The sequence below is a fragment of the Wyeomyia smithii genome, chromosome 3 (assembly GCF_029784165.1).
Source record: "Wyeomyia smithii strain HCP4-BCI-WySm-NY-G18 chromosome 3, ASM2978416v1, whole genome shotgun sequence".
In the NCBI taxonomy this organism is placed as follows: Eukaryota; Metazoa; Arthropoda; class Insecta; order Diptera; family Culicidae; genus Wyeomyia; species Wyeomyia smithii.
Window position 1 is genome coordinate 116,339,719 of NC_073696.1, and position 114,116 is coordinate 116,453,834.

General features: G+C 39.5%; 1 protein-coding gene across 2 annotated transcripts; it reads right to left on the reverse strand.

The window, feature by feature from the left end:
- Positions 1-2,460: 2,460 nt before the first annotated feature.
- LOC129730442 (neurogenic protein big brain) lies at positions 2,461-103,179 on the reverse strand. 2 transcript variants are annotated; one of them, XM_055689771.1, is made up of 7 exons: positions 103,035-103,179; positions 102,744-102,969; positions 39,805-39,971; positions 31,837-31,963; positions 12,904-13,111; positions 3,664-4,427; positions 2,461-3,523 (listed from the first exon to the last, which is right to left on the reverse strand). In XM_055689771.1, exons 2-7 carry the CDS (start codon positions 102,806-102,808, stop codon positions 3,100-3,102), a joined length of 1,755 nt encoding a protein of 584 aa, XP_055545746.1. In that variant the 5' UTR covers positions 102,809-102,969; positions 103,035-103,179; the 3' UTR covers positions 2,461-3,099. The 2 variants fall into 2 exon arrangements, with proteins under 2 accessions (XP_055545746.1, XP_055545745.1); XM_055689770.1 differs by lacking the exons at positions 102,744-102,969; positions 103,035-103,179 and adding an exon at positions 40,858-41,556.
- Positions 103,180-114,116: the final 10,937 nt, after the last annotated feature.

Consider the following 114,116-nt stretch of genomic DNA (forward strand, 5'->3'; position numbering starts at 1 on the left):
TTTCGATGTATTAGTCATCGAAAGATATGATAGCTGAAATGAGGGGCCAAGTTCCTGCTAGGTATACCAAATTTTAAAATAATTCTCCAAAACAAAAGGGATCAAATAGAAAAAAAGACGATGGTATTTAAGATAAAAAAAAAACACTAATAATAAAAGCGAATACTTCACCAGACTGAATTATTTTTCTACGCGCCCTCCTGGTAAACTCTTTGACCGAGCGTCAAATATTTGTCACTTTTTGACAGATAAAAATTTGGTCAAAGATAATTATTTGTCACTCTCCAATTTTAACATGGGGCAAACACGGGCAAACAACAACCATGATGTCAAATAAATTTGACCATTGTGTCAGAAGGTCAAATATTTGACCATTAGACAAAGAGTGTACTACAGGCTTAATACAGGCTTTAATATATAGGAAATCACTTCCAAACATCATTTATGAGATGTCTTTTTATTATATTTTTTCAACATTTTAATACGAAATGCGCAGGATTAAAAGCCGCGCGGAGTTAAGGCGCCACACGATATGTGACTTTTGTATTTGAATACAAGAATTTAATAATAAAAAACGGATTTGCGTAGTTTATATTTTGTTCGTGCAGTCTGAGCCATCAATTGGGTTGATTAGCTATATCAGTTTTTTATATCATCTGAAAGATCTGCATTTTCTAAGTAAAACGTGATTTGAATTTATTTTTCTATCGTTATCCTTCGCTTTTTAAATCACGATTTGAAACTGCTCGAAATCTGCTCGAAATCGCTACAATGACAGTTCGCCCATATACCAACTGTCATTGTAGCGACTTAGAGCGATTTTTTATTCTTTATTTAAAAATCGAAGGATAATGATATAAAGTTTTAAAAAATCACGTTTTGCTCAGAAAATTACACTCTTTCAGATGATATATAAAAATCGGAAATCCGTGAATAGCTGAACAACCCAATTGTAAACTAAAAAAATACTTCATAAAAGGTATTCTATTAAATTTCTTCTTCATTCGGCATTTGCCGATTCCAGCGTGCATAAAGTGTGTGTAGGACAATTATGCTTGGAGCCAGAGATGCCAGAATTATTTCGTGTGATTCCGTAGATTCTACGGGTTTCTTCTGAATTCTACGGAATTCTTCGTATACAAATCCGTAAACCTACGGAAAAGCCAAGCAAGCCTGCTTGAAACGGTGCAATATGTCTCACGGGTGCTGTGAAACGATAACAAGAACTTGTTATTCAATATTTCTTCTTAATTTCAAAGAATTATCCAGCACATTACTATAATAATCTGCATTTGTGTGAATGAAAAAATGGTTAATTTCAAACACCAAACACCGAAAAAAAAAACAAAATATTTTCATAGCTCAATTCGATTTCAATTTTTCAGTTAATCTGCTCAATGTTTCTTACACGCAACCTTTCAACGATCATCTAGCTTTATATTTTCCGTATTTTCCATATTAGAGCAAAACCACTTCTATTGATCAGCAAATACGCAAAAATTTAATTGACTATTTATGATGTGAATGAAACTTTGCACGCGTATCTCAAAAACAATTGATTGGATAGAAAAATTGTCTGAAAATGAATTGTAAGGAACTGATAACACCTTGTAAAAAAAGTATAGACCGTAATTTTTTTTTTGACAACAAAAACTTCTAAATAAGCACTTTATTTCAATTTAATGAAAAGAGTAGATTTCTTTCTTATTTTTTTTTTCAAAGAAACTTGGAGCTTTTGGTAAAGGGTGGTGCAGGATGGACTAATAAAACTTAATTTGTTATAAAAGGTTAAGTTTTGGTTAAAATTCTAGTTTTGACATTTTTCAACATATTTGTAAAAATTGAGAAAAATACTCAGTTTGCTCAGCCAAATGCATGTGCGAAGTTTAGTTTAAATCAAAAATGATCGATATTAGACGCCAGGTCATTTGACATTGTTTTTCTTATTAGCGAAATACATATTACCAGTGGCGAGCGCTTTAAAAAAATTGTAATAGTGAGTCTCTACTCGAATCGCGAATAGCTGGCTTTTTGTAAAACAAGTGGCACAAACGAAAACAAATGTAAAATTTCAACAAAATTAAAATCAATAGACATTAATTTCCTGTGATAATCTATCAAAAATCATAGAAAGAAAAAAATCTAAGCAGAAATGCAATAGAGAACTAGAAACTTTAAAAATTTTGTTGCACTATTGCACGGAGAAAGTCAAGTGCCCACCTTCTGAACACTTCTTGTAGGATAACATTGTGATAAATTGCATTTGAAATATGTTCTTTTTTCTGGTAGTATAGCTACTTTATTCAATTCGTTTTATCACCTATTCTATCGATATATATATATATATATATATATATATATATATATATATATATATATATATATATATATATATATATATATATATATATATATATATATATATATATATATATATATATATATATATATATATATATATATATATATATACACAATACAATTAGAAACAACAAATCTATGTTCTTAACTACCTTATTTCATTTACTTGCGGACTTTGTAACTTTTCATAACGCTTAATTTTCTAAATTGATCTGTTTAGTTTTAAGGTTCGTTCATTAATTCGGCTGAACATTCGCATTGTGTGGCGTCACTCTTCAGCATACCAATTCTATATACATTTGTACTAAAGCAAAACTGAAAACATACAGTCAGTGAACTATGTAATGATTGCAGTGTAATGTTTAATACTACCCACATGCACATGATCCGGTGATTGGTGCTGTCAATTACGGTTTATAATGTTTTTATCTTTTAAGTGTGACTTGAGGACATCAACAATTTTCAATCAATGTTTATATAGGAAAAATCTACATGTACAAGCAAGTGTCAGTCTTAATGTCGTAACATTCGTTGATTCATAGTGTAGTTTTCTTGTTTTTTCAAGATTAGGTTTAGATTTATAGAAATACAATTGTAGGTATAATAGGTTAGGAAGAAAAATAAATAAACAAAAACTGAGGAGTAAAACTAGCTAGATTAAAATATCTTTTCGAGTCAAAACAAAAAAAACACACAATATACAAAGATCCGAGTTTAGCACACTTTTTCTTGTGGGTCCTAGTTCTGTCGTACTGGATGCATCTGATAGGCTTGATGCGACTGCAACTGCGGTGGCGGAGGGGGCAGACTGGTGTTTTGTATACTATTTGGGTTTCTTAGTGACTGCTGTTGTTGTTGTTGGTGCTGCTGCTGCTGCTGTTGTTGTTGTTGTTGAGAAGAAGAAGATGACTTTCGCTCCGCTACCTGAACCTGGGACATTCCATTCGGCCCATGTCCACCATAATTTGGCAGCATTAGACCGCCATTGTAGTTACTGCTACTATTGCTGGCATTTCTGGTCGGAGGGGTGATGGCGGGTCCCGAACCATGGTACGAGCCATAGGAACTGTCATCGGACTGGGCTGATTGGACTCGGCGCTGGCCGTACATGGATTCTGGCCGTCCTGCGCGAGAAAATTTGGAAGACATGGAATCATCTCGACTAGAATCAAAGAAGAGAACTGTTAGTAGGCATCATTAGTACTGAGTCTATTTGGTTGAGGATGACGAACGATATTCAAACAGTTTGAGATGTTTGAGCATCGTTGAGTCTTCTGAAATAGACAAGATAGGTTTACTGACCTATTTTCCCGTGTTTCTCGATCAAACTTCAAGGCGTCAGTCGAACAGTTTGGATTAGTGCGGGTGCTGTAGATTGGTTGGAAACCTTGTGGCTCTCCGGGCTGAGGATGTGAAGGCATTTGTTGAGGGATGCGATCAACAGGTGCAGGTTGCCGCATGGAGCTCCGGATTCCGTAAATACTTTCCGATCTCTGCTGCAGTTGGTTCTGAACGTTTTGATTCTGCAGATGGGAACTTTGCGGTTGGGTGACTCTCAGAGGATACAAACTTTGCGCTGGTACCAGCGGTCCTGGTCGAATGTTCATATCGCGGTTGAGGGCAGTGTTGCTCTTGGTGTACACCGACTGGGATCGGTTCAGATTGGCACGAGTTAGCGGCGGGGACTTGCAATACATAGATTTGGTTCCACCGTAAATTGATTCGACGCGGTCAGTTTTCGACGTTGGTTCGGCGGTGTAAATACTTTGGCAGTAGCGTTGCTGATTGACAAGGGCTCCACTCGGAGGTCGGTATGTATGATATTTACCACTTTGAACTGGTTTATCCATATCTATGTCGTAGTTGATATCCTCGTCGGAGTTAATGCTGGAATCACCTTCGTCTTTCGATTTTTTGCTGGTTTTCTTAGTGCTGAATATGAACTCATGCAACAGACCGGAGACCACTCCACCGATCAGTGGGCCTACCCAGTAAACCCAATGATTGTCCCATTTGTTAAGCACGAACGATGGACCCAAGGAACGCGCTGGGTTCAGGTAGGGCATCTGCAAGAAAATAAACATGCAAAGAAATTAGTTATCTCGTTGATGGTTAATTTTTAATGGTATTATTTGCAATCACAATTCTACAGGGGCTAATTTATTATAAATTATGGCACGTTTTATAGATTTTATAGTGTTTGTTGGTTTAGAGAGACCAAATCATTAAAACTTGCGAGCATTTCATTGTATAGTATGCACACCGGATGAAAAAAAAACAAGAAGGTAGCGGTTGAAATGAATATTGGAAATATGGGACAGCTAAAAATGCACAGGTAATGGTGTCTTTCATCAGAAGAGTGGTAATGGTCGGACAAAGAAATCAGGACAACAAAGAACAATCTTTTCTACCTGCGGATACACCGGGCCCAGAAAGATTAAAATTGCTTTTGAACCGAAAAAGGATATCCTTCTCAAACACAATTTATTGTGAATTCTGTTAACCTTACGACCCGTAGCTGCATTTCGTTTTGGTGTTTTGTAAATACACGGTGCAACTATGTAATTGGTAAACATTTCATCAAAATTATTATGCAACTGGGGGTAGGGTTGTCCTGCTGTTTTGTTTTTTAGCATGAACACGGATTTTCGAGTTTTGTTCTGCGCGCCACTCTTCACAAAGTTTTTAGTAGAAATGTAATATAAATTTTCCATTTTTTTTTAAATTATTAGACACATGGTATTTGCGTGATTTTTAATCAAAACAAACTGGAATTATAAATCACAAAAAAATTGTTGCGAATTCCTGCTAATGAGTCAGACTCTTCCCGAGCATACACTTTTTCCAGAGTCACATGATATAGTAATATATAATCTGTACAGCAACGTCTAGTGCATCTTCGCTTCGAAGTTTTGTTTGATTTTGCGAGCAACAGAATTATAACTTTATATAAATTTAGTATTACCTAATACTTCCCGACGAACAAAACTACATGATATTAGGAAGAAGGTGTGTAAAGCGTCACAAACGATATGTGTTTTCACAGGTGACGCTTTCACTATTTTCGAGTCTTGTGTCCTTAAAAATTCGAAGTTAGGCAGTTTTTTTTTATTCTCGCTTATTTTCCGTCAGTCTAGTTCCGCCACTGTTGTTGCCAATCACCGACACCCAGGGAGGCGACTCCACACCCAGGACCCTAACTCACGACCCGTTTATCAACGGACCGGCGCCAACGGCTTTACTTCCTCATGCGATGGAAGGCGTGATCCCAGAGATTTTTCGCCTCAGAAAATCTCCCGGTTTCGGCTAGGATTAAATCTAGACCAGTTGGGTTGGTTGTGAGTGGATCACGCCACCTCACAACCATCGACACCTATGTCGGCGGTGGGATTCGAACCCAGGCGTCGAGCGTGGTTGGCGGAGACGTTACCAACCACACTAGGCCCCCGCTACAAAGTTAGGCAGTTGTGGCTCCTTCACAGTTCCGCCTTAAAAAGAAGTATTTAGAGAGAGAAATACAGCGATCTGAGACAAAACGGATCACGGAACTCGTTGGCTATCTTGAACATGAATCCGAGTTGTCGATTAGCTTTAGCGATGATTTCGTTGTAGTGCAGTTTGATAGATGGCGCAGTATTCAAAATAACTCCTAGGTCTCGAAATTGTGTCACTCTAGATAAAGGCTGACCCGACATAGTGTAATCAAATAAGATTGGCTTCCTTGTCCGATAGAAGGAGATGACACTACATTTCTGAATGCTTACAGAAAGAAGGTTTCTAGAACACCATAGGCTGAAAATATCCACCTGTTGCCGGAGCTCAACGTAGTCCGCATAACTTCTCACGACTTTAAAGAGTTTAACGTCATCGGCGTACAATTTACGGCAACCTTCCGGAAGTAACATAGAAATATCATTGATGAATATCATGAAGAGTAGCGGTCCTAGGTTGCTACCTTGCGGGACTCCAGAGATATTCGTGAACTGCGCAGCAAACTCACTTCCTATCTTCACACAGAGTGTTCGATTCATCAAGTAGGAACCAAGCCATTGCACGAGAGCAGATGAAACTCCAGGTTTTCCAAGTTTAGCTAAAAGTATCCTGTGGTCTACTCGATCGAACGCCGCTTTCAGATCGGTGTATATTGCATCAGCTGGCGAACAGGGCGTCGTTTACAATTATTTCCAGCATCTTAGAGCATGTGTGGAACGCCACTCAAAGCAGTATCATCCTGAGCATCGGAAGCAGTATGCTCATGAAAGTTGCGCTGAAAACTACGGGCAAACAAAGTGCATTTATCAAACAGGGTCCCGCCGTGACAATCGCCAAGAAACATATCCACTAGTAACCCTTCTTCTTTGCGCTTAGAATTCACAAACGACCAAAATAAACGCAGATTTCGTCTGAGGTTGCCCTGCATCCTGGAGGTGTACCGTTTGTAGAGATAGCGTTTATATGTTCTATATGAGTTACTGATTCGGTTGAATCGCAGCTTCGAAGCCGGGCAGCGCGCTTTGCAATAGTTTCGCAACGCCGCGGAGCGCTGCGTCTTGAGATGACGATGGCGAGAATTGGACCAGGCGGGTTTTCTTATAGGTCTTCGTGGACGAACAATACGACCTATTGCAGAATTGATAGCACAGTTGAAATACTCTATGGCATCATTTACAGGTGGAGAGGATTCTAAGAATTGCCAATCGATGTCAGAAATAGCCGATTCAAAATCAGCTCTGCGAAAGTCGAGACTTGGAGCGTCAATTAAGATTTCAAACTGCACGGGTGGAGTTACATTTGTCGCTATATCTAATGCTGGGTGATTCATGTCAAGCGGCAGTAAAGACTCACTAGCTTTAACAATTTCGCATGCGGTGGTGTCGTTCACTAATATCAGGTCAAGTAGACGATCTTGGTCGTTAGTAGCGTGATTCACTTGGGTCAGGTTGTGCAAACTAAACCCATCTAGTAGAACGGAGCAGGCGATAGATATACGTGAATGAAGCCAATCAACTGAAGCTGTACCATCGCTATCCCGTTTCCAAATTAATACCGGCTGATTAGAGTCTCCAAACAGCAGCGAGAGATCGTTGTGGTTCAAGCGAGAGAAGAGCTGATATGGTTATCAACAGAGGTAATATCGGAACTGCGATCGGGAGGAAGATAGAGTACTCCCAAAATAATACAACGAGTTGGCAGGGAGATTTTATTCCAGAGCCGTTCAATGGTGTCACTTATAGTAGCAGGGTCTACACAGCTATTCAGGCGTTTAGGAACAGCTATTAGGACACCACCACCACGCGTCTTACAACTGTTGTGATGATTGCGATCGCATCGATATACAGTGAATAAATTCCCGAAAAGTTGTGCGTAGTCTATACGATCGTCGAGCCAGGTCTCGGTCAAAACAATAATATCTTAGTCACATTCGGTAGCCGTCAAGAAAAAGTCGTCAATTTTGGTCCGAAGTCCACGTAAGTTCTGGTAGTAAACCCGGAGTCCAGGGGAATCAGCCGGAAGGCTTTGTTTTGTAAACACTGGCGACGGGACGTCAGGTTGCCGAAGACTGGAAGTGCAGCACGGATCAGCGGTCGGAACAGATGTTACAAAATTGTACTTGCCGTGAATAACATTTTGGAAGCCTCGTATAATTGTTATAACATTTGTTTATCTTAAGAACCAAGCTGGAAACGAAATAAAAAAAAAAAATTTACATATTGCAACTTGTTGTTTTGATTCTACTTGAACCGATTGTTCGTATGCAAAAAAAAAAAAAAAAACAAAGTCACCCCAGTTTATGGTACTCGAAAACTTATTTGAAAGCTCTAAATTTGATATTGTAGTCGGCTGTCTACACAAAAAAAACTCAGTTATTTCAATCACCTGCCTCAGAAAACAAATTTCGTGGATTGCTTGATACGGGTACAACGGGATTCGTGTAGCAAACAAAAGTTTTACCTTTGTTTTCATCACTAGCGGGCCACTTTTTATTTTAATCACTAAACAAAATCACTTACTACACGAACAATACTTTAATATTTAAAATGTTCACCTCAAATTCAAAGCTTCAAAGGGCAGAGTATTTGAAATAAATTTTTAAAAATGCTTAGTTTCAACTGTATGTATTATGAAGATAATTAAAAGTTGCCAAAAGAGTTTCTGTTAATAAGAAAAAAATCATGCTGAAAATGTTGAATTATTCCAACATAATTGACATAAAACGACAGCACTGCAACAACTGCTCCGAATACCTATACACTCAAAATAATTTTCACTGTCATTTCCACGTAGATTTTACGTGATTGTCATTTAAGTTCATCATGATCTGGTGAGATGATTTATCCCGCGAATATTATTCAGTAGACATATGCGTTTCATGTGAGTTCCACGTAGAATTCAACTACCGGTAAAGTGAAAAGCATTTGATTAACGGATAGCTACTACGTTTTATAAAACGTATAAATTTCGATTGTGGTTTCCCAAATTCTTAGGAGAGAAATTAGATTTCAGAATTTTTCGAAATATGTTGCTAGATAAATCGCACGGGCATGCGGAATTTCCAATCCGAAAATGGATTGAACGACATAAAAACTGACAAATATTAAGACATTCACCGTCGATAATTACTGTTAGCTGCTACTGTTTATGTTCAGGTAACTCCTGGATCTTCGAACTGAATCTGTGCAAAATCTGTAAGCTAAAGATTCCATGTCGAATTCTTATGGTTTTTCTAAATCTCACTCATTGGCAAGCAATCGATAAAATCAATTTTATGTTCAGAGACCGAATTACACAACAGCCTCGCCATTTTGGTTCTTGTATTTTCGCACGAAGAGTTCATTCTGTTTGACGTTGCCAAGTTCACGTAGATACTACGTGATAAAACATAGTATGCATGTGATTTTCACGTAGATGTTATGTTTGTCACATAAATCATGAAAAATGACAGAAAATAAATAAGTACAGGAAATTTCACGTAACAATAACGTGAAAGATTCTTTGAGTGTTAGTAATGACCTACTACGACGATAACCGTTACGTTCATTCACGAACACAAAAGTGATAAACAGCATGATGAATATGGGGACTTCATGAGATGGATAATTGAGCAGTGATTTAAGTTTTTAGATGAATATGGGAGCGTTGTGAAACCATGCAAGGTTTTTAACCGTGCAGTTCCGCGAACATCGGCTCAATAGACCTTTTTACGTACGAATTTGTTAGTACCACTAGTTGAGGAGAATATTTACAAATAGCTGTTTTGTTTGCAATGCTATGTTATTAGCAGCTGGACAAATATTCAGTTGAACACTCATTATATGTTTTAAACTTGTTTTCGAATAAATTTTTCATTCATGATCAGAAACCGGAAGAAGCTGCTGAACGTCCATTCATAATATTTTTCACGTTATAATTACCGGAAAAGTTATGTGAATATTTTCCACTGTCATTTACACGTAGATTTTACGTGATTGTCATTTGAGTTCATCATGAACTGGTGAGATGATTTATCCTATTAATCTTATGCAGTAGACATATGCATTTCATGTGAGTTTCACGTAGAATTTAACTACCGGTAAAGTGAAAAGCATTTCATTGTCTGATAGGATCTACGTTTTATACGACGTATAATTTTCAATTGTGGTTTCCCAAATTCCTCAGAGACTAGGAATAGTTTTCAGAAATTATCTAAATATGTTGCTTGATAAGTCACACGGGCATGCAAAATCGCCAATTCGTAAATGAATTAAACGACATCCAAAATGGCAAAATGATATTGCGACATTCGTTGGCGATCATCACTGTTAGGTGCAACTGTTTATGTTCAGGAAATTCTTTGCAATTTAAACTGAATCTGTGTGAAATCTCGATGCCGGATTCTTATGGTTTTTCTAAAGCTCACTTATTGGGGTGTCATCGAGGAATTCCTTTCATGTTCAAAGACTGAATCAGATAACAGCTTCGTTATTCTGATTTCTGTGTATATTCGCACGGAGATTTCACACGATACTTCATTCTGTTTGACGTTGCCAAGTTGACGTAGATGCTACGTGTAAAACATAGTACACTCAAAATATTTTTCACGTTATGATTACCGGAAAAGTTATGTGAATATTTTCCACTGTCATTTTCACGTAGATTTTACGTGATTGTCATTTGAGTTCATCATGATCTGGTGAGATGATTTATCCTGTGAATATTATTCAGTAGACATATGCGTTTCATGTGATTTTCACGTAGAATTTAACTACCGGCAAAGTGAAAAGCATTTGATTAACGGATAGCTACTACGTTTTATAAAACGTATTAATTTCGATTGTGGTTTCCCAAATTCTTAAGAGAGAAATTAGATTTCAGAATTTTTTAAAATATGTTGCTAGATAAATCGCACGGGCATGCAAAATTTCCAATTCGAAAATGGATTGAACGACATAAAAACTGACAAATATTAAGACATTCACCGTCTATAATTACTGTTAGCTGCTACTGTTTATGTTCAGGTAAGTCCTGGATCTTTGAACTGAATCTGTACAAAATCTGTAAGCTAAAGATTCCATGTCGAATTATGGTTTTTCCTAAATCTCACTCATTGGCAAGCCATCGATGAAATCAATTTTATGTTCAGAGACCGAATTACACAACAGCTTCGCCATTTTGATTCTTGTATATTTTCGCACGGAGAGTTCATTCTGTTTGACGTTGCCAAGTTCACGTAGATACTACGTGATAAAACATAGTATGCATGTGATTTTCACGTAGATGTTATGTTTGTCACATAAATCATGAAAACTGACAGAAAATGAATAAGTACAGGAAATTTCACGTAACAATAACGTGAAAAATATTTTGAGTGTATGTATGTGATTTTCACGTAGATGTTATGTTTGTCACATAAATCATGCAAAATGACAGGAAATGAATAAGTACAGGAAATTTCAAGTAACAATAACAATAATATTTTGAGTGTAATCGACAAAAAATGGTAAAAAGTGATAAAAGTCGAAGCAACGAGATGCGATGATTTATAGTTTGGACTGGAGTAAACAAAAGCAACTTTACACGGGTTTACACGTTTACTAGTGATCGTAGGTGAAAAGTCACATATCTGTATAAGATGAATAATGGAACAAATACCCTAGTTGTCCTAGTGATAATGATAATTAGACGCGAATATTTTTTTCCTTCTGAGAGCCTTGTTTTTGCATCTGTGATAATACAGAATCTGAATTCAAAATCTTAACAAGTAATATCCTTTCAAGGTGAAACGGTACGAAATCTGAACATTATTTTATCCATGTTAACAGTACATGGTTACTGAATATTCAATATTTTTGATGCCATCAAATTCAATAGAATCATAACAATTTGAACATTCCTATATGCCAACGTAGTCTGCTGCTGGCAGTGCTGACAACAGGGGCGCAAAATTTGACATTTGGCTTTAGAGACAAGATTTGGCCCATTTCGGCCGATTTTTCACGGAAATTAGTTACGATTGCGCTCTTCAGTAGTGTAAAGAAGAAAGTATACTTAGTTTGAGTGATTACGCGACTTATACGTGCCGGTATTTGTGGAAAATGTTCTAGTCGCTACCGGCGCGAAAATATAAACAACACCGAGAGAGAAAAAAAAGTGATGTGAAAAATAGCAAGATTCTGAAGTTTTGAAAATTTTACGGTGAAACCGAATATGCAAACTGATTAAATTAGGTGCTCTGACGCTGGTTAGGCAGTGATATTCTATGAGGCATTCCCGAAACGCGATAGTCTGCGCAGTAGGAAGTCATCGGTCCTCCCATGCTTGGATTCCGTTCCGTTTCATGTTAAAGAAAGTTAGATGTTAAATGACCTAACATTAAAATAAGATGTGGTTTTTCGGAGATCGCACATTTCTATCAAATTTGAGCTTTCACAATGTTGGCTACACATAAAGGGACTGTTTCAACTTTTAATTATTATGCATTTCGTGCGATTATCCTCTTATGCTTAGAAAACTAGTGCATTCAGATAATAAACTAGCCCACAAGGTTTTAAGTATCCCTAAGAAAAACATAAACGTGCCGCATTTCAATGATCAAGTGAAGTGATTCGCGGTACCAAATTCTTGGAGATCCGAAATGTATGCCAAACATTGTGAGAACTCTATAGTGCTCCGTAGCACTTCTTAAATAGTGAATGTGAGAATTAGTGTTTAAAGGAACGAATTTGAATAGAAAATATCTAGTGGGACGAGTATACATAGAAAATCATCGATGGGAAAAACTGACACGGTATTGTTTACGAAGATTTTAAGAACAAACGATATTATTTTCAAAAGTTTTTCAAAAATATACCTGAAAATATAATTTATAGTGATAGAAAACGAAAATCGACCAGAAGTAACATTAAACAACTATGCGTAGAACGGCAGTATATGGATATAGCAAATATTCATGTTTTGATAATTTGGTGCCAAAAATCTTTTCAATACTAAATGTGTTAAGTCTTCAAAGCTAAAAATAATGCTATTTATCGTCTTAGATATAAAAAACATTCCAATGATTCTTACCGAGACAAAACTGCACGCACTGTAGGCCGCACCGATGGCGATTGCCGATGATCCGAAGTACTTCTTGTATGAATTGGTTGAGATCAGGTAGCAGAGCACCACGACGAAGGTCAGGATAAATTCGACACCGAACCGCTCCCAGGCGGCCAGCGACGAGGTGTGGGACACGGCCGCCTGCAGATTACCCTGATAACCGGGCACCGTCACGCTGCAAAGATATAATAATGGAAAGTGGAAAGGTAAGTCCTGGTTACAAGAAAGGCAACGGTTTTTAAATAATAAAAAAGAAGAAGGATGCGGAACGGTAAAACTGGAAAAAAATCAATTAAAGGTGTGAAATGTATGTGTCCACTGGAGGAAGCATGCAGGATGGTTAGGGTGAATAATGGCGGCATCGTGTTTTTGATGTTTTTATCTGGTCCGCTTGACATTAGAAATATGCATTAGAAATATGTATGCAGCGAACTCGGTGAGAGCATTCAAGGGAAGCACCATACTTTGCTGGAGTGCAATTTCTCTCCGAAGTGGTCAGGAGGTCACCTATTGAGCAGGAATGCAATCACTTGCTAGCTGGCAAGTTACGTCGTGCACTACAAATGGTAATTTTTACCGACAGGTGAAACTTTATATTGTCGATCTTCATATCTCGAAAAGCTTAGTTCAATACCAGATGTGGATAATTATCAACCATTCTTGTTCGGATCCTTTTTTGTAATCTGTGCGGTTTCTCTATAACGCTCCAGACTTTGTTTATTTTATTTATTTGCATATACGTTCTCAGGGGCTCCTCCTAGTACTCACCCCTAAATCAAATGATAATTGGAATTACACACAATCTAAACCTGGTAAAAAACAGTTGTGGCGATAGGGCAAAACCTAATGTGTCGCTCGATTGTGAATTGATATTATTAACAGCCAGATCACGGATCCACTTGTTTTCGGAGAAATTTATGACAACCCTTAATCAAATCACGTTTGACGCCACTGCTAACCCTCCTTCAAAGAACCAACGAACGTCTGGACTACGATACATGCCTGCCGGGATAGCGACACCGGAAATTGCTATTTTATGTGCGTGTTGTATTTTTTTTTTCGGGGAAAAATCCTCATTGTCGGCAAGCTTTACCGCAATCGCAGTAATGGCGGTGTATTGTATACCTTAGAACGCCCTTATGTTGCGCTGCACGAGTGGCACAAAACGAGTGCATGAATTATGATAGTCTTTTCCCTGCTGCCGAGTGCCGAATGAAACTTCCTGCTCGACTGACACGTCCCACTAAAATGCATTAATAAGGCACAGTAAAACCTTTAGAACAAATGGTACGATTCAAATCAAACGTGAGAATGCTACTTGACGGCTTCACTCGGGTCACGTGTAATCGATTCATCGACTTTCCGACAAGTTGTGTTGCTGGCCATCAATTATCTTTCAACCCTTCACGCCAAATTTACAAATCTCATGTCAGAGCTGTTGAACCGTGAAAATATGTTCTCACTTCCAGGGAACGTCAGACGCAAATTGAATTCGAAACGATTTCATGATGCAAATTGCGGTGTCAATGCTAGAACCTCGCTCAAAAATGAAGGTCACTCCCGAAATAGAGCGATGAAGTTAGGCGAGCAACCGTGTGATTTGTGAAATTCGGTAGGTTTACCGCATGCATAAATTAGCTATAAACATCTCGCCAAACGGAGAGGATGCTGAGCATTCCATGCAGCTCAATCAATGCGAAACTTTGCCGTTTCGCCGCCAGCCTTCGCCGAAAGGGCATGCAGCGAGAGCTAATTTTAAACTCGCATTTGCATGCAAATTAGTTGCATCTATCGTAAAATTTGCCCCAGTGCACATCGCAGCGTGAGTAAACCAGACAGGATTTGATGGAAGTTAGAATTTACTTTTCACAGAGCGCAGAGGGAGAAACGGTTGACGCACGCCATTATCAACACTCAATAACAATTATTTACCCACAAAGGTTTCCCTTACTGCTAGCATCTACTGCACATGAGTAACGTACTCTTCACTGCCTTTATGGATGATCTTGAACAAGCGCATCCTGCGGAGGATGCATTATTGTACTAGAGTGATACTCTAGAAGTACATGTTTCACAAGTTTCGGATATTTTAATGAGGCAAGAAAGTTAAACAATATGTCACGTTACATGCTAATGTTGAGCTAAAGCTTCGAGTGCTTGTAAACAAAGCATTGAACTGACTAGATCCTTTGTAAAACCAATTTTGGAAAGCTTTATCCTGTGGTGATTTGCACGTTAAAACATTGCGAATATGCTGCGTTTGTGTTCGCAGAAACTCTTTTTCATCCGGCACTGTGACAGCGGTCTAACTCTTCCGAAATTCCGGAAAAACAAAAATTGAATGGGGAATAAATCGTGACCTTCCCAAGGGCAAATTCATTTCGCGCTGAATTATGCACCACTTATTTTGTGTTTCGCACTTCATTCGTTCTGATCAATATCAACCATGGCCATTGTGCGGACCGAAAAACGACGGCCATCGCACATTTTTTTCTCTAGTGGGAAGCACGGAACCATAAGATAGCCAGAGCAGGTGAACGACGGTATTCCGGATGTTTAATTTCTCTCATTCCGTGCAGGTTAGATAACATAAAAGTACTAGATAGCTTGACTTTTCAAATTCTTTCATTCGAATTAGTACCCTTAAGAGAATAATTATGTTCCTTCTCAATCGAACTAGAACTTTTCTATGTTGACTATAAAAAACTGCTTCTAAACTTCAGTATCAACTTCTTTTGAAACCGGAACATGATTCAAAATAAAACCAACACAATTTAAACTTATTCAAATTTGAATCGAGTGTTCGCCATTAGTTCAAATCCAGTGTAAACCAAAAAATGGCTTAATTGCGAGTAAACAAGAGCTTCACTAAAATATAAATAAAATATGGGAGAAACGCTGTCTACATATTTGGCTACTTCAATTTTCCAATTTCATGAAGGCACACACATCATTAATTTCGCGGTGCATTGCACAATCGCCAGATTGCAATCAGCAAAAAAATCCTACTAATTATGTTCGATTTAAAGGAAATAACAAAAAAAAACAGAGATCGCACGGCACCACGGTTAATTTTCAATCTATTGATCCGATTAGGGCAACCCTCCGCTAACCGAATGACCAGTTTATTCAAATGATGAACATGCAAATCATGCACACATGTTTTCTGCAGCAGTTTCGACAGTAGCCCCTGGCCGAGTGCCGTGGATAGGGGTCAATCTGAGAAAGTTTTTTATATCAAATGTCAAGCAAAAAACACATGCAAATTAACCACTTGTTTCTGTGGTGACAAGCAGTTTGCACCCTCTTTAGAGGCATGTAGGAATCAATTCGTTTTTCCAGTTCAAGAGGGGCGAGCGTATTGTGGTCAAGCGCTGACCGACGTTCCGGCTAAGGGGTGCTTGTGACGGTGGCAAATCAAACCTTTTAATTCAATTAAAGAAGAAACCAACAAAAATAACTCCATGGATTCGTTTCTGGTTGAATCAAATTTCGAAACATGTCCTCTGCGATTTTCATTTCCGCGAAATATAAATAAACGTAATTGCGATAAATTAATTGCATAAAACTTTCATGCGTATCTCGGTGAGTGTTGACAGAGAGAATACTTTCGAAGAAGAAAAAAAAACACGAAATGTAGAATTCGCTTTCGCGGAAATGTCAACGTTGATGAATACATTTGATAAGCCGGCTGGCAATTAGTGTCGGCAACAATGTTGCTTTGTCCGAATCGATTGCCGGGAGGAGAAAAGGGAAAGCAGGTACCTATACTTTCTTATGCGAGCAAGTTTTTCCTGTTTTCACTGCATTCATTCCTTTGCTTTCTGATATTTATTTAAATTTCGAATGTATATCCTACGTCGCTTCCTTCACAAAAAAAAATGGATGGGCTGTAGAAATGAGTAAACTTTTGTTTGATGAACTTTGCGGTGGGTTCTGTTTTCGGAAGCACATGAGCGAGCAAAGCACGAGTGCAGATGAAAAGTGTTAGGTTACCGTTTCTGCTGCTTGCCTGAACGCACTTGGTTGATGAATATCTTCTTGTTTATTGACAAGAAAAAAAAATCATATGTTTTTGGGTCGACACAACTTGTTTAGTTGCCGAAAGCACCTGGTTTAAGAAAAAGGGACGACAGCATCCTGTTAATTGTGTTGATTCTGAAGATGGTTTATTCATGGAAGACTATGCTTGCTTAAAGAGTTCTATGAATTCGCTCGAAAATATACACTGGAGTCGATGTTATCTCTGTTGAGATTTAAAAAAAAATATCTCGATAATCATGCAAAAGCTGTGAACACGACTCAGTGCCTGTATCGGTCGCCATAATAATACTCCAAGTAGTGAAATATACCCTGCAACGTCTACATGTTCTTGTCCATTAGTTTCCGAAACTAATTTCAAACAAAAAACACATGTCGATCCCCAGTTGTCAGCATTTTTTACAGTATGACAGCAACTAATCTAAAACCGCAGCTGAAAATCCTGAGGCAAAAAAAAAACTAACTTCTCGTTCCGTTTGATAAATTCAGATATTGATACCCGTTACCCTTTGCCGACATCACTTGCTTCAGTAACATCTATCATAAGGAGTCCCACGTGAAAGAACTATATGTGTACGTATTCTGCCATCAGCAGCAGATGAAAAAGTTGCATGTTAGATAGAGACAGTCATTCCTTACTGGCTGCGGTATCCAATATTGTTACAGTCTGACACCGCAAACCGCAGCAAAATCGACTGCTATCGCCAGAGTCATTTCTGATCCGGATGATCCGAGAAGATTGTCGTTGATATGTTTTTCTCAGAATTTTTTCAACATTTCACTCCCTCTGCTATAGATTTTATGTGCCTTCCAATGCAATCATTTAACACGAACAAGCTGTAAACGATACTTAAGGAGCTTCGAACCGTTACACGGTGCTACTTTGTCTTATGATGAATAAACGTTGATAAATTGTTGGTAAATTTTGAAAATGGAAAAAAGGCAACACAAAAGATAAAAAAAGAGTTTTTTAATTTTGATAATCGAAAACTAATACAGGTCCTAAAACTTCTTGTCAGCCTCTAAAGCGCTTTAATTTTTGTTTTTCTTTTGATGGCCGTCTTTTCATCATTGGAAAGTTTTTTTTATACCCGGAATCTACCTAAAGGAAACTTTAAGAACTCTTATTAATGTTGTTGTTCGGCTTACTCGAGTGCACACCTATACACCCGTATGAAAAGCTAGCATGCAGAAATTTAGTCTCATTATTCATCTGCTCACTGTTGCAGGTGGATAATTTATTGAGAACAGGATCGATCAGCAGATATACCGCTGCCGTAACCAATATTGCTACCCGCTGCTGCTTTAAGCTGCTATTAATTTGTGACCATTTTACTCACCAACCATTGGTAAAATGGTTGGTCTGAGCAGAGGCAGGTTTGTACATAACCAAAGAGTGCACTACCGGTTTATCAGATTTAATATTCTGAAAGTAAGTATTGAGTGAATCAGAGGTTGAGATCTATTTTCCAACAAGCCTTGTCCACTTTCAGTAGTACAATAGTTTGAACAAATAAATTACAATTTTCTGCATTTGGGCGGGTGCCTAGATGATTTTCAAATCGTTTGCTGTAAAAATGAAGGAAATTGGTTGGAAACTGACTCAGTTTACACGTCTTAACCACAGAGTAGTCAAAAAATGCTCAGTGTGTTCCCCAACTGGGTAATGAAGACAGTATACTTTATGACACCAACACCTCGCAAGCCCACTTTACCAAAAATGCTAAGTTGGGACAACCGTACAAAACGCACCAGCGCACAGTGGTCCAATAAGGCAAAAAGTGGAACCTAATTCCATACCGCCTTTCACCTTCATCCTAGCTTAAAAGTGCCTTTGGAACAATTGTTTGTATGAATGACCCGCATAATCGCAAATTGTCAAAAATTATGAAATATTTACAATACCAAAAATTAAAAAAAACTAACTTTTGTGTTAGGAGATAGCGGATTGGTTTATTCAAAAGAGTTGTAGAAGACTCAAAAATATAAAACTTTGTTGAACAAATGAAATTCCTATCTTCATTTGAAACAAAGTTATAAAGTATGTTATATGAAACTTACTTAAAATTTAGTTTTTTGTACTTAACTTTTGTTAGTTATATATTACACAAAAGTGATGTTCAGAGGAATTGTTGGGACACTCAAAACACATATTTTTGCCAAAGACCATACATCTCGAGTACTTTTATTTACGAAGTTATATTATATTTTAGCTTATTTTTCCGATAACTTCAATAACATATAGGGTAAAAAGAGACAAGTGGTACCATGATGTCAATACTTTTCCTTGAAGTTAAGCTGAAGTACTATAAACTCTTGTAGGTTCCATTTCTCCCAGTCCACCCAAAATAGAGTGCGGCGAGCATTTGTTAAAGTAGGTTTTCATATATTAAAAATACTAACTTTCTTGTGTTAAGAGATAGAGGAATGGTTTATTTCGCAAAGTTTTAGAACGTGCCAAAATATGAAAGTTTGCTGAGCAAACAAAATTGCTATCTTCATTGGGTACGGAGTTACAGAGTAGTCTATAAAAATGTTACTTAAAAGTTAGTTTTTTGTACTTAACTTTTGTTAGTTAAATTTTACAAGGAAACGTTGTTCTCAAGAAGCATCAAAGCATACAAAACACATGTTTTTGTTGCAGACTACAAACCTCCAGGGCTTTTCCTTGCGAAGTTATGGCAAGTTTTTACTTATTTTTTCAATAACTTTAACAACCTTTCCTTTTGGCCCCTTAATTGTTAACTTAAGTAATGATTTTGACAGAATTCCTCTTAACTGTGAAATATGTGAGGCAGAGTCATTTCCTGTCATTTGCTGATAAAAATCAATATTACTACCGTGATTCTTCGAAAATTACAACCAAACACGATATTGGTTGATATATTCTGATATTTATCGTTTATCTATCAATCGACATCCGTCCAACGATAATGTAGCATCATGAGCTATGATATAGATAGAGGGGTGCCCAAAAATGCTACGCTAAATACTTTGATATACAGTCGTCGTTCGATAACTGCAACACTTGACACATGCCAAAATCTAGAGGGGGGTCCGTCACTACCATTTATGTTTTCAATGATGTCGATAATGATGTCGATATGTATGTATTTAATGGAATAGTGGCAAAAAATAGCAGAAAAGTAAAATAGGCAAGATTTTCGATTAATCAATTTGATATTCATATTTCCGCATCATAATTTATTTCATTTCAGTAACTACTTTACATAACCAATATATAGGCGAAGGTAAAGTACATCACTACAATAGACCATTTTACGAGACGTTTCTGAACACAGTTCATGAATGAAATTTTGACAGAAAGCTCGGAACCGCTGACATAACGCAAGTAAAAACATTATCAATGTAATAGCAGGATCCATGACACCTGTCAGTTCGTAAAATGGTCTATTTAACGTTAAGTCACAAAATATTGTTTGTGATCTACTATGCACTGCCCCGCTGGGTAGTGAAAGTTAGCCAAACAATGCACAAAGGATATTTTTTTCTCTTATAAGCATAGTTTACAGTTCCAAGCGAAGTAAAAAATTTGACAAGTGAAAAAGCGAAAAATTTCCGCTTGCGAAATCTGCCATGAAAACCCGTTTGTGGAACACGCAGGTTTTTCACCTGCAGTTTACAGTTTAAGTGAAGCTAAATTCACTAGTTTATACTCCGAGCGAAGTGAAAATTGGCTGCAACTGACAGAATATAAACGCACGCAAGTTTTCGCTTGCTGCTGCTTTTTTACTAGCGTTTGCATTAGTGAAAAAAGTAAACCCATGTGAAAAAGATGAGATCCACAACCTTCGATTCTACTGGATCGAATTTGTTTACAGTTTCAAGCGAAGGGAAATTTTTGCAGGTCGCATTTTTCACGAGCGTGAAAAGATTTTCACTTCGGTTGGAACTCTGAATAGGGCTATAATAATTACGGAAAGTGAACCACATAACATGGTGATTTTGCTTCATTGATTAATAGTGTAGATCTATAATCTCCCATCTAGAATGAAGAGACAACAAGTAAACGAAATCGAAAAAAAATCGAGCGAAATGAAAGAGTCCTTTTGAAATGTTTCTAGAGACCCAACAATTTTCATTTTCGAATGCATTTAGAATCCCCCCGCGAGATCTGTCACTTTAATGTCAAATATGGCTTTGACATCAGATTTGACGGATTGTAGTCCGATAACTGCAAAGTTGTTGCAGTTATCGGTCTTGCAGTTAAAAAGCGTTGCATTTAAAAGCCTTGCAGTTATCGAACGGCAACTTTATTGAATATTGGAAATATTTCGCATTATATCAATGGTGTCTTGCCCCTCGGCCGGTAGAGGAATTTTTTAGACTCAAGACTAATTTTCTAAAACAGCGTATGCATTTTATTCGAATCTTTATAGCTCAGGAACCACTGGTTGCAAATAAAAACTGTCTAAAAACAAATTGTAGGGAATCAAGAGAGCTTTACAAAAAACTCAACGAAAAAAAAAAATTTTGCGACCAAAAAATTTTTTAACGGACACTAAATTTAAATTTACAAAAAATAAGAGTTGAATGTTTTACTTAGTTTTTTTTTTAAAGAAGCATGAAGTTATAACGCAACTTCTGATAAAAAGTCCAGGATGGAAAAATAAAATCAAATTTATTATTAAGGATTGAGTTGAATAAAAAAACATTAAATTACAACATTTTCTAAATATTTCTGTGCCAATGATTTTGAGCAATTGAAATAATTATTTCAAATTGAAAAGCTTATAATGAAGTGATAGGCAAAATAAATCATCAGCATGTCATCAGTACATCCTGCAATTGCTTTTACATGCTCCCTACGAGATTCTTGAAGTGCTATGGATCGAGATTTTCCCAGGCGTATTCCAGAGCATCGAAATACTGATGTTTGAGATTTGAGGTCGGAGTTTTGTGGGGCCATTCCATCGGTTTGATGTGGCACGACAGAAAGAATGTCTTGGTGAGCTTGGCTGTGTGCTTTGGATCATTGTTCTGCTGAAACACAAAGCGATCTTCCAGCCCGGTCTTTAGCAGAGAAACTCTCAAATTTTCTCTGAGAAGGTTGCAGTTAGATTCTGACGTCATTATCCTGCCAATGAAACCAGGCTTCCCACACTATAGCATTTCCCCATCCGTGTTTCATCGTTCTCTGGATATGGCTCTCCTGCAGCTCTCTGCCAGATTTGCGCCATACGCGAACCCGCCTCTTGCGATTGAAGATTTCGAACTTCTATTCGTCTGTCCAGAGAACTGTTTTCTAATATTCCAGTGGTTTGTCTGCGTGCTCCTTGGCATATTTCAGCCTGTTCGCCTAATTTACCTTCTTGATGTATGGTCGCTTCCGTGCGTCTTGCACTTCAGTCCCACTGCCACGGTTCGCCGACGAACAGTTCGATGAGCATCCGTAAGCTGCAGATTTGCTTGAATTCCCGGAGAGTTACCTTCGAATTTTTCTTCACCTCTCGTACAATCTACATATCAGTTCGAACGATAGTTTTCGGCTTCCGCCCTCGGCCTGGGCAATTCACCACCGACTCGAAGGTTTTCAGCTTCAGCATAGTTTTTGCTACCGATTCTTTGCTGGTATTGTACTTCCTGGCAATATCCCGGTGCGATTAATTTTTGCCGATGTCTCGAACCACTAATTTTCATAATGCAGGCCAAAATCGTTTTCGTAATTACAGCGATCTCCTTTTTTTCAACTTTATCGATCGCAAACACGTGAACTATTGCTGCAGTGCAAAGGCAGAAGTTTCTAAACGTCAAAATATTCGAAGCATAACAGTCGAGGGATCACCCAATGGAAACTTATCGAAAATATATCGATTTTCAAAATGGGCACTTTAATTTTTCAATGTTTTTCTTGTAAGTCAAAATGCGTTCGAACTGAATTGAACTACAGAATAACTTAATGAATAAGATTTAAAAAATTATTACGAAGTGTTTACACGTTTTCAGCATTAAAGAGAGTAAAGAAGAAAAAGATACAAGTGCCCACTTTGAATGGCCTATCACTCTAACTTCGTAAATGCATCCATTTTCGAGTTATTTTGGAGTTGAGAAAATTAGGAAACAAACACTTTATATAAAAAGGATCAAACTTTCCCCTCAAATTATTTTTTGTTGAAATTTGACGTTATTCCACAACTTTTTATAAATAGCCCTGGATGGAGAAATGTAAGACAAAATTGTAGTTTCAGAGATTTTTTTCAATTTCAACATAATTGAGAAAAATCAAATTCCATTGATGCCATTTGATTGTAATAGTAATTTTAAATCAATAAGCTTTTAGCGACTAACTTCCAAACGCATCCGTTTCTGAAATATTTCAATGTCAGCTTTTAAAACTTTTATTTTTTTTTCATGAAGATACGCTTTCTTGTGGGTTTGGGGCTCAGCATTAAACATAGATTTTTTGAAATATATGATTGAAATGACACAACTTATTCTTTATCACAGTATGGCGAACAAAAGAAAATGGCGAACATGTTTAATCAAAGATTTGTCAATTTTCATCTTGTAGACTAATCAGCCCTTGAAGGAATCTGCTTAATCTGAAGAAGAATGATAAATGAAAAAATTCACCAATTTGTGTGATTTCTAAGGAGTACCGAAAAAATTTTTTTTTTAAATTCGTTGTTTGTTTACAAAAAATTGGCTTTCAATCTGTTACTGTACGCTTTCAGCAGCCCAAAGATTAGGACAGACTCCCATAACATATTATGTAAAAGAAAGTTAAAATAAAATTATCTATGCAGTTATGAAAATATTTATTGTTGGTAGAAATATAATTGCCACTGACTGACGAAGGGGTAACTAATTCAAACTTTGGGCCCAGCAACACTTTGGGTGATATTAAGTGTAAACAAAACATTTTACAGCATTACAGCAATTTAATTTATTCACATTTCATTGAATGACGGATAGTGAATGCAGTCCATTTTTACGAACAACACAGTTCAGTAACAGTACATCATTGTATACATCTTTTCTGCTAAAATATCCCACCAATCACAATCTTATTGGCGGAATATTTTGTTACTTACAAATTGAAACTGTTTGTAATTTTAAGTTTAGTAAAGCGGGCAATGTATGTAGTTTCGCAGAAATGCGAAGATGAACGGGAATAGAAGGTGTGACTAGAATTAGAAAAAAAAATTTCTAATTCTAGTCACACCTTCTATTCCCGTTCATCTTCGCATTTCCGCGAAACTACATACATTGCCCGCTTTACTAAACTTAAAATGTAAGTCAATATGACAAAAAATGAAATTAGTTCGTAAAGTAAAACTGTTTGTAATGTTTATTTTATTGGTGATCATCCACATCCCACGTGGACAGCTTTGGAGGGGGGGCTGTGTGATGTCCACGGTCCATACAAAAGTTTTAGAATCATATGGTCAGTTGTCAACGCAGGGAAGGGGGGGGGGATAAAAGTCGTTAAAAATCTGTGCCCCTTAGGCCATCTAAACTACTGAAATGACACCGGAAAATGTTAGCAACGTTATTAATAAAGTTTTAATGACATTACACTTGGTGCAATACAGACAAAACGGATGCAGAAAATGAAACTCTCCCTGGAGAAGAAGTTCCAAATCAAAAATCGAATTACCATACATGTCTAGATGATTCAGAACTAATAATTATGAACAAATTTTAATGCGAATGTCAGCGTAGCACGGATTGACGTCCCGCGTCACTTCGTAGAGCAAGTTCCTCACAGTTTTTGGGGAATTCCACACGGACGAATCAAGACACACCAGGGAACGGTTTTTCTTCGCGAGTAACGTGCTGGAATTTCCAACGCTTGTCATTCGCAGCTCACTTGCAGAAGCAACAAAAAAAACGAGAATTCAACATCTTCACTAACCGTGCCGCCGATCGGGAGCTGCACTCGACAATGCAGGCGTTTATTTATCGCTGACGGGGTCAACTTACTTACGTCCCCATGCAACTTGTCACGCCTTTAAAAACAAGCACTAATTATAAAAACTGACGAATGATTGCCCTCGAAGATGGGAAGATATATGTCGACGTTTAAGCAGATGTGGGAACCAGAAGAAGATTGCTTACATATGGACCTTTAACTGGAGTGCTTAATCTAAGCTGAAAACGACGTTGGATGCAACCACAAATATTAAAATGTTTGATGGCTATTGTGCATGTGACTGTGTAACTGCAACAAACAAAACCAATGTTTGCGGAATCCAGTAACAAATATGTGCCGCTTTGATAAGGAAACAATAGGAAGTGCTGAATGGTAATTTCGAGTGGCAAGGAACGGGAAAAGTTGAAGGTTCAATTACGCTCCATTCGTTGTACATTTCCTCGCAAACGTTTAGCTAGACCAAAGGACAGAACAACTCTGGAAATGCTTTCGAATCTATGCAAGCTAATGGTTGGAATAAATGCTCATCCTCCCAACCCTATCCAATCCAGTCGGTGCTGGAAAAACTATTCCAACTATATACGTGTGTATAGCTGCTGTCCTTTTGTGTACTAAGTTTCTCGCCTTCGAAACTATCCCAGCTTTTTCCGAGATGAACCGTAGCGCAATATGAGTGGTGGTGCTTCTGCAGCAAAGTCATGTTCAATCGAAACAGCAATATTCCTTGCGGAAATGCTCGGAAAATTTAGGGCAAACTTTTGCTGGTGAAATTCCGCACTTAAAAGCGTCACCGGTTAGTTGGTTGTACTTTCGAGAATGAATAATTGAAACGTCGGTAGTGTGGGGCAACTCACAATTATTGCAATCGGTTTTGCGGAGCACAAAAAGGAAACGTGGCCTCATTCGACAGAGTTGAATCATCGTTAGGTTAAGTGCTGTGGGCAAAGACAGCTGACGTTTGAAATCCGTGCTAAGCATAAGGCAATCCACGAGACAGTTGCGATCAGCTGAATTCAGTCTGTTTTCAACTTATGACAGCTTTATGTATGTTCGATCGGTCTCAACTTGGATGCAATCCGAATTCAGAAGCGTGAAAAACAAATGTAATCCGATCGGTAGCTCTTGTATCGCGAGTGCCAATCCTAAATACAACAATATAAAATCACTTTTGATATTATTGCCGACATTAAAAGATTTCGGTTTTGGCCGTGTTTCGATTTTACAGCTTGAAAAACAGCAACAATAACAAACGTACAAGCAAAAAAACGTCACCCGTGGATTGCCTTATTCGAATTTAGAAGTGTTTTTTTTTATCGATTTAAGTTAAAACAGAAAGATCACCACGCCACATCGCAACTGTCACTTGCGGTTTGTTTGTTTTTTTTTTTTTTAGATTAAAATACTAATACGAAAATTATCCGTCTTTGTGTGTATGAAGCAGAACAGGAAACCGAATTTGTGGCAAATCTTCATCCGCTAGAACGCGACGATGCGTCCGAACTGGCAGAGGCTGCGGAAAGTACGCGTATAACACCATCTGCGTGCCATTCTGTCGCGATCCTTCCTGTGAATGTGCAAAGGCAACGGAACGATTGGTTGTCCGTCAGGAACGCTGGCAAAGCTTGAGAACCGAAACAGGAAAAAACACACATTGTTCAAGTTTCTTTTGATGCATTGCCCAGCCGTCAAGCTTTTCCCATTCCAGCCGAGAGAACCGTGAAGATTTTCTCTAGGCAAGATGCTGCTGGCGTGGAGGTGGGTACCAAAGAAAATGCTCTTTTAAGTGAGGAAACAGGCAAGAGAAGCATCTTCCTCGACAACGACAGTGCGCACTTATGATCGCTTCTTTCCCATAGCGTTCATGGCATTCAGACAAAGAATCGCATTGCTTCGTGAGTACGTACAGAGTTCGGTAGCTCGGAGTACAACAGTCGGTGGACCCGCGCAGATGTTCCCAATTACATATCTCCCTTTATGCTCCGTTCACGACGGAATGGATTGCCTGAGAACAAAAGTGCGATTTTGTCTTCTTTTGTGAGAAAGTTCCGATTCGGACTTGCGTATGAATGATGAATAGCGCCCGATAAACAAATAGAATAAATCGTACACAGTGCATTCAGGTAAGGATGTCTCTCTCGGTAAAAGTGTGGAAAATGAAATCCGTCATGTCACTCGATTACGGAATCAGTAAAGGAGAATGGGCGCTCATGTAGCAGCTGGACCAAACACCAGTCAAGATTCAACACATAAATATCCGACGGGATTAAATCACTCTTCCGAACCTGGACCGAACGATGAAACGCAAACGCAACGCATTCAAGTCACGCTTGATCCCGAACCAACTGTCACTGATTAATTTCTTATTATATAAAATCCCCCCAGCCCAACGAGTTTGTCAGTGTGTGAGTGCGTGCTGACACAGTCGACTGCCACTTCGGTCGACAGCAGTTTGCACCTGGCGCTGTCCGTTCGCAACCTAATTTAACCCGTACGCATCACGGCAGCGAGCGAGTGGCAGTGGAAGCAACACCGGGCCATTAAGATGTTGAACAGCGGAACGAAAAAAAAATATCATGGGAGAGAGGACGAAAAAAACTACAGTATAAAGTTAAGAATCAAAGTTTCGAAGCCGGGCTGGGCTTTCAATCGAAAAGCTTGGACACACGTGTTGCGCGTAGCCTTAACCCTTTTGTGGCCCTTTGACGCGGTAAGGAACATTTGATTCTTTAAAATACTCCTTTTTTATATATGACTTTTTTTCTTATAATCATCTTATTAAAACTGAAGAACACAATGTGAGAATACAGTTTGGCGTTTGAAAACCAGATCCAGATACAGCTAAATAAGTTAATTAGTATAATAGCAATCAACTCAATATAATTCGAGTTACGTGCATCAAATTTGTTATGCCCTAACACGAATAGATAAATTACACTGGTTGATTAAAGCGCCAAAAAAATAACGTCTAGCTGTATTTGATTTAACTTCACTTTGTCACTTTTTATTTGTGCAATAAAATACGTAAACAGTATGCTTTAATTACCAAATTAAGAGTTTTTATCGCTGTTTATGTTCGGCACATTCGGTCTCGTGTCCGTCTAGACCCGCGTCCATTCGACCTTGCGGACTCCTGACTGTATGTCTATATCGTCCATTATGCCAACCGTTTTTATGGCTAGCGCACTATGCCTCGTGTCTGTATGCCTAACGAGTTGTCATCTTTTAAAAGCTATACCACAGATAACAGACATCCAAGCTAGAACAAAAAACTCCAGAAATCGTGTGTGAGATTCCAAACTTATACTCGTTTGGAATGCTAACGACATCTTTCTGCAACTTGCGACTCTAACCAGTTTAGTGATGGCAGCGCTGGATTACAGTCAAAGCTGCCAGACGCATGAACATTATCACAGGTTATAGAGTCGCTGTTTTTGCAATGATATAACACTGATTTTGTAAGGTGGGTGTTTTTTTTTCCAAATCAACATTAAAACAAACATATTTATCGTAAATATAAGCTGGGAATGAATAAAATTGTCGATTGTGTACAAATTACGATTGCTCGAAATTTCTACATTAAAAACCGCAACCCTTCTTATTGCGAGAATATCGATAAAAGCTGTAAAACTATCGATTTTATTAAATCGTTGACTACTAAGTGTTCTTAGCGCCACCATACTGCGTATTGCGACATGCTAAAAAACCGTTGAATCTTTTTACACATAAAGCGAAACAATCAATTATTGTACGTAATAAAAAGTTTTATGAGGAAGGTATATAAAAATCATTCAATTTGCAGATTTTTCAAATTGCACTTTGCGTGTTCATTTGAGTCGTGGTTTAATATGGTGAAATAAGGAAGTCGATGAAAAAAATTAATTCATTTTTCCGCTACTAACAAGTTATAATGACAGTGAGATGAACGAATTTTCGAGCCCATAGTACGTGTAATTTCTCATTAAAATATAATTTTCTTTTAACAACGAGATGATACGCTGTCATTCAAATATGCCACTGTATTAATTGGATCATTATTCATTTCACGGTCGAGCCCTTTTTTTCATACTCGAATCTCAATACTTCATTTCCCCATTAATTACAGTTAGCATAATTTTCGTTCCAGTCGACAATCGAATGTTAAAGGCAGTTTAGAAACCAGATCATACTGCAAAGTGTGTAAAAAATTCGAAATATTCCAATTACTTCATTTCTTATATCCTGGCTTGAGGTTGAAATGTTTTTAGATTATCTAAGAAATCAATTCATTCTCTGCCGTATTTTCGAAACGAAAGAAAATAGTCTTTCGGGGAGATAATCCCCTCTCTACCTTTGAAAGTGATATTCAAAATCGAACAAACTCAGACTAGACCTTTTCAATCCGAATTGATGAGCAATGCCGCGGTGACGCACAGCTGGCTTTTAACACCACCTTTGAACCCCACCAAAGCGGGCCTTAACGGGTTGAAGAAACCACGTTTTAAAAAAAAAGAATAACTGAAAACACATCATAATTGCCGGGTGGCAGTCATCAGCCGTTTCGATGACTACAAGGAAAAAACAAAATCCTCAGCTCCTTTTCGCTCGTTAAAGAATCCGTCAAGATCACCCGATCGGCAGCTGTTGTCCCTGAATTCCACAACACAACTTTTTATCCTGCAGCTAGAGAATCGTCCCAAATATCTACACACTCTATCATCATGCATAGCCGTGCAAGCTGTTTTCTGACTTTTAGTCTCCGGCTGAGCCTCAGTTTGTCTGTAACGAACAAACGTTCGAAAAATAGATGAAAAATTGACCTGCCGAATACGGGGTCGTAAAAAAGAGACTAGGAAAAAGATTTGTTCTGATTTCGAAAAAAAGGCGAGAAAATGCATCTGCGTGGGTCTGCTTTCGGAGGAAAAACGACAACTGTTGCTTTCGGGAGGGTGCAGCAGCAAGCAACAGGCATCTGTGTCTTGTTCTGCCACAGCAAAGTACAGTTCTGGGCGATGTTAAGCAATTCGAGCTGAACTTGCCCAATATAAATAGCAGGAGGAATGTATTTCGGTACGATCACGTGAACCGATCGTAACGCATGCAGCTCATGATAATGGTTGCTATCAACTAATTAGGGTTCCCACGGGTCTGTTATTTACGACCGTTTTTGCACCGTCTGGAAATGCGCTCTAGCTCGTGATGTGTTTAGAAGAACTCAGCCTCAAAACAAAATTCTAAGTGGTTTACTAATTTCTAGCCATCCAAATAACCGTTGGCCGTAACTCTCGGTAGCCGAAATAAACCGTAAAGTACACCGCAAACTGTCACACATTCCGAAACGAAGCATTCGTGGCGACATCAGAGGAGACACCTCTCTGACACGGAGGCAATCTATTAATCTTCATTAACTAAACTAACAGTTAATTGCTCTCGACGTCCTGGCAAACGACGGGATAACCGAAACATGAAATCAAAACAAGCGACAATTTACGATCAACGTGTGTGCGTGAGGTCTGTGGATCGTGGCTCGCGAAGTGTAAACATTCTCCGAACTGAATCATCGTCAGCATAACAACTGATAGTAAGCAGTCTAAGTGCCGACTTTTGAGTTTGTTGCAACCATCATAATGATCACCCCCATCACGTCACTACCCGCAGCAGCAGCGACAGCAGAAAGGGGTCGAGTGGACACCTGTCCCTACTAGGCGGAAGGCGGGTACCTATCCAAAGACACGCGGAACTGGACTCATTGTAATGCAATCCGAGTTCGTGCCGGCCGGGTGGGCGCACAAGAGCCGCACACTTCGGTCGACTCGGCTGCTGATGGTTTCTGGTTCGCTGCGTTCGGGTTTCGAGTCCGGGTGCATTGCTTTTTTTGCCATTGTGATTTACTTAACGAGGCACAATTTTCCTAGCAGCGGTGTCAGGTGTTGTAGTTGGAAAAACCAAGCTACCAAATTGGATGAAACTGGAATTCTGCGTCCGTCGGGTGAAGTTTACTTTGAAATCTAGTACGGAGCTTACCGGTTTGTGTGCAATTGCACACGGGACTTGTTTGAAGGAAGTCCTATAGGAGCATCAATTACTTAAGCTCAGACAATTTCGTAGTAGTCAATGTATATCAATTTTACCACGACCAAACCACTTTGGTGGATTGATTGTGACCACCAAGCTGTTATTATGTTGAATTTCAGTCACTACTCTATGGTATTGAATTGAATGTATGTCGGAATTTTCGCCAGCTTCTATTCAAATTCAACAAAAAAATCACCCTGAAGCTGTCGCAAATAAATGGTCTGTGTTTTTTCTTCACCGCCAGTTTGTTCCAAAAATGCGAGGACCGCACACGTCCCGCGCTCTTCTTCGTCTTTGGGTTGCAAAAAGCAACCCAAACTCGGCTCCGCTGTTGAAGGGCAGAACAGGCTCTGTTTCGGTATCACCTGCCCACCAATTTAGTTTCAGCTTGTTGCCTTCGAAGGCATAAATTTCCTTCAATTCGCTTGTCCGTTCGCTGCTGCTGGCCTGACGACCGACGGTGGTCTGGAGGGCATTGGTTTGAAAATTGGGCCTATTTTCGCAGCCCCATTCCCAATCTGTTGAAATCTGGCGCTTTGGTGCTCTGGCCTCGAGCAGTGCCTTGCAGTATGTAAGGTAAGAGAGGTAAAGTTCTTTGATCTTTGCTTGTGTTGTTTTCTGTTTTCGCGGCTTTTCGTCAGTCAAGTATATGCACGGAATTGTGAAGATCGCAAGAATAGAGTAAAATAAAAACCAGTAAGCGTTTGTAGTGTTATGCTAAAGCGTTACAAGTCAGGTGTACAAATCTGTCGAAAACATTTATTGTTTATGGAAGGCTTTTTTTAGCTCTCAGTATGCTGCTGATTCAGGGCCGTTTTCGATCGATGAATTTGGCTCTTTTCAATGAATCAAAATTTGTTTGGGTTTGGGAACTCTCAAAATTTGAACGAGTTTATAATCATAGTACTTACCCATACAGTAGAGCAGCACCGGCTATCGATCCTCCGCACTGCGCTATCGTGTACAAGATAGCTCGAAGGGGTGATATCATGCGGGTAACTGCCAGTGAGATTGTTACCGCTGGATTAATGTGGGCGCCTGTTGAGAAGAATTTTGAAAGTTTTGTTTATTTAATCATTACTAAAAATAATCTAAGTCTATATTTTTTATGTTTAGTTTTAGAACTAAACTCGCTGTAAAAAATATCTTGAATAGAATCGTAATTGACAAAAAATTGATAAAAAGAGAACTTTAACACCAACAATTTGATTTATCGAGAAAAATACAAAGGATGGAACCACTAAAAAGTGCTAAGACAAAATAACGTTTAGAGTATGTTTATTCCTAATTAAAAAATTCATTCATGTCTTTTTTTCCTTTTTAAAGTTCATACATTACATTTTGAAAAAAAGTAGGAGGTTGTATCCAAGACACGACCGCATAACTGACGTAGAACTACGCACACTATTAACAAATGCATTGTTGTAAGTGTTTCATTAATGAGTCATGAAGTCCACTAATGCTTGCTTTGTGCTGCAGTGGGAGAAACTGAAAATACGAGCTGTAAAAGCTGTTTCACATTCAGTAAATTAGACGGCCGCTACAGATTTAAATTGCTAGTATCCACACAGATTGCTCGCTTGAGTTGTCGAAAAATTATTAACCTTCAAACACTTGTTTATTTACCTTGAATAAGGCATTTTGCTGTTCAAAATCTGTAAAAGCTGTTTTCGCATTCAGTAAATAAGACGGCCGCGACAGATTGCGTTCTCTTGGATTCAGCACAGAATGTTTTGTGCCAAGATAGAGCAAAACTTTATTGCTGGAAGAATGCCGAAGCCCTTGACTGGCATATCGAGACGTTTGGTGCTACCTCGCTGCTGCTTAGATACGTGATTATGCAACAAAAGCGGAGATTCTTGATGCGCGTGCACCAATTTTCAACACCGTTCCTCTTGAGTGGAGGCCATTTTGACAACTGAAGAGCGTGCGCCGAAAACAAAGTAGGAACTTCATTCTACACACCTGTGCCAACAAAAATTCATTTTTTCCCAAATAATCGGTTATGGGATTAATGTTATGTTGCAGTTAAACAGTTTTTGGTCGTTCCACGCTTTATATTATATCAAAAATTAGAATTATATATAAAAACAGCTCAAAAAATTATTCGTTAGTTATTATCCTTTCTTTAAATAACGTTAATGTAGAATAACGGCAGCCTGTCTCATGACAATGTATTCTCTGCATTAGGCTTGGGAATACATCGATTGGAATTAATAATTTAAAGGCGTGAAACGGTAAATTTCAGTGATAATTCTCTTTCAAAGCTCTTTTTTTATCAATTGATTGATAACATTATAGAGAAGCAATGATTTTGAATTTCCATTTTCAGATGTTACGGGATTCTAGTTTTCCGGGTCGATTTTCGATCAATTTTTTTTTTTCAAAATAACACCAGTTCTCGACGTTTTATGCATTTTCAAAATATTTGGCATCGAAAAAAAATTCTATTTTCCTAATTTCCTGTAAAATTTCCTTTCCCCCTTGGTAGTTTTTCGAAGGTCGAAAAATCACAACTTTGAGGCACCCCTAAATCATGTTCGATTGAGCTGAAATTTTGCACAAATCATTTTTTTGGGCCAATGAACAAAATATACATGGTCGGTTTTAAAAATTTGACATGTCCCTTCTCACTGCCACCCTAATATACATACATACTCTGTATGTTGCCGTTAGACGTAATTCTACGTCAAAAAATAGCAAATACAAATAGACTTAACGTATCCCAAATCATTCCAACTAGTGTTGACGATAAGCTTCAAAAACCTTCTTAACAAGAAACGAACGAAATATATTTTTCCCTGAAGATGCCACTGATCAAAGACGAAACGTCGGGTATAAAAAATGTATGAAAAAAATCGTTCTACTTTTCTGAGAAAGCTTAGCCGGTAATACAAAGAATGCATAACATTCCAACAGTCGAAACCTCAACAACAATTATGATTACAAATACAAAAAAAAATGAATTTGTTTGTACACTGGTCTCAATACTACAAGATACACATCCCTAGAGGTTATATGAAATGGTGACGTAGGGCTAAACGGTGTTTTTAGAGGGTTTTTTATTTACAATTGTACAGTGTCGACTTTGAAAAGCGGGTAGTTACAAGCTCGAATCTTTACAGAATCCGGCAATTTGTGTAGTAACTGGCGCATGTTTATTTTTAGGCTTCCCATAAATCCTTCCTTTATGATGTTTTGTACAAAACCCGAATCCGATATTGTGCCTGTCGTGGTTCTTCAATGATTACTAATAATTTCACCTAATACAGCAAAAACAAAGTTAATTCTAATTCCTCAAAAGCCAAGATCCTACACGCAAAAGTTGGATCGTGCGGAACCAGTACAAAATTGTGCGTTTTTAGCGCAATTGTTGATGTAGTTTGGAACCAGTACAATGATTGCGTGTTGGGCAGAACGCAATTAATGCTCTAGCGTTTTTTCAATGTATTTGGCAGCTCCAAACTACTACACCTAAATAGTTTCAACTGGTATCAAGCAGCATTACGAAGCGAGCGCGAAGCAAAACCTTTCTCCTCCTTTCTGCTTGAGAACGAGACATATGCTACGCTTCTTTTTGCCCAGACGCCTTCGATCCTTCTTCATGCATTCCCCTGAGTAGCAGCAAGTACGCACCGACAATATGAGTAAGACACATAACACTGGTATCAAGGATGTACAGCACGGGTGTCTCGCTCATTTCGTTAAGCGACGATAGACATCGCCTTGCGCATCGCAATCCGAACCGAAAGAGAACCGAAAGAGAAGTGAAAGAGCAACCTGCAAATTATATGTGACGTATCTAGTCTCGTCGCACGTACATGGAAATTCTACGAGCGAGAGAGATTTTTCTCGTCGCTTAAGAAAAAAGCGCGTGCACAGGATGACAAATAACAGTTATTCACAATTTACAAGTGCTGCCATAATAAATCAGCAACGCTTTTGTGGCTTTGTGGAATGGAGGGTTTTTGGTGGAGCTAGCGTTGATTACAAAATGTTGTGAACAGAACTTTGCTTCGTTATATTTTGCGAATCATTCAATGGTACTTTTAAATGACCAAATCCATCGAGATCGAGATAAATCGATCGAGTATTATAGCTATATAAATCTAGTGAGTTCACAATTTGTTGTTCGCTGCTTGCACTGCTCCATGAGTAGCAGTCACTAATACACTCGATGTGGAAATAAAGTGTCGGTATATGATACGCATTCTGACTTCAATCTATGTCAATGTATTCGCAGTACAACTGCTGCGTTATCCTTTTCACAAATTTTTGTGCGATTTTAGTGCAAAATTTGTGCGAATCGGGAAGTACAATGATTGTACAAGCCTTGAACTTTTGCGTGTAATTTCTTGAACACCTCGAGATGAATAATGTGGTCTTGTTCAGGCTTTTTTTCTGTATGGACTTCCTCACTGCAACCAGAATCGTAGATCTATTGTGAGATACGCCCGTGTCTACTGTATTCCGCACTTCTATTATTAGCAATACCGCTATTGAGAAGTGGCATGCTTATTATTATTGTTTATCAGTGCTTGTGTGTAATGTGATACTCTTCCTTTTACACGCTTACTGTTCTACTATACCGATACTCGTTCCTCTTGCCAAATATCACCAGTTATAATTCCCTGGAGAAGTTTCGTCGTGCTTCCTTCTGGCCAGTTTTATTAATAAAAGGGACTTATGTTTTTGTTAAGAGGAAGTCACGCAAAGGTGTTATAGATTTCAGCGTAAAAGAAGAGTAAGTGGTGAGGAGCCTGAGAATGAACCCACACTTAAAGTCCAGTTTTGACATCGAATAGCCTGATTCTACTGAGATTCGAACCTACGACCATTCGCTTGACAAAGCGGACTCTGTAACCTTGCGGCTACGCAGCTCCCCTTTTTCAGGCTTCATCCATTCTCTTGATTTTTGCTCACATTTCTGGAAGAACTAGGCTTTCTCTAATACAAAGTGAAAAACTTAACACATTAGGTCATTGAACATTCCAGTCGCAGTTCGTTTTTACTCACAATCATCGCGTGTGAGAGGTAAACAATTATTTTCTCTTTCAGTTTAAGAGGGTGCATTTTTTATAAGCTGCTAAGTTACTAACATGTAGGTTAACATTAACGCCCTCATACTAGCAGATTTTGAATCAAACATTTTTGAAAGATTACCAGCTCTTCTTGAGTGCGTATTCTTTTTTATTCTTTTTTTGCTTTATTCCTTTTATTTGCGTGTGCGGATGATTTATTTACAAGAGTTTTATTAGGTTTATGCTCTGTCAAATTAAGAGTGTTTAACAAAATTAATAAAAAGTTTACTGTACAAAAATAAAAAAAAGCTAAATTAAGCTCTAACTTTGTAAGGAAAAGTTCTGGAGATATGCGGTCTTTGGCAAAAATGTGTGTTTCATATGCCTCTCAAAACATCAGTTTTAGAAACATTCTCACAGTAGATCATTGAATTGTCTGTAAAAAGGGGTTATTACGATTTTTTTTAAAAGCTTCACCTTCAGCCTCCCCAGATGGTCTCGAGGTACGATGCTGGCCTAACAAGCCAGTCGTCGTAGGTTCGAGTCTCGTCTCGGGAGAGACTGTTAGTGTCAGTAGGATCGTAGCGCTAGCCCCGCAATTGTCCTGTACACTTAACGGTTGGCTGCGAAGTCTGTGTATAGTAAACAGAAGGTCGAATTCCGATACGGAATGTAGCACCAAGGCTTTGCTTTGCTTTTTTACCTTCGAGACATCAAAATAGTATAAGCCAAATATTCCAACCGTACAATTTTTTTCTGGACGGTCAGAATTTTGAGGAAAGGTCTCCGGAATAAATTTCGGTCCGGATTTTTCTGTTCGGAAAACATACTAAAATTACCTGTCAACTCTTTTTTGGTCGAGCTCTCGTGTATCCCTAAACTACATAAAATGGGATTGCCGAACTGGCTCACGCAGTGGCTGTCGTCGTATCTCAACGAACGCAACGCGTACGTACGTATCGGCGGAACGCGTTCTTCACCTTTTGCGTTACATCCGGGGGTGCCCCAAGGAAGCCATCTTGGCCCACTTTTATTCATTCTTTTCGTTAACGATTTGTGTTCAACCATACGGTCTCCCAAGTACATGTTTGCCGACGATCTCAAATTTTTTCGAGTGATTACATCCACTTTAGACTGCTGTGCTGATATCGACACTTTGTTGAGCTGGTGTACACTTAACGGAATGGAAGTAAACGTGCGAAAGTGTAACGTTATATCATTCTGCAGAAAGAGACAAGTTATGATGTTTGACTATAGGATGTCCACTGTCAGTATCAACCGAGTCAACACTGTAAAGGACTTGGGCATCCTCCTTGATGCCAAGTTGAATTTTGCTCAGCATATTTCAGCTACAACTGCAAAAGCATATGCCATATTGGGGTTCATTAAAAGGAACACACAACAATTCGACGACGTATACTGTTTAAAATCACTCTATTGTTCTCTTGTGCGTAGCATCCTAGAGTATGGAGTGCTTGTGTGGGCTCCTTATAATGCTGTTAAAACCAACCAAAGCGAACGAGAGCAGCGTCAGTTCCTTCGTTATGCCCTCCGATTGCTGTCGTGGAATGATCCAGTGCGACTACCACACTATGAACAACGCTGCTCTCTCATACATCTACCAACTCTGTCAAGTCCGAGAACCATACTACAACGTCTCCTAATCTTCGACCTCCTTGAGAATAATGTAGATAATCCAGAATTACCTAGCCACATTCGATTCAACGTACCACCAAGGCTCACCAGACGAAGTGATATTCTCCGGATCGCTAGACACCGCACTCTGTTTGCACAAAACAACCCTTTTGATGTTTGTTGTCGTGATTTTGATAACGTTCCAAACTATTATGATTTTAACTTGTCCAAATCTACCTTTGAACTTAGAATAAATAGTCATTAGAACAGTCTGTACGATTTTTTTTCGAAGACTTATGAATAAATACTCAAATACTATTGTTCTGCCGAAAAGATTGACAAATCAGAAAAAAAACTGCAGTAGCGATGAACGATGGTTGGAAATTTTTCAATCCATTGATGCGCAAGCTGTTTGTTTTTTTTTTCGAACTTGCACAAATTGTAGGATTAAACAGTAATCACCCTTTAAAATCTAATATAGAAAACCAAGACGTAGTCCTACGTCAAAAACTAGTTAACCACATAACACATTACGTGTCAAACCGAAGAAAGTTTCTCCGAATGTAAAATGCCTTATATTTCAAAGAAAACTCAAAATAAAAAACGAACTAAGAGCCATTTGTCGAATACTACACCCTCTGAAAAAGAAACCTATTGAAAAAGGAACGCAATTGTATCTCTCAACTCATTACAATAAAGCTTTTGAACAAAAAAAAACATCTCAAAGCTTTTAAGATACCAATCATCTTGGGGTTAAGTACCTCTTCCCGCAGCCAGTTATCTCTCCATCGGCTAATCTGAAGAGTGATCCCAGCAGGAGCAACATGCAGGAAATGAGTATATGTGTCAAAGACGGCACAGACTAATCCAGCGTTGAAAGCGTTAGCAGCGGCTCAAGCGACAGCCATAAGCAAACGACGACGCGAGGAAAACCCGTGTTCAAACAGAGCGTAAAATTGGAGGCTTATCATCGATTTTTGCGCTCATTTCCTCTGGAGTTGTAAACGGCCAGAAGAAAACTGTCCAAAAAGGAGACAGCTGCTTTTCGTCTTCGGAATGAATTCAAGATAACCCGGCATTCGTGAGCTGGTGCGAACCGTTTGAATTATTCCTGTTTGGTCGAATTAATTCTCCTCGGTTGATGATTGGTGATTTGAGCCCGTTCTCGAAAACTGCTGGTTAAACTATTCCGAGAGCATGCGATGACAAACGATAATTATGATAATGACTCTGATGCCGGTTTCTTCTAGAATAATAAAGGATGGAGAAAAATTTTCTTTGTGTACACAGCGTAGGTACATATCATTGACATGTCGTTCAGTGCAAGTTCAGTGCGCTTACAAGTATTTGCGAACGAGGCAAGTCCCGAGCATAATTGCACGGTTCGTGAACCCCGTGCACTTCGGAACCCCTCGCGAACGATAACATGAAAAGCGAAATACTGTTGCTATGTTCGCCGACCCATTTTGAGAAAAATTTATTAACAATTCATTTCAAATAACAGCTCCAACATGCAAACATCAAAAGTGAACATTTCAAGTAGAAACTGTTAGCGTGAAAAAGTATAGTCATCGAAATTGAGGACATTTTATATCGTTTCCAGACTCCGTCGTTTGTGAAGAAAGTTGGCGCGGAAATTTTATGAGCTATGCATCATGTCGCTGCTGTACGAGGACGATCGAATTTGCAGCTGCCATCAAGTTTTTTTATGAACTGGTCCATCTCTTCGTGTGCTGTTGGATATCTCCTTCCATTATCAAGAACCGGTTGACTGGCATGGTAATTGGACGAACGGAATTGCATACAACAAAATTTCTTTTGTGTGAGCCCATCGCAGGTTTGGAGTACAAACTCCCGTTTAATGGAAGAATAATTAAACCACGTTCAAAACCGGTAAAGTGTACCGTGGACTGCATTCTTTCGATAATAATTGCTACACGAAAAATGCACAGTCCTGGAATACCCACAATGCCATTATATCTTTTTATGGCACGGAAGAAAGTACTATCAGGAAAATCCTACCAGAACTGCACCATATGGAAATACGATTCTAAACTATATTCTGTCTCATGAATTATCCCCAAGCCGACTGCGGATAGACTGGTAAAACCAGCATCCTGTAGGATAAGCGATATAATTTATAACGGAATTTCCCTGTTTTAGGCTCTACAGCCAGAGGCTAATTACTTTTTAAAAAGTAGGGTCGCACCACGGTCCTCTTACCTGAGACATGCAGAAAGCATTGGGTCAGCGCAGTGACAGCGAATCCGGACGAGAGTGCCGTTGCTAGCAGGACTGACGAGACGCTGGCTCCGACACCGGCTCCGGCCGCAGCTCCGCACACGATGAAGACGTAGAAAAACGATGCCAAACACTCGGAGGTTATCGATCTGTAAGGATAAGAGCGAGAAAGTGAAAGCATTATGGAATTCAATTAGGCCTACCAAACTTTAGACGTCACTTCAAGTTAACGGATTTGGGCGAATGTTGTTTTTGACGGTTAGATTATGAAATAAATACACTTTGTCATTGCCGGACGGCGGAAGCGATGCGACCCAATGACTGACGTATTTTAAATTAAATATTAATAATTGAGATTGATATCGAAGTAAGGTGTCTGTCACTTTATCCGTCTGAATCGGATAAAAGTATGCAAAGGTTGAGTGCAATACTTCAACTGGATCTCAGTAATGAAACATATTTGAGTTGTGTATGTATGGAATTCATTAACCTTCACCAAACCTTGTGATATTTGAATACTTTTCGAAATCTGGAAATACGTACTTCGTATTACACGTGATTCATCAAAGGAGTAATATAGAGCGTATTGATACATACTAACAAAATGTACATGGATCAACTATTTCCCAATAAACATCGATTGATATCTTGTGATCAGTAAATTAATGTTAATCATTCATGAATAACATTTCACTGAGTCCTGCCTTCGTGTCACACATATACGCATAAACTCACACTGTGTGTACTTTCATCGCGGAGCTATTTTTATCTGTTCACTCTATTGACATTGTGATTTCTCGGTAATATTTTTCAATTTGATATGTCCGGAGCAGAAGCCGGCCCAGCACACGGCACAGCCCGTCTCTCGAAGATGGAAAGAAGAAATTTTGCGCCAGTGTTATGCGACATGCAGACATAAGTGAGACCATTCGCGGGGAGCTTGTTAATATTTGATCGTGCCAATCTTGGGTAAACAAAACTGCCGACTCATAAATGTTTCGCACAAAGTCTATCCCGAAAATAAATATTACTTACCTCCAGAATTCCAAACTGCGCAGTTCGTTGTGCATGCTGGCTCGTCCCTGCAGGGAGGTGGACAGCTTGGACGCTCCGGGCTCCCTCCGGAGGTTTTCCAATCGTTCAAACAACTGAACGATGTGGAAATCGATATTCGTATCGGGAACATGTAGGCTTTCTTCGGCCATTATTTCAAACGAAGCGGAATAACCGTACTCTCGGTTAACGATACTCAAACACACCCACGCGGACACGCACCCACAGTTGTCACTTCACCGCAACCAGTCAATTAAGTTCAATTAGTCGATCTTCGATCTCAATTAGCCGCTAAATAATCCTTAGGTCAGCAGTTCACTTCTTCAACCGCGGAACACTCTTTCGCCTTATTCTTCACCAGAATTCTCCACATATTTTGCACTGACAGACTAATCGTTTACTTTCGCTTCCAGACAATGAACACTTGTTGATTTACACACACTCGGTCTCTCGGGGACATCGGGTATAAAAATCCTATTCTCGCATCGGAAAAAAGGCACACACCGGTCTGCACGTGGACACCACTTCCGCTTCTCTGAACGTGATTAAGTGGTTCAATAGTAACGATCGGTACCTCACGCTATCCAACACGATGGGATTTGATTGCCGGAAGACCCACCAGAGAGAAAACACGTCCTCACCAAATGACGACACAAACGGGAATGGACGAACGATAGAACGCAAAACGCAAAACATGATATGCTGCCGCAACCAGCTTACAGCATAAACGATGCGGGCAGGCGGGAAGTCTGATATGGGTGTGTGCGGTGTGCAGCATGCAGAGAAAGCGTAAAGATGCACAAAATCATATGCTTGCCCAGCATAAACCGAAGTTTCCCGAACGGAGCCGAATCGCCAGGACACGGTGGTTCGCCCGGTGAATGTATGTATTTTTTGCAGCGTGCATTCATATCATAAACCATGCTTCTGTTGCGGTCGTTTGCCGAGTTGTAAATATGAACTCGATGCATAGGGTGGTTTTTAAAGGAAAACGGTGCCACGTGGGGGTGTTTTTCTACGTTCGCTATATGAGTGTTCAACGCAAAGCAAATATTATCAGCAGCGCTCTGAAAAAAGGGCAACTTATGACCCTTTATTACTAACAATCAAATGATCGTGCAGTACGCGTTCAACATGTTCATAATGGTCAAACTCAAGGAATAGGTATTAACTACTCTGTTTATTATATATTCTTTTGACCTATTAAAGTTCATTTCAACTGAAGTGGCCAGAACTTAGTTGCAACGGGCTGCAAATGGTTCAAAATTTGGGAAGAATTATCATATTTATTGAACTATTTGAGAAGCATTGATGATTGAAGATGAGTAGAGAGTATAAACGGTTTTACATATATTTCGCACTTTTCAAACACATCAGAGATAATCTGAAACCTGTATCCAGAGATAAAGAACAGGCAATTAACCGTTAGATCGGAAATAGATTTATTTAAGTTTCTTTTTTTTGTTATGAAACGAAGAATAATTTAACAATAATATTTTTTTTGGAACATGTCAATAATAGTTTTCCTGGTATTTCATTGCAATTAGCAATTGCACAATGTTTCTATTGAAGCAGAACGTTTGTTTCGGTTTTATAATCTCTCAATTTTTATATACCACACCGGTCATTGGGACTTTTTTCTTTGGATATAACGAATTTCGAGCCAACTTAACAGCACCCTCGCAAACTTTGATGAAACTTTGTGGATTTGTAGACATTACTAAACGAAGCCATTTTGCTCACTTCATTTTTTTTAAAATATTGCATATCTAGACTTACATTTTAAAAAGTGTGAAGTTTTTTTTATAAATTCATTTATTTAATTCGTCTATCACATGTAGACAACAAATGTTGTTTAAAAATATTGTTCTTACCTCTAGAACTCTAGGACTAGTAATTCTTCTGTTAAACACTTTTCTTATTACATCTCTGGGCATAGTAATATAAATGTGAACGCAGTATCGATTATATGTTTTCATCATTAGGTTTATAGGTTCGTTACTTACGTACACGGTACGTAATAAGAATTTTTTTGGTCGATACAAAATTTACATAGTCAACAAAAATTATGGATCATAAACGACCTGAATGGGATCCTTGCGGAACACTCTAGATGTGCCTTTTATTTCTGTTGAAATTTTCTTTCAAATGAACTATCCGACCCGTCAAGTAGGGTAACGGGGGTATTTTGGCCAGCTTTTGGAAGTGTTCGCACAGTTTATTTAAAACAAACACAAATTTTTAACATTAATACCTACTGTAATATACCATTGTTAAAAGCTAAGTGTCTATTTTAATATACACCATTCAACAATGCAATATTTTGAAAAATATCCTAGAAATATCAAAATTTCTACGAAGTACTAAAAACATATTTTGGTCCACCAAATATAACCTTTATATCTAGAGACGTGTATGGAAATAGTTCAGACTAATTTAATTTAAAATCATCATCGGTATTTTTAGAGCAAAAATAGTGGGTTTGAGGAGAAGGCATTTTCATTCAATTTCATATCGTTAAATGTGATAAATTAAGAAGTAATTACATGTAAATTGTCACATGCTGCTTCGTTGTTCACATGCAACGGCCGAACGGTAAACAAAGAGATGTCAAAACTTGGCATGGCCAAAATATGTTCGCTTCAGAAAGAGGTAAACTTATTTCGGCCATGCGTTTAACCATTTTTTCAACTTTTTTCAACATGTTAGAGCATACAAACTGTTTCTATGACATTTCATTGATGTTACTACAACAACGAATTGTTTCAAAAGCATACAAATTTGTTACAATAGCTTCCGGACGTTGACTTGTATATTACCACTTCCTCTTGACTTTGGGTTGACTCAGCCATGACTTTGAATATGTATGAACTAATTCTAAAATAACACTACCTAGAGCCAGTTTTTCGCCGAAAATTATAGTGTAGTATGATTCTTAGGTGTGTTATTCAATGTTGCATGCATAGTTTTCTAATATTCATTGAATTTATCAGATAAAATGCGTAAAATGTTACCGGATGGGCCAAAATATGCATGTGGGCCAAAATTCCCCCGTTACCCTACGACGCGATCTATTATAACAGTGTATTATTTGGTCCCGTACGTTTAAGTAACAATGCACAATGGTCCAGAAACCAAATTTAGGGGGAAATTTGGGTCTAGAGCTCTATAGCAACATTTTAGAGAAAAACTTTCTTCTACAAAGTTGTTACATATGATAAAGCGCTTATTGAAAAATTATCAAAAATTAGGATGACCAACATTTTCAATGCAAAAAAGCATCTAACTTTTTTATTGTTGTAGATAGAAGAAAAAATTTGTTCTACAATGTTATAGCTTCATTCATTTTAAGTAACTTTGTAAAAAAAGTTTTTCTCTATCTTTGAAAACAACCGATTTATATTGAAAAAACACATTTTACCCTCTAACTTTTTATTTCAAGTTTCATCTCAAAACTGTCTTTGAACCACTTGTAGAGCTTTTTAAGATAAACAATTTGCAATGCTGACATCGTAAATATCTCAATTTTACTCAAAGTTATTAATATTTTTCATCAAAATATATGCGTTTTTCATTTTTTTTTATTCTCGCTTATTTTCCGTCGGTCTTGTTCCGTCACTGTTGTGGCCAATCACCGACGCCCAGAGAGGCGACTCCACACCCAGGACCCTAACTCACGACCCGTTTATTAACGGACCGGCGCCAACGGCTTTACTTCCTCATGCGATGGAAGGCGTGATCCCAGAGATTTTTCGCCTCAGAAAATCTCCCGGTGTCGGATAGGATTGAATCTAGACCAGTTGGGTTGGTTGTGAGTGGATCACGCCACCTCACAACCATCGACACCTATGTCGGCGGTGGGATTCGAACCCAGGCGTCGAGCGTGGTTGGCGGAGACGTTACCAACCACACTAGGCCCCCGCTCTGTTTTTCATTTGTATGTCATTCTTTTTGGGACAAACATCAAAAATATCTCTTGGTCTCATTTTGAAGGGCATACTTGACTATGATGTCAATTCTATAAAACGTTTCACTAATATCAGTGTATACAGTTTTCAACAAAATTACCCCTGTCCATTGTTTCTAATGAAAAGTTGACAAATTTTGATAGGTTAATAGAGTATAATCTTGGTTATAAGAGATTCATGCCGCATCAAATAATTAAGGCCAACGATATGTGCATTTTGCAGCCACCCGTGATATAGTGGTCAGGAGTACTTTCTTCTCCCGCAAAGACATCCACAAAGCCACCTAAAGGTCACTCACAAGTGAAGAACCAAATCGACCATTTTCTAATCGAATCCTTCTCTGACATCATCAACGTTCGCACCTATCGTAGTGAGAATATAGATTCGGACCATTACCTCGCAACAGGCGTCGAAGCCCGTTAACACGACCTAGCATCGAGCAGCTACGGGACGTCGAAAAATCACGGGAGTGCGCGCAGTAGCAGCAATAGCAACGGAAGAACTGCTTGATGCAGGTACTCTAACAGATGGCTAGAGAGACATTTTATCAGTCATATGTAATACTGCTGTAGCGGTACTGAGTACAATGGCTCTGAACAGAAAACGACGAGTGTGAATAGTTAGTGGAAGAGAATCATGCAGCACGACAGAGAATGCTGCAACACTGAACGAGGGCAAACTGACGCGCACGGAACAGGCAAAACTCAGTCTTTCGGAAGAAGAAGCGTCAGCAAGAAGATTCAAATCGCAAGGCGATGGAAGAACTGTACCGTGTAAATGACACACGAAAGTTCTACAAAAAGTTAAACAGTCCCCGCAAAGACTACGTGGCACAAGCCGACAAGCGGAATAACGACGAGCACCTTAACGACGATGTAGTAGAGGACGACGACGTACTGGAGTAGCTCTTGGTGTACGCGTGGATGACGACAGAATTCCAGCCAATGGCCTGCAAGAGGTTAAAAGGAGATCAGCCTGCTGAAAAAAATAAAAAGCAATTGGAGCTGACCAACTCCCCAGCGAATTGTTGAGCCACGGTGGCGAAGCACTGACCATGGCGTTACACTGGGTTATTGCCATGATTTGGAAGGAGGAGGTAGTATCAACAGAGTGAATGGAAGGTATTACCACAGACAGACGTCCAAGTAAGAACAAAATTGATCGAAAATTCCGTGTAAAATTTCAAAGAGAATTGCGTTATAAATTACTTGTATACTAGCGCCGCCTGGTGACCTTATCGCTACAATACATTTTTTTTTCGCTGGTGTATGAGGCTGGCGTCACTGGTAGCGCTATCTGGTTACGAATTGCTACTACAAAAATCTTTACACAAGTTTGGAACTCAGCTTGGACGTCTGTCTGCGGTATTACGTGTTTCATCTACAAAAAGGGCGACAAGCTGGATTGCTGCAACTGCTGTTTATTTACGCTGCTGAACGCCGCCTGCAAGATACTCTTCTAGATTCTATGCAATCGTGAGAAATGCCGTGAATACAATGTCCACACATCATCAATTCAACAACAACAATATCGCACGCTAGCCTGGGGGACTAATGCGGTCTCGATCAACTAAGATTAGTTGAGAGAATTCGTTATCGATATTGTTTTCGGCACATTTTGCATGTTGTAGGATAAGTACAACGATACACCGTACCCCAGTGCTAGTCGAGAAAATTTCCAGCTCGAAAAGATCCTCGACCTGATCTGGAATCGAACCCGATATCACAACCGTGTGGGAGAGTTAGCCGACCGACATCGCTAACCACAGAACCACGGGGACCACCTACATCATCTATTCATCGACTTTAAATCGATGTACGACACAATCGATCGAGATCGGGCTATGACAGATTATGAACAATTACGGCTACCGCATAAACTGCCACGGTTGATGCATAGTAGAGTGTTTGATCCTGGTTCGAACTAGTTTCAGTGTTTTCCATGATACACTTGGGTTGATCTCAGCGTTTCTAATAAATGATGGCAGTTGTGTATCAAAATTGATTTCTAATGCGAAAACACATTTATAACGAGTATATTGTAGTACTCAAAACTGTATTTCAATGCCTGAATGATTTACTATTCGATATTTAATGACAGAGAAATAATGATCCAGGTTCGAACCATGCTGATTGTGGTTTGAACCATTTATGATCCTGGTTCGAACTACTGATTGAATCGTGCAAAAGTTTTTTTTTACTCCTCCAAATATGCAATATTCCTTCAATGACTCAAACAAATACTGAACGGAAATGGATGACCCCTAATAGCATACTAATTTACCAAAAAGTTACTAAATATTTGGACTGCTTTGATTGAAATATAAAAAGTACGTAGCGACTCTAGCGGTGGTATAAGGAAGCTTGCTAGTTCGAACCACGATCGTCGGTCGTTCGAAGCAGGATCAAAAAACTACAGTCATATTTTTGTTTGAAATGTATTTTAACTAACTTCTCAATGGAAAAAATGTTACAGGAATGGTATAATATTCATGTCTAAATGTTTCAAAACTGTTTTTGCTCGAATATAATTGGTTTGGATACCATATAATAATGATGAAAAACCAGTAAATGAACAACCAAAGCCAAATTAAATGCTTTTTTAATTGTAAATAATTGAACTTAAGGCTGTAATTTTTATTATGTAAAAAAATTCCTATGGTAAGACAGATTTTGAAAGCATGTTATGCAATCATTCTTATCTAAAATAACTGAATTTAATATGATTATTCGGGATTTTTCGTGATAGTTCGAACCAGAATCAATTTTGACATGGTTCGAACCAGGATCAAAAACCCTATGTACATAGTTCGAATTTCGGGGACACTGTGGAGTTTCTTCGAACAACTATCCTGTTGCTATTTAACATCGCTCTGGAAGGTGTGAAACGTAGAGCAGACACGCGTTATATTAAGGAGGTCTGCTCAGCTCATAGGAGCTGCCGGAGACATTATTATTGTAGCAGGTACTTTCAAGAAGTGACGGCAACGTACATCAGACTGAAGGCTGAAACCGGGCAGATTGGCGGGCGGTGATGCGAAGGAGGTGGTAGACGAGTTCTTGTACCTGGATTCACTGGTGACTGCTGACAACGACACCAGCAGAGAAGTTTGTGGACACCATCTGGCAGGAAATCGTGCTTACTTTGAACTACGAATAAGGCGTCGTACACAAATTACGTAACGCATGAAGGGGGGGGGAGGAAGGTTGAGTCTGCGTTACTTATCGTTACGTAGGGGGGAGGGGGGGTAATAGAGACAGTTACGTAACTGTGATGTTTGCTCGAATTTGAAAATTTCGAAGGGCAGTCATATCGAACGTTACCTATCGTCACATAGGGGGGTAGGGGGTCTGAAATCTAGATTTTTTGCGTTACGTAATTTGTGTACGACGCCTAAAGTATGTAGTCCTTTACGACCACTAAACTTGAATCATGCTCGTGGAGGAGCTACGCGCCCTTGGGGTCTTCGAACGGAAGATGCTGCGTACCATCTGCGGTGGAGTGCAGATGGAGAGCAATAAATGTCTTGTGTGTCAACAAGTGTCTTACCTATCTCAAAAATTTATTTCGAGAATAATCTTTTTTTCTTTAAACCCAAGTCAGTCCCATTTGCAATTTCAGCAAGCCGCGAAAAACGTGTTTTATATAATTTCATAACATTGCTTCTTATGCGGTGGGACAATATATTTGGATGTTTTTCCAAAGTTTTTTAGAACAAAATAGTTGAGTTCATCTATTGTTACGAAATTATACATAGTTAACTACCATTTCCGCCCATTAACTCAATTTTAGTGAAAATGCAAATGGGACGGACTTGCTATGCGCGGCAGTAAAGTCGTTGGTAATTTTGTCCTTAAAAAAAAACATTCAAAAATTGAAAATATGAATAAAAAAATTAATAATTATCATTATTACTCTAAACATAATAAGTCTTCAAAAATATCATACAGACAGGTTTAATGAGTTTTTATTTTTAGCTAAAGACAGATATATTATTAATTGAATATATTGAAAAACCCCAATTCTAAAAAAATTATTTATTTTGAAAACCACAAAAAGTTTAACATTGATTTGAACTTGGATAATCAAAAACAAAAAAAGTTAAAACTTAGAAAAAAATTTTTTTTAGATATTTCATAGTGTATATTTTATTAAAAAAGAAAAAAAATATCTACAACTTTGTCAAAGACACTATACCGATAAAATCAACCGTTTTGGCCCTAACAATAATCCTCAAAAAATGGTGGGCGATCTTACCCCGCTGGTGGGCGGGCTTACCCCGCATGAAAAAGATCTACACATTTTTAATGAATTTTTAAAATTGAAAAAAGAGCTGGAAAATAAACAAAAATATTTCAGTTCTCATTTTTTTAAATGCGGGTATTGAATAGAAGAGCCCCTTAGCGAAGAAAAAAGGTAAAATTGGAGCCGCAACTTTTTTTTCTATAAACAGAATTGCTTAAGCGCGGTCTTACTCCACTTACCCCTATATAAATTGTTCGCCTAGTTCGTCGCTTTAACGTTATGTTTACGAGGAAACTCTTTCAAGTCTCTGAATAAAAGGTAATGCCTAGGACACTAAAATTCTCAGGAATAGCTATGATCTTTCATTTATTCCGGTTTGAGCTTTTGGAGTGCACCTGCGTCGACCAATGTTACTAGAATCATTTAGAAAAAAACATTTAAAAATTCATTTTAGTTCAGAGAAAATTGAACACTTCTTGTTTCAAATAAAAAAAAAGCACAGAAATAAGTTTAATCTTTCTATAAAAAAGAAAACAAACACAAAAGGCTTAAACCTTCCACTAACGGTCGGTTATTCAACTTTATTGAGTCAATTTATTTTCAACGAAAAGAAAGCGATTAACCTTTCATTACTACAAGAGAATCTCATTTGATGGCCTCTATATTCTTCGTTTATAGTTTAATTGAAGTGCTTGTTTTTACTTTCAGTTTGCTTTGGATATTTTCTGCTCCAATTCCACCTTCTGGCAGCGCAGTGCATTGCGTACTTGCAAGAATTTAAATGTATGCATCAGAAGGTAGAAGAGCGGATGAACCAATTAGGTTGGCAGTGTATTCAAATTAGTATGGTAAGGCATAATTGTGGTAAATTTAGTCATATTATTGGACGAATATTTTCTGCACTCGAATAGCACATTAGATGTTGGCGACAGAGCATTCCGGTGGTCCCAGGAAGTCGTAAAATTTGATCGCAGATGGTCTTCCTCTCGCATATCTAATACTATACGAAGAAATAATACCGAAACCGCAATTTCGAGACATTGCAGCTCCAAGCAACGCTCTCTGTTACGTGGTTGTGTCGAAAAAGCAACGACGTACACAAATAGTTCTAAAATGAACGAAAAATTATTTTTATTGTCTTGAATCAGTTGAAAAGTTAACAACTCTGCATGACTACATGTGTTTGTTGGGATCTATTTGGCAAGTAGACGTGACATACAATTGCGCAATAATGTGCTCTTTATTTCCAATCTCTGTAAAACTAATGAGTTTACAACAAGAAATAAACAAAGCGATTAATGTCTCGTTCTCGTAGAAAGTTTATGATGATCGTGCTGGAAAATAATTGGGTCCTAAAGTTTAAAACCGATTCCTGATTTTTATATATCAGCTGAAAGAGTGCAGTTTTCTGAGCAAAACGTGATTTAAAAAAATGTTTATCGTTTTCCTTCGATTTTTAAATGAAAAATAAAAAACTGCTCGAAATGCCTTAAATGACAGTTCTCTCATATGCCGTACATGGGTGAAACGTCAACTTAGACCTTTCGAGCAGTTTTTTTACTCTTCATTTAAAAATCGAAGGAAAACGATAAACATTTTTTAAAAATCACGTTTTGTTCAGAAAACGCGGCTTTTTCGAATGATATATAAAAACTGGTATAGCTATAGGACCCAATTGTTATTCATGCTACTTCACCGACCCGAGCTGCCAGTAATACATGCGCACGTTTTGTCCGTGCAAACGGATGATGCTTGTTCAGAACTCTGAAAAAAGTGGAGTTTTAAATCAGTATTCAATGTTCTTTAAACCCCATAAAACGTATTACAGTCATTTAGTCTATTACCGCTGGTCGACTAATTTCTGTTGTAGAAGAAAAAAGAAATGGAAGATGGGATGAAAAATTCTTCAGTGTTGTGAACAACCCGGTATTCGGGACAACGCAGTTGCACTTGGAAGAAAGCAAAGCCGGAGACAAAGACCGATAGGCATGAAGCCCTCATGTGGAAATTTTCGGCTTGCAATAAATAAAGCAAATAGGAGGTAACCACCACCGACCGCCCTGCTGCTGCTGCTGCTGCTGCTGTGGCTGTTAGCTGTCGCTCTTTACGTGGTGGAACTTTGCAGCGACGACGGAGCGAGTGTCTGCCAAGATTCGCCCGATCTCATGATGCGATCCTTTCCAACCACTCACAAGCAAACCGGCAGGTGTGTAACCAGATTCAAATTTCAGCTTTTTTTTTGTTTTAGTTCGTTGGTGAACGTACACATATTTGGCTGAATGTATTGTCTTACATGTCGATGATGTTTTTTGCGGCTTATTCTGGACTGAAGTATTAAATTTTGGTTCAAGTGTCTAGAGTAACGTCCATATTATTGTGTTCATAAATAATATCAATTTGTATTTGTCTACTGTGATTTTTTTTTAAGTATAATTATTTCTAAATAATTATTTCTGACCGATGTTTCGAATAAAAAAATCACAAACATTTGATAGAGTTAAAGCTAGAGCATTACCTGAGAGGCATTATATATATTCAAAATCTTCTCGACTGTAAAAACGACTTGTTAGATTGATATGCTGTCTTTAACAAAGTTGTACAGCAATACGATACCCGATACAAAAATCGAAAAATTTTCAATTGCTGCAAACTTTAGCTGCTCACACCTTGTTACATATACTAGTTTATAGCACATTTTTCTAATATCATAAAAATCCATGTCTATAAAAACATAAAAAACGACAGTTAAAAGTGGAATGCATGAGAAATGCCTCAACTAGATCGTATTAGTAGTGTAAACATGTCGCGGCAAATCCAAAATCGCGGTACTACCCTAAATGTCTGTATTTCAATTGCAACGGCAGACAAGGCGACATGGCACATATGTTTCCAATTCCATTCGGGAGTCTGCCTTTTTAACTTCGCTTTTAATGTTGATATACATTTCCAACAATGCAAGCCAAGCGATGAACACTGATGGCAATTATTAGAGAATGATATCCAAGCATCTTTCTTACTTTAAATAACGATTAGAGAGCATTTAATCCACTGAATAAAACTGAATTTGTTTAGTTGCATGAATAATAATCCTATTATAGTGTTGATTACCCTAATATTCGTTTGTGCTATTTTTCACAGTATAATTGTTATATTCCATCGGATTTGTTACTACTGACGCAGAATGCCGAAGCAGCCTAAAAACAGCAGATGATCTTCGTTCTCATCGCTACTGGTATGCCGATTTAAAATCCCAATCGAGTTGTCCTCGTTAGTTGCGGCGATCAAATTCTTATCGGGTCTCTAATTATCGCTTTATTGGTGAAATACGATAGAATGACGTACTTTCGTGCAATTATTATGTGTCGGGACACGAACGCAGTGTAATTAATGCAGGCGCACGCATTTTCCAGAAAATCCACTGGATGCATGATGAAAAGAAAAAATCAATACAATACCATAAGCTGCAGGCTTATCATCTTTATTACACAATTCAATTCTCAATAAAAGTGAAATTTACTTTCTAAAGTTGGAAATGCTACTATGTTGCAGATCGATTGGGTGTTTCATGGCAGGGTGTCGCAAGATAGAGATATATGCACTGTGACAAAGCGTTACGTTATTGAATTTTTCACTGTTGATACCTTCCCAAAAACAAATGTTTTATATTTATAGGAAGAAACTAAAAAGAATTAGTTTTTTTTTCTCGAACTCATTGATGAAGTTGTCCCCAATTCGAAACTAGGGTATCGAACGTCTTCGTCAGTGGTTTTCTTCGGCAGTTTTTCTGCAGCAATCTTATGCATAAGGGGGCCGAAGAAAACCTATGACGAAAACGTTTGATAACCTACATAGTTGATGAAACCAGTGACCGATTTGGAATTGGAACTTCATACCTGGTATTAAGTTGAGAGATAACTTCCGAAGAATTTGTACCTCGATGAAGCAATAGCGAATCAGATGCGCTGAGCTCTGAGGTTCAGCGTTGCAAAAGCGACAATTGTCGGTTGGGACTTTGCTGATTTTTTTTAAATGATTGAGAGCAATAAGGAGTCTCGTGATGTTGTCTTGTTCACTACGAGTTAAACTAAGTAGCTTTTTGGTAACCACAAGGTTGGGGTAGATAAACTGTTCAGCTTACCTGCAAACCTGCGCCCGATGGAAGACTCGGCCCTCCATTGTTCCACATTGAGCGATCTGTGTCGATCACCCTATTCCATAGTTCATGTTTGGCTTCGCTTCCATCCAGCCCAAGACTGATGTTACTTAGGGTGTTAGCTTGAACTCCTTCAGGATGCTTAAATGACCCGTTAGGTCACCTTCGAGAATCGTTGTATTTTTTCGCAGCCTTAGTGCGCCAAGCTCTGCCTTCTTCTTCACATGAAAATGTAGAGGCAGTAAGGTGAGCATTAGGCTGTCCCAAAAAAAATCGATGTTGAAAAAGTCAAGGTGCTCAGCCCTAAATTGAAAGATAATGTTATTTATAGCATTTTTGTAGAACATTTCGACTTTCTAAAAAATTGTTTTCAGGTTGCCCAAACGTGATTTATGAAAAAATGACTTTTTTCAGCTACAAACCAACTCTTTTGCACTTTTTTCAACTCTGTTCGATTCACGGACAGGCCTACTGTGTAGCGCAATATGATGCAATAATCTAAGAACGGGAACAATCCGTACCAACGGATCCGTATGTAAGAAGTAATATACCTAAGGGGCCATCCACATACCACGTGGACAGATTTTTAACGATTTTGCCTGCGTGTAGCAAATGCTTTCACTACACGGCTTCTTTCGCCACTCCAAAGTGTCTCAACCAGCTTACAGAGAGACAAACACACTTCCAGCTCACCCCACATGTGATAGAAACAAGAGAGGTGAATCACTTTAAAGAGAAAACGCAGAAGTACACAACAGTGTCCACTGGCGAGTAGTCCGGAAGGTGAAAAAAAACCTACCGTGCAAAAGTGTAGTCGTGTAGCTACACTGCGAAAACGAATTCAACCAGAGTAAATTCGACCGGCATGAGCGGCACGAGCAACGCAATCATTTTTTTTCTCCCAATATCTTTTCCTCTTCTACCATGCTCAAGAAATCAACTGTGAAACGCACCGCAGATAGCTCTGCAGTGTAATTATTGTCCGTGATGTCCACACGTGTGAGAAAGTACATCATAGTTCATTGTCTTGCAAGAGAGAGATTTCAGATTTCACCGCAGTGCTTTCAGGAAGCTCAGCAGATAAAAATCGTTTGTCGCTCTCTTCTAGCATGAGCGTTGATTTGCTCTATAGTGTGAAAGCAGTTGTTTTTGCAGTGCAAGATGTTCTCCTGCACTCTAGAGGTTTTCTGAGCTTCTCTCCTCAGAAAACCTCTAGAGAAGCAAGATGAAGCTAAGAAAGTACACTACTTTGTTGACCAATCTCCTGGGATGGAACACAGGTATTTCCTCCTTATGTTCTGGTTTCAAAACCAAAGATATGGCGCCTTTACTCGCTTCAACTGTTACGGTTGGAACTTGAGCACTAACTCTAGTCCTAGCATTTTTGCTTATTGTCATAGCGCCATTACTCGCTCTCTAAAAGGAATATGAATTAGGAAATAAATTTGAGTTCCATATATACTAAAAAATGGTCTATATCTCCTGTTTCTTAAGCAAAATAAATGACTCCCTTTGACACTTCGCGCACACTAACATGAATCAACCCTCGCTTGTAAACGATCACATGGTAGGAACTCACCATCCAGGATTCCGTTCTTGTCGACGTTCGGCCTTGCCGGACCCAAACGACCGCTGAAAACGAAACCAAAAATGTTTTGACCTTGACGCCCGCAGCGACAGCGACGAAATGATAGTGGCCATCCTTTTTGATTTCAAAATTTTTCACTGTTGTCACTGTAAGTTTTTCCGTTGCACTAATGGGGCTCTGATGAACCGCGAACGTCTGTTCTTACATTTTTTCTATACCTGAATCACTTTATTGACAACACCTCAAGCACGTAACAATAGAACACCATTGCACTACTGGTAATTTAGAAAATGTACTAAAATGAACATAATTTTCGATATTTTCTAGTAACATTAAAACTACGTCAAAAATTTACGTCTATTCGCGCTCTTGGCTTGCTACGATCTCTCGAATAGAGTTGACTTACAGGTCTGAAAGCTTTGTGCAAAGCTTTGCCTTTTTTGTCCGGCTTTGGTATAAATACCACGTTAACGTTCCGCCAACTGACCGAGATATGTCCCAGAGTAAAGATGGCTCGAAAAAGGCCGATGAGTTCGGATATGATGACTTCGTCCGATTTTTGCAGAAAGATTGGTAGAATGCCATTTGGTCCTGGTGACTTCATAGACTCAGAAGACCTTAGTGCCCATTCGACAGAAGTCTCCGTGAACAGTCGGCCCTGTAGCTCTTCAAAGTTCGACCCTAAGGTCACTGTCATGCTAGGAAAGTGAATGTTCATGAGAACATCAAGCGTTTCTTTGGTAGTGACTTCTTCAAATACCCAAGACCAGTCGTAAGATCTTTGGGCATGGCTTTTTGCAGTCGCGTTACCTGAGGTAGAGTCTAAATATCCTCACAGAATCGTACTTTGCATCTCATTTGGCTCTGCGTAGCTCAGTGTTGTATTTAGTGAGGGATGCTCTATAGACATCCCATTTGGACGTGATTTTAGCCCTGTGGAACAAGCGTCTAGCTTACCGATGAAGATTGTTGAGAGTTTCTTTCCAGCAGCGCAAGTCACTGTAGACTGATTGTTTCATTAATGGAGTGTTTGAAGCGAAAGTTTACGTGAACCTATGTAGTAGGCCACTTGCTGCGATGTCCCGTTCAACTGGAGTTCGAATATTTGTATGGCAGGATGTCCTTGAGTTAACCAAATGTGCTAGTTCCAGTTTCTTTGGATTACTGAAGTGTTCTTTCCTAAGAGGAGTAGCCTCGATGACAAATCTGATATTTTTATGGTCTAATAAACTGAGTTCATCAGAGACATGCCAGTTCATGACCCTCTCTGCTATCGAGGTGAATGGGAAAGTAATGGGAACTAATTTTTGTTCAACAGAAGCTCTGGGATTTGACTGTTGGCTGCAGTAGATCTTATTGTTTGGATTAGCTAAACCAAAGCTCCTGGTGTCGTGGACAATATGTTCTTGATCAGCGCGATGGATAGCTGATCTTTGGTGAACCTCCAGCAAAGAACACTAGAAGCGCCCTTGCCTGACAGAGATTCACCTGAACGCAGCGTATGCTGCTCACGTTGAGTGGACGACACGTCCTTCATCGGATCCGGATGAGTTCCGATTGGCGGACGATTTCCATCAGCGGAGACGCTGGGTTGGGCTGTCAGCGCACCTTCAGCAACAGGCTCCCGTTGCATTGCAGCAGACTACTTACTTACTTTCCTGGTGAAACTTTCCTTACAATTACCTACTCCTGCGTTGCAATGCTACGCAAACAAAATCGGTCCATGGCAGCTTATCTCCAGTTTCTTGAGCGACCCACACTTCAAGATCTGGCTCTACTTAGTCCAACCACCTAGCTCGTTGCGCGTCTCTGCGTTTTGTTACGGGCAATCCCGCAAATTGTTGTCCCGCCCATTGTACCCTTCCAGCTTCAGCACCAGCTAGTGTTTCGCCTTCATACGCCATCCTCATATACTCCGCCGAAGATGGTCACACGTCGTTCGAAAACGGCCAGTGCTTGCAAGTTCACCTCGAGTATTGTCCATGTGTCGTGCACGTAGAGGACTACTGGTCTTACAGGCGTCTTGTACTTGGTTCACTTACTACGGGGAAGATGAAGAAAGGAGTCAAGACTTCCAGCTACGATATCTCTGCGGATTTCGCTGCTGCAGTTGTTTTATGACGTTACCAATGATCCGAGATACACAAATTCTTCAACCACCTCGAAATCATTTCCGTCTATTACTACGCTACTGCTTATGTAAACCCCATCATGCTAGTAGATACCTTCGTCTTCGACGTATTTAGCTTCAATCTAACTTTTCTGCTTCTTGTTTCAGCTTCGTGTACTGTTCAGCAACCGCCTGGAACGTCCTTCCGACATGGTTGATGTCATCAGTGAATCAGATGAACTGGCTGGATTTATTGAATATCGTGCCCGCATGTTAAGGCCGCACGTTTCATAACACCTTCGGGCGCAATGTTGAACAGGACACAGGAAAGACGATATTCCTTGCGTGCTACACACAGCACTGTATACGATCCATCGTGGCCTTGATTAGTCTTGCTAGTTTCACAGAAAAAAAAACATTTTCGTCCATATTTTCCATAGCTCTACACGGTCGATAGTGTCATATGCCACTCTGAAATCGATGAACAGGTGGTGCGGGGGAATATGATAGTCGTGACACTTTTAGAGGATCTACCACAGCGTGAAGATTTGGTCCATCGTTGGTCACCCATCCACAAAACCGCCTTAATAGTTTCCCGCAAAGCTTCTTGTCAGCGGCGAGAGACGGCTCCCGTTTTATATATTTCTCTCTCATCCGCTGTATCGTTCCTCCTGCCGTCTTGGTCCTCTGCCTCTGCGTCGCTCTTTTAGGCAGCGTTTTTTTGTCCTGAAAAAGATGGGTTTGTTGTTTTCGTTTCTGTTTATATCGACTCACGTTTTGAAAGGTCCTTTGCTGTAGCATCAATGTCTGTGCTGCATTCTTCTAGTCTAGAATCGACACTGTTCGTAGAACCAGCTGTTACGTCGGTTCCTCCCAACGAACCCAATAGCACCTTCCGCTAAGTTGTTAATGGTTGCTTTCACATTACTTCAGTAGTTCTTTAGAGAGGCTTCGATAAGCTCTCTCTCTCATCTGGAAACGCTGTCTCAGAACTCTGCACGTAATAAGTGGCGACTTCGAGGAGATAATGTCGCTCCAGATTATACCGCGGAGGGCGACGGAAACGGTTTTGTTGACAACCGGATGTCTTTGGCGCATTTTGCCCATCACGTTATGGTGGTCAAAATCGACAATTGCGCCATGATAGGTTCGGGCGTCGATAATATCCGAGAATTGCCTTCCGTCAATCAAAATGTGATCGATATGCGATTCGGTCTGTTGTGGTGATCTTCAGGGATATGCGAAGGTATACTAAAGGTAGGTACCTACTACTTATGGTCATGTTCTTGGAAGCGGCGTAAAACAAAAAAAAAAAAAATGTTGTACAAATTTAGCCTTTCTGAAAAAAAACGGTCGAGTCAAAACGGTTCAAATACCAGAAGTCATGTGTTCTCAATTCGAAAAAATATGCAAAGTAACATTCAAATAAAAAATACTTTTCTTTTGTCATTTACTAGTTACTTATTTCGCATGGAAATGGACTAATCGGACCTGTGCAAAAAGTAGAGGTAAATTATAAAAGTATATTTCACTCTTTCAACCAGGCTCATCATTGTGTAAATAAGACCTTTTCTTCCTGTTTCCCAAAACACAGTGCAACGAAAATTGACTTTTGTTTCTGCCTTGGCTAATATATGTATTTTTTTGTGTATTTTTATGCAAAACTAAATTTCCCCGAGTTTGAACATATTTCAACTCAAGGGGCAACAATGACGCCATTTTGAATTTTTGAAAAACCGGTAATTTTTGATGTTTTTTCGACGCCATTTTGTTTTAAGACCAAACATCATTATCTGCTGACATTTTACGTAGATCAGACACCTACCATTCGATTTCTGAGACTTTTTTACTCAAAATAAAATATAATTTGACTACCACTTTAAGATATTAGCGAATTACCATTAAGGCTCAAAAATAAACGATATTACTTTGCTTTGTGGAATGTACTAAATTATGCCAAAACCGGTTTCGTAGAATCACCGTTTTGTGCTCAGTTTTTGTCCGATTTAAGATCTGTTTTTTTTTTCAAAAGATGAATAAAAAGATACTAATATGTGGACAAACTCTTAGAATTTTGATATTTGGTCTTAAAACAAAATGGCGTCGAAAAACATCGAAAATTTGCAGTTTCTCAAAAATTCACAATGGCGCCAATGTGGCCCCCTAAGTTGAAATATGTTAAAGCTCCGGGAAATTTATTTTCGCATCAAACTTCATCAAAAAATCATACATAGAAGCGAAGGCAAAAAATTGTTGCACTGTGAAATTCAAGGAAAGGTGAAATTAATTTCTCGAGCACCAATGGCTTTTGAGGCCGCGTAGCTTACCAGCTAAATGCATGAATGTGTGTATGTGTATATAATTAATGAATAAAAATGGAGTCTCAGCTTGAAACAATGTCAGCTGCCGAACACCAAGCTAGAACTTAATATCATCAGTTATGAATAATAACAGAAAAAAACAGACCAGAGACGTCCGACGAAACACAAGGAACGCGCGTGCATGTAGTAATTTGATAAGTCCAATTTGGATCCGGTGCTGCCGGCCGTTTGTTTCGGAAATAATCCTTCCCAATTTTTGTCTTCTTGCTTCAAGGAAAGCATACGGCTGGTTTCACTTTTTTTCGACCGACAGAACACATCATTTGTTTTTTGAGCCCCTTTTGCTGTTCACACGCACGGAAAATGAGCTATATGAGCATTCAACAGGAATATGTCGTCCAGCTGATATGTGGCAGACGCCCCGTTTACGGAATGGAGAACACATTTTCTAGTTTTTTTTTTGCCCACTACTGCCCTGTGCTTGCTTTTCTCCTGTGGTGGGGTGTGAGAAAAACACTTACAACAAGGTTGTGTTACCAACGGTGGTTAATTCCAGAAAGTTTATGTATTGCGATAATGATTCGTAAAGAACTAAGGATTCACAATTATCTCGCAAACCTATGATATTTGTTTATTGAAAATTATAATTGATTGACTCGATGCTGAAACATATTCCTCTTCAGAAATTATCTGAATTCAAAATTATACTAAAACGATAAAAATGTTATAATTCCAATTACAGTTACAGATGCTCACTCCACTAAACATAATAACGGCTTCATCAATACCGTGAACGATTGGGCAATATTTTTCAAGCTTTCAAAATCAATTGCAAAACTACTGATCCATAAAACTTTCAACATTTTAAAATTTATTGCACTGCAACGATTGAAAGCGGAACAGATTTGATCAGTAAGGACAGGAAAAAAATATTGGCAATTGATAGCCAATCAACCTCAACACTTCCCTCGCCAGACGATGGCCACAAGTGTGCTACAGAGCCCTCTGAAAAACCGCATTAAACAGACTGCAGTTCACAACAAACTGCTTTGACACGGATGACTCCTGTGACCCTTCTGGGCAACTGATACAAATTTCAGTTTGATGATGATCACTTCACCCCTTGGTCGAGCATAGTCGGAGAAAACAAAAAAAAAAACGCGAACCGCAGCATCCGCATGTTCGCCGTTTACTACTAGCTAGCCCTTCCGGTCCCCTCGATGGCCAAGTTAAATTAAGCCAATATACGGTGCATGCAGCAGACATCGACAGCCAGCAGCACATAAAAAATAAACAACTGTTTCATTTTCCCACTTCATTTTTGTTGGCTGGCTTGCCAAACGATCTGGACCGGAATGGTATTGCAACCCCTCCTGGGTGAACTTTCGAAGTGGTGGGTAGCATTCGGATCGTTGCACTTTCTTTATCGGAGATCTGACCAAGGATGTCCTGAGCGAGAGGATGGTGAAGGTTAAATAGTTTTTTTATTTATTTTTGAATGTTAACTATTTTTTTAGGCATTCGTTTATATTTAAACACCGAAACTCAAATGAAAAACTATTAGGTTCCTATAAATTAGTTATTTAGAATCAGATTTTTATTCATCCACCTTTTCAAAAGAGTTGTTTTTTTCGACATCAGGAAAACAAGAATATTTCAATATAAATTTTCGATACAACCTGGTACTTTTAAATTTTCTTCTTTTTTTTTTAAATAATTAACGTGTTTCTAACACGTTTCGTTATGCTGTCTTTCAAAGTATATGTAAAATTCTAACGCATAAGATTGCATGCTTGCAGATCTTGAATGCTCCTAAAAAAATTACTGCTATTAATGTTATTCAAGGTAGGCGCATATACCTCTCAATAACCTTGTATTTTTTTTTCTCAGAGAAAACATGTCGGATTTTGATGATTTTGTGATGACGATAATTTTCAGGTGGAGTGAGGTTTATTTTGGCATAAGGGTTAAATAAATCTTTCTTTTTTCAAAGATTCAGTAGTGCTTATAATGTAATTAATAGTGAGATGATTTGAAAACTTTTCATTATTGGATCTTTGTTTTTATGCCAAACAAAGTTTACACATTTCAAGTGCTCGGGTCACAATCAAGCGAACCCGGTAACCCACTAGCCCAGCAGCGACGGCTTTTATCTGCGATACGAAATGTTAGAATTCGTTGCTCGTTCTTGTTCGCGACAGACCAAATATATGAAGAGGAAAGCTGCGCAACTAGGGAAGCGAAACAATTTTCCAGCTGATGAACCGAGATTACACAACCCGGATTCGGCTTTAAAATTAACTTCACTTACATCCAAAAAGGTTTCACTTACAAGTGGCAGGGCAGTGCAACGAAACCAACTAACCCCTCGTTCTATTGTTCGGCGAATTGTAGTTTTTATTCCGGTTTGTAATTCACATAAGCCAAACAATTAAAACCAAGAGCAGAGCACTTGTCCTGGCAGTGTGTTCTCCCCTCAATGAATACGGAACTTTAAAATTTTCACATCGGTCCTGCTGCAGCCAGACAGCGACAATTATGGTGTTTTGTGAATACATATGCGGTTAGTTTCGGCTCGCCCTTGTAGTTTTGCGCAAATAATATAAAAAATACTGGACCCTCATCATGAGAAATCTTTTAACCAGGGGGAAGTTAGCGATCAGTTTAAAGCACTGCCGTTTTTGATGTGGTGTAATTGAATTCAAATTCACTTGTCTCGCTTCCCACAGCAGGACTAGTGTTTGCTTTTTTTAGTAGCAATGTGATGTGCGCAGACAAGTGGACACCGGAGTGATTAATGATAACACGTTTGATCGGTTGAATAACGGTTAATTGTTCAGATGTTTGTTTAAAATTGCCCTCGCGTATTCAGACTGTATTCCCAGGAAGATCTCGAACGACATGTGTCAAGTGCACGTGGTTTGTATTGCGCTCCGCAAAACCATTCCCTTCTGCCGTAAAGAAACTGCAGCTGATAAGCATGGCTGGGAAAGGTGTTAGTCGTAACTAAATTATCCTTTCGGAAACTTGTAATTTGGGAATAACGGGAAATTCGAGGACAAAGGTTCCATTTAGGCAAGAGTGAAAACAAAAGGAACGTAAACTGCTGCTAGTACTGGTGCAATACATATTCGACACATGCAACGGTAGTGTCTGATGGGTAATTTCACCTTGTCTGTAAATGAGGTCGCAGTTTCAGGTATTACGTTGATGAGAAAAGCAGTTAAACAATGCGGTAATGAAATTCAACCGTTAGGTTATACAACCGCTTTATTATTTTCAATGTGTATAATCGGAACTCAATTTTTCATATAAACTATTTCACTATACTTTTTTTTGGAAAATAGCCAATTATAAATTGAATCAGAGCGTATGGTTTAGAAGCTGATATTGCTTAAGGGCCATCAAACATTCGGACCTTTTTTATTCATCTATTATTATAAATTAGTAATCTAATATCAATATTTCGCTCCCTAACCGTTTTTCGCTAGAAGCATTTGCCGTCCTCGGTGAAAAAAGCAAACCCTTGGTTCCGGTTCGGAACTCGGTCTTCTGTTTACTATACACAGACTTCTATATTAAGTGTACAGGACAATTGCGGGACTAGCGCTACGATCCTACTGACACTAACAGTCTCTCTCTTGAGCCTAGACTCGAACCTACGATGACTGGTTTGTTGGGCCAGCGTCGTACCTTGAGACCAGTTGGGAGGGTGCTTCGGTAAAAATCATTTCGTAAATAATGAGTATTCTCCTTACGTTGAACAAGCCTGAGATAAGAAATGAAGGCAAGCAAAATAAGTCCAATCCAATTATTATCCAATTCTTACACTTCGTACATTTACTCAGTAGAGATTATTATTTATAGCTGGCTATTGTTTCAACACCCTCAGTGGAAGTTGGAAAGACTTCTCAGTGTGAGAGATAGAAACGTGCCAGCGAGTTGCCATCTCTACCAGTAGCAACATCGACTTGCGTCACAAACTTTGTTACTTTTCTTTTTTCGACTCTAAGCTATTTTTAATTTTTGTTTAAGGAGTAAATGTAGTGATGAAGATAGAAAATTAAATTAACTGAAAATATGAATGTAGAAACTACGAAAAATATATTTCAGCAGGTGGGTTCGAAACTACGTTACTCGGACGAACACATACGATTCGCATAGATTCTCTAGGATTCCTCACATTGGATTCGCGAGCGTCCTTGAAAAGGATTCTTGAAAAAAGAATCCTCAGGGATGCCCTGTATATGGCTCTAGGATTCTTGAATAAGAATCGTGAGTGGTAATCCTCCGGATCGTGTTTGCGATTCCTTTCATGATTCCGTCACCGTGTAAATCGGTATCCTGGGGATTCTTACTCAGGATTCTCTGCGTGTTAGTAAGGGTATACTGATATTTCTATTTCGTCAAACTAATGTAGACTACATTCAATAGATTACAATGTTCTACTGATATTCCGGATACTCAATTGTACAATTATGCAGGCCATGTCTTAGAACGTGCGGCCATTTAAGTAAGTGGGCTTTGCTACGTTACGACATTTTTAAATTTTCTCTTCAGTTACTGCGATTGAGAATTACGTGACCTACAACAGACGTCAAAATGGGCTGGGTGCACTATCCCTTATAATCGCTCGAGTAAAACAGGACAGTATTGATCTATTCACCGATTCAAACGAACTTGATACGTAATAACATATAAAAGTATTTGTAATAAAAAAGAGTATGAAAACCCTTCTACTTACTTACTTTTTACTTTACTTTTATGGCGACAGATCATTAAGATCCTATGCCGAATCCAGAATACATCTCCACAAAACTCGGTCTTGGGCTGCTACTCTCCAGTCTCCCCTCACACCCGCTGGTCTGGCATCCTCGTCGACAGCACACATCCAGCGCGTGCGCGGTCTGCCTCGAAGTCGTCGGCCTCTATCCGGTTCTCTACTAAATATTATCTTTGCCGGTCGCTCATCCGCCATCCGTGCTACATGGCCAGCCCACTGTAACCTGCCGTGTTTCATCAGCTTGACAATATCAGCGTGTTTGTATACTTCGTACAGCTCGTGATTCATGCGCCTGCGCCACACCCCGTTCTCTAGTTTGCCTCCGAGTATTGATCGCAGGATTCTACGCTAGAAGACCCCAAGCGCTGGTCGATCGGCCTCCTTCCACGTCCACGATTCATGTCCGTTGAGCGCCACCGGGAGGATCAGAGTCCTATAGAGCGCAAATTTCGTACGGATCTGTAGGCTACTGGACGTAAGCTGGCTACGCAATCCGTAAAAAGCCCTATTCGCCGCCGCAATCCGCCTCTTCACCTCGTGGCTCAGCCGTTGTCACATGTCACGAGAGTACCAAGATAAATAAATTCGTCGACCACTTCGAAAGTATCCCCATCCATCTCCACCGCAGCACCAACACCCGTAGAACTACCACGCTCTCTGCCAGCCACCATGTACTTCATTTTGGCAGTGTTTATGGTGAGTCCAATTCTCACAGCTTCCCTTTTGAGAGCCGTAAAGGCCTCCTCAACTGCTCTACGGTTAACACCAATTATATCAATGTCGTCCGCGAAGCCCAGAAGCATGTAAGGCTTAGTGATGTTGGTGCCGCTCCTCTACAAACTTGTCCTTCGTATTGCACCTTCCAAAGCTATGTTGAACAGCAATTTCGAGAGCCCGTCACCTTGCTGCAGACCATCTAACGTCACAAACGCGTCCGAAAATTCGCTCGCTGTCCTGACGCATGATGTGAAACCATCGAGCGTCGCACGTATCAGTTTAATCAGTTTAGTTGGGAAACCATGTTCTAGCATTATTTGCCACAGCTCGTTGCGTTTCACTGTATCGTACGCCGCTCGAAAGTCTATAAACAGATGATGTGTCTGCAGGTTGTGTTCTCGAAACTTCTCGAGGATCTGTCTCAAGGTGAACATCTGGTCCGTTGTAGATCGCCCCACTCGAAAACCGCATTGGTATTCTCCAACAAAGGCTTCTTGCAACGGCCTCAGTCGCTGGAACAGGATACGGGAGAGAATTTTGTAAGCGAAGTTGAAGAGGGTTATGCCTCGATAATTACTACACTCGAGTCTATATCCCTTCTTGTAGATAGGGCATATGAGTCCTTCCAACCAGTCCGTAAGTAGTTGTTCCTCAGACCATACCCTTAGGATAATCTGATGAATTGCACTACACAGCCGCTCGCTCCCAAATTTGAAAAGTTCGGCCGGTAAGCCGTCCTTCCCAGCGGCTTTGTTGTTTTTTAGCTCTTTGCAAGCATTATTCACCTCGTCCAATGTTGGTGGGTCCACAGCTTGTCCGTCCTCCCCGATCTCTATCCTGTTCCCCTCGACGACTCTCCTCCCTTCCTCGCCGTTCAACACCACTTCAAAATGTTGCTTCCAACGCCTGGCCACCTGCGTTTTATCGGTAATCAGGTTCCCCTCCCTGTCATTGCTTATGGCAGGTACTGGCACGGTCCGGTTCCTGATTCCGTTGATCGTTCTATAGAAGCTCCTCGTGTCGTGCCTGGTTAAGCAATTCTCCGCCTCCGCGACGACGCGATCGTAGTGCTCACGTTTCTTACGGCGATGAAGCCTCTTTTCGGCAGCTCTTGCCTTCCGGTATTTCTCCCGCATCTGACGCGTTACACGATTAGCTGCTACTAACGTGTTGGCGTAGGCTCGATTCTTCTCCTCCGTCACCTCTAGGCACTCAGCATCGAACCACCCACTACGCGTGATGCCCGTTGTCATGCCTATCACCTCTCGCGCTGTTTCGCTGACCGTATCATGGATGTGCTTCCACTGCTCGTTCAGGTCCACTCCAGTTGGTTCACCGATCCGTCTATCAACTTTTCGAGTATACTCTGCAGCAACTCCTTCCGCTGATAACCTCTGGATGTCTAGATGTATCTTCATCGCCGTTCTCAATTTAAATACATTGGACAACCGGGTGCGAATCTTGCCTACCACGAGATAGTGATCCGAGTCGATGTTTGGCTTCGAAAGGACCGCACATCTATGACGTCTGAAAAGTGCCGGCCGTCGATCAGCATGTGGTCGATCTGGGAGCAGGCCTCTCACATTTTTTTTGTCTCCAGGTGTGCCTGGAATCCGAATATCTGAATATTCAGACGTGCAAAATGGGTACTACAGATGGCCATTCCCCTGGCCGCGGCGAAGGTCACTAATCTCAAGCCGTTGCCGTTGGTGGTAGAGTGAAGGCTTTCCCTACCAATAACGGGACGAAAGAACTCCTCTCGTCCGACTTGTGCGTTCGTATCTCCGATGACGATCTTTATATCGTGCTGTGGGCACTCTCCATACGTTTTCTCGAGGAGCTCATAAAACTCCTCCTTTACGTCATCGGTTTTATCGTTTCTCGGCGCGTACACGTTGATCGGGCTGTAATTGAAGGATCTGCCCTTGATCCTCAATACGCATAGACGGTCATTAATAGGCCTCCACCTAATAACACGCTTCATTTGGTTTCCAAGTAGTACGAAACCGACGCCCCGTTCCGCTCTATCGCCGCCACTGTAGTAGATGTGATACTTGAAAGTAGTGCCCGCGGTCGGATCGATCGCCCGGAATTCACGTTCCCCGGTTTTAGGTCAGCGCACCTCTTGTATGGCTGCTACCTCCACTTTTGCCTTCCGTAGCTCTCTGGCCAAGATGCCCGCGCGTGCCGGTTCGAGCAGAGTCCTAACATTCCAAGTACCAAGTTTCCAATCGTTGTCCTTTTTCGTTTGCCTAGGTCTATACCGATTGCTCCGATTCGTATCATTCTCTGGATTGTTCGTAGTATGTTTATTTTTAGCATGCTGCCTTACTAGGGCTGCGATGCCTAGTCTCGCGACGGGGCTGCCGTCTTGGGTGTAGCTGGCGAGACACCACATTTCATAGTTCAGCCGGATCAGTCGCTGTTTGAGCCGCCCCTGACATGGGGAACAAACGCTCAGGCAAGCTGCTCTACAAGGAGAACAGCTCCTCCTTCCCTGTCAGCAAACGACCAAGTTCCCACCGGTTCACCGATCTTCCCTTGGTTGCTCGTATCCCAGTCGGTACCACGCTGAGGTAGGGATAGGAGTTGCTGGGCATTATGCTATGGACCACACTGGGGTCTATTTTATGCCAACTAGTACGGGTGTACTGCTGGTACGCATTGCCCAACCGTTTACCAACCTTTCTAGTTAGATAATAAAGCAAGTGTATGGTCTACTGTGATCCTAACAGATATGCCCATAACATTGGACCGCAATGATGGTGGAAAGAATTGTTCTCAAAAGCTTTACACAGTCGCCTTCTACGTTCGTTTTTAATTTGACTTTTGTAACAACAGCATGCAGTACCATTAGCGGAAGGGGAAGCAGAATGTAGTCAGCGGTTGATGGAAGCAAAAGTGGATGGTAAAAATGGAATGATCCAGCTAATGTTACCTGGTCCACATTCGATAATCCCATATTCCGTAATAAAACATTACTAGTCAGTTTACTTGCAGCCTCAGAGTCTTCCACACTTCTTCTACAAAGTTGTTACAAAGCGTTTATTTTTATGTTAACAAAAATCAAAAAGTTAGGGTGACCAAATTTTCTGATGAAATCAGAACTGTTACTTTCTTATCTTTGTAGTTAGCGATATACATTGTCTTACATTGTTGTAATCCCTTTAAGTTCTAAGCAACTTTTAAAAAAATGTTTTTTTTTACCTTGAACTTTTAGAGCTTTTTAAGACAAACATTTTGCAATGCAGCAATCATAAATCTTATCAATCTTAGACGCACCACGTTTCACAGGCGTACAGCAGTACGGATTTTACGTTAGAGTTGTAGATACAGATTTTCGTATGCGTGGTGATCTGGTTTGAGCGCCAAATGTTACGCAAATCTGCAAACACACCCCGAGCCTTCCGTATGCGCCATTCACTGTGAGACCTGCTTCCTTGAAGCTATTGCAGAGGTCATAAAGCTTGCTTTGCATGTCCGCCCTTATTTGATATATGTATTTTATTTTCTAAAATTAATAATTTTTGAACGAGTTGATCGATATTTGATATTTTTGCATCAAAATAAAGTTACTTACTTTAGTACTCTTGGATGCAAAAATTATAGAACTTTCATAAAATTTATAACGTTTTAAAATCAAATTTGCTCAAACATAACAATAAAATTTCTGCATACAAAACAACAAACAAATAAAAAGGGCATATTTTTAAAGAAAACCCTCAACAACTTTGAACAGGATCGAGACATTTACGATTGCAGTATTGCAGAACATTTATCATTCAATTTCACATTTTCACTACACATTTTGCAGTACTAGAATCATAGAGTTTAGTTTACACCATGTCACAAGTCTTTGTAAACGATAACAATCGTTGATGTTGCGAATCGTCAAGTATATTCTCACATCATTGGCGTAAACTAACTTGCACACAATTCAAAGAGCATCAGCGACGTCGTTGAAGAAATTAAAATAAGAAACAATTCTAGTTTATTGCCCTGTGGTACACCAGACTTGTTCGTGGACGCAGACGATACACCGGTGTAAAGTTCCCCGTAGGACTCTACCAAGACTTGTGATCGAGATTACGAAAAAAACTCAAAGATATCCTGTACGTGCGGTCAGAAGAACCACACGAAACCACTTTAAATAACCGATTGATTAAAGATTAACATGAGTACTTATTGTTAGCCCTAGAGTGTATTCCGTGAGAGACAATTTCCCCTCGCTGAATCACTACCTATCTTTGTTATTCGAATGGCCCTTCTCGGCCTTTCTTTATTCTAGTACACTACTTAACCTAATCTGTGGGAGTGGCTTTTGGCGCTTTGTGAACAACCGCCAACAGCCCGGTAACTAATCCCAGCTTAACTTGTAAACTTCTATTGTGCAGGACTGATTCAAGTCACTTATCGAACCAAGACGAAGCATTATCATGTGTAACTTCAAAGATGTTAAGATCAACAAGATCTTTTAGCACATTGGCAGTGGCACGCACAGCATCGTCATTTGAAGCACGATCGGACAATATTTCTTAAGACCTCCAATAGTGTCCAAAGACAGTTTTGAAGTAGAATACTTCTCTCAGGAAGTTCGGCTACATAGGGATGTGAAATGAAAATCTAAAACCGAAAAAAGTGAAGAATATGTCCAATTTCAAATGCTAATAAATCGGTTAGTATTCGATGGATTTCCTTCGTTTGTACAGCAATAGATTGGAAAATCTTCTAAGATTCTTTCCAAAAGAAGTAAATGTAATTTTATTATTCACACTATTGTACTATTGAAAATAGTCAAGCCTTGTCAAAACGAAAAATTCGACCACTGATTGGTCGTTATATGATTGCTTCCCAAGCACGGTCGACAGAATCATATACCTTGCAATTTGAAACGTGCTATTATAAAGCCTGTAGCGCCATCATCATCGGCGGCAGCTCCAGGAAACTGTTGCCATGACATCGGTCTGATGGTATCGCTATTGACGATGACGATACCGTCTTCAAACTTTAACAATATCGGCGATAACGGTAGTCACTAGACGTTATCAGCTCACTAACGCCTTATGCCAGTTTTGTCTGCTGTGGTAGCGAGTGGTGTACGACTTGATCAAAAAGCAGGCACGGGATGAGGAAACGTATTTTCACTTCGGAGGATTGGAGACGAAACATCACTAGGCAACTGGAAGAAACTTTTCCTTATTTGTTTATGTTTCGCTTCTCATCAGGAAAACAATTTTTTTCAGTTTTGATTGTTATAGCTTATGAGGCCCTTTTTAAAACACAAATTCGAATAGTAAGGTATGTAGCATTGTCATATTTGCATTTAAAATGCATCTAAATGATATATCTGATATAGCAAAAGATGGTATTGCAGTGGATGGTAATAAACAAACGTTATTGATTCGATACCGTCCAGTAGCTATCGTCATTGACAATGACGATAATGTCTGAAGACGTAAGCGTCATCGTCGATAACGATAACAGTCGGTATCGTTATCGGCGTTTACGATAAATTATAGATTAACAACCTTGCAGTGGATACCAGCGATGGCGGAAAGCGGCCACAGCTGTGGCGTAGCAATGGATAGCGCACTAGTTGCAGCGGATTCCAGCAATGATAGCAGCTGGGCCAGCTGATGCAGGGACAGTGGATACCAATGGCAGCGAATAGCGGCCACAACTGTGGCATGGCTATGGATAGCGCACTAGTTGCAGCGGATCTCAGCATCGATAGCGGCTGATGCAGTGAGGCACTTTAGTGAAATGCAGTCTCTGTGCGATAGTGGGCACTCGTAAATGCATTCAATGAAAAGTTGACTCATTTTGACAACACGTGAGCCGTCTAGTTTTGAGTGTTAAATCAGCTTTTCACTGTTTATTTTATCACAAGGAATACTTTATTCGCACTGTCAGTGATAACGCAAAGATGTGATCGGCATCTTATCCGATACTGAAATGAACAACAAATTGTCCATTTCAGGATGAAATAAATACTTGATTGAAGAGGTAATATTTTCTGATGAGGTAATTCACATTTTTAAATTTGTGAAAGTTATAAATTTTACTTTATCTCCGTGTCTCAGAACGTACTGAATTATCTTTTCGTTCAGTCATGAACACGACAGCCGAAACTTTCATTATCTGCATAAAAATCAATTTTTCGCAAAATCAAAATTTAAAAACAAGCCCCAATCATGACAAGCAACTCACTATATTATTGAAAATGGTCAATCCTTGTTGAAGCGCAAAATTCGATTGATCTGATTGGTCGTTAACATGATCGCTTCCCAAGCAAAGTCGACAGAAACATAGACCTTGCAATTTGAAATGTGCTCTTTGTCAGTATAAGAGTAAGGATGGGAAATATCGACCGATATGGCTATCGATAGTTATCGATGATTTCTTGCTCCTATCGATAACTATCGATAAGTTTTTCATCCCTATATAAGAGCCTGTTTCAGTCGAAGTTCTAGACAGCGACAACAGCAGTGTCCCTCTTTTAGCAACAGCACTAGCAGTGCAGTGGATACCAGCGATGGCGGAAAGCGGCGATTGATCTGATTAGTCAACGTTTATTTACTAGAAAAAACAGGGCGCTCTTGTGGCTGTCAAACTCCATACATTTTCCATCTACCACTCATTGATTCTGGTACCAGCGTTTCTGGTACCCAGTTTTTGGTTGGTTTGCCCTAAAACAAGTGAAATAGAGTAAACGTCTCGTTTTAGATGGAAAAAAACAAGAGCTCAACATTTGTTTTCAGTACAATGTGCACTTTCAATGAATAAGATAAGTTTTGTAAGTATTTGAAATGAAATATTACCGCCGTGATGAATTTATGATTGGTAGGCAAAATGTTGACGTTTATAGGCCCCTGAGTAAAAATGACTGACACGCAAGCAGCCGGGTTATCTTTCTTGTAAAAGTATTCTACTTCAACCTTGCGGTCGTGGCTTTGCACACAACCTTCCTGTTATTTATATAAAAATGCAATAAAATCGTTAAAGCAAAGAGTTTCTTCATTCCGCGTCGAACACTCGACAGAAACGGACGTGCAAAGTGGTCGTTCTATAACAATCCGGTCCGTGTGTACGAATAGCCAAACAAAAGAGTGTATTATTCAAGGCCATCAGTTGACAGTCGAGTCCGTGTCGCTGTGCTGAGTGATCTCACACCCGGCTCACTGCTGGTGGCTGTATTGGTGCTGCTGTACTGGTGCTGCTGGCTGCTTTGGGTGCAGCTTCGAACGATCGGACAACCACTGCTGGAAGGAAGAAGTAAAGAGGTACGTGTTCTTGTCGGCGCTAGTTCGCTAGTGCGCTACATTTAGCGCGATGGATATAGATCCCTCGCCTCCCGTGCCACCATCCCCGAACCCCCCTGACCCTGACCCTTCTGTTACCCCCTCCCCTGTTCATTCTCCAGTCCCCCCTCGCCCCAGGCTTTACCCGGACGGATCTCAACAGGGCAGCTATACTGTTTATTTTCGTCCAAAAGCAGGAGTGAATTCAAAGCGATTAAACATACTGCAAATTTCTAAAGACCTGACGAAGGGGTACAAGGCCGTGACCGAAATTTCCAAGGTCCGACCTAACAAGCTCCGTGTCGTGGTCAGTGATCTGGCACAGGCCAATGCTATCGCTTGCTCTGAGCTCTTCACACGCGAGTATCGCGTTTACATACCCGCACGAGACGTGGAGATCGACGGTGTCATAACCGATTCGAGTCTGTCTGTCGAGTGTATCCTAAAAAGCGCAACCGGTTGCTTCAAAAATACTGAAACACAGGCGAAGATTTTGGATTGTAAGCAATTGCGGTCCATGTCTCTCGTCGGCGGTAAAAAAGTTTACACTCCGTCAGACTCGTTTCGCGTTACGTTTGCCGGATCTGCACTCCCTAGCCACGTCTTGATCGACCGGGTTCGTCTGCCTGTGCGATTGTATGTACCCCGTGTTATGAATTGCACCAATTGCAAGCAGTTAGGCCACACAGCCGCCTACTGCTGCAATAAGGCACGATGTAGCAAGTGTGGGGAGACTCATGCGGAAGATTCTTGCAGTGTTAATGCTGAAAAATGTATTCACTGTGGGGAAAACCAGCATGAGCTCTCCACATGCCCGGTGTACATGCAGCGCAGAGATAAAATCAAGTGGTCACTTAAGGAGCGTTCAAAGCGTTCTTATGCTGAGATGCTGAAGAAGACCGTGACCACTTCTACCATAACATCGAACCCCTTTGATCTGTTGTCCTCTGATGAAACCGATTCTGACGATTCATCAGCGGGAACATCTTATGCCAATCCTGGGGAGTCTAGGAAGAGGAAAAATGTTTCTTCTCCTGAACTTCCCCGTAAAGGTCCTAAGATTTCCCAAAGTGTAATGAAAAGTACGAACAAACCAAACAGTGCTGCGGAAAAACCGAAGCAAACTCCTCCTGGGCTTGCAAATTTAAAGTCCCAGAAGGAGTTCCCAGCACTGCCAGGAACATCTAAAACCCCAGTTGTTCCTTTTGCACATCCAGTTGATGAAACAAACTCTGGATTAGTGAAATTTTCTGACATTGTGGACTGGATTTTTGAAAATTTCAATGTACCCGATCCAATTAGAATTTTTCTTACAGCATTCCTCCCAACAGTTAGATCATTTTTGAAGCAGTTGACTGCCCAATAGCCCCTCCTTGCAGCGATTGTATCCTTCGATGCCTAATTCAACTGCGTATATGAAGGATTCTATTGAGACACCCCATATGGAGGAGTACTTTTAGGGATTAAAAAGTGCTATTCTTTCTATCGTATTAACCTCCCCTCGTTTCCAGGCATCGAAGTTGTCGCAAGTCAAATGACTATACAAGGTAAAGAGCTTTGTATTGCCTCAATATATATTCCTCCCAGAGCACAGGTTGGGCAACGGCTGCTCTTTGATTTAATAGAACTTCTTCCCTCGCCACGTTTGATTTTGGGAGACTTCAACTCTCATGGTGTGGCTTGGGGTTCTCCTTACAATGATAACCGCTCCTCTTTAATCTACCCAAGTAACACACGTTGGTATAGAATAGTTGACGTAACCTATTCCATGACATCAATATCACCAGAAAAGCGCAAAACATGAAGGCTAGTAGTACAAGTACCGATAACTGCATGAAAGCAAGCCAACTTGATATAATTAAGTGGCATAATACATCTCGACCGCGAGCGCGTTTTGACCCGCTTCGAATAAAAATAGAAATCGTTCGTAAAATTTAAATAATAATTTGATCAAGTAATTTTAAGTTGGGTGTTGAATGCTACGACTATTGTACTAAGGAAAAGCATTTTACAGGTACGTAAGATTGTTATTAGATGGTGTAATGTCTTACGAAAAGACCAAGTGATAGTGATTGTCATTCTTGAACTCGTGTTATTAAAAACATCTCCAAAACCAGAAGAAAAGAGCCTGTTTTCGAAATGCGGTTGTATTACTGATGAAAAACAACTTCAAACACAATATAATAACACAAGTTTTGAATTGCGCTTGTAGTACACTTATATGGCTACTTTCGTTGTTACTTATTTTCTAACATGTTTTGTGTGTTACTTGGGTATAACCTTTGCGATGACTTCGACATGACTATTTTAAACAATGGTGAAATGACACGTATCCCGAAACCTCCAGCGCGCCCAAGCGCTTTGGATCTATCCTTATGTTCGACGTCGCTACGGTTGGATTGCACATGGAAGGTAATCCTCGATCCTCACGGTAGCGACCATTTGCCTATTCTTATTTCAATTACTAACGGGTCAACCCGCATGCGACCAATTGACATTCCGTAAGACCTCACACGGAATGTCGATTGGAAGTTATACGAGGAAATGATTTCGAAAGCGGTCGAGTCGATTCAACATCATCCACCACTTGAAGAATACAACCTCCTCGCGGGCTTGATTCTCGACGCCGCGTTGCAAGCCCAAACGAAGAAATATCCCGGCGTAACGATCAAAGAACGGCCTCCCACTCCGTGGTGGGACCAAGAGTGCTCCGATGTCTCTACGCAAAGATCCGACGCGTTTTTGGCCGTCCAGAAGGGAGGTATACCTGGCGACTATTTACGGTATTCGGAGCTTGATACCAAACTTAAAAGTTTGGCTAAAGCAAAGAAACGCGTCGATTCGTGAACGAGACGTCGAGGGAGACATCGATGAGCACTCTTTGGAACACAGCCCGAAGAATGCGGAATCGCGTAACGGTCAACGAAAGCGAGGAGTCTTCAAGTCGGTGGATATTTGATTTTGTCAGGAAAGTATGTCCGGACTCTGTTCCTAAGCAAAACATTGTTCGCGATGCGTCTCCGGGCCACGACGCGATAGAATCACCTTTTACGATGGCAGAATTTTCAGTTGCCCTCCTGTCCTGTAACAATAACGCGCCTGGGTTAGATAGAATCAAATTCAACTTGTTGAAGAATCTACCCGGCAATGCCAAGAGGCGCTTGTTGAACTTGTTCAATAAGTTCCTGGAGCAAAACATAGTACCGCAGGATTGGAGGCAAGTGAAGGTGATCGCCATCCAAAAACCAGGGAAACCAGCTTCTGATCACAACTCTTATAGGCCGATTGCAATGCTATCCTGTATCCGGAAATTGATGGAAAAAATGATACTCCGTCGTTTAGACCACTGGGTCGAATCAAATGGTCTACTATCAGAAACTCAATTTGACTTCCGCCGTGCCAAAGGGACGAATGATTGTCTTGCGTTGCTTTCAACAGATATTCAGCTGACGTATGCTCGCAAAGAACAAATGGCGTCTGCGTTCTTGGACATTAAGGGGGCTTTTGATTCCGTTTCTATTGACATTCTTTCGGGTAAACTTCACCGACAAGGATTTTCTCCAATTTTGAACAATTTTTTGCACAATTTGTTGTCCGAAAAGCACATGCATTTTACGCACGGCGATTTGGCAACTTTTCGCATTAGCTACGTCTTCCCCAGGGCTCATGTTTAAGCCCCCTTCTTTACAAATTTAATGTAAATGACATCGACGAATGTCTGGCAAATTCATGAACGATAAGACAACTAGCAGACGACAGCGTGGTCTCTGTTACAGGAGCCAAAGCTGCTTATTTGCAAGGACCATTGCAAGATACATTGGACAATTTGTCTGCTTGGGCTTTACAGCTAGGTATCGAATTCTCTTCGGAGAAGACTGAGATAGTAGTTTTTTCTAGGAAGCATGAACCTGCTCAGCTTCAAACACAATTAATGGGTAAACCGATTTCTCAGGTTTTGGTACACAAATATCTTGGTGTCTGGTTCGACTCTAAAGGCACCTGGGGTTGTCACGTGAGGTATCCGATGAAAAAATGTCAACAAAGAGTGAATTTTCTTCGTACAATAACCGGACAATGGTGGGGAGCCCACCCAGGAGACCTTATGAGGCTTTACCAAACAACGATACTGTCTGTTATTGAGTACGGGTGTTGCTGCTTCCGCTCCTCAGCAAACACACATTTGATCAAACTGGAGCGAATACAATATCGTTGTTTGCGTATCGCCTTGGGTTGCATGCAATCGACCCATACGATGAGTTTGGAGATCTTAGCTGGAGTACTACCATTGAAAAACCGCTTCTGGAGCCTGTCTTCTCGTATTCTTATCAAATGTGAGGTCTTGAACCGTCCCGTGATTGAAAATTTTGAAAGGTTAATCGAACTTAATTCTCAAACCCGTTTTATGACATTGTATTTCGATCACATGTCCCAAAATATTAACCCTTCTTCGAATATTTCAAATCGTGTCGACTTATCAAATACTTCTGATTCTACTGTGTTTTTCGATACATCCATGATAGAAGAAACTCGTGGAATCCCGGATCATTTACGCGTGCAGCAGATCCCTAAAATTTTTTCCAATAAATATCGAAACATCAACTGCGACAATATGTACTACACTGACGGATCACTTCTTGATGGGTCCACTGGCTTCGGTATCTTCAATAACAATTTAACCGTCTCCCATAAGCTCGATAGTTCTGCTTCTGTTAACGTCGCAGAATTAGCTGCAATTCAGTACACCCTAGGGATTATCGAAAAAATGCCCACGGATCATTATTTCATCTTTACGGACAGTCTCAGTTCCATTGAGGCTCTCCGATCGATGAAAGATGTTAAGCACTCTCCGTATTTCCTGGGGATAATACGGGAACATCTGAGTGCCTTATCCGAAAAATCTACTCAGATTACCTTAGCGTGGGTCCCTTCTCACTGCTCGATACCGGGTAATGAGAAAGCGGACTCTTTGGCTAAGGTGGGCGCAACAAACGGTGATATTTATGAAAGACCAATTGCCTTTAATGAATTTTTCGCATTTGTACGTCAGAATACGATAATCAGTTGGCAAAATTCTTGGAGCAAGGGGGAACTGGGAAGGTGGTTACATTCCATAATCCCCAAGGTATCGACGAACCGGTGGTTCAGGGGTTGGATGTAGGTCGGGATTTCATTTGCGTGATGTCCCGGTTTATGTCCAATCACTATAGATTTGGCGCGCATCTCCGTTGTGTTGGGCTCGGGGAGAGTGGTATCTGTGCCTGTGGTGAAGGTTATCACGACATAGAGCACGTTGTTTGGTCATGCCCTGTACACCGTGACGCCAGGTCTAGATTAATAGCTTCCCTGCAGGCCGAAGGTAGGCAGCCGGCTGTTCCTGTTCGTGATGTCTTGGCGAGCCGTGACCTATCCTACATGTCCCTTATATACGTTTTCCTGAAATCCATCCACGCCCCAGTTTAGTCCTATCCCCTTCCGCCTACATCCAACCAAACGACAAGAACATGTTAAGACCCTGGATCCGGAAACAGCAATCAGACCCGCACGATACTCTCAAGGCCCGATGGAATCAACCCAATATGCCAGTCCGTAATATCTTGGCCCAGCAGCGGAACAAATTTAATATGCTGCTTATCTATGGCAATGAAAACCATCAAACAGCAAACCTGTGCTTTTAATGCAAAACATTCTAGCTTTAAGTTAGATTTAGTTTCAGCTCGCGTATTCGGCAGCGAGGATAAAAAATTTGCTTTTAGTTATTAAGATACTTTAGAAAGTAAGCTACCAGATATAATTGGCGCCGTAAAACATTGAATTGTATTTGTGCCGTGTCAAATAAACTGTAGATGAAGTAAAAAAAAGAGTTTCTTCAATCTAATTCGGTTATTTTCAAATAAAGAAACTTTTTTGTACAAAGTTGATTAGAACTAACGGGGCTACAACATTGTTGGACATTCTTTATCCCTATCTACAAAGATTAGATAGTTGAAGTTCTGATTTCATCGAAAGTTTTGATCACCCGAATTTTCAATAACATAAAAACAAACGCCTAATCATATGTAACAGCTTTATAGAAAAAAATATTTCTTTGCAATATTACTATCGAGCTGTAGAACCAAAATTTACTTACATTCGGTTTCTGGACTATTGTGCACTAGCGGCTAATCGTACAGTGGGCAGCAGCTATTGTTCATTTGAAGCTGTTAGTATTTGCATTGATTTAAACGGGCTGAAAAATCTTAAGCAGATATTAGACGAAGCAAACATTTGCTATTTCTGGTACAAATTTTATTTACACAAAATAAAATCCGTACCAAAAATAGCAAATATTTGCTTCGTCTAATACCTGCTTTAGGCCTACTGATGAAAAAAATTAATTTTCATGTTAAATTTTTCGGCATAGTTTCCACCTAGAGTAATGACCTTATTGTAGCGGTCCTCAAACATTTCATTACCAGGTTTTTTGTGCTGCGCAACAAGCTCTTCAAAGAAGTCGTTTTTTTTTTCAACTTTACCTCTTTATTTGAGTGAAACGGCTTGCAAGCAAGCTATACTTTAGTCAGAAAAATAGGAAATAGTCGCCGGGTACTAAGTCTGGCGAATATGATGGGGTAGGGAACCAGTTCGTAATACAACTCCTTTGATTTATCGGTCGTATCATTAGTTGGATGAGCGTTATCTTGATAAAGGAGCATGTCCAATCGATCTAGTAATGTACAATAGTATTGTTAAAAAGCGCGACACAATCTAAAAAATCAAATCTAAAATCAAATCTAAAAAAAATGCTTTTATTTCGATGAGCTTGATCAAAAGTTCTCTGTTGGAGCAAATTAAAAAGCTTTTCTCGGCGAAACTCCTTTTAGTTGGTCGGCGTGCGATCAGACCGAACCAAGCGCCAAAAACTTTATTTCGAGTAATCGGCAATCAAAGTTTAACCACCCCGTATGTTTCCTGCAAACTGCTGCAAAGAAATTTTGTTACAATACCATTATAAACTGTTCAAATGATTTCGTTTTATCATGAAAGATAGATTATCAAATTTAACATCCACTGGTGTTAAACTCAATTTTTAAAAAAAATGGCGCTTGGTTCGGTCTGGTCGCACGCCGACCAGTTATCATTACAGTTTTTCACATCGTTCAGTATATATTATTGATATCTGTGTGAAGCACTAGAATTTTGTTTTCTACTATTATTAAAAAACATCTTTTTGCCTTTCTCCTAGAAAGGTATAGCAATCACTGGAAAAACCAAAGGTATAAAAGTGCTCCAAAGGGTCGAATCTCGTATATCAATCGACTTAGTTTGACGAGCTGAGCATTTTCTGTATGTGTGTGTGTGTGTATGTGTGTGTGTATGTGTGTGTGTATGTAACGCTCTCCCAATCTCACTCGATTTTCTCAGAGATGGCTGGACCGATCTTCATGAAATTAATTGCAAATGAAAGGTCTAGTTGCCCCATAAGACCGTATTGTATTTCATTGCAATCGGATTTTTAGTTTAGAGGTTATGTTTAAAAATGTGAAAATCACGAAACATCAACACGGATTTTAACCAATTGGTTTTAAATAAACGAGCTACTTAAAAAACCTTTAACTTTTGAGTTTCATGATGATTGACCGTGTGGTTCAGAAGTTATTTGAAGAAACGTGTTCTGGAGAGTGTTTAACCTCACTCATGTTTCTCAGTGATGGCTGGACCGATTTCCACAAAATCAGTGTCATTTGGAAGGTCTAGTTACCCCATGAGACCCTATTGATTTTTTTTGCAATCGGACTATTACTTTGCCTGTTATGTTAAAAATGTGAAATCCAGCTTTGAAAAAGAAACATATTCCGAAGACTACTTAAACTCACTCACTTTTCTCAGAGATGGCTGAACCGATTTCCACGAAATTAGTGTCAAATGAAAGGTCTAGCTGCCTTATAACACCTTATTGAATTTCAATGTAATCGGTCTCTTACTTTTTCTGTAATGTATCAAAATATGAAAATCATGAAACTTCATTATCTCAGAAACTACACAACCAATTTGAACAATATTGGTATCAAATGAACGGGCTAGTTAAAGGTTAATTGATGAATTTTATAGTGATTAAACACGTGGTTCAAAAATTGTGAAAAGAAACATGTTCCGGTGACTTTTCAAATTCACTCGTTTTCTCAAAAATGGCTGGACTAAATTCAACAATCTTAGTGTCAAATGAAAAGTTTGGCTTTCCTATAGGTTCCCCCGGGTTGTCTCTCAAACTGACAAGTAAAAAATTTCATAGCAATTTGATATGTGGTTCAAAAGTTATGAAAAGAAACGAAATTCAAAGACTATTTGAAACTGTAACTGCTTTGATCAAAACATATGGCCTCAACAAAATTTAAATTTGGTATTGTGCTATTCGTACGTTCCCGGTATTGCTCGTGATTGAAGTGTAAGAAATTCAAAGTCATTTCTTTTATTTCGCTATTTCTTCAGCACGAATATTTTACTCCTAATTAATAATTTTTTTTAACTTTTTGCCTTTCTCCTAGAAAGGTATAGCAATCACTTGCAAAACCGAAGATATGAAAGTGCTCCAAAGGATCGAATGGCATATATCACTCGACTTAGTTCGACGAGCTGAGCATTTTCTGTATGTATGTATGTGTGTGTGTGTGTGTGTGTGTGTATGTGCAGATTTTTATTTTCACTCACTTCTCTCAGAGATGGCTGGACCGATTTTCATGAAATTATATGCAAATGAAAGTTCTAGTTGCCCCATAAGACCCTATTAAATTTCATTGTAATTGGATTTTTATTTTAGAGGTGATGTTTATAAATGTAAAAATCACGAAACATCTCAGAAACCACTAAACCGATTTCAATAAAATTGGTATCGAATGAACGGGCTATCTTAAAAAACCCTTAACTTTTGAATTTTATATAGATTGAACATGTGGTTCGACTTCTGAAGACTGTTTAATTTCACTCATGTTTATCAGAGATGGCTGGACCGATTTCCACAAAATCAGTGTCATATGAAAGGTCTATGACCCCATTGATTTTTGTAATCGGACTATTACTTTGCCTGTTATGTTTAAAAATGTGAAATCTAGCTATGAAAAGAAACATATTCCGAAGAATACATAAACTCACTCACTTTTCTCAGAGATGGCTGAACCGATTTTCACGAAATTAGTGTCAAATGAAAGGTCTAGCCAACTCATAACACCCTATTGAATTTTACTGTAATCGAACTGTAACTTCGTCTGTAATGTACCGAATTGTGAAAATCACGAAACTTCATTATCTCAGAAAGTACACAACTGATTTGATCAATAGTATTATCAGATGAACGGGCTAGTTAAAGGTTAACTAATGAATTATGATTTAACACGTGGTTACAAAGTTTGGCTGCCCTATACGTTCCCATTTCATTTGATTATAATCGAACAAAGCAACCGTTATGTATAAAATTGTTAATAAAACAACGAAATTCTATTATCTCAAAGATTACACGACTTATTTGAACATAACTAGTGTCATACGAACGAGTTATCTCTCAAACTTACAAATAACAAACTTCATAACAATTTGATATGTGGTTCAAAAGTTATGGAAAGAAAAGAAATTCATAGGCTATTGAAAACTATACCTGCTTTGATCAATATATGTGGCCACAATATAATTTAAATGTGGTATCGTACCATTTGAATGTTTCCGGTATCGCTCGTAATTGAATTGTTCGAAATTAAGAGTCACTTCTTTTATTTCACTATTTCTTGAGCATTTACACTACGTCAAATTTCATATTTTATACTCCTATTACAACATCATTATTTTAGAACCCAAAAAGTGAATACACACTATTTTTACAAATAATAAGTTTGAATGAGAAAGGCTGAGTCTGACCGCTAGGTGGATTAATTTAGGTTTTATCAATTTATTAACTTCCGACATAAAATAAGTTTCAATATTATAATTTGCTCGATGAATGATTTGCTGTGCTAAAAATACGTTAATCCACCTGAAATTTTGCTCGTTAGATACCAACTTCATTGAGCTTAATTATCGTTCACTAGTTTTTCGATCATTGTCAGTGAAAGATCGAATTATTACGAATCATTTATGATTTATTTTAAAAAAATCCAAAATTTTCATTTGCAATTCAGGAAACAAACATATGAAGATGTTAAATTGAAAAAAAAACTCTGTTTCGTTGTGAATTTATACAGGCAACAGTCGAACCTGGAAAAGTCCAAACTGCATGAATTTCAACTCGACGACGCTCCTTGGTTTAGAATCTAGTCACGCTAACCCAAAGCACAATTATGAAAATATTAAATAAAACCCTGCTATCTGGGTAATTTGCTAATAATTTGTCATGGATTGCAGCAAAAAGCAAATCGCTGCATAATTTTATTGCAAAAATATGCAAAAAATAAACCGTATGTTTTCGCTCTCATCGCAGCAGCTAGCAACGTAGTAGCATCAATCAAAATTAGTCCACACTTGGTACTTCCCTGTGCCCACATCTTACGTACGGTATCAAGAGGTTAATCGATCATTGCGTTTTTCTAATTTTTGCTATATCTAGTACAAGTTCTTCCGTATCCAGTGTCATGCCACTCTGATTAAAATATTAACATTTGGTTTGATGTTTGCAGAGTGGAAATTGGTGCACTTGTTTATGAAGCAGCGCGCATTTTTTTCCATAAGCAATGCAACATGTTCCGAATTATTACCACCGGCACCAAAAAAAACTAGACGACTATCAAACGAGAGGGATGAGTCGTATCCGGGAACGGAAGAATAGCACCCTTCGAACCGGATACAAACTCGTGATTTGATTCTATTTTCCCCTTCCCATGGGAGAGCGCGGCGCACCGCAGCCCATAAATTCTCGCCATAACAATTGAACTCGTAATCGGGTTGGCTAATGTAAATACAATAGAGTGCTTTATTCGGATCATCCGTTTATGATAAACTTGGACCTGTTTCGCTCGACTTCGCTCGGTTAGAACGGAAAACCCCTTTTCCCGCTGGAACAGTTTTGTGTTTTCTTCTCTTCACTCGCTAGAGGAAGCATCTGTGTCCGCCGTATCGCGTGGTTGACGAACGGAACGGAATACAGTTTCTTTTTCGCGCCTGCTCATATGCAAATAAATAATAAATTGGCTTAGGAGGGTTGAAGAGGGTAATGAAAAGTGCAGCCGGAAGAGATCCGTTTGGCCCTCTCGATGTGCAAGTGATTGTCGTATAATCATCTGCATACGGTGTCAACCCGGAGGGCGTGCGAGGTTAGATATTGCGATAGATTGAAGTTTTTTTTTGGGTTGAAAAAGCAACGTTTGGGCGAACATTTCAATTGATTTCGAGTGCGCTCAAAAGTATCGCAGATGCGATGTCGATAAATCTTTTGGAGATTTTAGAAACTGATGTTAATGGTTGGTTGAATTTCGATTGGAGAAACTAATGTTATTCAAAAGATGTTTTATTTTTTATGATTTCGTGTAAGGCAATCTCTATACTCGCCCACCCTACCATCTAACTACAATTACGAGTTAAAAATGAGATGTAATACACTTCATTCGCTTCGCTATTATTTGCAGTGCAGTTTCAAACTCTCGTATAGGAACGTTAACAGTTTTCCAGAAAACAATTGATATACAGGTCGGACTCGATTATATAGAGACTCCATTATATATTGACTCGATTATATGTAGAAGCAAGAAATTTTTTTTCTTGAATTTTAAATATGACTTATCTAGAGCTAATATATCTATTGTAGAGAGAGCTAATATGTAGAGAGAATATCTACAAAATACGTAACGCTTGATAAGAAGAGGAAAAACAGAAAAAAAATTAAAAAAAAAACTTTAAATTTTCAAAATTGTTTGAAAAAATTTAAAAATTAAAAAAAATAAAAATACTCAAATCGAAATACCTGAATAAAAATAATTTCAAAAATAAAATAAATGAAAAAAAAAAATTTAAAATAAATGAATTTTTAAAAAATTTGAGAAATTAAATACAAACAAGTTGACAAATCTACATATACTTTTATATATTTTTAAATAATTTATCTTTACATTTGACTGCAATAACATCAGAAATACCCCAAAATATGTATTTTTTGTAAGAAATGTGTTTTCTGACTTTTAGGGGAATGAATCAAAAATAAAATTCTCCTTATTTGCTCGAAAACAACAATACATTTATGAAAAAAAGGGAGCTCCGTAGCCACAAAGTTACAGAGTCCGCCTTGGTGAGCGGGTGGTCGTGGGTTCGAATCTTAGTAGAATCAGGCCATTTGGTTGTCAAAGGACTTTAGAATGGGTTTATTCTCAGGCTTCCCACCAAGTACCTTTCCTTCAATCTGAATTCTACAGTACCTCTGTTGACTCTCCTTCTAACAAAATTAATTATAATAAAACTGGTGTGAGTAACGTATGAAAGTTCTCTCCAGGGAATTGTAATTAGGCGATATTGTTAGGAGGGACAGAGGCTCGGTATAGTAGAGTAGTAAGCTTGAAACGGAAAGGTAGAACTACACACAAGCACGGATATGAATGATAAGCGTATCACTTACTTCAATAGTGGCACTGCCAATAATATGAAGTGCGGAGTACAGAAAACACCTGGGCAATATCACAATAGATCTAAGCTCTGGTCGCAGTGATGAGTCCACACAGGAAAAAAAAATGAAAAAAATATAAAACATTTTTTTTTTCTCTGATTCGATTAAATATAAAACTCGATTATATATAGTGAAATAAAATCGGAGACTATATATAATCGAGTCCGTCCTGTATATAGGATCATTTATTTAGATTTATTTTAGATGTGTAGTAGTTTAAATTATTAGAACAAGAACGAGAATAACTATACGCACAGTTGGTATTTCAAAGATTTATCCTAAAGTTATTTTAAACGCATTCGTGCAGCGTGTAATCGAAAAATGGCTTTTCTAACTACCATCTGTTCAAGAGCCAATTTGCAATTTTCACTTCCCCTATATTTGTTGATTTGTCCTAACTCTTAAAAGTGATCTTAAATGTGCTCCTGCATCCGTTCCAAAACCTCGAATCACACCCGCTTCCACCGAAAACCATTTCGAAATCCAAGGCATAAAAAAATCTCGATTTTCAAAGATCAATACAAACATTGAGAACACCGCCAGATCGGATGCCATCCGTACAGGGTACCAAAAAAATCAAAAATGTCGAAACCAGTTCAGTAAACACCTGCCCGTAACTAAATTACTTTAATATCGCTTCTCTGCCATCGCGCGTCCGGATCTGGCCATACGAGTAAAAAGAGCAAAAGAAATGCACCTTCTGTTGCACTGATCATCACCATTCCGAACGCAGGCTGTCGGGTTGTGGTGGCAGTACGCATTCGTTTCTACCAGCCATAATAAGCAGGAAAGCGTCAGGTAGCACGAGGACGCCAAACAAAAAAAAAATCTCGAACCATGCGCCGATCGTCGTTTTTGATGCACGCGCAGATGGTGGCGCGCATACCTTTCCGAAGGCGTTTTTGGCAGAAGAATCTGAGTTTTTTGGTAGGTACAATTCATTCCACAGATGGAGATGTTGAAATCAGTATTCATGTCGGCTGCATTCTATGCAGGCCAGACATTGAGTTCAAAACAATAATATACAACCAAAACAAAATAATATAATATTTTTTATATGATCAGACTTGTCACGGTCTTTGAGACCAACTACAGAATAACCATAGTTGGTAGTAATTTAAATTATTTTGTAAGTAGGTATATGTATATGATTTAAATTGAGAAATATGATCACAGCGGAGACATCATTGTTTTAGCACATATTTTTCTAAATTTTAATGAAAATTTTGGAAGGTTTCATAAATATCGTTAATTGTCTGATGAAGATAAAGTGAAAAAAAGTTAAAATGTTTCATGAAAAAAAATATAACGATTTGTTTGATTGGTATAAAGTCTTCGGTAAAATTGTGGACAGTAATTTTGACCTTCCATCAAAAATATACTCCGCAAAACTAAACATTTATTAAAATTTTAAATTTTTTCTACAAAAATCCCCCCTGGTAGTGGACACTTACTAAAGGTTAACTTTTAAACGAGGAGAAATCGGCAACAAAAAAGTTAAAGAGGTTGTTTATTAGACACGACCGTTCAAATAACAATTTTCTGCATTTTACGATAGCGTAGATATTTTTTTTAACTGATTGCTGCAAATAAGGCTGATACAAATTTCGAATTCTTTTTATATCCAAGTTTGATGGGTTTATCGGCTTAATCAGTCCGTGTATACTAGCAAAAACGATTTGTTTTTTTTTTCCTATTCCGACAGTTTCGGTGACTTTATTTCACCTTTTTCAAGGAGTAGGAAATAAAGTCACCGAAACTGTCGGAATAAGGAAAAAAAACAAATCGTTTTTGCTAGTATACACGGACTGATTAAGCCGATAAACCGATCAAACTAACCGTTTCAGTCGTCATATAAACAAATTTATGTCCAAGGTTATCAAACTTAGCAAAGGGGGTGGCAAAAAATAAATAACACCGAGACGAAAAAAAAAGAAATATCTTCGATAAAAGTTTGTGTGTAACTTGCACTCAAATAAATGTTGAAAAATAACACTTTATTATTATTATTATCTATTTCGCTTGCCTTTCAACGACACTCTCTCTGTCACTGGACTTGTTCATTGCTAAATTGATCATTAATGCTGTCGGAAAACAAATAAAATGAATAAAACGGTATGAGCTTTTTTTTCTTCCCCATCCAATATTCAAGATTTTTAAAGGGGGGGGGGGGGGGGGTGACATAAAATGAAAATAAAATTTGTAACGGCCTAATAAGACTTTAGCAAAAAAATAATGTGATTCAGGCTCACTAGCTCAAAATTTCTTCAGATAAACTTTGAGGCTTAGCTTAAGTCAAAAAAGGTTAATTGTGTTTGTCAATGCCATTTATTGACAACTGAATAATGTTTTTCAACTTGGCAAATTTTTTATTTAGTTCTGAATAATTTACAGTGATAATTAAATTCAACATGAGGTGTTTTATTTGCAATTACATATGAAAATTTTATTCGATATACTACTAGCCACACACGCTATACTGCCGCTCATAGCGAGTCCGTCCCATTTACGTTTTCGTGCTGATGAGAAAACAGCAATTAAAAATCGTAACGCTTTGAAAGAAATATTGCACTCTTATGCTGTTTTAAACAAGACCGTCGACAGAAATTGTTACTGCAATGTCGATTAAATACTTTAGCATTATAACTCGTTCACAGACAGAAAAATTCGATTGAATTATGTTGCAAACCATAAGCTGGGACCCATATGCGATTACTTTTTTGATACCTAGCCAGAATGATAGCAAACCAGTCCCATAGCCACCTACGACTGGTAATGAAAAGCAAACTACTGCAAAGCGATTCCGGTAATAGCTTGCATTTGAAACAAATCAGCTGCTGGACGATCTCTTTCTCGCGTGCTTCCACAGAATCATTAAACGATTTTGTAGTGAGAAATGTATTACAATATGGTTGTACAACTTGCCCGCTTGTTCATCTAATACTATGATTAAATTCTCAATCAGTCCAGGTGGAGGAACTTGTTTTAAAATTTTTCGAAAGCGGTCAATGTGTGTCGGCGGCGGACAGCTTCCACGCATTAGGCAGGGAAACCAATATAACAAAAACCGTTCTATTACTCATTTAGATTTTTACTACGTTGTGAAAAAGCTAAGAAGCGTGCTGAAGTATTCGGTATAACTGTTGACACGTTGTTCAAAAAATAAACCACCGTTTCTCAACTGTTATCCACGGCCCAACATGGATAAAATACGAGGGTAGTATTATTTTATATTGATTGGATGCTCTAATTAACAGTACAGTGACACACCTAACGGCGATGGCAGAAATGCTGTTCATTCAAAAAAAAATAGATAAAAGATACTTAGCATTGATAATTTTTGTAGTTTTACTTTTAAAATTATACAAAGACATTACCAATCAACTGTCAAACAATAAGGTTTTAATTTTTATCCCATCCTCAAATACACACATATGTAATTAGCTTTGTTCTATCGTGATACCTATAACAAGATATCGGCACAACAACTAACGATTCCAGCAGATTCTAGAAATCATGTTTCTCTTATAGAAAACGAAATGTTCTATTTTTCCAGTTTTAAATGCGAAACTATAGTAAAATTCGATCGAACCGCCTATTGAATTTTACTTGGTCAACTGGTACATCGAATGCTAAACCTGAAGACCATAAACTATGTTAAACATAACATGTTTTATAATAAATTTTTGACTGTGGGATTGATGATTGTGATGATTTGTTACATGGGACCGACTTGCGATCATTTTTGCTATGGGACAAACCGACTTGCTATTTTTCTCATAGTTCCTCAGAACAAAGTTTTTAAAATTATGTGTTCTATCGAAGTAGATGTAAAAAATCAAAATTGATAAAAATGCAATTGGGACGGACTTGCCATGAGGGGCAGTATATTGCAAGCCACACACGCTATATATCAAGCCACACACGCTTATGGCAGGCCACATACGCTATATAGCTAGCCACGCACACTATATACGTGCCATACGCTATAGATATTCACGCACGTTATGTACACACACCCTATATATACATACGCTGGATGATGGTGGCTTCTCAAACAACCTGGCGGTGCGAGTCTCTTCCAGTTTCGGGTTGTATTCACCCAACGATATCTGAATTGGATTACCGCTGGTGGGATCCAACTCAGATCGAAGGGAAGCCGAACTGAAAAAGGTAGGAACTGCAGCTAACCGCTACCACCGTCGCTGTTTCCCACTACTGTTCCACACCGCCTTTGCCCACTGCACTGCCATCGCTGGTTCTGTCCAGTGCTGTTGCCCGTTGCTAGTAAACTGATTTGTTTGATTGATTGATTGATTTCTTTTGAAGGGACTTTACCCCCAAACGGTCATTAGTCCCTCTGATTTGCTTGAGGAGAAACAGTCTCTTATATAGCCCAAAGAGTGCATTCCCGGCTTACTAGGTACTCCATTCTGTCGTCCTTTTTAGGGAAAAGCAGCAAGCGACCAGTCAAAAGTCGGCATTTGCGTTTCGACAATGTTCAACCATTTTCAATAGTACGATAGTTCGAACAATCAGATTACAATTTTCTGCATTTGGACGGATGCCTAAATGATTTTTTATTCGATTGCTGCAAAAATGACAGAAATCGGTTGGAAACTGACTGAGTTTAAAACGTTTGAAATTGGACAATTTTCGTGACGCTTTCGATATTTTCGATTTTGAAATTGGATCTCTGTATTGAAGTTGGTCCATGTGTATGTTGCCATAAGACGTATTCTACGTCAATAAAAACAATGTGGAACTTTGTTTCTTTGAAGAGATTCACAGTTTAAAATGGTAAAAGAATAATTCAACAAAAAATCTTACCTTACCTTACCAAACAGTGCCGTGGTGTAGCCTTTGCTGTATGTAAACGTCGTCTTCATTCCACTCGGTCCATAACTGCAGTTTACCAGCCCTGCAGTCTGCATAGGCTCCGTAGGTCGTCCTCCACCTTGCCCGCTGTGCACCTCGCCGCAGCCAATGTTAGCGGTGTGGACGCTAGATGGTTCTCCAAGCATCTCCTACAGTTGGTGGTTTATTCGCCTACTTCACGATCCGTTCTCCATCTGCATTCCACCGAAGATGGTACGCATCACCTTTCGCTTCATTCCGCTCCACAAGCATGGTCCATGTCTTATAGTCGTAGAGGACTACCGGTCAGAAAAGTGTCCTGTAGATGGCAAACTTGGTGCGGCGGCGAATTCTACTCGATCAGCTTCAGCTTCAGATTTATCAGCTGGTATCGTTGTCGGCAGTTACCAAAGAGCCGATTTCATCACCACCAACTTGGAGGTTGGATGTCTACATTGTCTTCTCAATGACCCCTTCCTTTCATGTACTTCGGCTTTGGCCACGGCATTTCTGCATAGCCTGCTGAACCGCAAATATCTGATGCGTGGTTCCAGTTGGTTTCGAGGTACGATGCTGACCTAATAAGCCAGTCGTCGTAGGTTCGAGACTCGGCTCGGGAGAGACTGTTAGTGACAGTAGGAGCGTAACGCTAGCCCCCCAATTGTGCTGTACATTAAACAGCTGCGAAGTCTGTGTATGATAAACAGAAGGTCTGGTTTCGAATCGGAATGTAGCACAAAGGAAGGCTTTGCTTCGGTGGCGCAGGCACCCATGAATCCAAGTTGAGCTAGTTGGTTGTAAGCCTGTGCCCCAATTCGAAACAACATGATTGATGAAACTAGTGAACGTTTTGGGAGTGGTGCTCCATACCTGGTATGGAGTTGAGAGGCAACTTCCGAAGAAGTTGAACCTCGATGAAGAAAGTGATCCGCAAAAGCAGAGAAAATGCGCAGAGCTCTCCGGTTCAGCGTTGCAGAAGCATCAATTGTTGGTTGGGGCTTTGCCGATTTTCATTAAATGATGGAGAGACAGTGTCCGGTAAGGAGTCCCGTGATGATGAGTGAGATCCTGATCAGAAGAGCATAACTAAATATTACAAAATTCTATCAACGTGAGATACAAATAACATATTTTGATACAATTTTGTATTTTTCCATATAATTTTGATAACAAAATTGAATCTGAATGAGTTATAATAACAAAAGTGAAATGAAGTAGTTCTGAAACAAGTCTAAATAATTTTTTGTTTTTGTCAAAACCTGCTGTTTCTAACAATGCAATGTTTGTTATTATATTGTTCTATATACTATCTTTTTTTTTTGTTAGAAAGCTGATATATTAGTAACAAATTTTGATATGTGTTTTATACTAGTAGAATCATTTCTGCTACAATTTCTGTTATTTCAACACTTACCGGGATTTGATTCTGTGCCGAACACGCATCAGTATCGGATGTGTTTGGTGATCGCTCCGATAGAATATAAAACAAAAGACGCGCGAGCAAGTGTTGGCATTGTTTGCCTGGTCGAGTGAAGGTTCAAGGTCGCCCGCCTTTGTGCAACTGTTTCGCATCGTGGCTGTTTGCTTGTGCGTAAGCCGATTTGGCTGCTAAGTGATTTGTGCTACAGCAGTGGACGAGAATCTCAACACAAAGGAGGAAAAAGAAGAAGCCAACAGTTGACAGCGAGTTGTGTCGCTGTGCTGAGTGATCACACACCCGGCTCGCTGCTGGTGGCTGTTTGGAGCTGCTGTATTGGTGCTGCTGGCTGTAACGGCTGCAGCTTCGACCGTTCGGACAACCAACGCTGCTGAAAGGAGAAGTAAAGAGGTGCGTGTTCTGTCGGCACTAGTGCGCTAGATTTAGCGAGATGGATGTAGATCCCTCGCCTCCCGTGCCACTATCCCCGAACCCCTCCGACCCTGTCCCTCCTGCCAACCCTTCCTCTGTTAATTCTCCAGTCCCCCCTCGCCCCAGGCTTTACCCGGACGGATCTCAGGGCAGCTTTACTGTTTTCTTTCGGCCAAAAGCAGGACCGAAATCGAAACCGTTAAACATCCTGCAGATTTCGAAAGACCTGACGGAGGGGTACAAGGCCGTGACCGAAATCTCCGAGGTCAGACCAAACAAGCTCCGTGTCGTGGTCAGCGACCTGGAACAGGCCAACGCTATTGCTCGCTCCGAGCTTTTCACACGCGAGTATCACGTTTATATACCCGCACGAGACGTGGAGATCGACGGTGTCATAACCGATTCGAGTCTGTCGGTCGAGTGTATCTTGGCAAGCGGTTTTGGCTGCTTCAAAAATGCTTTGTGTCACGACGTAAAAGTAAAGATAATAGATTGCAAGCAATTGCGGTCTGTGTCTCTTGTCAACGGCACGAAAGTGTACACTCCGTCAGACTCGTTTCGTGTTACGTTTGCCGGATCTGCTCTCCCTAGCCACGTCTCGATCGATCGGGTTCGTCTGCCTGTGCGATTGTATGTACCCCATGCTATGAATTGCACCAATTGCAAGCAGCTAGGCCACACAGCCGCCTGCTGCTGCAATAAGGCACGATGTAGCAAGTGCTCATGCGGACGATTCTTGCAGTGTAAATGCTGAAAAATGTATTCACTGCGGGGAAAATCAGCATGAGCTCTCCACATGCCCGGTGTACATGCAGCGCAGAGATAAAATCAAGCGGTCACTTAAGGAGCGTTCAAAGCGATCTTACGCTGAGATGCTGAAGAAGACCGTGACCACTTCTACCATAACATCGAACCCCTTTGATCTGTTGTCCTCTGATGAAACCGATTCTGACGATTCACCAGCGGGAACAACTTATGCCAATCCTGGGGCGTCTAGAAAGAGGAAAAATATTTCCTCTCCTAAACTTCCCCGAAAAGGTCCTAAGATTTCCCAAAGTGAAATGAAAGTTACAAACAAACCAAACAGTGCTGCGGAAGAACCGAAGCAAACTCCTCCTGGGCTTGCAAATTTAAAGTCCCAGAAGGAGTTCCCAGCACTGCCAGGAACATCTAAAACCCCAGTTGTTCCTTTTGCACTCCCAGTTGATGAAACAAACTCTGGATTAGTGAAATTTTCTGACATTGTGGACTGGATTTTTGAAACTTTCAATGTACCCGATCCAATAAAAATTTTTCTTACAGCATTCCTCCCAACAGTTAGATCATTTTTGAAGCAGTTGACTGCCCAATGGCCCCTCCTTGCAGCGATTGTATCCTTCGATGCCTAATTCATCTGCGTATATGAAGGATTCTATCTCTGTCTTACAGTGGAATTGTAGAAGTATTTTACCAAAAATGGATTCATTTAAAGTTTTAATAAATAGAAACAAATGCGATGCATTTTCCCTTTGTGAAACTTGGCTTACTTCAAATATTGATCTCAACTTCCATAATTTTAATATTATTCGCCTTGATCGAGACATCCCATATGGAGGAGTACTTGTAGGAATTAAAAAGTGCTATTCTTTCTATCGTATTAACCTCCCCTCGATTCCAGGCATCGAAGTTGTCGCATGTCAAATGACAATACAAGGTAAAGAGCTTTGTATTGCCTCAATATATATTCCTCCCAGAGCACAGGTTGGGCAACGGTTGCTCTTTGATTTAATAGAACTTCTTCCCTCGTCACGTTTGATTTTGGGAGACTTCAACTCTCATGGTGTGGCTTGGGGTTCCCCCTACAATGATAACCGCTCCTCTTTAATCTATAACCTTTGCGATGACTTCGACATGACTATTTTGAACAACGGTGAAATGACACGTATCCCGAAACCTCCAGCGCGCCCAAGCGCTTTGGATCTATCCTTATGTTCGACGTCGCTACGGTTGGATTGCACATGGAAGGTAATCCTCGATCCTCACGGTAGCGACCATCTGCCTATTCTTATTTCAATTACTAACGGTTCAACTCGCATGCGACCAATTGACATTCCGTATGACCTCACACGGAATGTCGATTGGAAGTTATACGAGGAAATGATTTCAAAAGCGGTTGAGTCGATTCAACATCACCCACCACTTGAAGAATACAACCTCCTCGCGGGCTTAATCCTCGACGCCGCGTTGCAAGCCCAAACGAAGAAATATCCCGGCGTAACGATCAAAGAGCGGCCTCCAACTCCGTGGTGGGACAAAGAGTGCTCCGATGTCTACACGCAAAGATCCGACGCGTTTTTGGCCGTCCAGAAGGGAGGTATACCCGACGACTATATACGGTATTCGGAGCTTAATACCAAGCTTAAAAGCCTGGCTAAAGCAAAGAAACGCGGATATTGGCGTCGGTTCGTGAACGAGACGTCGAGGGAGACATCGATGAGCACTCTTTGGAACACAGCCCGAAGAATGCGGAATCGCGTAACGGTCAACGAAAGCGAGGAGTCTTCAAGTCGGTGGATATTTGATTTTGCCAGGAAAGTATGTCCGGACTCTGTTCCTGCGCAAAACTTTGTTCGCGATACGTCTCCGGGTCACGACGCGATAGAATCACCTTTTACGATGGCAGAATTTTCAGTTGCCCTCCTGTCCTGTAACAATAACGCGCCTGGGTTAGATAGAATCAAATTCAACTTGTTGAAGAATCTACCCGGCAATGCCAAGAGGCGCTTGTTGAACTTGTTCAATAAGTTCCTGGAGCAAAACATTGTACCGCAGGATTGGAGGCAAGTGAAGGTGATCGCCATCCAAAAACCAGGGAAACCAGCTTCTGATCACAACTCTTATAGGCCGATTGCAATGCTATCCTGTATCCGGAAATTGACGGAAAAAATGATACTCCGTCGTTTAGACCACTGGGTCGAATCAAATGGTCTACTATCAGATACTCAATTTGGCTTCCGCCGTGCCAAAGGGACGAATGATTGTCTTGCGTTGCTTTCAACAGATATTCAGCTGGCGTATGCTCGCAAAGAACAAATGGCGTCTGCGTTCTTGGACATTAAGGGGGCTTTTGATTCCGTTTCTATTGACATTCTTTCGGGTAAACTTCACCGACAAGGATTTTCTCCAATTTTGAACATTTTTTTTGCACAATTTGCTGTCCGAAAAGCACATGCATTTTACGCACGGCGATTTGGCAACTTTTCGCATTAGCTACATGGGTCTTCCCCAGGGCTCATGTTTAAGCCCCCTTCTTTACAACTTTTATGTTAATGACATCGACGAATGTCTGGCAAATTCATGCACGATAAGACAACTTGCAGACGACAGTGTAATCTCTGTTACAGGAGCCAAAGCTGCCGATTTGCAAGGACCATTGCAAGATACCTTGGACAATTTGTCTGCTTGGGCTCTACAGCTAGGTATCGAATTCTCTCCGGAGAAGACTGAGATAGTAGTTTTTTCTAGGAAGCATGAACCTGCTCAGCTTCAAACACAATTAATGGGTAAAACGATTTCTCGGTTTTGGTACACAAATATCTTGGTGTCTGGTTCGACTCTAAAGGCACCTGGGGTTGTCACGTTAGGTATCTGATGAAAAAATGTCAACAAAGAGTGAATTTTCTTCGTACAATAACCGGACAATGGTGGAGAGCCCACCCAGGAGACCTTATAAGGCTTTACCAAACCACGATATTGTCTGTCATTGAGTACGGGTGTTTCTGCTTCCGCTCCGCAGCAAACACACATTTGATCAAACTGGAGCGAATACAATATCGTTGTTTGCGTATCGCCTTGGGTTGCATGCAGTCGACCCATACGATGAGTTTGGAGGTCTTAGCTGGAGTACTACCATTGAAAAACCGCTTCTGGAGCCTGTCTTCTCGCATTCTTATCAAATGTGAGGTCTTGAACCGTCCTGTGATTGAAAATTTTGAAAGGTTAATCGAACTTAATTCTCAAACCCGTTTTATGACATTGTATTTCAATCACATGTCCCATAATATTAACCCTTCTTCGAATATTCCAAATCGTGTCGACTTATCAAATACTTCTGATTCTACTGTGTTTTTCGATACATCCATGATAGAAGAAACTCGTGGAATCCCGGATCATTTACGCGTGCAGCAGATCCCCAAAATTTTTTCCAATAAATATCGAAACATCAACTGCGACAATATGTTCTACACTGACGGATCACTTCTTGATGGGTCCACTGGCTTCGGTATTTTCAATAACAATTTAACCGTCTCCCATAAGCTTGATAATCCTGCTTCTGTTTACGTCGCAGAATTGGCTGCAATTCAGTACACCCTAGGGATTATCGAAAAAATGCCCACGGACCATTATTTCATCTTTACGGACAGTCTCAGTTCCATTGAGGCTCTCCGATCGATGAAAGATGTTAAGCACTCTCCGTATTTCCTGGGGAAAATACGGGAACATCTGAGTGCCTCATCCGAAAAATCGTATCAGATTACCTTAGCGTGGGTCCCTTCTCACTGCTCGATACCGGGCAATGAGAAAGCGGACTCTTTGGCTTAGGTGGGCGCAGCAAACGGTGGAATTTATGAAAGACCAATTGCCTTTAATGAATTTTTCTCATTTGTACGTCAGAATACGATCATCAGTTGGCAAAATGCTTGGACCAGAGGGGAACTGGGAAGGTGGTTACATTCCATAATCCCCAGGGTGTCGACGAACCCGTGGTTCAAGGGGTTGGATGTAGGTCGGGATTTCATTTGCGTGATGTCCCGGCTTATGTCCAATCACTATAGATTTGACGCGCATCTCCGTCGTGTTGGGCTCGGGGAGAGTGGTATCTGTGCCTGTGGTGAAGGTTATCACGACATAGAGCACGTTGTTTGGTCATGCCCTGTACACCGTGACGCCAGGTCTAAATTAATAGCTTCCCTGCAGGCCGAAGGTAGGCAGTCGGCTGTTCCTGTTCGTGATGTCTTGGCAAGCCGTGACCTATCCTACATGTCCCTTATATACGTTTTCCTGAAATCCATCCACGCCCCAGTTTAGTCCTACCCCCTTCGGCCTGCATCGAGCCTAACGACAAGAACACGTTAAGACCCCGGATCCGGAAACAGCAATCAGACCCGCACGATACTCTCAAGGCCCGAGGGAGACAACCCAATATGCCAGTCCGTAATATCTTGGCCCAGCAGCGGAACATGTGCTTACCTATGGCAATGAAAACCATCATACAGTAAACCAGTGCTTTTAATGCAAAATATTATAGCTTTAAGTTACATTTAGTTTCAGCTCGTAGTCGGCAGCGAGGATAAAAAATTTGCTTTTAGTTATTAAGATACTTTAGAAAGTGAGCTACCAGATATAATTGGCGCCGTTAAACATTAAATTGTATTTGTGCCGTGTCAAAAAAATTATAGATGAACAAAAAAAAACACCTACCGGGACCAAATAAATAACACAGCCTGCAAGGTTTTTCCCGTAACAAACAAACAACTTCTGTTACATTTTTGTTTTTTTTTTCTGATCGGGATGGTGATGAGTTGAAACAGATAACCTTTTGGTAACCGCAAGGTTGTGGTAGATAAACTGTTTAGCTTGTCTACAACCCTGCGCACGTTGCCTATGAGATGCTATATCTAGCTTTTTCCATATACTTAGTTCACCTTTAAAGGCAGATATGGAGGCACCCAGAAATGGCTCCAGTCCAATGAATTGCTGGGCAGATCCTTGTCTTCCTAGGCTATTGGCATGTTCATTTCCCTCGATTCCACTATATCTGGGTACCGAAAGTAGCATAACTTTGTTGCGGCGGAAAAGTTCCCTCAGTGTTGCAATGCACTTCCAGACTAGTCTGGAAACACCTGAGGCACACTTTAATGCCAGTATTGTGGCCTTACTGTCTGAAAGGATTCCGATTTTCGCATGTCCATAGTTGCGCTTCAGACATAACATAGCATAGATATATATTGCGTTTACCTCCGCTCAAAAAACGGCATACTCGCCATGTACGTGTGAAGAAACCGTCGTTTTGGTTTTAGAGTAGACGGCGAATTCTATCGTTCGTTATATCCACACTGTCCTGAAAGCACCCGACGAATCGTAGTACCTTTAGCAGGTCCTCCGTGTGAAATACACAAAGGTATGCTACCTCCCACGGTTTGAGAGAAGACACCGTAGTCTCCAGCCTTATGTGTCGCTTTGGGCACAATCAAGTTGTAGGAGGCCGTTTTTTAGTCGGCAGCTCCTAAACCTGGACCCAAGGTTGCATATTCAATTTTAGGGTACTTTTTCGCCGCGTGCCGACAGCTCGCTTCATAAGTACAATTTAGAAACACGATGTATGACAAACTTGTAGCCCCTAAGTAGATTTACAAGTTTGTCGAATAGTGTAATGCTCTAACTCTTCAGTGCAATATTCAGTCAATATTCGCGGTGAATATTAAAATATTTACCGCGAATATTGACTGCACATCCCGCTGAATTTGGGCTCTCACAGTTTAGGCACAAGAGTTAGAGCATTGCTTTCTTCAACAAACTTGTAGCATTACTTTAGAACTGCAAATTTGCCATACATCAAGTTAGAAAATTTCACTTGTGGAGCGAGCTATCGGCACGCGGCAATTTGAATGGAATTGACACCCCGAAAATGAATATGCAACCTTGCCTGGGCCTGATGACAGATGGTTTCTTGTCCGCAATGCAGTCCAGGATGGCGTCACGAACAGTTTTCAGCGTCGATCGATGTGATCGACGGGCTTGTTGCCTCCAGCATCTCCTTATGTGACGTATTTGATTTGATATTTGACGCGGTGCAGGAGGCTCCGCGCATGACAAGTCCCAAGGTTTTTGCAGATCGGGCCCTTAGCGCTTATGCTTGGAGACGTCGATTGTTTACGACCTGACCTAAGCGGTCAATCTGGTCGACTGATTGATGAACTAAGCTTGCGGCCTCCTCGCGTGAGTGACCTTGGCTTAGCAGTCTTTTCAGGCGCCGCTGTTGCGATTGGAAGAGTCGTTTTAAGGCAGCATGAGATGACTCAGGTTTCTCTTTGTCATTCGACTGCGTCACCAGAGCGGGAAGACAGTCCGTCGGGCTCTCCTCTTTCCCGCTAAACGAACCGAGGATTAGTGATGAAACCGAGGGTCCTCCGTCCAGCGATTCGCTGTCGAGGTTGAAGTCCTTTTCCAGTACAATCTATTTATTTCTGCCTGTTGCGTGCGACCTTGTAGGGCTGCACGCCAAGGAGCTTCTCAACTCCATTGTTCTGGTAGAGTAAGGTTGCTGGGGCCCAGATTTGAAATTAGTTGTTTGTTAAAAAAATCCAGCTTTGATCTCACGAGTTTGCCACGAAAGAAGGGGGTCCACTGCGTGTTACGATGGCCTATCGCAGAAATCTAGAATACTGTGGAAGGGCGCCAGGTATTTCAAGGCTCCTTTAGCGGCTGGGAACGTGTCAAGCCCATACATATATCGGCACGGGTCGCATAATACCTTATATTAAGGGTTTCAACCATTAGATTTTACGTAACAGTCATGGTTAAGATCCATCCTTCTTTCCAGGGGCTTTGGACCCTGTGTTTCAGTTCTCAATAATTTAATTCTATTCGTAAAGGCTAAACTTAACTAAGGAAAACTGTCACAGACGGAGTTACGGGAGCTGTTCGGTCTCTCGTTGAATTTCCAAGTGTTGTTAGCTTGGTACAGCCTTTCCATCGCTACGCGATCTCGGTCTACTTGCTGGTGCTTCTTTCTTCGGAGAACTAAGTGTTGGCTGTTCTGTGTCTGTCGGTATCATTCCACGTTCGCTTTCGTACGGTGTTGCAGCATTCTCGCCTGTGCTGCGTTCGTCTCCTCGACTAACTGCTTGCATTCGCCGTCAAACCAATCATTTCTATGATTCGGAGCCCTTGTACCTAGTAGCGCTACAGCAGTGCTACCTATGGCGGATCGGATGCTCCTCCAGCCATCTTCTAGAGTAGTTGCGCCAAGCTGCTTTTCCATGGGTAACGCTGCCTCCAGCTGCTGCGCGTATTCCTGTGTAACCTCGGCGTCCCGCAGTTGCTCAATATTTGGTCGCGGCGTACGACTTCGGCAGGTGTTATACACCATCGATAGTTTTGAAGGCATGCACACGGCTACTAGGTAGTGGTCCGAATCTATATTCGCACTGCGGTAGGTGCGAACGTTGAGGATGTCCGTCCGAACCTGCCGTCGATTAAAACGTGGTCGATTTGTTTCTCTGTCCGTTGGTCGGGTGATCTCCAGGATTTGTTGATATATTTTCGGGGGAAGATGGTATTTCGGACTACCATATCACGGCAGGCTATAAAATTCATGCACCGATGACCGTTATCATTAGACACGGCCTGCAGGCTATCTGGTACGATTACCAGTCTGTACATTGCCTCGCGCCGTACCTGAGCGTTCAAGTCCTCAATGACGACTTCCATGTCCCGTTGCGGGCAGCTATCGTACACCTGCTGGATAGTGCACGTTGATGATGCTGTAGTCGAAGAACCGGCCCTTTATCCCTAATTTGCACATACTTGCGTTGATCGGCTGCCACTTCATCACGCATTGGCGCAGCTTGCCCAGTACGATGATGCCGGTTCCCAGCTCGCTGGTGGTGCCACAATTCTGGCAGAAAGCAGCCGCCCACTGCCCGCTTTCCCATACCTTCTGTCCTGTCCTGTCCAACTGTTTCTACAGCGCGACAACTGCGAAATTGCCTGGATGTGGCTCAGCGTAGATTATCCCATCGCATCCTGGAAAGTAAAGCGATTTGCAGCTCCATGTCCCAAGGTTCCGAACGTAGTCCTTATTTCGTTACCTGCCGATTGTTCCGATTCGTATTATCTCTCAGGTTGTTTGCAATATGTTGTTTTCAAGGCGGCTCGTTGGGCTTTCACCAACCCCTTGTCACACCGGGGGACCATCGTGTCAGTTCCGTTAATAGTCCCACGCTTACCCAAGGACGTTAATTAGCCGCGCCTAGTATGGAAATCAGACGCTGTTTAGAACCATCCTGGAAAACAGAAGGTCGGCTTGGCGAAGCATTTCCTCTACCACCAAAGTATGATTAATGTGCTAATGATCACGTCGCACCTCCTCACTTAGCGATTGTCGGATGACAACATTGCCCCGGTAACACCAACCAGTTGTGTCCATGTTTCAACTGGCAGTGTAATCAACTGGCAGTGTAATCATATGACTTGTGAAGGTGTAAGATAGAAACTTGTGCGGGCCGGAGCTATGTTTGACGCCAGCGTTGCTAAACGAGCGAGAAGCATAGCATATCCACTCCTTTCTGCTTGAGAATTAGATGTGTGCTACGCTTCTCCAGTCGTTCGCACACACACCTTCGAGACACTCTTTATTATTCATGCACTTGCCAGAGCAGCAGCCAGCATACCAACCGCTCGCAAATTCTCTTCTATCTTTTTACTCACGCCGAGTACGCGAGTACTCGAATAAGAGTACTTGACTAGGAGTGCTTGAAAAAATGTGCCCGAAAACGAAAATGCTTCGTTCACCGACTCACGCATGCGGTTTGTCAATCGCTGAACTGATGCCAAGCAGTTTTGCATCGTGCACCGACAGCCGAAAGTGGGGTGATAAATCTATATAGAATCGCATGCTTGAACGTGTAGAGTATCGGAATACCTACTCGCAGTGATGCCACATTTTTATCTGTATTTCGAATCTCAGGAAATCTCCTTGGTGATATTTCAATCTGTATAAAATTCTGCATATTTACTCAACATATCCCTTAGAAGAAAAAAACGCAACATAGTTTGTTCATTGACTCATTTATGCACACGTTTACGCGTAACATATAAATATAATGAAAACTCTAACACGCTCAATAGCATTTGAGTTCATTTTCGATTTTCAACTATATCGAAAAGTTCATTTCGCGACCTCATGAAAATCAAAAAAAACTGTATAGTTCTGTACTATTTCTAGAAAATCTGTAATTTGTATATACAGATATCTGTATGAAAAATACACAAAAAATCTGTATAAGAACTGATAAATCTGTATATGTGGCATCCCTGCCTACTCGTCGAAATATTCTTTTTGCTACTCCGCTTAGTCGTGCCTTGTCACTCCGTATCGTCATAATGCGTTTTGACGGTCTTAATAATCACCTTCGCTGGTTGTGCTCGCGAGAAAGGGAGGTACTCGCGAGTGGGAAAGTACACGAGCGAGAGTGTGTGTGAGAAAACTCGCAAGCATCAACGCTCGGTAGTGTGAAATAAAAAAAGTAAAAGAGAACGAGAAACAGTACGACAGGAGTATCTCTAGTGTGAGATTTTGGTAGCGGCGAGAACGCCACTTGGAGTATCGCATGCTTTTTGCGAGCGAGTTTAACAACGCTGTTTGACGCTGCTTCCAGGTTGTCTATTCACCATTTCAGACTTAATTCTACGCAAAATCGTCACATGGGTGAGTTTGCAACAGTAGCATGCTGCAGTAATGAAAAAAGCTAATGTTGAGCCGTTTTTTAGATATTCAATCAGCTTTAGGTACTTCTTTTATGCGCATCATAGCACGTTACGGTCTTTATAAGAGTGATTTCCCAAGAAAATTCACTACAAATATCATGTATCGATATATTTTTAAGACTCAACTGGACATCTCGGGGGAATAAGTTTTGAAGAAGTGGATTTTTCCATGAAAATCGTATGGCAACTTGAACAATCAAGCACATAAATACAGTTCTACCATCGATAATTCCAGATCGATCCATAAACTTACGCAGTTGCCATAGCATCCATGAGGAAAACGAAAAATGCTTCAGAGCGGGAAAATGACACTATCCCTTTATCTCATATAGCCGTGTCCCAGTTTTTTATAGATTCACGGTAAATTGTTCAGACCAATAGTACTAATCCAGTACTCATAATTCATGAATAATTGTAGCAGTTCGCTCAACTGAATTGTAGCTTATGTTGATGTGTAACAATTGAAGCTACTTTGTTGGAAAAATCCAATATCATGCAAAACGCAAGCAAGCTGCAACAACAAAAGAGGTGTTCCAGGTCTTCCTTAAATGAATATCATTGTTTATTTTACTGATTGCGTATGGCCAAAGCTCGAAAATTTTTAGGGTTAAAACTTCAGTTTTGGAATTTCGATTATGAAATAAGGAAAACAGTGCATACGCAGGTGCCCCCTCATGCTTGTGCGTCTATAGAATAATTCTCCCTCAACTATACACTGCGCAGCCAGCGAGCCGGAAAGAAAAATTTTCAAATGTTATATCATAATGCTACCCTCGACTAGCATAAAATATACGTCGTGCTGAGTCTTGCACCTATCGTCCACCTATTTGACGTACCTGAGAGGTAACATAACAGGTTCGCGTGTAATTATATGGTGATGGTCACACGTGTAGGGGACCATTTCACTGTGCTCACATTCGAATGGGATATTTAATTTCTTATCCTTATTTTATTTCCAAAAAGGTTTTACTCTCGTTTCCTCTTTCCATTTCCTTTTCTCTAACAAACACGTGAAAACAGTACAAGGTGTACCCTGTTGCCTGTATCCTGGTATTCCGTATCCTAAAAATAAACAAGAGCGATATCCTTGATTGTGAGCTCGACAAGAATTGTTTGAAAAGAGGCACCTGGTAGGGAAGGATTTCCTGCATCTTTCACCAGCGGCACCAGAGTGTTTTGTGTTGTGTTTCAAATATCGTTCATAAGTGTAAAAAACACATAGTATGATTATTTTTCAGGCTCAGAGTTTGATTGCCAATACTTAACTATAAATGATATTGAGTGAGGATATGGATTTAATATCACCTCTTTGCTACAATTACCACTACTATATCTGTACTGTTTCTACGAGACGAGCACCTAAGCTCAGACAAGAGTAACACAAAAGTAACACAATTCGCAAGAAACAAAGAAAAAACCGATCAGCTGCCGATAGGATTTCCATACACCAACAAAAAATGAAAAGGATTTTCTACAGGCAGAGAATAAAACATTTCCGAGGCGCAGCACAAACCGGCTGCAAGGTTCAACATAACAACAAAACATCTTCAAAAGATGCGGCCATACACTATGCAGATGGTGTCGAGTTCCATAGGCCACACTGCGACGACAGCCGTACGCTTTCGAATTTAGATTTTTTTTGTTATTTGTTGCTCTATTCTACACTACTAACATTCTATAACATACGAGTTCACCTGCAAACTCAGAGAAAAAAAATCAAAATATTCGTTAGCCTACCTATAATGTACATATATGTATTCAATAGCAACAATAAGCTGTCGGCAAAGATTCCATACCAACTAATTTAAAATTTGTATAAAAATTCACATATTAATTCACTTAAAATATCAATAAAATTGAAGATACCTCCACATTACCTACTAGGTAATCGAATTACTCCTTAGGACATACGTAATCAACAAGTTAGACCGTTTCCTTTGATTCGAAGCACACAGCAAAGCTTTTTTAAATGAGTGCTTAAAGCTTTAAATAGTAGCCCCCTAGATGTGACTCCGCAAAACACTCACCTATGTCTTACGCTCAGCACAGAGAATAGACGTTCTTATTAAGTTTACGAACTATGTAGAAACTCTATCCATGTGTTGTAATGCAACGTGGGCGTCTTTGTTTTCTTCTGGTAAATGTTCCGTCAGATTTTGAACGATTATGAAAGCATAACCACATGATGGACAACAATAACCAATATATTGTTGGGTAGACAAAATGTTAAACAATGTTGTAATACGCTAGTTATCATTATTATTTCATTGCTCAGCAGTTAAATAAAAAAAAACGTTTCAAGGACAAATTTATGCGAACAATGAACCAATCACATGCGAGCATGCATAGCACAAACGACATGAATAGACACCAACCATTTACTCTGACATTCTCCATATCAGTATCAAGAAAAAAAATGACAGAATCTATCCGTCCGTTAATTAATGTTTGCTTCCATGAACTTAGACTAATTTGATGCCTCGAAGGTAAGGGTTTTCGAACAGTTTGAAATATTTTCTATTTTAAACAATTTGTTAACGTAACTAAAACTTATGTCTTGAAAGAAAACGTGGCAAAAGGAACAAAGCCGTAACTGCAATGCTGCTGCTGATGGTAATTAACAGTTTATCCAAAAATGGTTACCATAAAAACCATGAATTCCTCAACAAGAATTGAATATTTTTGTAGCGGTTATGAGTCATGAGTTTTCTTTTTCTTGTTTTATCTTCAATGTTAGCTAAATAAATAAATTAATAAAAGAGTAGGAGCCGACGATGTTCGTGATTTTTTGTCCATTTACTAAGATTTATTCAGATTTTTTTTTACATTCCAAAACTGTTAGATGATATATTTCTAGTTTTAACCTAAATAAAAAAACCCTGCCAATCGAAAAACAAAAACAACTCTTTTCAAATTTTAACTTCGTTAGAATTATTGATTGCTTCTATACGACACATCTTCTAATGTTTTCCTATTGGTGTCTTGGTGAATCTATGTAACGGCTTGGAAATTATTTTCAGAGTAAGATTCATATGAAAAATTTAATTTAATCACAGTTTAACAAGACAAAACCATTCGTTATGATAGCGTAAGCATAGACTAACAGGCGTAACACTGGAGCTTAGCTCCATCGCCACAAAAAACGGTCATTTCAAACTTCTAATCGAATAACAGGCATCGCGTGATAACACCGCCTGGGGCGCTGTCATGCAATCTCATATAGTGTTTGTGGTTCCCAATATGACACATGCACGTACACTAGCGCTGATGTCGAAATACAAGACGCAGGGCGAACAAGGCAGCAGATGGTGCAAGTGTTACTATCGTAAAGTACTGGTATCATTCGAACTATGATTTTATTTAAAAATTTGTTCGAAGTGTTATGTCTGTTAATCTGTGGCGTGAGTATTGTTAAATTTGAGAGATTTGGTTGGATTTAATTTTTGAGGAAATAAAATCCTGATTTGGACGGAGGAGTAATTCTTCGTGCTAATTCAACAACTACGATACGCTTGTGCCGTGTCAACTAAATGTTGTTCGAACAAAAAAAAACACTAAGGGATTAATATCGCTTAGTGCGCGAAATGGTTAGAGTTGTTGAAACTGACAGATAGTGTTTTTCTGTTGTTCTGCTGAGAGAGGTTGAAAAAAATGGAGACCGACGCAAAAAACCTGATATATTCTATTTTCGCAAAATTACAACGTTATGGGTCAAAACCACAACACCACGAACAGATTGACTGTCGAAAAGTCGTGGAAGGAATCAACAACTCAACTGAAAGGAGATATTGTACAAGTAGATAAAAAAAATATTATCGGGATATTTGATGCTTCTGAAACTTAGTATGCAGATCATTCCAGGGCACGGGCACCAATCTCCAGCGCAACTTCGCAAAAATGATTTTGAATTCAAACCACTATGGAGTTTTTTCGGAAATATAAACACGTGATGTATAATCAAAAACGAATAGTTACCAGGGGGATTAGGGGCATAATGAGCACACGGGGCGTAATGGGCACCTCTCTTCTATGCGGAACTACGCATTTTTTAATACAATATAGTATGTGGAACTCTTCTGTAGTTACTACAGTATCTCTTTATGTAAAACAAAAGTGGTTTGTCTGTTTAAAATATGGAAATATATTGAAAAAAAAAAAATCAACTTGGCTCCCATATGTTGGAAAAATTATTATTATTGCGCACTACAAAATAAGCTCTACGGTCGTTTAAATAGCTCAATAAAGTATGTAGACACATCAACATGACGTATGGGTCGTACCTCAGATTTCACCATCATTGAAGTTTTGATTTCAATCTATAATTAGTATTAAAAGCTCATGTTAACTTTAACTAATTCGATAGGGGCGAAATGGTCACCTTTAGGTGGGGTGACATGAGCACATCTTGTCATGTAAACTTACCTGAAATTCATCTCAGTAGACTTGTGAGTTTGTCTGTAGTCAGTGTTTGTTTACAGTGATGGTGCGAACATATATTAGAAAATCTTTGAGACCGAATCGATCAGAAATAGTAGGAGGGTGGCATTCAAGACACGACCGCATGACGTTGACTACCGTATTCTTATATTCCATTAAAACAAATAGTAGAGGGAATTGCAACTCCAGTATTTGTTGCAATTTTATCTAACAGTGCATTTCTGAATGCTGAGACGTTAAAACGTTATAAATAATAATATATACTAGAAGAATGGATCTCTCTTATTTAATAGCTGTCATTTCATACATATTCGAATCAAACCTTTGTTCGTAACTGCACTACCAAGACAATCATTTAATTTAGCGAATTGGGTAAAATTTTCCTATTTGAGCAAAAAGCAAACTCAACGAAACTATCTGAAATTGGAGACCAGAACGATTCAAGCAAAAATTTTAAATTTAAAAATTGTTTGACATTAAATGGATAAACCTCATGCTAGGTTAGGTCCAGCCCAGCATATAACTTCATGAATTTAAAATAGTAGGAGGGTGGTATTAAAGACCCGTCCGCATGACGTAGGACTCTATATTTTTCATCTAACAGTGCTTTCTTATTTGCTGACATTAGAGCGCTTTGAACAATAATTAATAAATAAATAATATAAATGACATATATGGATGAAACCTTATTTATATTGACATCCCAGCTTCCCAGGTGTTCGAATTAGAAAAGCATTTGTTCGTAGTTTGAAATGACAAGACAAACATTAGAATTAACAAATTCGATGTATTCCGAGAATTGCGCTTATAGATCATGTTCATGTGTCGAGACATTGCGAAAAATCTCAATATATTCGTTTTAGCACTAGACGAAACTGCTAGCAAATTACTATAGCTGTACACCTTTATTACAAAAATCCGTATCGTCCGTATGTCACTGGTGCGGTTTTGGAATCAAAATGATGGGGGTGAAATGTTCGAACGGTACGTTTTATACCAAGGCTTCGTCAGATAATTAGAAAGAAGGGGGAGCTAAGTAGATGATGGAATGGTAAGGAAAAATTTTTCTCGAAAGCTGCGCCGGCCGCTGTCGTAATATTAACACCAGCACAAACATGCATTTATGCAAGGTTTTTTCCGCTAGCAACAGCATTTTGTAAAACAGAAAATCAATTACCCGCTTCTATTATAAAACTTCGAGGCACCAAAAGGTGCCAGTTGCCGATTATTCTCGTTTACTGGTTATTCCGTCCAGAATTCCAGTCATTTTAGTATATTGCAGTAGCCATGTATTACTTACAGCCACCAGCATTACGGGTGAAACCGGCACGAGATGACCGGTACTCTTTTGTCTTTCCTCCTTTCAGCTGCTAACACCTAGCGTCCACATGTCACTGGTGCGGTTTTGGATTCAAAATGATGGGGCGCCGACCGCTGTCGTAAAATTAACACCAACAAAAAGATGCATATTTGCAAGGTTTTATCCGCCAGCAGCAGCATTTTTTAAAACAGAAAATTCAATTAGCCGCTTCTATTACACAATTTCGAGGCACCAAAAGGTGCCAGTTGCCGAATATATCCTTGTTTTCTGGTTAGTCCGTCCAGAATTCTTTCAAGATAGCGTCCGTATGTAACCGGTACGGTTTAGTAATTAAACTGATGGGGTGAAATGTTCGAACGATACTTTTTATACCAAGGCTTCGTTAGATAATTAGAAAGAAGGAGGGGCTACATAGATGATGAAATGGTAGAGACAAATGTTTCTTGAAAGCTGCGCCGGCCGCTGTCGTAAAATTAATACCAACAAAAAGATGCATATTTGCAAGGTTTTATCCGCCAGCAGCAGCATAAACATCGGAAACAGAAAGTGACATCAACAATAACAACAAAGTCAGATCGATTGTATCCGTTAGTGTCGACTGTGCTTGGGAAGAGAGGTAGTGATTGGCTGCACGGTATGATTTAGACAATCGATATTGATTACCAATTTTTCAATAGTGTATCTCAAAAAATAGTTTGTTTTTGTTACATAAATTTAACCGTAAAAGAATTTCTGATCGATTGATGCCAAAACCTCGAAAACCTGATTATAGATGACTGCAAAATAAGCGCTCAAAACCTGACCACTTTTCCCTGGTTGAATTACTAGATTTTCAAATTCAGGGGCCTAACTTCGATATAGACGTTAGTCAACGTCAAAAGGGACTGCAGGCAGAATTGGCCACCCGATCAGTTAAAAATATCAGAATTATAACAAATCTTGATATTTTGTTATGAGCTTTTTGTATCAACATGTGTTCTAGTTTTGGTCTCGTTAATAGTTAAAATATCAAAATTTCTATCAAAATTGCTCACTGATTGTTACGAATTATAGCAAGTTTTGTAAGGTTTTTGGCAGAAAAAGATCAGAATTAGTTAGAATGAACAGAATTTTGTTAATTGAATAACAAATTTTGATATAAATAAGCTTTGAAAAAACGCACTTTTGAACATACATGTGTAGTATAACATAATTTGATATAAATCTGTACTTTTCATCCTTCTGGCATATCAAGAATATTACAGGCTTTGTTATTTCTATCAAGTCCAGATATATTTGTGATACTCGTTTGTTATAATCGTTTGATCGGGCACCAATAAGGCGCGACGGGACATTCACGAAACAAGCCGCCAAATATCACAGCATCCCGCGACAAACGTTGGCCCATCAGTTGTACTTTTACACAGTTTCAAGATATGTTCTATAAGAGTGCTCATTATACCCCGTGGATGCTCATTATGCCCCAGTGGGGTGCTCATTGTGCCCCACACATCGACTGATTGCTAGTTTTTGATGCATGAATCTAATTTGTGTTTTTCCTCATTATACGATAAACTTTTCAATTTGTGAATAGTGTAACTTTAATTATAGATAGTTTATTAAAGTTTTGCACTGAAGACAGCTTAAATTTTTTGTCGTTTTCCATGTTTAAATCAGCAACCTAGTTAGGGTGCCCATTATGCCCCTATTCCCCCTACTTGAACTACGAATCAATCGGTTAGCGCAAAGAACTCTAATCATGGAAAGGCTAAGAAGACTTGATATCCTTTTAGACGATGGACTACATCTTTACGCACTGTATCGGGGTACAGACATCACTGCCGCTATTCGCATAACAGTCCTATGTTAACCCTCTAGTGCCCAATGCCGCCATTTGGCGGGCTTTAGTCGAAGTTCCTAAAAGCTTCAATAAATACTTAAAAAGTGTTCATAATGGTTCATAGTGCTTTTATCAAAGTCCGTTTAGAAATTAATTTGGGCACTAGAGGGTTGAAGTCATATGTTTTCTTGTTTTTCAGAAATAGCTATTAAAATCGAGGTTGTGGGAATCAAACCTGACTTTTTTAATGGCTTTTCTTGAAAAGCAATGCTAAAATGGACCAATTATCGCAAAAATGAGAAAACACTGCAATTTTACATAGGACTATCATACGAATAGCGGCAGTTCAAGAGTAGAAACCAACTGCTTGCTGTGATAATCTTTGTGTCAGTGGCAAAACAAACTGACAGAAACAAATGTTTGCTTCCAAGATTCTATACTATGTTGATATCTCGAAGGTAATATTTTCCCAAAAAACCGTAATAATCATTTTTATCAGACATTCATATGGTTTGCTGTTATAGTGTTATTGAAACTAATGTCTTGCAGCAAATATATCAAATACCAATATAGTTCACTTACGTGAAATTATGAAGACAAATTGAAAATGACAGAAGCGTTAGTCACCTTTTCGACCGCTAGGTGCGCCACTTCCGATTTTGTTCTACACGACATGCGAAAAAGAGTAAATTTTGACAATAATATTACCCTAATGGGTACACTGAAAAAAATGCACATTTTATTGTGAAGTGGACTCAGCCGAATATTTTATAATAATAAAGTTCGCCTATGTATGAGGCAATCCATGGGTGGTGTTCCACGGTTTGTACGTTTGTCGACCTCCGACAATATTTTGGGTTGTAAAATAGCGACTTCCGGTGACTGGAAAACTGCCGAAAATGACCAAATACCACCTAATATGGGCGTTTTTTTAACCAGGCTGACGCTCAGAGGCCAGAAATTGTCTCCAAATGCCAGTTTGAAATCCAAGATGGCGGCTCCGGTTTCTGAAAAATAGCGACAAATGACCAAATATGGGTATTTCCGCGATTGTTATGATGCACTGAAGCCACAAATCGACCTCAGACAACATTTTGAATTGTAAGATGGTGACTTCCAGTGATTGGAAAAGTGACGAAAATGACCAAATACCACCTAATATGGATGTTTCTTCAACAAGAATGACGCTCAGAGGCCAGGAATTGTCTCTGAATACCATTTTAAAATCCAAGATGGCGACTTCCGGTTTCTGAGAAACAGTGAGATATGACCAAATACCACCCAATATGGGTATTTCCGAAATCGTGATGATGCACTGAAACCACAAATCGACCTCAGACAACATTTTGAGTAGTAAAATGGCGACTTTTGGTGACTGGAAAACTGCCGAAAATGACCCAAAAACAACCAAATATGGGTGTTTCTTTAACCAGAATGATGCTCAGAGGCCAGAAATTGTCTCCAAATGCCATTTTGAAATCCAATATGGCGACTTCCGGTTCCTAAACAACAGTGGCAAAAGACCAAATAACACTCATTATGGGTATTTCCGGGATTGTTATGATGCACTGAAGCTACAAATCGACCTCAGATAACATTACGAATTGGGTTGTTTAGCTATTCAAAGATTTCCGATTTGTATATATCTATCCATCTGAAAGAGTGTAATTTTCTGAGCAAAACGTGATTTTTTAAAACCTTATATCATTATCCTTCGATTTTTAAATGAAGAATTAAAATTCGCTCCAAATCGCTACAATGACAGTCGGTATATGGGCGAATTGTCATCGTAGCGATATCGAGCAGATTTCGAGCAGTTTTAAATCTTGATTCAAAAAGCGAAGGACAACGATAGAAAAATTTTTTAAATCACGTTTTACTCAGGAAATGCAGATTTTTCAGATGATATAAAAACTGATATAGCTAAACAACCCAATTGTAAAATAACGACTTCCGGTGAATGGGAAACTGCCGAAAATGACCAAGTACCACCCAATATGAGTATTTCTTGGTATTTTCTGTGGTCCCCGTGGCTCTGTGCTTAGCGATGTCGGTCGGCTAGCTCTCCCACACGGTTGTGATATCGGGTTCGATTTCCGATCGAGTCGAGGATCTTTCCGAGCTGGAAATTTTCTCGACTCAGCACTGGGGCACGGTGTATTGTTGTACTTATCCTACACATACAAAATGAGCCAAAAACAATATCGATAACGAATTCTCTCAACTAATCTAGTTAATCGAGACCGCTATTAGCCCCAAGGCTGAGCGTGCGATATTGTAGTATGGGTATTTCTTCAACCGGCCGATTTCCATCCAATATGAGATGCTTCGATAACGGAATGATACACAGGAGCTAGAATCGACCACAGACACCATTTTGAATTCTAAGATGGTGGCTTCCGGTTTCTGTAAAACAGCCGAAAATGACTAAATAACACCTATTATTGGTGTTTCTACCAGAATGACGCTCAGGAGCCAGAAATTGTCTCCAAACTTCCGGTTTCTGTAAAATAGCCGAAAGGGACCAAACACCACCCAATATGAGTGTTTCTTTAACCAGAATGATGCATGGGGCTAAAAATTGACCTCAGACACCATTTTGAATTGTAAGATGGCAACTTCTTAGAAACAGCCGAATACTACTGCATATGAATATTTCCGTAATCGAAATAATGTATAGAAGCCAAGCATTGACCCTGGACACCATCTTGAATTCGAAGATGATCACTTTCAGTTTCTGGAAAACAACGAAAATAACTGAATACCACCCACCAACCCCAAATACACATACCACCAATATGAGTGTTTTCGGAATATAGGTGATGTACTAAAGGCAAAAGTCCAGGATGTTGTTATTCCGATAAAAACAATAATTTAGAACGATATAAATAAATCGCAGGAAATCAATGAATTTGGAATGTTGAAAATTATTAAATTAAACACAAAAATAGGCGGGACGAAGTTTGCGGGTCAGATAGTAAATACATAAATATGCTGGTTAAAGCAAAGCTGCAAGTGATAAATACGAAGATTAGAACTCGAGAGCAAAAAATTCGGAGGGATAAAAAAAAAACAAAAAAATACTTTCAAAACGAAGAAAACTAAACATTAAATAATAGTTTTTGCATAACAGTTGTACGTTTGTTTTGTTAAATATCTTTTATGTATAATATAATAAAGCTTTTAAACCAATTACAACACTATATGTGTCAATACTTAAATTGTTAAATTGATAGAACATTCAAGTGTTATCTAAGCTAAAAGTTGCACAACAACCATATACGACTATTGACAACCATCGTGCGGTTTCTCCTTCTATCTTTTCACGAGGTAATTGAAATATTCATTTAATTGTACACTTCGTGGCCTGATTATTGAGCTTGAGCCGTCAAGGCCGCACATTTCGTAGTTGCTTCCCATGATGGATCTGAGCTAGTGAAGTTACAGAGGGAACCACGTATATAGCAACTTGGAATTAGTTTACCATTTACACGTCGTGGCCTAATTATTTGAATATTTCTTCTTCGTGCCTCGATAAGCTACATGTATTATATTATCAATATTTAACTCCCGGAATGGCGTTAGTTTTACATACAAACAATATACGCACGAAATCTGCAACATATTTTTTTCTGTGAAAGTATGAAATTGAGTCAACTAAATCTAAAATTGAGTAAATTCAGTTTCGTGTGTGAGAATGTCACACGTCCACAGAAATTCAACAACAATGCACAGTGGTACAGTAAGGCAATGTAGGCGGACATGAGTTTTTCGATGCGATTTTGTGGTTTTAGAGTAAAATTTTTTTTTAAGAACTTGTTTCTTATATTTAGTCTATTTTTTATGTGCAGATGAAAATTAGGGTGGTCCTGAAATCGACTAAATGAAAAACTAACTTTTTATTTGCATAAATAAATGTATACATTCATCGGCACAGTTGTGGATCAACCAATTTTAAGCAACTTTCGGTATTTCTTCACAATATTTGTTCTTTCAAATGATACCAAAAAATTTTATTTATGTTTGCCCTAAACGTAGCCATCAATATATCAAAAGGGCCTATTTTTAAAATAGAAATAGTGAAAACTCTTCATCTGTACAATATATCGACAATGTTTTTTCGTCAAAATTGGCGTATTTTTGATTAAAGTTACCGAAGAAAACTTTGTTTTTAAATTTGAATTGAAAAAATAGAGCGAAAAGACTGTTTTTGGAAACCAAATTTCATGTCTACAAAAAAATTTTTTTACAAAGTTACTTAGAATTAGTTGGTCTACAAGTTTGCCAAAGAATGTTAACAATTATTTATGCAAATAAAAACAAGTTAGTTTGTTTTTATTTCGTTGATTTTAGGACCATCCTAATTTTCATTCGCACATAAATAGAGGACTATGTATAAGAAACAACTTTTTACAAAAACTATGGCTTTAAACCGCAAACCAAAATCGCAACGAAAAGCTTATGTCCGCCTCAATTGCCTTACTGTACCACTGTGCAATGAGTTTAGTTACCTTTTTCACCACAAGAGGGGGTGTTCCCTGTCTGTCTTCACGGGAATATATGGGAAATTCGAGAGTGAACTATATTGTTATTTTAAGATATTTGCTTGCAGGAAAACATCTAGTGCAGGCA

Bases quoted from the DNA above. Each gene is read 5' to 3' on its own strand.
- LOC129730442 (XM_055689770.1), bottom strand. From the start codon at position 41,027: ATGGCCGAAGAAAGCCTACATGTTCCCGATACGAATATCGATTTCCAC. The intron at 4,428-12,903 runs GTAAGAATCATT...ATTTTCTTGCAG, and splicing joins GTGCGTGCAGTTTTGTCTCG to ATGCCCTACCTGAACCCAGC. The intron at 3,524-3,663 runs GTCAGTAAACCT...CTTTGATTCTAG, and splicing joins CGAGAAACACGGGAAAATAG to TCGAGATGATTCCATGTCTT.